Source organism: Cololabis saira, chromosome 6 (genome assembly GCF_033807715.1).
Source record: "Cololabis saira isolate AMF1-May2022 chromosome 6, fColSai1.1, whole genome shotgun sequence".
In the NCBI taxonomy this organism is placed as follows: domain Eukaryota; kingdom Metazoa; phylum Chordata; class Actinopteri; order Beloniformes; family Belonidae; genus Cololabis; species Cololabis saira.
The window spans coordinates 19,993,392-20,137,570 of NC_084592.1; the positions used below are offsets into that span (position 1 = coordinate 19,993,392).

General features: G+C 40.3%; 4 protein-coding genes across 10 annotated transcripts; 3 read left to right on the plus strand and 1 right to left on the minus strand.

Annotated features, from left to right (window-relative positions):
* Positions 1–7,091: 7,091 nt before the first annotated feature.
* Positions 7,092–46,364, minus strand: scn1laa (sodium channel, voltage-gated, type I-like, alpha). Its single transcript, XM_061723571.1, has 27 exons — positions 46,085–46,364; positions 38,768–39,084; positions 37,738–37,856; positions 37,026–37,106; positions 36,685–36,813; positions 36,061–36,152; positions 34,615–34,845; positions 30,960–31,023; positions 30,717–30,858; positions 27,729–27,935; positions 26,674–26,934; positions 24,859–25,233; positions 23,626–23,746; positions 23,281–23,519; positions 23,016–23,189; positions 20,643–20,999; positions 19,996–20,475; positions 17,896–18,028; positions 17,634–17,788; positions 13,950–14,123; positions 13,570–13,692; positions 11,563–11,838; positions 11,414–11,470; positions 10,703–10,840; positions 10,513–10,617; positions 10,128–10,398; positions 7,092–10,023 (listed from the first exon to the last, which is right to left on the minus strand). The coding sequence occupies exons 2-27, from the start codon at positions 39,053–39,055 to the stop codon at positions 8,849–8,851; spliced, it is 5,967 nt and encodes a 1,988-aa protein (XP_061579555.1). The 5' UTR covers positions 39,056–39,084; positions 46,085–46,364; the 3' UTR covers positions 7,092–8,848.
* Positions 46,365–47,173: 809 nt separating this feature from the next.
* slc38a11 (solute carrier family 38 member 11) lies at positions 47,174–52,512 on the plus strand. The gene is made up of 12 exons (XM_061724482.1): positions 47,174–47,481; positions 47,571–47,691; positions 48,573–48,647; positions 48,769–48,903; positions 49,074–49,139; positions 49,270–49,376; positions 49,462–49,541; positions 49,648–49,718; positions 50,948–51,109; positions 51,199–51,311; positions 51,635–51,766; positions 51,852–52,512. The coding sequence occupies exons 1-12, from the start codon at positions 47,425–47,427 to the stop codon at positions 52,089–52,091; spliced, it is 1,359 nt and encodes a 452-aa protein (XP_061580466.1). The 5' UTR covers positions 47,174–47,424; the 3' UTR covers positions 52,092–52,512.
* Positions 52,513–54,018: 1,506 nt separating this feature from the next.
* On the plus strand, positions 54,019–78,463 carry cobll1b (cordon-bleu WH2 repeat protein-like 1b). Of its 5 annotated transcripts, none has more exons than XM_061723572.1 (14): positions 54,019–54,077; positions 54,279–54,359; positions 69,988–70,176; positions 70,909–71,110; positions 71,197–71,422; positions 71,509–71,595; positions 71,690–71,784; positions 71,972–72,193; positions 72,280–72,409; positions 73,871–74,084; positions 74,187–74,272; positions 75,434–76,884; positions 77,754–77,880; positions 77,966–78,463. In XM_061723572.1, the coding sequence occupies exons 1-13, from the start codon at positions 54,037–54,039 to the stop codon at positions 77,841–77,843; spliced, it is 3,114 nt and encodes a 1,037-aa protein (XP_061579556.1). In that variant the 5' UTR covers positions 54,019–54,036; the 3' UTR covers positions 77,844–77,880; positions 77,966–78,463. The 5 variants fall into 5 exon arrangements, with proteins under 5 accessions (XP_061579556.1, XP_061579560.1, XP_061579558.1 ...); XM_061723574.1 differs by lacking the exon at positions 54,019–54,077 and adding an exon at positions 54,156–54,197; XM_061723576.1 differs by lacking the exon at positions 54,279–54,359 and having other exon boundaries at positions 54,041–54,077.
* Positions 78,464–81,628: 3,165 nt separating this feature from the next.
* Positions 81,629–108,931, plus strand: grb14 (growth factor receptor-bound protein 14). 3 transcript variants are annotated; one of them, XM_061723580.1, is made up of 15 exons: positions 82,149–82,170; positions 82,930–82,942; positions 83,040–83,169; positions 96,620–96,776; positions 100,142–100,263; positions 100,391–100,465; positions 100,557–100,694; positions 102,014–102,124; positions 102,298–102,393; positions 102,725–102,787; positions 104,949–105,065; positions 106,473–106,542; positions 106,621–106,708; positions 107,036–107,129; positions 107,668–108,931. In XM_061723580.1, the coding sequence occupies exons 1-15, from the start codon at positions 82,164–82,166 to the stop codon at positions 107,812–107,814; spliced, it is 1,428 nt and encodes a 475-aa protein (XP_061579564.1). In that variant the 5' UTR covers positions 82,149–82,163; the 3' UTR covers positions 107,815–108,931. The 3 variants fall into 3 exon arrangements, with proteins under 3 accessions (XP_061579562.1, XP_061579564.1, XP_061579563.1); XM_061723578.1 differs by lacking the exons at positions 82,149–82,170; positions 82,930–82,942 and adding an exon at positions 81,629–81,972; XM_061723579.1 differs by lacking the exon at positions 82,149–82,170 and having other exon boundaries at positions 82,839–82,942.
* The last annotated feature ends 35,248 nt before the right edge of the window (positions 108,932–144,179 follow it).

A 144,179-nucleotide genomic window follows, 5' to 3' on the forward strand; every position in this document is an offset into this window, starting at 1 on the left:
CACCCCAGTGGTTATAAAATACACGACAAAGGTCAAAGTAAGTATAACCTACTTTGTGTACATGGAAATGATGTGAGCATGTTCACTGGCTTAAATTACATTCACACAGGTTGGGTTAATGTGGGGTTTGGAAGGGCAGACCCTTTGTTTGCCACAGCTACACAATCAGAAAGATCTTATTTTAGTTCAAATTTAATTTAAAGCATATTGTTTTCCATCATATAACAAAAGGGTTGTTTGCACTCATTATTGCCCTCTACCTCTTCGTATAATTTATCACACTGCTGTGGAAGCATGGGTTTATGAAGCTGGTGGTAACTGGTACTGTGTTATGCAACGCAGCGAATTGACTGTTAAGTATGATGTCCACAGTGTTGAGTCCGTGGTGCAACTGTTCCAACAGAGACCTTTCCATGCCTTGTCAGATACAATCTAGCACTAACTCTGGCACATAATCATTACTCTCAACAGAACACATCAACGGAAGAGTAAATCAGGTTGATATCGAGCTCTGTGTACAGTATGTCCAGCAGTAGCAAGTGTCTGCATATTGCACCGTATAAATGATAGTAGTTTTGAAGTTATTGTTGGAAGAACAAGAATAAAAACGTGTGATGAATAATTTATTAACTGTATTAAATCTGATCTTTCTTTTGTTCCAATTTCCAATTTCAATTAAATATTTTTTTTTCAAATAATATATAAAGCTCAGGGTGGTTAAAATGAGACAGTTGAGGTTTTGTACTTAGCAAAGGCCAATAAATACTGCATTTGTTGTTGCACTCCCAAAGAATGCATCTGAAAGCCTATTAGGAGGAAAACGATGGAGTATGGACCCCAAGGGTATATTGCCATAACAATCTAATGGCTACGTCCATTGTGGTTTGTACAGACCATCATTGATCAAAGCACCATGCTCAATTATACAAGCATCTCACTAACAAACTATTTTATTTCCATTTTCCATGAGTGTCGCAATAAAACAAGAAATCTGTTTGCTTTACACTTAAGTGGACTGATGAGCTTTCTGTCCTAAAAACACAACAGGTGCATTTCTCTCTGCTTAGCCATGACTCCACCCCGTAGCATCTGAATAAGAATGAAGTAAAGGAGGACAGATTTATCAGTTCAATGTTGTTTTTAAGCATGAATGTATGTACATGCCTGAGACTTGGAGGTTGTGATCATAGAGAAAACTATATTTCTGACAGTCTGTGCTTGTCTATTAGCACATTGGGAAGGTAGAGAGAGAAACTCTCCACTATCTCACATAATGGGATTTTCTGCCCATCTATCTGCAGCAAATAGAATTACAGAGCTGTTATGGGTGGCATTCTCAGATTTCTCCTTGAATGTTTTTTCTCTACCCGCCCTCCCCTGCATACCGGTGGCCAGAACCAAGCCATAGACACATCTTTCCACATAAACATGTCCACATGTCCTGCCAAGCACACAAGACTCCAGGGGAGGGGACAGCAGACCAACTTCCGACCTTCCACCCTAATGCAGTCTAACAAAGGAGCTTGCCGTCACGTTGCCGGGCAACAAGTAAGGAGAATCTGCAGAATCATTCCTGATTTACTGGCAATTAAAATAGACAATGTGTAACCCCACTTGTTGCCATTAGTAAGGCTGTGGGCGGATTTGAGCTATATTTAAATCTTACACATAGGTAGGTGGACGATATTAAAAAAATATGGCACAAAATAAGAATCCAGACATTTAATTGCTAATTTTTTTCTGTGATAATGTCAAAGAGTTACTGGCAAACAGTTAGAAACAGCCCAAATGCTGCGCTGATGGCTCAGTCAGGAAAACAACAAGTGAGCAAGTACTGCGGGTGGGTGCGGTGCAAAGTGATAATCGTTTGACAAAATGGCAGGAATAATGAGCACTTTGCAATCATCCTCTTGTTTGCTGCTCTCAAGGTTCAGCAACCGCAATAGGCAAAAGCAACGTTGGACAATAATGAATATTTGGATTGTTGTTAATAATTAATAAATGTTCCATCCATTTAAGATGCTTATAGTTTCCAACAGAGAGCCACGAAGCATACTCAGAAACCAGATTCTGGCTTATTATTGATGGCATTAGAAGTTTGCTGAAACATCCCGCAAAGGAGAATTAAAATTGTATTTAGCGTGCAAACACTTTCAATCCTGAATGTCTCCTTTTGGTAGATTGTGGCTAATTTATTTCTAAGAAACATTTTCTCATTAGCATATGTCACTCAAACATAATCGCTGAATGGCAGACATTTATAAGTGCTTTCGTTTGTCCAAGAAATTCAGTTTATTGTAAACAGATTATTTCTAATTTGAGTGCTCATTACATTTTTATTATGGAATATATACTGATCATCTCAACATCAGATGATTCTGAGATAACATCAATGTTGATTATGGTTTGCTGACTATGTATTTTAAAAATGTTACAAAATATTACAATGAATGTTCAAGCTTTTTTTTTTTTTTTTTTTACCTTGTCTGCACACATATTAATGGTTGATACCATGCTGGTAAAAACTTAAGACATATATAAGTGCATTGTTACTATATTTAATATATATACATATATATACGCATACACATACATATATATTTACACATACACACCCTGTGAGTTTTTTTTTTTTTTTTGGGGGGCGGGGGGGGGGGGGTGACATCTACTGCTAAACAAGGAAGCAAGAACACACGGAGGCACACGTCGAGGACTGGAAATCTGCAACAAAAACCACAAACGAAACATGAACGCGACACGGAGCCGACCAAAACACGAGCAGCAATCGATCCAAATCTCGAGATCTAATCACAGTTTGAGCTAAGCTCCCGCGACTAACTAACCCCAAAAACTACTGAGCAAGCATGCAGGTGAACAAGCCAGTGTGTATGTCTATGTGTGTGTGTGCCTGTATGTATATGTCTGTGTGGCTATGTGTGTGTGTGTGTGTATATGTCTGTGTGGCTGTGTGTGTGTGTATGTGTATGTGTGGCTATGTGTTTGTATGTTCCGTGTGTATATGTATATGTATGTGTGGCTATGTGTGTGTGTGTGTGTGTGTGTGTGTGTGTGTGTGTGTGTGTGTGTGTGTGTGTGTGTGTGTGTGTGTGTGTGTGTGTGTGTGTGTATATCTGTGTGGCTATGTGTGTGTATGTATGCATGCATGTATGAATATATGTATATGTGTGTGTGTGTGTACGTGAGTGTGTGTGTGTGTGTATATATCTATGTGGCTATGTGTATGTATGTGTGTGGATATGTGCGTGTGTGTGTGTGTGTGTGTGTGTGTGTGTGTAATAATAATCCTATCAAAGCTCCACTGTATCTATAGTGGGGGAGGGGGGGAGGGGGGCAACCCCGCCACCCGCAAGACCAGAGGCCGACAAGGAAGAACCCGGAACCCAGGCCACCCGCAACCCCACAGAGGGCAAGAAGAGGGCGGCAGGCAACCCACCACCAGCGAGGCCCGCCCCCCCCCGAGTGGCAGCCGAGGAGACCCGCGGGTGGGGCCCCCACGACACGGGAAGAGGCAGCCAGGGATCCCGTGGACCGCTACCCAGGCAAACCCCGGCAAACCCCGGCCACCCGGTCCGGGCCGGACACGTGGCCAGGAGGCCCTCACCCTCCAGGCCAACGACCCCCACGCCAGCCTGCCTGGAGAGACAGAGCCGACGCGGGCAAGTGCACCTGCCCCCCACAAAAGCGGCCCTCCAGGACCAGAGGGGTGCCCCGCCGCAGAGGCAGCAGGGGGGACGGGAAAAACCGGAGACGCCCTAGCCACAGCCCCCCACCCGAGCCCCCCCCATGAGAACCTCCGTACCGGTGTACAAAATCATAAAGCATGCATATAATTATCAGGGGTGTTCTCTATGCACTGTGAGCAGGTGTTAGAGGTGACAAAGCCCATCTGGAACATCCTTTGTCCTGTATAATGTATTCTATGAAGAACTTTGTACTGTATAAGTTGTAAGTTTGAGTTCTTAGTCATAGTGAAAGTATTTAAACATATTTGTGACCAAGAAATCTGGTCGGTGTTAAGAGAGAGATCCGCCTCCCATTTTGAAATCGGAAAAGAGACTGAATTATCGGGGCACGGTGGCGCAGCTGGTAGTGCAGCCGTCTCACAGCAAGAAGGTCCTGGGTTCGATTCCCGCCGGGGACGCTGTGGGCGCTGAAGTGCGTGTTAGTTCCCCCATGACTTCAGCGCCCACACCCTGGGTGGGGTTGGAGAAAGGATCTTTCTGTGTGCATGTTCTCCCCGTGTTCCCTTGGGTAGTTAAAGGGAGCTACCCTCACAAAAACATGCACACAGTCCTGGGCTATACATGCCACCTCTGGCCAACCGGGGCGCCAGATGGGGTGGGGAGGATCCGGCCGGAATAACGTGATCCTTCCACGCGCTACGTCCGGCCGGAGAAACCCCACCCTGTCTGGTGAAAAGATGCGGCCTGCTCACTCCTCAGGTTAAGGAGGAGACCTGAGCTCAGTGCAGGGCTGGTAGATATGTAGAGGGGTTGGTAGAGGATGGCAATGCCCAGGACTGTCACTTAGGTAGGAGCACGGGGTGGTAAAAATGGGAAAAAAACCGGGATATAAAAAAAAAAAAGAGACTGAATTATCTATTTTAGACACTAACCTGTAAAGTTTTGATAACAACTTTAGAGTGCTTAGGTTCAATAATTCTATTATCCTCGCAGGAAGTTGTAGGTCCAATTGGTTAAGTTTATATGTTTTATTTATTATGGCCTTAAGTTGTTGGTATTCTAAAAATGTATTACTGCTAAATCCATATTGAACAGTGTATTAAAAGGTACAAACTGTCCACCTATGATTACATGCTGTAGATACCGTATTCCTTGATCTCTCCATTGAGCAAAGTTTACCATCTTTTTATCATTTTTCAGGATATCTGGGTTGTTCCGTATGGGTGTACGGTCACATGGAAAAAGTGAAATTTTAGCTACTTTAAGGAATTCCCACCAGGCTGTCAGAGTTGTGCTATGGTATTAATGTTCAAGCTTAAAACCTCTGAATAAGTATGTGTGTAAAAACATTCACAAAACTTTAATTTACTCCTTTTCATGCCCCAGTGAAATATATCCATACTTACCTGTTGGTGATCAAATTAAATTGATTGTTGTCAAATCTTGAGCTCCTAAAAGGTGGTTTTATTAGATCATGGTATAAGATAAGCAGTCATTTATTGTACTTAACTTATACCTGTATAAATAAACCTTGTTTCTTTGAATTTGTTATCAAAATAGTAAAGATCAAACATTACATATATATACATATACATGTAGGAAACATCCATCAGTGAGATTGCTCAAAACAGGTAACCACCAAGACTGAATTGTTTCTTGTATTTACACCCTTGCACCATGCCATGCCATGTTATATGGCCAAACCTGAGCCAGAGGTGACTGATCTCTCTTTTGCTAATTCTAAATCATGACATTGCTCCTTTTTTCTCATATTTTCTCTCTCTCTCAAGCATGTCTTCCTCATTGTCGTCTCTATAACTTGTCCGAACCTGAGAGATTTAAAAAGTCCTCAGGACCAGGACTCATTAAGTCTTCATTATCTCCAGTAGGTGGTGTCTCTTTTTTTTTTTTGATGGGATACATTTAGTCATTAGCCATTTAGTCATGACTCCAGGGGGTCAAATAACAGTTAAAACAATGACTCCACTCGGCATCTTCACTTCCTCTTCTCTGTTTGAATCCACTCTTTTTACTAAGTTTGACTTACATAACACTTAAGAGCTGGTGTTAAGGTAGGAAATGAGTGGAAGGCTGCAGTCAATATGCCACTGAGACACGTTGAGGGTCTGATAGTTTTACTTCCTGAATTCCTCGAGGATTTCAGGTCAGGGATCACACTTTTGGTATGAAATTGTTTTTAACACTGAGTCTTCCGTTCATGTCCCCTTTTAAACATGAGAATAATTTTCGATTGGTCAATTGAAAGTGCTTTCACTGTTAAAAGAAATTAGATTTTCTGTAAGCAGTATCATTTACAGTTTGAGTGCTCATTACATTTCTCTTAGGAAATGGAAACTGATAACTTTAACATTTGAAGGTTCTGAGATAACACTTTGTTGATTATGCTTTTGCGTGAGTTGTACAGATAATTACCAGAGGAGTATTATATTTCCTTCCTAAAGTTGTCCCGCATCTCCAATGTTCTCTAAGCAGGAAAACCTCCACTTGCTTAAGACTGAAAAATATAAAAACAAATGCAAGTTCAATGCACCCAAACTCTCCATTACGGCTCATGTAATTGAAGATGTGCATGTGGATTTAGCAGAAATATCAGCTTCTATGGCATTCAGGCAGGATGCCGCAGGAAAAGCATTCAGTCGTAAGTAGTAGTTCTCACAACTGCACTCGTAGGTGGAAACTATAGTGCTGAGATTAGAAAAAACTATAACTGTCACCTCTAGGCCTGTTGTGGTGCAACGAGAACCAAACTCCCAGAGTGCCATGAAGGTGGGCGGAGCATAGACAGGCTCTGTTCAGTCTCTAAAGTTCATCGTATTATTACTGCAGACCTTCACCAGTGGAATGGGATTAAAGCAGTGGAGGTTGTGAAGTGAAGCTGGCTCTGTTTGCCTGGAATTAGTGCTGAAAAAATTAAAAAAAAAAAAACCTGAAAACCTACTGGGAAAGCTCTGCAGCCACTGGCTGATCTAGTGCAACCCTGGCCTTTTGTCTCTCAATTACACTGTGATTCACATTATTGTGGATCAAATGTCATCTGATTGAGCTCTATTTTTTGACACCCGTAAAATATCCACATCTTAAGAAACTGCAAGATTTTCTTGTCGGGGATATTTTTAGTGTAAATAGCAGGCTTTTATGTTGTCTTAGTTAGGGCTCCCTACAGTTTTACCATGTCGAGTCACTCCCGGCCAGGACAAAAGCATAACTCACCCGAGTCCACCAAAATCAGTCTTTTGAATCTGTGTCTGCTTTTGAGTAACATATTTCTTTAATTTTTTTTACGATAAATGAATTTGGAAGCCACATTTGCCTTAATGTAATCTTTATTTCAATAATTTACCTTTTTATTTAAATGAGTAATGGCAATATTTTGCATGCAGTTTATTTATTTATACACTACACATATTATGCATATAAATAATAGAGATGTTTACGTCTATGTCATAAAAACATTCTTGACTGTGCATAAAGTGTAGCATATTTGAATGACATGCTAAAATGTAATTACATCAATGGAATTATACTTATATAGCAGAAGACCACAGATGTATCTGTGATAGTTTAAAGTGGCTGTTGTACAAAGCAGTAATATAAAATGTAAACATAAACAGGAAATAGCAAGAGCCCATTTCCTTGAGATCATTCAAAATATCCTGAGCCATCTTTCATCCATCTTCGATATTTGCCGTGATAAAGACTGAAAGGTAAACTGCGAAAAAGTGTATAAGCACATACACTACCAACCCCATAGCACATACTTCTGATTTTTTCCTTTAAAAAAACAAACAAACATGAAACAAACATCATTATAACATATCTATATCTCCTCTGAAATACAACAAAAGATACAGACTATATGCAGTTTTACATCACAGGTAATATACATGAATCCTTTCATATCAAATTATTGTATAATCATTAGAGAATATGGCCCATCGAGACAGAAAACAAAAGGACATAAAGAAAAAGTTTACACAACAAAGCTCGGATTTGGGAAAAGTCAAAAACTCTCAGGTTGCTATTCTACAAATGGATAATATTAAAGGCCATATTCATTTTCTCCTTACAGATTCGGTGCCTCCAGTGACTTTTATTGACAGAAATTCAAAAGGAGATGGGGGCAGAGGAAGAGAGAGAGAGCAGATAGGCGGCTTGGGGCCGAGACGGAGGGCACCTGCTCAACCAGGTGAGTTACACACCGTCCAATGCTGCGTTTGTTTGGGGCGATAACCTCTTACAAAAAGGTTTTATAATAAAACTGGTACATAATTAACATCATTAGTAGTGGAGACTCAGATGGCTTATGTAAATGCTTTTGATGATCAAATAAAGAGCTACTGCTTATGCACTGATGAGCACATATAATCAGCACACTTCATTCATTTGACTAAGATTATGTTTTTGCCATGTCCAAAAAAACAAACAAACAAACAAACAAAAAAAAGAAAGAAAAGGTGACGATAAACTTTTGCAATGTAGAACATGATTGCTTGGGAAAGAGCATGGTGAAAACAACTTTTTTTTTGTCATGCATAACCATGGAGGACCATTCATGCAGGTCTGATTTTCTAAACAACTCAAACTCTGATGATGGCTTTTGACTATGTTAAACGCTCTTAAGCAGTGAACAAGACCAGTCATACAGCTGTGCGTTCATTGAAAATATTGTACCTGAGGTGACGACACAAAGATAAAAAAAAAAAAAAGAATTATAAAAAGTCAGTTGACCAAGCAATAAATGCTTTAATAACACTTTTATGCTTGAAAAAAAACAACAAAAAAACAACAACCTGTTAATAATTCAGTAGTGAGTGTGATATAACAATATTTCAAGACACTGGATAGCAGAACTAACTGCAGTAGGAGTTAAAACATTAACTATGTGTCTTTCAGAGCACTTTAACTAACGCTGCAAATTTCTGCAAACACCTTAAAGCACTGAACCTCCTCAAATCTTCCACAACGGTTTCTTTACAGCCTGAATGAGCCACGTTTAGATGCCGAACTCAAATAAGCACAGTTTTTGTGGCATAGTGGTCATCCGCACTGAGGTCGACGGTCACTTTCAAAATTGTAAACATTTTGTCATTAGTTAAAAAGTTTCTTCCACCTCCGGCGTTCTTCTATAGATCTTCTTCTTTGACATCTTTGCCCACAACCTCCTTTTCACTTCTGTCGTTTTCATATTTGTTTTTTCCATTTGTCGTTACACAATTAGACGAAGACTCGTCCATCAGAGGAGTCTGTTCGGTTTTATCAGAACTAGAAATATGTTTGTCTGTGGGAATGTCTTCTTTGTCAGCAAGCTCTTCGTCCTTTCTAGCTTCAAGATCCAATATGTCAGAGAGTCTACTCCTCATAGTATATTGTCTGTATGCTCTCTGAATGACGAGGGCAGAAATATCCTCCTGTTTGTGGCGAAGGGTGGTAGTGATGGGTTCATATGACACTTTGGAAGGATTCGAGGCCATGAAGCGCTCCTCCATCTGCCCCCTCAAAATGTCCATCTCCCCACCCTCACCTAGAACGCGCTTCGTGAAGGCAAACAGGATATCCAGACAGTGAATGCGGCCACCACTGACAATTGGTAGATCCATCGAGATCAGTTCGATCTTGTTAGGTTTGGCAACACGTAAAGGTGCGCTCAGATTATCTGCAAAGTCTGAAAGCATACTGAACTTTATAAACTGCGTCGCAAGGGGATCAAACCTTTCCCACACCTGGTAAAACATCTCAAAGTCATCCTCGCTTAACGGGTCAGCGCTCTCCTCAGTGGCCACGCCAAAGTTCTCCAGGATGACGGCAATGTACATGTTGATCACAATGAGGAAGCAGATGATGATGTAACTCACAAAGAAGGCAATTCCAACTGCAGGATTTCCACAGTTTCCTTTAACAAAACTTCCGGGGTGCTCCATTTTAGGGTCACAATCATCTTTGTTTTTATTGAGAATTGGAGCAAGAAGGCCGTCCCACCCTCCAGATGTCGTGATCTGAAACAAACAGATCATGCTGTTGCCGAATGTCTCAAAATTGAAGAGGTCATCAATCCCTCTCTCCCTCTTGACATAGGCAAAGTTTGTCATGCCAAAGATGGCATAGATGAACATCACCAAGAAGAGCAAGAGGCCAATGTTGAACAAGGCAGGAAGTGACATCATCAAGGCAAACAAGAGCGTGCGGATTCCTTTGGCACTTTTAATAAGGCGGAGGACGCGGCCAATCCGAGCCAATCGAATGACTCTGAACAGCGTTGGTGAGACAAAATACTTCTGGATAACATCTGCGAGAACAAGACCTACGGAAAGAAATAAAAACATTTTACACTCCGTGCAATGAATCAGGTCTCCTCACAGACGAACAGTTTGTTAGACTCAAGGAGTAAAGGGGGGCAGGTCATACCGATGATTGACAGGATGACTACAATGAGGTCAAATATATTCCAGCCATTCATGAAAAAGTACTGGCGAAGTGAGATCATCTTCAGCAAACATTCTCCAGCAAAGATGACGATAAACACTATATTTATCTTGCGGAGGACGACAGCCTTTTCGTCCGACTGCTCAGCAGTTTCCACCATCATGGTTACCATATTAAGCCATATAAGAACCATAATCACAATGTCAAATGCTTGTTTGGTGGTGAAGTCAAAGATGTATCCCTGAATCTTGTTCTAAAATAAACACACCACAAAGAAGGAAAATGTAAAACAAAAATTTGTAGAAGCTGGGACAAGTGATAATATCAACAGCTTAAGTTAGAAGCATTTATTATTAATGCTACGTACTGATGGCCGTGGAATTGGTTTTTGTGGTTTCTTTGACCCCAGCTTCTTCATGGCATTGTAATATTTCTTTTGGTCTTCAGTCATGAAGATGTCTTGACCTCCAAAGTAAACGGCGGACGAGACTCATGTTAAATCCCCGCATAATACGAAAATAGCAAAACTATGTTTCAAAAGAAGACTGGATACTTATCTTTTTCTTCTGCTGGTTGAAATTGTCTATAATGACACCAATGAAGAGGTTAAGGGTGAAAAAGGCTCCAAATATAATGAAAACAACAAAATATGTGTACATCTTTAAGTTGATTTCATATGATGGTTGTTCTCCCGTCTATAATAGAGAGAGAAAACAGATACATTAGAATGTGAACCTTTTCTCTTTAGACCTAAGGTGCAGTGAGTTGCCTGCATAATATTCATCTAATGACTCTCTTGAACCATCACTTAACTATAAATTTAAAATCTGCTCCAAAAATGTCATTTTCTGTAGCCCGTTATATGATGATTAAGTAGCAAAAGAAATGATTCTATACGTATCAGCATCATTTCTATTTAACACGATAGTTGAAACATGCAGAAGGCAATGTTAGCTGTAACACAATGTTTTAATCATTTTTAGCGTTATTATATGTAAAGAAATGCACTCTTCAAGGGCAACTACCTTGCATGTTTTAGGTGTTTCCCTGCTCTCACTCACCTATTTAAATGAGTGGATCACCGTTGGCTAGGCATTAAATGCCTCAAGAAGCCTGTTAAGCCATTTGCACTGAATCAGGAGTGAGGGAACAGAGAAATATCTAAAACATGCGGGGCATTGATGACCTGTACTGGATTGGAGATTATCGATCTAAACATATTTTAGCAGAAGTAGTTGCGGTGAACTGAACAAAGTATATTTGATGACCTTGCTTCGAGAGTCCACAGCAGCATACATGATGTCCATCCAGCCTTTGAATGTAGCCTGTGTAGAAATTAATTCAACAAATGACAAAAATATTTGGAAATACACGCATGTAACTGCCAGATACTTCTCCAGACGATTCAGTCCCTTACCACTTGCAGCAGTGCGAGGTAACCCATTCCAACATTGTCAAAGTTGACTTTGACATTCTTCCAGCGAGCGACTTCTTCTCCCAGGTTTGTACAATCATTCTTATTTTTCACTTCTATTGGAAGGAAAGGCTTATCTGTGGTTCTGTTGACACAACTGTAGAACTTCCCAGCAAATAAGTTGACTCCCATGATGCTGAAGATGAGCCAGAAGATGAGACACACCAGCAGCACATTGAAGATGGAGGGTATGGCTCCCAGCAAGGCGTTGACCACCACCTGCACATCAACGCACGAACATTACTCACCTCCACTACTGGGAGGAGACACAGTTTAGGATTGATGCACAACATGACGCACTGGTAATGGCATGCAATGGACCCCGGATGGGTGATGCTTCTCTGCTAACATACAACCAGATCCTATCATAGATGCGGCTAACACCATAGCTGTAAAGGAACGGTGTTAGTAAGAAAAAGAAAATAAACATAGGAGGCTGAGATTGATCAAAGAGAACTCTCTTTTGAAGAGCAGTTGTAGAAACATACTTAAGTTTAAATAAACTCTGAAACTGAATATAAAGCAGAAAGATATCCACATGTGAGGTTACTGATGCACATTTAAAGATGTGCAAAACAAATGAAGGAATTCACTGGGTGCCACATTAGAAAAGGCATAATCCTGTAAAAATCGACTCCCTCAATAAGAGTGCAGCCAGTCAATACGCGCTTCACTGATTTCAGCAGCTGACAACACAGATAATTCAGTTACATAAGTTGACATCATCTATTCAAAACTCAAGTGCCACATGTTGCACCAATACCAGATGTACTAAAAGTGCCAATTATTTCCCTCGTGAGAGACTTGGTATCATTTTAAACAAAAATGTAGTTGAGTACATTTAGTTAGTCTATAAATTGATTTTTTTTTCGTGGATTGTGGCACAACAACGGTAACTGTTTGGTGCAAAAGCACGACAGAATAGTCAGAGTTTTTACTTGATGGTAAAAATGTTGGCCTAAAATTCCCATCAAAATTGCTTTCTGAATCTCCAAAGTGAGAGGGCTGGATCATGGGAACACTCTCTTACTGCAGGTAAGTCCTAACAGCTCATGAGTCCCACTTAGAAAAATCAAAAGAAAATCTATAAGCCACACTCATAACAGTTAAATACAGTATGTTATTGCAGTCAGGAGGAGGTCAGCGTAACGCCGTATACTGTAAACATTTGTCCTGGCTTGAAATGCATAAAATCCACCCACCACCGTAGCTGAAGATTACAAAGTATATCTCATTAAAATTTGACAAAAGCAGAAGTTACAGAGCAAATAACAACTCCTCCATCTTTACTCTTTATCCACAATAAATCTTTTGCCTGCTAGTGAAAATCTGTTTTTTCAGACAAACCCAAAGTAGCCAGATTAAAATAGCTTTTTCTTTTCAAAGCCGTTTCACTGTTTAAATCTGATATCAATCAAAAAAACAATCTTGAAAGGCAAAAGAATACGTTTTATCTAATGTAACCAGGAACACTTAAACCTCGGTTTATAATGACACCAAATCTGTTTAAGTGTTAACATACCTGAAGGGATCTCTAAAAATCACTGCATTTCACTTTACATCATAAGCCTTCCGTCCTGTATCTTCTTCTATAAATTCGTTGGGCTCTCATACCCCCTCCACTTTTTTCACAATTCCCCTGTAGGGGAGGAACTGGGGCGGTCAGTTTTACATGGTGTTCTTTTTTCTTTGTTATTCTCAGTAAATAAACGGAGACTGTTTCTCCAAGAGATTACTGTGTGACGGCAAGTCAATAACCAGCACAGTGCAGAAATTCACCGGTTACACGACCACACCCACTCACACACAATTGTTTTTAAAGAAAGGGATGTGAATTACTTTGAAGACATTGTGTTAAATGTTGTATCTTATAAGGTGTGAAATGCCTCTGAGCCTGTGTGATGAGCTGGTGGTATGATTTATATGGGTGGGGTGTTCAGTTCCTCTTACCCTCATTCCCTCGAATCGTGACAGGGCTCTCAGGGGCCTAAGAGCTCTCAGTGTTCTCAGAGACTTGATCGCGCCGAGGTCCGAATACCCTAAAGCGTTTGCCGTCAGACTGACCAGAGAGACCTTGAGATCAAGCACACACACAAACATTTCATAAGCACAGCAGAAAGATCATGCACACTGCCAAACATAATTAAAAAAACTCTTTTGACAACAGGTTTTTCAACGCATCACATTAAATGAAACAAAACTATTTCTTCGTTTAAATTTATCTTCACTCCCATCTTTTAATTTATTTGTTCATTCCTGTGTCCAGCACTGGTGGTACAGCGCAGTGGCGTAGCTGCATTTTCAGAATAAATTGAGGTGTTTCAACTTACGTCAACTATCAGGAAGTCCAACCAGCACCAGGCGTTCGTGAAGTACTTCGCAAATCCATACGCAACCCATTTCAGGAGCATCTCCAGGATGAAGATATAGGTGAAGATTTTGTCTGCAAACTCCAAGATGGTTTTAATTGTCTTCCTCTGCTCAATGTAGACGTCCTCAAAAGCCTGATGAAAAATACAGAAATCAAGTCGAGCATGTTAACAATACTATGAATTTCTCTGAAGCCAAACATGTAAGAACATTTTGTGAGGCGTGAAGGTCCCATATTATACTTTTCATGACTTGAATTGGCCTGGGGTTGGGGCTCGAACGCGAGCGCCTGGTGGCCGGGTCTTTGCCCATGGGACCCGGCCGGGCTCAGCCCGAAATGGTGACGTGGGCCTGCCTTCCCGTAGGCCCACCACCCGCAGGAAGGTCCATGATAGGCTGGTGCCATGTGGGCTGGGCAGCATTCGTGGCGGGGTGCCTCGACGACCCAATCCCTGGACCAAAACCCTTGCAGTGGGGACATGGAATGTCACCTCGCTGGGGGGGAAGGAGCCGGAGCTTGTGCGTGAGGTTGAGAGATACCGACTAGAGATAGTCGGGCTCACCTCCACACATAGTTTGGGCTCTGAAACCCAGCTCCTTGAAAGGGGCTGGACCCTCCACTACTCTGGAGTTGCCCAGGGTGAGAGGCGGCGGGCTGGTGTGGGCTTGGTTATAGCCCCTCAGCTCAGTTGCCATGTGTTGGAGTTCACCCCGGTGAACGAGAGGGTCGTTTCCCTGTGCCTTCGGGTCGGGAAAAGGTCTCTCACTGTTGTTTGTGCCTACGGGCCAAACAGCAGTGCGGAGTACCCGGCCTTCTTGGGGTCCCTGGGAGGAGTACTGGATAGTGCTCCAACTCCATTGTTCTACTGGGGGACTTCAACACTCACGTGGGCAATGACAGTGATACCTGGAGAGGCGTGATTGGGAGGAACGGCCTCCCCGATCTGAACCCGAGCAGTGTTTTGTTGTTGGACTTCTGTGCTAGTCACGGTTTGTCCACAACGAACACCATGTTCAAGCATTAGGGTGTCCATCAGTGCACGTGGCACCAGGACACCCTAGGCCCGAGGTCAATGATCGACTTTGTTGTCATTTCATCTGACCTTCGGCCGCTTGTCTTGGACACTCGGGTGAAGAGAGGGGCTGAGCTGTCAACTGATCACCACCTGGTGGTGAGTTGGATGCGCTGGCAGAGGAGGAGGCTGGACAAACCGGGCAGACCCAAACAGATTGTGAGGGTCTGTTGGGAACGTCTGTCTGAGCCCTCTGTCAGGGACATCTTCAACTCTCACCTCCAAGAGAGCTTCTCTCAGATCCCGGGGGAGGCGGGGGACATCGAGTCTGAGTGGACCATGTTCTCTGCCTCCATTGTCAACGCAGCGGCTCGAAGTTGTGGTCGCAAGGTCTCCGGTGCCTGTTGTGGCGGCAATCCTAGAACCCGGTGGTGAACACCGGAAGTACAGGATGCCGTCAGACTGAAGAAGGAGTCCTACCGGGCTATGTTAGCCTGTGGGACTCCTGACGCAGTAGATGGGTACCGGCAAGCCAAGCGAGCCGCGGCTCGGGCAGTCTGGAGGCAAAAACCCGGGTCTGGGAGGAGTTCGGTGAGGCCATGGAGGAAGACTTTCGGTCAGCCTCGAGGAAATTCTGGCGGACCGTTCGGCGCCTCAGAAGGGGTAAGCAGTACGCTGCCGACACCATTTACGGTGTGGGTGGGGAGCTGTTGACCTCGACTGGGGACATCGTCGGACGGTGGAAGGAATACGCCGCCTCTACTGCCGCCTCCGTTGGGGCGGCAGTAGCTCAGGTGGTAGAGCGGGTCGTCCAATGATCCGAAGGTCGGCGGTTCGAATCCCGCTCTGTCCCAGTTTGCTGTCGTAGTGTCCTTGGGCAAGACACCTTACCCACCTTGCCCCGTGTGAATGTGTATGAATGTGTATGAATGTTGGTGGTGGTCGGAGGGGCCGTTAGGCGCGATATGGCAGCCACGCTTCTGTCAGTCTGCCCCAGGGCAGCTGTGGCTACAAATGTAGCTTACCACCACCAGAGAGAATGTGTATGAATGAATAATGATCTCTGTAAAGCGCTCTGGGTGCCTAGAAGGGCGCTATATAAATCCAAGTCATTATTATTATTATTAATACTTTGAGGATCTCCTCAACCCAACTGACATGCCTTCCACAGAGGAAGCAGAGAGTGTAGACTCAGGGATGTGCTCATCCATCACCCAAGCCGAGGTCACCGAGGTGGTTCGTAAGCTCCTCAGTGTCGGGGCACCGGGGGTGGATGAGATTCGCCCTGAGTACCTCAAGTCTCTGGATGTCATAGGGCTGTCTTGGTTGACACGCCTCTGCGGCATTGCATGGAGGAAGGGGACAGTACCGCTGGGGTGGCAAACCGGGGTGGTGGTCCCTCTCTTTAAAAAGGGGGACCGGAGAGTGTGCTCCAACTCTAGGGGGATCACACTTCTCAGCCTCCCCAGGAAAGTCTACGCCAGGGTACTGGAGAGGAGAATATGGCCGATAGTTGAACCTCGGATTCAGGAGGAATAATGCGGTTTTCGTCCCGGTCGCGGAACACTGGACCAGCTCTACACCCTCCGCAGGGTGCTCGAGGGTTCATGGGAATTTGCCCAACCAGTCTACATGTGTTTTGTGGATCTGGAGAAGGCATTTGACCATGTCCCTCGTACCATTCTGTGGGGGGCGTTCAGTGAGTATGGAGTCCGGGGCCCTCTATTAAGGGCTGTCCGGTCTCTGTATGATCGGAGCAGGAGTCTGGTTCGCATTGCCGGCAGTAGATCAGACTTGTTCCCGGTGCATGTTGGACTCCGGCAGGGCTGCCCTTTGTCACCGGTCCTGTTCACAATTTTTTATGGACAGGATTTCTAGGCGCAGCCAGGGGCCGAAGGGGATCCAGTTTGGGAACCACAGGATTTCGTCTCTGCTTTTTGCGGATGACGTTGTCCTGTTGGCTTCATCGGACTGGATCCTCCTGGACGCCTCCCTAGGGAGGTGTTCCAGGCATGTCCCTCCGGGAGGAGACCCCGGGGAAGACCCAGGACACGCTGGAGAGACTATGTCTCTCGGCTGGCCTGGGAACACCTCGGACTCCCCCCGGAAGAGCTGGAGGAAGTGTCTGGGGTGAAGGAAGTCTGGGCATCTCTGTTGAGACTGCTGCCCCCGCGACCCGGGAACGGATAAGCGGCGGACGATGGATGGATGGATGGATGGATGACTTGAATTGGTTTGAAAAGGATTTGTAGGATCTTTTACACCATTGATGATATTATGAAATAGAAGCACACCAATCTTCATTGTCATTATTTCAACAGAGGTTGCTAACTGGACATAGAACACCTTCTTGGAGCAGGCTGAACAACTTTGTATGGTTGGCACACCTGCTGTGATCAAAAATGATTGCTTCAAAAAAAGAGGAGTCCGGGTATCAAAGATGTAGCTGAGGGAATTGTTCAAAGAGAGACGGTAAAAAGAGAAAAAAGAAGCTGTGTGATCAATAAAACCAATGCTTTTTCCTGCCTTTTTCCCAGTTCTTCTTTGGGATAATTGTAGTTCAAAATGACATCATGTGGGACCTTTTAAAATGATTGATTGTACTTTGCAGAGATGATCTCAGAGACTTACAAGCGCTCCACTGCTGAGTAGGATCATGAAGATGATGAAACTCTCAAACCAGTTGTGCTCCACTATCCTGAAGCAGGTTTTTCTTAGTGTCCACCACACCCTCCACCATCCCACATCCACATTCACTTGACAACACTTGAACTTCTGCACGCAGCCTGACGAGGGACACAGGTGAGATGATGGGTTAGCCGGATATTACGCAGAAATCTGATTACAACCCAGGCTGCAACGGATGAAAGCTACATTGCTTTTAGAAAATCACCTGGAGGGAAGCAGGCATCAGGATCCATAGCTTCTTCTATTTCAAACTCCATAATATCTATTCCCTGTCCAGCTGGCAGACCATCTACTGTGCTGCCCTCAGAAGAGCTGAGCTCCTCATCATCTTCTATGATCTGTGGAATCCAAAATAGCAGATAAAAAAGAGATCAGTACACACAGAACATATCTACTTACTTTTGTTTTGTTTTAAGAGAAGTTACTTTGATTTAAGAGATTAACAAAAGACAGATAATTGTATTTTAACAGCCACTGAAACAGATGACTGCTAAATGCCTTCTTAAAAAACTTTGTGAAAACTTAAAAATAGTCGAGACATTTAGTCTGGTAGTGCTTAAAGTGGTCATATTATGCTTCTCTGTGTTTTCGAGCTTATCTACAGTATTATTCTTAATTATCAACATAGTTTCAAAAAACTGATGTAAATATGTGCTGTTGTATTTTTCTTTCTGGAGGATTTTTCCTCAACCTTGTTTCCTCTAACATTGGCTCCATGATGTCAAAGTGGGAGGAATTTACTTGTAGGGCAATAACCTCCACACGCAGACTGTCAACAAAAGCAAGAGCTTCAAAAGTTATTTTAAAAGCTGAAGTTGATGCACTACGTAGCAGGGATCGAGTAGATCCGCTGTTTTTTTTTTAAACCTTTGTTTCCAGGAGGATTCCAAAGAAATCTGTTTTCAATTGTGTGGAAGAGTAGGCTGATTGTGGTTCGGTGGATGCAGGCTGCTTTTCCAGACCGGTAATGGAAGAAATGTATTCACTTTTTCCAAGAGACTTTATGGAGAACCGTGAGGTGAAAAAGGCAGAGAACCCTGCTGACAGCTGAAACGCTAGAAGCTGGTGACTCTGAACTGAATCTGCTGTGTAAATGATCTGTGTCTCAATGACAAGTGCATGAGTGCTAACAAGAAAAAAAAAGTGTAATATTTGATCTTAAAACACATGTGAATGTCTTAATTATTACTGCAAAAAAACCACAAACATGCTACAAACAATTGGAGATGAGTGGCTGTAAACAGAAAAGTAGCCGAGGATTTCACAATACATTTTCCACTATTTAGCCTTGTCATTAACTTGATTTTGGTTCAACAAATGTCTGCACTCAACCGTCCTAATCCTTGCTTAACCACATTACTCTTTTAGCACGTCGGTGTAATCACTTATCTACCAGATAAAAACAGAAAACATCTTAAAATGAGAAATCACTTGAAACCTACGTTTTTTTTTCAGCACTAACCTAGCTTGTTGAATTGCTCTCTGCAGGGTGTGTCCCGCTAATAGCTGCTATGAAAACAGCTTGAATGTCTTCCTGGAGAATGCAGAGCACTTGGCTGCTGCGAGTCCAGCTAATGCAGGACTGGCTGTGATGCGAGCATGTTAGTATGATATGCTGGATTCATTGATGTTGCTGTGGTGAAGGTTTGTGCTTCAATCAACTCATTCTGTTTCTGTGTTCTACAACTGTGCAAAAATAACAGTCAACTGTGGAGCTGAGGACATTGTCTAATTTGAAATCTGACAGAAAAAACAACCTCATGAGCTAATATGCTGAAATTGAAAAAAAGATTTATAAAAAATGACCACTCTGTTATCATCCTACTCTGAATTAAGAAAAATGTGTTTCAGTCCAACTAAAAGAAAAGCCTTTATGGATTACCATGACTTGGATAACTGAGAATCTACACAAGCATATTTCTTTCACATCGTGAGCTTTTCTATGATACAAATCACAGGCTGCATTAGAAGACAATTCAGCCCCACAGCACTCAGACCTAAATGGTTCATAATGCAATCTGCACACTGGTATTTTCCTGTCTATATGGGCTCTGCTTGGAACATGGGATCTTTGGGGGAAACATTATGACACATGCTCATATCTCATGGCCATGACTCTAGAAGGTTGTAAGTATTTCACTGTAAGAGAACATCGTATTTTCATCAATGAGACCAACTCAACACAAAAATCTTATCTATTCAGCTTGTGATGGAGCAAATGAGACTGAGTTTTAAAGCATGGCATTTTCTAACAGCCACAGCAAAATTACACACCAGGCTAACCAATCCACAGCATAATCCTTACCACATGGCATCCTTGTACTTCAGAAGAGGCACTGCTGAAGTCCTCAGTGTTGAGCATTTCAAAATCAGACTCTCCCGCAGCAATAGGAACTGTAATAGTCAGACTGGGATTGTTGATGAAAGACATAATTGAATCATCGCTCTTGCTGTTGACTATGTACTTATCTCCACTTTTGTCCACTCCAGTCACATCTCCATTGCTATTCCTAGGAAACTCTTTGATAGTGTGGTTGGGAACACCATTTGTCCCAAAAACTTTAAGGAATTCTTCCACGGGTTTGTCCTCTGACTTCCTTTTCTTTTCACCTCTGTGAAATATCCTGTTGCAGCCACTTCGAAGCACAGACTTGGTGACGGCAATGCCTCTGTGAATCCGTCCAATTGCAATCTGTAAATTGTTCGTGTCGCTGTCATCGTCTATTGCCGCCAGGTTGTCTGCACTGAAAGAACTCAGCAACAGGGCCAGGAACAAGTTCAGCACCTAAGAGGTGATGACATTACTCAATATCAGATCTGTTGCTCCTGGATGGCAACAACAAAGCATGTATAACTGTCATATTGTGTCATAGATAATAATTCATTCCAATAAAAAGCTAAATTGAAAACATTTGGATGATGTGGAGTCTGATCATAAAATATGCAATGTACCACAAGATTCCCAATAACCATGACCATCATGTAGAGGATGAGGCACTTGGTGGTCCCAGCCACTTGCATACAATCCCACATCGTCTCTATCCATTCTCCACAAAGCACTCGAAACACAATGAGGAATGAATGGAAGAAGTCTTTCATGTGCCAACGAGGCAGTTCGCAGTCTGCAGAGATTTTACACACACACTCCTCGTATTTTTTTCCAAATAGCTGCATGCCCACCACAGCAAAGATGAAGACAATAATGGCCAGCACCAGGGTCAGGTTGCCCAAAGCTCCCACTGAATTACCAATTATTTTGATGAGTGTATTAAGAGTGGGCCAAGATTTAGCCAACTTGAACACTCTCAGCTGTGAAAAGAAGAAAGAAAATGTATTTAATATGTTTCTGCACTCAAAACATACACAGTCATATTGACCATGACACAGTAACATGACGTTCCTTCTGCTGGCAAGAAAGTGCATGTGTTTGGATTACACAAGTGGTCAAATAACTATAGGATCATGTGATGTTTAAGGTACCTGCCCAGCTAAATCAATCAGCCACCTATTTGCAGCTTCCAGACTCTAGACTTCTGAATCAAATTTGCAACTGTAGTCACCGGAACATCATGCTACTTGGAGACGGTCTTATAACTTTCAGCTTTAATATGCATGCCCATAACTTCCTCTCTCATCTCCTCAGACATTGCTCTCCTTTGCTCTGCATTTCCATGTACAATGTGGTGCACACTATGATACCAAACAGCAATAATTATTGGCAATGAATCGTATACTACTTGAAAGCCTGTTTATTGCACCCATGAAAAACTAGCCAAATCCTCTCTGCAAATGCCAAATAGCGCATTCTGCCTTTGAGTCTTGTTTGGTATCACATATTGGAATTGACAATTCAAGTTTTTTAAAGAAGGAATGAGACATATTTGCATTTTAACAATGAATTCATTTAACAAACATGCAGCTGTGGGGTGGCATCCCATTCTTCAACCAGCATTTGTCACAAGTCAGCTAGCATGGTTGTGTTGTTCAATCTGGGCAAGCAGCACATCCAAGCTGTTGAATGGAGTTCAGGTAAGGACTGCTGGCAGGTCATTCCATCTTCTGAAATCCCAAATTCTGAAGGTGGTGTCTGATAAACCCCTCTCTGTGGCGACAGGCATTGTCATCTTAGAGGATAGAGTTTGGTCCAGGACAGTGGACATGTTGGATTGCTACTTGTTGCAGAATCTCATCTTGATATCGTGTCAGCATTAAGATCGTCTCCAGTGATCACAGGCCTTGTTTTTCCAGGGAGATATTTGCCAACAATAGCTGTTAGCCTTTTGGAGCAGAAATCTGGAATGGGTTCTTTTCTCCACACTTTGATCGTAGACCTTTGATCTAGGTAGAATCTGGACCCATCCCTGAACATAATGTTCATGTACATGCTTAGGTTCCAGAGTACATGTTGGCAACACCTGTGCAAGGGTCAGTGAATTGCAGTCACTGACCTCCTGGCAGCTCTGTGAGACCAGAGATTGACTGTGTGCAGTCTGTTCTGGATTGTCCGTGTAGACACCTGTTGGCCATATCATCCTGCACACCCCGACTACTGCAAATGTGTAGAAGACAGCTTACAGTTCCTAAAAGCTGACAAGAAATTGTATCCTTATGGGGTTGACAGCTTGGGATGCCCACTCCATAGCCTGCCTCCGACATTCCCTGTTATATGGAACTTGACCTTAAATTTGGAGATGGTACAAAGGCTCACTCCGAATAATGCTGCAATTTGGTTTAGCAGAACAGTTTAGCCAATCCAGACCAGTCAAACACGGCATGCTTGGAGCAGTCACCAATTGATTGAATTGTGGTGGGGTTAGTTGGTGATCTTCCATGCTCCACGACTCAGCTCCGTGCCCTGTGTAGTAGAGTCAGGGTCCATGCTCAAAGGGGCTGCTAATCACATGTTAATCATGCACCTGACTATAGGCACCTAGAGTACCAGGAGCTCAGAGCAAAAGCCAAGAGTAGAGTAAGCTGTTTGGCATTGGCAGAGAAGATGGGGCAATCCCCCAAAGTCAACACTGCTGCTCAATCCACAAATGTGTTTTCCTTACAAATGTGGTACCATTTAAAGGGATTTCAGGCTTTCAAATGTTGTAGGATATATTGCACTGGGGCAATTAGAAACACATCAAAATACATTTCTATTTTAACCCTCTGACATATGAAAAAAAAACAAATACCGGTAGTCACATACAGTACTTATGTTGATTAAGTGTGGATCGGATCATTTTTATCTGGTACGATGGAAGAAGATCCCTGTACAATAGTCCTTTTTATATACTTTCTCTACACTTATAAATGTGTTTGTATTTTAAGACTTACCAGCCTGAATGATCTCAAAACAGACATGCCACGCACGTCTTTCAAGCTCAGCTCTACCAAGCTTAATGTGACAATGATGCCATCAAAAATATTCCACCCCTCTTGAAAGTAATAGTAAGGATCCAATGCAATGATCTTCAGGGCCATTTCGGCAGTGAAAATGCCAGTGAATACCTTAATTAAAAAAAATCAAAAACAACCTTTTAATAGGAGAATATTAATATTTTGACAAAAAACAAGCTCAGTACTATACTAGTTGTCTTACCACATTGCCCACAGTGAGCATGTCGGAGAACCATGGCTCCATTGGATAATGCTCCATGGCCATAAATAATGTATTGAGTACGATGCAGATAGTAATGGTTAGATCTGTGAACGGGTCCATGACAATTAATTTAATCCCTTTTTTGATCTTCAGCCATCCTGGACAACACTTCCAGATGAGGAAGGTTTGGGCAAAACTGTTCCAGCAAGGAGGACACTTTTGTCTTGACTCTTCAAGCTCTGATGGCAAAACAAACCAAATATTTCATGTGAAACTATTGCTCCATCGAGATTTGTCAAAACTTAATCAGGATGGAAAGTTTATGTCATCGTGTGCACTACATACCCTCCATGGTGCTAGTTATGACACTTGCTATACTTTGTGCTCTCTGTCTGACTTGTGGCTCTTCAAGGAAATCCATAAACTCTCCACCATCTTGTCGGTACTCTATGTCAGCAGTATCCGCCTGAACATAGAAGTAGAGTTACTAAAAGTGTTTCAGGTTATTATGGAGAAGTAATTGTATCAACATTAATAATGTATCTGTTTAAATCATGTACTGTTTCAGTGTGATAATACTGTACAGCATCTGTGATGACTTGGCAAGAAAATAATATTATGTCTCCTATTCAAAACCAGTAGTTTATCTTGCTAATTAAAAGAGATAAGAAAAAATAATATGGACATAGCTTATTGTATTCCTCACTATTATGAGCACCCTTATGGCATCATAAACATTAGCTGTAGGGTGTTAATTTGATGGAGTCAGCTCACCACCAATGGAATATACATTCTTGACGGTCTGACAAAGTGGAAGGTCTAACATAGTTTTATTAAATTTGTTGGTTTTTGACATGGGTCTAACTTTAAAATGCATATTTTTTTTATTGGAGTCCAGGCCAAGCTTTAGGAAGGGCTTTAGAGCACAATATAAGCGAGTTTTACTTATTTCAAAAACACATTTCAAAAACACTTTTTATGTGGGTTTGGAGTATCTGTCCTACCAGAACATCACACTGTATCAACAAGATGTCTAGAAGATAGTTTGAGATATTACTAAACATTTTTGGCTTCAATTCCATGGTAGACCCGTGACTCTATGGTTGTTGCTGACCTACCAAACACATTTTTTTCACTATTGAAGGTTTGGGCTTTTCTCTGACATCTGTCCTTCTTGGAAAAGTCGCAACTGCTGCATTAACTGAATTTGAAGTTAGAAATGGCTCCAAGACACATTTCTGGGTAGATCGAAGATGTAACTTCTGAGATCTACTCTGAGCTCTCTAGACTTTCCAATCTTGAGCATGTCAACCATGATGGCCTTGGCAACTTAAAAGACACCATTATGTTTGTGTCAATATGTGTTCTCTTTTTTTTGCTGAAGTTGAAAAATATTGTTCACCAAATTCTCTCTCTTTTTTTCTTTAAATATGTTTATTGTAAAATCAGTCCAACCACTCCTGCTTTGGGAAATATCAGATCTCTAACCTTTAGTTAAAATGATGAAATGTCAGAACTGTTTCATGAGAGCTGTGAGAAATGACTTGTGGCCAAAAGGGATAGAGGTGAATTTCTTACATTGTCTCCATTGGAGGCCATATCTACTATCACTTTAGGGCGAAGGAGGCCCGCAGGTGACGATGGTGGGAGAGTATTCCCATCCACGAGAGACACAATTCCATTGCAGTCTACAGAGCTGTGCCTGATACCATTGGGCTGGAGCAGGAGGTGCGGAAAAAAGCTGCACTGGCTCATACTGCTGCTCCGTCGATCACTCCTCTGGGGATGAAACAGGGATCCTCTTCGACTCAGGTTGTCCTCAAAAATGCTGTTCTCGTCATCTGCAAACTCATTTTCTGAGCCCACGTCCTGGATTTGGCTTCGGAAACTGAAAATGCTGGTCTTGCTGTTTCGTCTGGATGAGAGCAGGGGTCCACGAAAACTCAGAAAGGACTAGGAATAAAAGATATTCTCCAATGGATACGTGATACATGCTGATTAGGAGGAAAGAATGAGGAAAGAATGACCATCTGGATATGTGCAAAAAAAAAGAAAGAAAAAAAGAATGACTATGTCATGAAAAATGGCATGACGGTGGTGATGAATATAAGAAAACCGTAAAACTTAAAAGATACAAAGCAGCGATGACTGAGAAGGGGTGAAGATGAAGATCATGATCGTGATGATGACGAAGAAAAAGGTGGGTGATGGTCATATTGATGAGAAGCAAAATGATGACGTTTCGTAAGAAGAAAATCACACATTAAAAGTGAAAAAGTAGATGAAGATGATGATGATCAAGATGATATGAACATTATCATAAAAGGTGCCTGCAGCTCAGGAATATTGAGGAACTCTAACAAAGATATCCAGTCATTTCAATGGCTTTCTGCAATTCAAAAACCTGTCATTTAAATCTAAGCTTAGTTATTTTAGTATCAGTCCCTTTATTTCTAACACCTTTTTGTGTTTCATCCTCTGCAAAGGTAATTGGAGGTTCGATTTAACTTTAAAGCAGCACAGAGGAGTTTTTTTAAATGTAAAATATCAGTTTCAATTTCATTTGACTACTTTTAGGAAGTGTTGTTTAACTCTCACAATCTCCAGGCATCAGTAATAATCACCCAAAGTAACTGCAGACACCTGACCCGGTCGTCTCTTGCAGCAACTGCGTATCACTTTACAGCACTAACTCACAAACCAACGAAGATGAAATCAGCTCATGTAGCTGCAGCAGACATCATGGCAGAGGTGAATGGGGGGGCGTGGTAGCCTAGCGGTTATAGAGGTGGACTCGGGTCTGGAGGACTAGGACCCACGTTCAAGTCCCCAGGATAGCAACCGAGGTGAACAACTTTGTAAACTTTGTGAATTAGGTCTAACTAGTGATGGGTTAAAAGCAGGGGACTTGTTTTATAAGATGTATACTGACAAATAAAGATAATTTACACTAAATGAGACTTAAGAAAGTAACAACGAAGGAGGAAACAAGAAACCAGCCAAACAAGAGAGCATGTAAACGCAACTTAACCTCCACATCTATAAAAGACGTTCAAAGTTCCCTAGTGCTGCTTTAATGTCTTAATATTCTGTGGCCCCTGAAAGAACTATGGATTTCATATGGGTTTTTTTCTTTTATTATTTCAATAAGAAGATTGAAGTCAAAATGCTAAGTATATATGTATATGTATGTATGTACAACAATGTATGCTATTTTAATTAGGTATAAAACGTCCAATATTAAAAAAAAACTCCAGAGGTTTTTTATTATTCTCATAATTAATGGAGGTGTATCATTTTTAATTTATTACAGGATGACGATGTAATGGGCGGGTTCAAGATAAATGGAGATTATGAGTTTTATTGACAGTTTTCTGATAGATGGTACGGCACCTGGTGCGTAGATGAGCACTTCATGTCATAGCTGAGCAGGTTTGCATCCACAGGGAAGCGGCAGTGACCCCTCTGTATGTTGTCCAGTGAATCCGATTTAGGGATCTTTGGAGGCCCTTTTCCCTCCTCCTCCTTTCTTTTTCTTCTCCTGTTGCGTCTCTCTTTGGCACTTTTAGAGCTCAGCTTAGACGTGTCGGATGAACTCTCAGTGCCGCCACATTTGTCACCGGCTTCCCCACCCCCTGTCGCAGCTACTATCGCCTAGATGAGCGACGACAGGACAGTGAGATTAAGTGCAAACACACACATTCGGACACACTTACACACACATACTAACAATGGGTAGTTTCTTATTTCAAAGAGAGCATCAGCAGATGAAACTACAGGACATACAGTATGTGTTTATAGGATCTTTAAAATGAACTAGCCATACTATTTGAAAGGGATGAGACTGGATTTGCGTCGAGACATCACCACTTATTTGCATGGATTGCTGCGGTAATGAGCTACGAAGCTACGCTGGTGGTGCTGTTGGTCAACATCAGGCTTATTTCCATTTACAAAGGCCTTCCTCCTTCCAGATAAAAATCATAGCTAATATTTTATTTTGTAATCCCTTTACTGCCTATATTTTTCCATGTTGTTCTCTACAGCCGGTACCAGTCAAACTGTCACTTTGGATCTCACAAGATTGCTCCTTCTCATTGAGAGTGATACAAAAGACATAAGAAGACCAAGAATGTTAAGTAATCTAAGTGAAATCAGTGGAGCGAGCAGTTCCAGTTGTGAAAAAATAAAATAAAGTAAAATATTCAGATTTTAACATCTGTGTATTTGTCCAGTTTTACATACAATATCCTGTAATGTACTTTGCATGTTAATAGGTATGTTAAGACATTTTCTGAGTAGCCTAAAGTTAACAGCCATCGACCTTTTCAATATCTTCCATCTTGTTTTCTTCGTCTGCTGTCGTATCTTGAAATATATTCTACATGTAAGGGTTTGTAAAGGTATTAAATCATAAATGGAACCAGTCCCGATAGAGATCACTGCACCTGTGCATCCTCTTGCTGCCGTTTGAGCTGTTCGAGCATGGCTTGAAATTCTTCGTCCTTCTCCTTGGCTTCCTTCATGTTGGCCTGACTCTGCTCCTCATACGCCATGGCCACTACGGCCAAAATAAGGTTGATCAAGTAGAAGGAGCCAAGGAATATCACCAAGACAAAGAAGATCATGTAGGGCTTCCCAGCAACTCGCAAAGTCTAGAAGAAAAAGGTTGCACATTTAGACTTTACCAGACTTTCTAATATAGCAAGAAGTTTGATCCTTCTTTTTTAAAATGGATGTTCTTTATTCCTGCTTTTTTATTTTTTTTCTTAGACCAGTATATTGAGAGAGAGAAATCAATCGATATGGTCATGATATATAATGAGCAGTTTCAACACTAAAACAACTATTTACATGAAATTTAGGGAAGACGAATGAGTTAAATGCAAAGTTAAGCTGGTTGCAGCGACTCCATTAGATCGATTATTCAGTTTTGTAATGGGTTTGGTGTGCACATTTATACACCAAGCTTGTCTCACCCTCAGGTCAAACAATCGTCTCATCCAGTTCATCCAGTAAAATATTGATTGTGAGAGTAACTAACGAGGCAGACTGCTGAATATTCATGTATGTTTTTAATTTATCTATAGCTGTTTCGAGTGGGTTTTTTTCCAGACAGTGTGATAATCAAATCCCTTACAAATATATAACTAAATCTCTGTTCCAAATCATTAACAATGATTGGCATTGCTATAGCAACGGGCATTGTTACCTAATAACCTCATGGGAGCTTTATAGTATTACCTTTTGTTTGCTTTACCTGTTGATATCACAATGCTAAGCAGTGGTGTCTATTCACTAAATACTCGTTTAGCTTGCTACACACCATTCAACACATGTTTGCCTGAGCTCCGGAGAAGATGCACCTGCACTGCTTTCAGAATTGTGTTTAAACAGGATGCTTTGTAGACTCTTTACTATTATTGTATGGGAAGAATGCCCTTTCTCTATAACACAGCAAACCTCTCCTGTCTATGCACTTTGTGAGAATTCATCCAAAATACACTGCGTGTAAAATACATGAGGTTAAACATCTAGACAATGTGCATTAAAATGTGTTTTTTTGGCTAAATCCTCCACCACTTTACCATAGTTCGCAGGATAAAGTATGGATTACAATTTAAGCAGTTCTAAGGAGATGCATAGGCCCTTTTTAGAAAAAATGTTTTCACAATTTCCTGAGGTCTTAATGATATTTGTTTGTGAAAGCAGCATCTCCCTTTTGCACCATGTCTTTCCAGCTCTGTGCATAAAAGCCAGTTTCAGGGAATGGACATGGGTGGAGAGGGTGGACTCTGCCCCTCTTGTTTGGGTCTGCATCTTTTGAAATTGGTGTTACAGATTTGCACTTTACCGTATAAAGTTAAGTTGGCTAGAGGAAAACATTAAGAGGCTGGATAATCTGAATCACTGTGTGACACATTTTAAGACTCCAGCTGCCAAAAACTAAGTGTGATAATCAAATCCCTTGGTTGTGTCATGCCAGAGTCAGTTCAGATACACAAATATCGCCAAAGTCTTTATTTTTTTCTCAGCTGAGAACTCAACTAAATAACTTTTGGCAACCAACAGTCAGTAGTTTTATCGGTAAAATATAATGTTTAAATATTTGGAAATATAATACATTTGGTACATTGATAACAGGTGCAAACAGCAGTATTTAAATGAAGTGTTGCGCGTCTTACGGTTTGCGGCGCAAACTTTGCGCCATGGAGAGTCTGGATGGAAAGCAGGATATAGTCGCAAGCGCAAAATGAAATTTGACGAGTTGGAGTTAGAGATATTAGTGGAAGAGGCAAATTGTTGTGCCGTATTCAGCACCCCTGCCGTGAAAAGCACCCCCTCGTATATTCAATGATAAGTAGACCAAGAAAAAAAACAACACACTGACACTTCAATATATTTATATACGGTATACACACTCACACAAACACATACTTAGGAGTTTATATTAAATATATTTACAAATATTATGGAAGACAACACAGTAAGCAGGCTATTAATTAATGACATCAATAACCATTTACCCGATTTTTGTTATGTGTGACTGTGATTGTGGGAAAGTATGACTATTGTGGAATCCATGAGCGCATTTAAACATGAATCATTAACACAAAACTGGACGCTAAACAGAACGTGACACGGAATGAGAATATCATTTTTGTCAGACGAGGGGGTGCTTTTCACGGCAGGGGTGTTGAATACGGCACAACACCGGGGTATGACTGCAGAACAAGTATAGGCGCACAATAAGAAACACTTTTTTCTCCATGAAAACACGTGATTTATTTATTATCACAAATAAAAAAAATGAATGTGCCTCCTGTGGCAACCTTTTGCTGAATAATACTCGATTTAACATTCAAATAAAATATTTCTCCTTTTGCATGTGGAGATTAGCACCTTCCTTTCAAACGTATTAAATACAGACGCAATCACAATCCCCGCAAAAACTTGGCTTGGTAAATCTCATTGCGCGTGGTAAATGGAGATATTTGCATTTTCCCCTCCCAGTATTTAGCGATTTCTGGCGGGTACGCCCCATATTGATTATTCATCAGGGCAAAAGTACTAAATGAATAGCATGTGCTATTTTGCTCATTTGAGAGGCGCAGTCCTCTTTGCACGCTGTTAGTAGATCAGCTGGCACTTTGGTTTGCGGGTGCTGTCAAGTTTGCACACGTTTTTACACACGCAAACCTTTAGTAAACCAGGCCCTTGGTGTATTAATCGGGCTTAGACTGGTGTTGTTTTTGCAATTTAAAGATAAAACTGGACTTTTTAAGGAGTCCGATTTTTTTTTATTCCATATGTGAAAACTGGTTCTCTACAAGTTGGCTGCACACAGCAGCTCAATTCAAACACATTATTTCCCTCGATTTGTTTCTTTTCTGAAATGAATATGATTTTCTGGTTTCCCTTATCTCTCTGCCTACCTGCTGGTAAAGGTTTTCCCAGTAATCCTGTGTCATCAGTCTAAACAGGGAAAGAAAGGCCCAGCCAAAGGAGTCAAAGCTCGTGTAACCATAGTCTGGGTTACGTCCGGTTTTGAAGCATCTATATCCTTCTGGACACTGCCTGCAGGAGTCAGAAAGCATGTTAAATTCCCCTTATTTACTTTCTGTAGTTTTGCAAAAACAAATTCTGCAATGGACCATACGAGAATGCCGCTTGCTTACCCAGCTGCACTGCTGTTTCCACAAAGCAATGGATCTTTATGGCCTGGGATGCGATAATAAACATCTGAAAAGGAAATAAAGAAAAGAACAACAAAGAAAAAAGAACAGATGAAACTTCAGAGAGCAGATGAACAGTAATATGAAACACCCTGAAAGGAACTTGAGATGTTGTGTAGGCAAAGAATGGTTAAGGTTGATAACTCCTAAATGACAAATGCCATATTTTTGTGAAACCTTTTAAAATACATCTGAACATCTACACATTGATCACATCTTGCCACCCCCCCCCCCCCCCCCCCCCTATTAAAATAATAATGCCAGACAATGCACTGTGGTCCAGTCAGAGACATTGACTACAAATTTTTCCTCATCAAGGGTTCGAGTTTTAAGAATCAAAGCAAAAGTTAGGAGCCCCACTTTCAATTGAATGTCTTTCTGTTGTTTGTTTGTTTGCAGGTGCGTACGTTTGTTCACAAACATAATTAAATGATCTTATTACAATAGGTCTGAGTATTAGGCAAATACAACCTCAGTCAAGCAACAACCTATAACTTAAAAGAAAAGTGTTTTATCAGGAATGAAGCCTAAAATTGCTTATATGTGGAAAATACTGTTCGCACTCCCTAACTGGAGTAGTTTGGGGTTATTCCTGGCATCATGTCCAGCAGAAAATAAATGCAGCATTTCAATAGGAACACCTTATATAGCCACTATCAAGCTATTAGTGATAATATTGGGTTGTTTTGCAACCACATCACCTGAGCACCTTGCCGTCTTTGGGTCAAACACAAACTCTACATTTTACACACACCAAGGCTTTCTTGTAGATAAAAACAGAATACAAAGATTTAAAATTCTCCTAAACCCAAAATGTATGTATGTAACATAAACGCCATACCTCTTTTTAATGGAAAATATTAGCTCGGTATAAATTTGATAACAGGAACATATCTTAAAATAGTTGAAACAAGAGCAACAAAAGGCTGGAAAACAAACAAATCAGAAAACAACTGATGTGTGTCATTGGAACACTAACTAGGTTAAATGGCACCAGGTCAGTAACTGGGTCTTTAGTATACTGGGTATAAAAGGAGCACCAACACATTGTGGATCAATTTCAGGAAAATGTCCCTCAGTGTAGAACTGAAGATTATAAAGATCCCATTATATACATTGTGTAATATCATCAAAAGATTCAGACAATCAGAAGGAATCGCTGTGTCCATAAAAACAAGGCCAAAAGTCAAAACTGGTTGGTTGTGATCCTCACTGCTTGGACTCAGGAACGCTTCCACATATCACTGTCTGCTAACACAATATGCCAAGTAACCTGCAAATGGAGGTTGCTGCTCTATCATGCAAAGAAGAGGCCACATGTGATCATACTCCAGGACCACTATCATCTTCTCTGAGCCAGAGCTAATTTAAAATGGACTGAGACAAAATGGAAAACTGTTCTGTGGTTAGATTAATCAAAATTTGAAATTTCTATATGGAAACCGTGTTCTGTGGAGTACAGAGGAGAGGGCCCATCTAACCTGTTATGAGCACTTAGTTCAAATTGGGGTTGTATTGGGGTGAAAAAAGGTGGAAATGTTACAGTTTATTGTATTATTATCTGGGCTTTTATTTGCCCACTACAATCAGAGGATCCTTTGTAAAAAAGTTTTTTTTTAAAGGATAAAAAGACATCTTTTTTTCTGGTGTTAAGGATTTTCTTCCTGCTGCTCTGCATTATTTTCTTCTTCCCATACTGTCAAACTCCAACCACTCCTGGTTCTGACATCACTACACTAGTCCAATGGGCCCTTTGCCTTTGAGTAAGACATTTAATTCCTATTTGTTACAAGTCGCTCCTTCCTTCATGACTCCTTCATAACACTATTAAGCCACATCTTATCGGAAGTCTCTGGCAGATCCTATCTCAACTCATCCACCACCATACTACGCTCTGTCCTAGCCCTGCCTTTATTGTCACAGGTAACCATGAAATTCAGCATCTAACAACCCAAAGGCCTTGTAAATTGGCCCATGTTTTTTAACACAAATAAATTAAATGTTTTCTTTTAATTGACCCATCAAGATTAAGCTCCTTTTAAAGTCTCTCACAAAATGTTCCTTAGGATTCATACTTCAGCACATTCAGGTTCAAAGAGAATGATGTACAAAACATTGAAGTGCCAAGTGCAGAGCAATTTAGTCTATTAATGGCAATATTGGTTTCACTGTGTATGCCGCTACGCCATAGGTGGGGGGCGTCATTATTGTAACCTACCAAAACAACCCAACCGCCATACTTAAACAACTTTTGTGAGTTTAGTTTAGTTTAGTTACAACAGCAAACAGTAGAGCCATGGAATGTAAACCAAAGCAGCACTGGACCGAAGAGGAAATAACTTGTCTGTTGGGTTGCCTCCCTCCTGCTTCTCCCCTCTGTGGGGTTGCCGGTGGCCTGGGTTCCGGGCTCTTCCGTGTCGGCCTCTGGTCTCGGGGGTGGCGGGGTTGCTCCCCCCCCCTCCCCCACTATAGATACACTTCAGGTAGAGCTTTGTTTGGTTTATTACACACACACACACACACACACACACACACACACACACACACACACACACACACACACACACACACACACACACACAGCCACACACACACACACACACACACACACACACACACACACACACACACACACACACACACACACACACACAGCCACACACACACACACACACACACACGCATGATCATATACATACACACACACACACACATAGACATACACACTGGCTTGTTCACCTGCATGCTGGCTCTCTAGTTTTTGGGGTTAGGTAGCGGTAGCGGTAGCTTAGCTCAGACTGCGATCAGATCTCAAGATTTAGGTCGATTGCTGTTGTGGTTTTGGTTGGCTCCGTGCCGGTTTCGTGTTTTGTTTGTGGTTTTTTGTTGCAGATTTCCAGTGCCTGACGTGTGTTTCCGTGTGTTCCTGCTTCCTGGATTGGCAGTGGATGTCGTCACCCCCCCCCCCCCTCCCTCCCCCCCACAAAAAAAAAAAAAAAAAAAAATCACTGGGTTTGTATGTGTATATTTATGTATGTGTACGCATATGTATGCGTATATATATGTATATATATTAATTATAGTAATAATGCACTTATATATGCTTTTGGTTTCTACCGTCATGGTATCAATCATTAATATGTGTCTAGACAAGGGAAAAAAATAAAAATAAAAAAAATATATAAAAAAAAAGGAAATAACTTGTCTCCTCGGTCTCTGGTCATCAGCTGGGGTACAAGAGAAGTTTGGCTACAAAGATGTTGATGGAAGAAACTTGTTTCAAGTCGATTACAGACTGAAGCAACTTTGCAGGATCTGTTTCTGCACATACCGAAATCCATTTTCAGTTGTTCTTCTGAGGAATATCGCACTCATTTTACATATTTCCTGCTTCTCTTAATGAAATAATTAATGATGTGGGGTCCGTGCTCTCCAGTGCCAGTGGAAAAGCACGGCAGTACTTTGTAGAACCTGTTTGAAAATGGCTCTAACACCAGCACTAGAATTAGCTTGAGATCAGTCTCAAGAATAATTCTGTATTCTTTTTTCTTGTGAACAAGTGACCCCAAAGTAGAAGGGAATGAAAACAAACACTCACCCTCGTTCTTTAAGTATGTTGTCCAGTTGAACTTCTCCGTTCCGTTCGGCGTGGACTCTTCTCCAAATCCTAAGGTCGTGTTTGGCATCAGTACGCACTTACTCTGTAAAAGTCCCATAAAGAGCTGTAATCCTACTAGTGCGAAGACGCTCAAGCAGAAGACCGTCAGGATCATAACATCGGCAAGCTTCTTCACAGACTGGAACAACGCACCAACGATGGTCTTCAGGCCTGACAGATGCAAAATCACAAAATACATTTCATTTCCTGTCTTGTCATTTATTTTGTTGTTATACAAACATTCCCACGTTTCAGGTGTCCACTTCCATTTTAAACCTTTCCCTGCAAAAAAGAAGCCTCATGCTAACCTGACCTTGTAGGTATCTGCGATAGATAATCACAGAGGAAATGTGCAAGTGTGTACAATTCTTTTTAAATCATTATCTGTCTATTCGATGGCATCCAGAGGCAGTTGACCTTTGAAATCTGGAAATTAAAGTAAAATCCAGAGGAACTAAACTGATTAAGAAGACAATAATTAGATTGGTTGACCAGTCTAGTGCTGACCTGCCCCAAAATATGACATTGACACTATACTCTAACAAACATTGGTTTAGCATGTTATAAGTCAGAATAGCAACATTACAAAGGGGTTAACCTTTTTCTTTTCTTTTTTTTTTAAAATTATGTTGCAGGTAAATTGCTGAATAATTTAATGTTAAGCAAAAATAAATTAATAAAAAAATGCGGAAGGTGAGGTAAAAACATGAACTATCTTGGGGTTTGCTGTCGGCAACAATTAAATGTCAATAAAAGTTAAAGAGTCACTACTTTTCTTTATCAATTTGTTTTAAAAAGGTTTTGGAAAGTTTTTTTAATAACTACCAATGTATACCTACCAATGAATACATGGACTAGAAAAACAATTTTAAACTCACCATTTCTATTCTTGTTTTATAATCTTTTTCACTTTTCATTTTCATTCATTTTTGGCCAGTATTTTCACTCACTTGTACATTAATTAGTTATATTCTATATCAGGAATAATAAATCAGTTTTGAAATTGATTTTTATTTTGTTTTTAAATCAGTTGTTAATTTCCCTGTTTAAACCTGCATTTGTACACTTGCGCAGTTTTCCTTAATTAACTTGGAAATTTGACTTTTTCCAGATTCATCGCGGTAACCTTTCCAATCCTGTGATTATGTACACGCAACAGCAATGGACAATCATTTCTTAAGACAGTACATTCTCTTTTACTAAGTGAAATCAAGTGGTGGAGCAACTAAATGTTTTCTTAACAAACAACTCAGAAGCAAAAGTGTGGAAAATCAGTTGATCAGCAGGTGTGGTAAAGCAAATGAAATCCACTATTGATCAAAAGTCTGAGCACAAATATAAATCCATCTGAAATAAACCGTCGGTGACCTGCATGCACTTGCTTACCTGGGATAACTGAAATCGCTTTGAAAGCTCTGAGCACTCTGAATGTACGAAGAACTGAAAAATTTCCAAGCTCTACAAACTCGGTGACATACCTGCAGGAAGAATTTTAAAATGTTGTCAGAGAAGAACTGATGTCACTTATATGGCTATATTTTAGTAGAATTGCTTAGTGTTTGATAACATATACACCAAAAAAGACCGTTAACACTAACAGTATAACTAAAATAGCAAGATACAATACAGACAAAACTAATATGCACAAAAAGCTGTTTGGAATCCTGATTTAGCTAAATGTTTTTATACAAAAGGTATTAAACACGCAGCAACCACCATCTTTCATTTCTTTTCTTTTTTGGGGAACAAATACACTAAAAATGCCAAAAAATGAAATCTTTGAGATAGGGAAGCAACAAATCTCAAGCAATAGCATGCTGTTTCACATTTGTTCCCTCTTTTTTTTAGTGGGGTCACCACAGCGGAGCACACACTGATTTGGCAAAAGATTTATAGCGGATGTCCTTTCTGGTGCTGCCTCATGCACGAGGAGAAACACACAAAAAAATAATTCCTGCTGGGAGCCGAACCAAAAGCAAGCCTTCCAGCAGTACTGTAATTCACACTTACGCCATGACAATGACACAGAAATCCAGCCAATTCCAGGGATCTCTTAGAAACGTGAACCCTCCTATACAGAATCCTCGAGCTAGAATCTTAACAAGGGATTCAAATGTATAGATTGCTGTGAATACGTACCTGTTGAAAGAAGAAAAAAAATCCACTTTTAACCTTTACATTACATACATTACACACACACACACACACACATATATATATATATATATATATATATATATATATATATATATATATATATATATATATATATATATACATACCTACATGTATATACATGTATATACATGTATATACATGTATACAGCTTTTAAAAGAGGATAAATACTCACTCTACAATCTTGGGGGATTCAGAGCGAGTCATAAATGCACAGTTGGTGAGGATAGTGCACATGATCACCACGCTGAACAATTTGCAGGTCATTGTCAAGGAAGTTGATGATCTTACTGTGGAAATGACATTGTGCATGTGTCTGTATGCATGTGTGTGTAATGTTACAGGCAGTCTCGTTCAAAAGTTTGAGAACCCATTTAAAAAAATGATCAAAAAGTTTTCATAAAGGAGAAGGGCCCACACCGTGCATGAGGCCTGGCATGCAGATAAGTTCCTTGCACATCACAAAGGGCAGGTGATTCAAACTGCAAGGCTCTGACTCCTTGAGCCTCGTCCAAATGCTCAGTAATTTAACAGTAACTGCAAAATTAAAACAGCTGATGCCTTTAAAGTTAAAAAAAAAGGCTACAAAGAGGCGTTTTCAGGCAACTGTTTGCTCAGATCCTGCTGTCATTAGGAAATGCCAATCAACCGAAGGGTTGGATGTCATTTTGAGATGTGGACTACAAAGAAAGGTTTCTGAACTTTTTCTTTGTTTTAGTAGGATTCCTTTAATAGAAGCTCTTAACAACAATTTTTACATGTATGGATGCTCAAACTTTTGTGTGCCAGTATATGTCAAACAAGATCACAAAGTGCCAGGCTCAACACACAGCATGAATGTAACCCTGATGAGCACTTTCCAGATGAATATCCAGTCAAAAGGATATGAGTGAACCAGAATCTTGATTGATATTCTCCTAAGAAGATTGAAGGGGCTCAGCAGGTACAACGCAGGATCAGCATTGAAGCGAAAAATGAACTTTCCTTTGTTTAACACCACAAATGTCTAAAAGAAGAATACAAACATGATGTTCAATATAAAAACATAATGCACAATATTCTGTTTAGCTGGACCATAAAATTGTATGACAGTTTATGGAAAGAATAATCATTTTTTATATCAAGAAATGTAAAAAATGTTGTGAGCTTTCTAGAATGCAGCAATAACGGATATCTGTAATATTAATTGATCTGTTTGAACCTTGATCTAACGGTCACAATTAACAAAAAAGTCAATGTCAGTGTCCTCTACAACCAGCTCCACTAAACCAATCACACTGTGGCTAACACTACTACCTAAACCACAACATATTGGTTTAACCTGGGACCAGAATGCATTGTTGAAACAAGGACACGATTTAACTGGCTGGAAACAAGAAGTACACAAAAATGCAAACATTTACTCTGTGGATAGGAACAACCTGCAGGAAATTGTGTTCATGTACAAAACTGATGAAATATTAACCATTAATAGTTGTAATTAAGGACATGTATTTTTTCCTATTAATCCTGTCATCAAGCCAACAAACAACCAACAGCAAACTGCCTTGCCAACCACTGATAAAAACAAAACACTATGACCCACGCATTAACCTTTAGGTGTAAAGTTCAGAGATCAAGAGAGGCACATAAGCTGTTGATTATTTTTCTTTTTTATTTTCTTTTATTTACTGTAGATTTGGAAAAATAAATGTCATTATTGACAAATCAATCAGTCAATCTTTATTTTTATAGCCCTTTTAAACAACCAAAGTTAAATACATGGACTAGAAAATTGATCATAAAACACATAAACACTTGGCTGAATTATTGAGTTTTATCAAACTCTAAAGAACCTTCAGCATGAAAAACTAAAATGAAAAGAGTTCCCTTCTAATCAGTAGAATCTTGTTGAAGTTTTAAATCAAGCAAACTTACTTTCTGATTGTCGTAGTAGGGGTCCAGGTCCTCCAGCGGAACCATGACCAAGCCTGCAGGAACGTCCCCATAGAGAAGAGGAAGGGATTTGCCCGCCTCCACATCACGGTTAGGTCTGGGCTTATTCTCGCCTTTGTGTTTTTTCTTCTCTCCCTTTGGTTTCTTGGCATTCTCCTCGGCAATCCGTTTCTCAATAGCTGTGAGGGACTCCCGAGTAAAGGGACGAAAGCTGTCAGGACCTGGTGGTACAAACAGTTGTGCCATCTTTTCATCCTGCAATGTCACCATGAACGGCCAGCCTCCGGGGATAGAAAGGCCTGAGATGCAAAAGTAACAAGAACAGGTAAGGAGCAATAACAAAAGAAAACCAGAAAGTGAGTTACATTTGCTTTGTCATGACAGCAAATATTACGTGGTGATTCAGCTCTTGCTAATCATCTTGATTTGTGTCCACTGACAAACTAATGCAGTGAAGGAGATGGTTTTTATTTTTCCTCTTTCTCTTTGTTCAGTGATTGCCATCTCAGGAAAGCTATTACTAGTCTACAGATGGCTGTCATACACATGAATTTATTCCAGCTCTGGTAAAATTAGATCTAATTATCTGCTCGTCTGTAGATAAAATTAAAATTTGACATGACAATGATCAATTCCAGGTGAGATTCTTGCACTCCTCCACCATCCCTCAAAATGGAAAGAGTCTTTGCCCCTCAGAGCCTGACACGGAGCAGTGGGAGGAAAAGATCCATCCTACTAATAGCCCTGACTGGTAGGATGTGCTAGGAAGACCTATGCAGTATTAAATATGTATGCAGGACAGACTGCGCTGCATGAGCTTGCCACAGAGATTCAGCCTGTTCTGAGCTCACCAGCGTAATAAAAAAAAACATCACACACACCAAAAATCAATGGCAAAACATGCTCATCAATCAACTGTCGTTAGAGCCGAGTTGTATATGTGTGACGTAACTGCAACAACAAAGGGAGACACATGTACACGTCAAGCCCCGTGAGTTCAAGAGTTCTCGCCTCTGTGAATAATCTGCAATAAACGCATGTCGCTGAAAGTAAAGCTTTAGAAAGGAACCGTTTCTGACCTTTATTAAACTGATGGAGGCGCAGCACATCGGTGCGCTGCTACCACTACGTACACAGTTGAGCAGTGGCTGAGCTGCTGAGCTATTCAAATGCAGTGCACAAAGCCTTTTGCAAGTCCAAAGCGTTGGTCACAAATATCTGTGCGTGCAGCATTCGCTTTATGTAAATATCGCCTTGCATTCCTGGAATGAACACCGGGAATTCTTTAAATCAACATGTGGCGTACAGTCAAATGTTACAGTGTGCAGGCATTGACAACTGTGTCTACAGTTGGTGTCACAATTCGATCCCCGAGCACGACACACATGGAAGCGTCACTCATTGACCCGGTATAGCGTACTGCTTACTGCAGGGGTGTCCAATTCCAGTCCGCCAGGGCTACCGTCTTGCATGCTTTACGTTTCCTTGCTTCAACACGCTTGATAGGAATGTCTCATTAACAGACTTGGGTGGACCTTGATGACAAGCTGAAGCTGACCCATTCATCTATAATCAGTACTGGAGTTGAGGGGGGATGAGGGGGGATGGCATCCCTCCTGAAATAAAAACGGTCAAAATCATCCCCCCTGTAAAACTGCCATCCCCCCCTTTCCATCCATTATGTCATTTCATCAATGAATGTGGTATTACTGCTATTTCAACATTTAGAGTCATCACCAGAAAAATAACACCAGAAAAATAACTTATTTGACAATTTTCACCTGTTTCAATTAAATTTTCACTTGAAATAAGTAGAAAAATTTGCCAGTGGGACAAGATTTAGCTTCTCATTACAAGCATAAAAATCTTGTTCCACTGGCCGATTTTTCTACATATTTTAAGGGAAAATCTACTTGAAACAGGTGAAAATTGTTGTTTTTTCCAGTGATGAGTCTTGTTTTAAGTGTAATGAGATTTTCTTACAAAAATTTGACATTCTAACTAGAAATAAGACAAATATTCTACAAGATTTTGAGTTTTTGCAGTGATCCATTTTACTTATCCTGTGAAGGACAGAGTCATATTGATAAGTTCAGAAAACTGTTTTTTATTGTTGTATTTTGATGTATTTGATGTAAGCCCAGTGGATATTTAAAGCTTACAGAAGGCTGCATTTAACTGCTTCTATGTCATTCCTGCAGTATTTCTGCAGGTGTTTTGGTCACTGCTATTATTTGTAATATATTATATTATTTGTAATCAGCACAAATTATCTGTCCCCATATGATAAAATCCACCATCCCCCCTGATTTTTTTTTTTACAACTCGAGTACTGTCTATAATATACATGGCGTAGTAAAAACAGACTGTGAAACCTTTCCAGAAGCTGCTAAAAAGTATTTCATATATTTATAATTCAGATTAATGAATTTTAAGAATCAGCACACAACACAGGACAAGATGTTAAACATATCCTTAGTGTGAAGATGTGGTGGGCACCCCCATAAGCTTTCCCATGAACTGAGTGGTAAATTTATCTGCAAACGTGAAGTGTTTTGTCCATCCGAGTTATTGAGGACTGCTGGACACATGGAGGGTTGTGTTCCCCTGCATAAGTAGGTATTTTAGCCCTTGAACACATGCCTACAAAGGCGGCCCGCTGGAGGATGATGACGTCTGCGTGTGCTATGTGCTCAACCGCACGTGAAACCTGCAAGGTTGGCCTTTTCAACTGCTAGAGATTGTTGTTGATGGAGGATGAGCCCAAAAATCCTCTACACTCAACAGAGGTTATACCCTTCTGTAGCATTTTATTCCACCTTTTTGTTATTATTATTATTTGTTATTAATGTGAGGATTCGATTTGTGGTGGTTGGATCACTCTTTAACAGAATAAACAGGCAGCACTTTAGTCGATTCCACACTTTTTTTTATGTCCTGGTTCCCACTTCTCACGTGACTGAATTAACCAATCAGAAGCTAGCACTTCAATTAAGGCAAACTTGAGGGAATCAAGAAGGCAGATTCAACAGACTATCTTAAATGTCTTAAAGATGCACTTACAAATATTTAAACATAAATATGTAAATAATCAATGTGTAACATAAATATGTAAATATTTAACTGATGTAAATTACAACATAACATAATATTATAGATGCATTTTTAACTCAAATATAAATAAAATCAACATCTGAGCCTTATAGCTGTCAAATATAAATTAACTTCACTTCTTAACTTTACATTATCATTGAATTTTTATTTAACCAGGAGAATTCCACTAAGATCAGGGATCTCTCTTGGAACAAAGTCCCGGCCAAAATGCAGTAGCGCAATACAATACAATCCTACATACACTGAACAACAAAGTACAAGAATAAAACAATAAAAACAATCAATGAAAAGATTGGCATCTTACAGAATCACTTTTGAAATTCTGTAAAATTGATTTAAATCTATTCAGCAAAATCAAATTTGTGAATTTCTAGCAGCCCTGAAGCTGGTTTCATGCAATGGGGCCCTGGACCCTAAACTGGATTGGGGCCCTGCAGATTTAGAGAACGAACCTTGTGGTGTCCTGAGTTACCTGGAGTAATGAAAGAACCTAGATATGATGGGAGGAGTCCAATGACAGCTTTGGAAATGAGAATATACCAGAGACGGAGTCTACAAGTGGACGAAATCAACCATCCAATATGAGCGTGCAACAAGCAGTGAGACGTTTAGAATTAATGATTAACATCAGAGCTCCAGGATAAACTGTATCTAATCCATAAAAAAAGAGTTGCATGCATGAAAACTATATACACAACTGGAGTTTGGAAAAGGAATCAGTATGAGCTTGAGTTTCCTATATTGCACCACATTTGATAACAGAATTTGCTGTCATACCTGATATAAGTTGACTAACAAAATACCTCTGATGTATAACAACCTGAACCTATTCAGACCTAATGCTTCGTCTTTTAAAAGCTCTTCAAAACCTTTTAAATAACTTTCTGTTATGTTTATTAGTATATGTTTGATCGGGTATAAATGAAAGAGAAAGAGAGCCCGTTTGGCCAAGTTGGCGGGCAACAACGGAAAAAGCTGTATCGCCTTTCAGCCTAGATTGTGGATCAGCAGGAGCAGGCGTTTGTTGACATCAGAGCTCTTGCTGCTGGGGTGTGAAAATGCATAAGTTCAGATAAGTGAGGTGGGGCCACGCCACTGAGACTTTTAAGAACAAACAATAAAATCTTAAACTAGATCCTAAAGTGAACAGGAAGCCAATGAAGGGAAGCCAGCACTGGAGTTAAGTGCCCACACCCTTTCTTCCCAAGATGAGCTGCAGAACTTTGCACAGTTTCCAAATGACGAAGCAATTACTGATCAGTTCCAATACACGGTAAATTGCTATAATTCAGGCAACAGGTAATAAAACCATAAATAACCTTTAAAAATATTTTAGAGGAAGGTGAGGCTTCACCTTACTTAATTTAAGTTGAGGCTAATTTTAATAACTAATGAAAGAAGGATTCCCTACAAACTGTTTGCAGTACAATAAAGACGGGCCAACAGTTTGTCTGCATGGGCAATATGCTACCAAAAAAATTGAGCACAGAGGAAGTATGTGTAATGTAAAAAGATTGGAGCCCACAATTGAGTCTTGTAACACAGTACTCCAGGACAAATACTGACTCAGGAAGACAGGAAACTCCTGTTGGACAATTACGAGCAAAATGAATTGAGGTCTCTGCTTTTAATGCCCTCAAAGAGGTCTAGCCAAGATAATTAAATATTCTGATCTACCGTGTCAAAAGCAACAGTAAGGAATCAGAGCTAAAAATCTGTTGATTAAAAACTCTACTTTGGTATAAAGGTTGGTGGCGATACTCTCTCGCTGGATCACTCTTCAGAAGTAAAAAGACGCAAACATGACGGGTCTGAAAGGGAGCAATAAACATCAACTCTGAATTCAATGACGGGAATAAGTAAACAACTTAGCAACAACAAAATGCAAAATGTCTAATAATTACCTGCAAACAAATAGAGCAAAGTACACTCGATTCGATGATCACCCGACAAGGTCAACCTATAGTTTGCAACCTTTGACGAGGTATGCGTCCTTCGCCGGTCTCTTCACAATTCATTACACCCAACTTGAGATATGACCTGCTACTTTGAAGCTTCAAATAAGCCCACTTCAGTTTATCTGCCGCCAGTCTGCATCATGACCTTGCACTGACAAGTCTGACATAAACACATCTTTTCCCACCTACTTTGATGGAAGAGAACACCAGAAAATTTTACTTAGATAACTTTGTATGTACTTTGCATTGAAATCCATGTGTCAAGCGATGACTGCTCCTGGCCTTAGACCAAAGGCTCAAACGGAAATGGAACCTTACATTTAATATTTAATGTTCATCACTCATTTGGAACTATAATTTCTTTGACCACAGAATGCTTCCTGGTGCTCAAAGGAAAACCAGAGGAACCACTGCAACAATAACTGCTATACTTGCCTCCAACAAGCATGGATTTTGACAGCTGAACAGAAAAGCTACGTATGTATTTAGCGGGGAACCCCATCGGTCTTCAAAGTTGCTCAATATTTCTAGACGGATTACTGAGTACGCTATGAACCACTTTGTGAGCTACAAACTTGATCAAATAGAGACATAAATGCAAAAAAGAGTATTATTTTAAAGGAATTAGAATATAAATATACTGAAAATGCAGTTTGAGTACAATAAAACTCACAGAAAATCACTTTCTATTGAAACCCCATTTTGATACTGAAAATGAATAATTTCCGTCTGAGTACTACATAGTATATGGGAATCATATCAGCCGAGGCTGTGGAACGGGAGGATCATTGTGGATGATGGCGCTCAACCTCTCTTTAGCCAGTTTGAGCCTCTGAGCTGTGGGAGGTGCTAAAGAGCTCCTCCAGCAACCAGGAACATTTACTACAGGTCATTCATCACAAGTGCAGTCAACATCCTGAATCTTTTGAAGAGACTAACATTGATTTAGGCATTGAAATGGACTGACTTTTCCTTTCTTCCTCCTTTTATCTCACGCATTCTGCCAGTTCTGTTGTCTTACTGTCCGATCTCGCTGCTCTGTCTCTGCTTTCAGAGAGTCAAAGACAATTTTCCTGCCATGATGGATAATAAGGTTGAGTTGGATTCAGTATAATTCAAAGGGGCTACAACAGGCATTAAAACATTTTCTGAGAGAGAACTGTAACAAAGGTGACTAGAAGAGTTACGGATTGATGGCTTGAATTTAAGAATCTGACGTAATGTTTTTTTTCAACTTGAATGTATTCGGAGCAGTTCAATGTCTGTGGGTTCCAGAGGGACCAACACACTCAAAGCTTTTAAGTGCTCACAAATCATACTCACTACTGCCTCACACTGACCACAAAATAAGGACTCAGTCCTGCTCATTCAGGGCGTTGGCAAAGTAGCTGTTGATGAGTGGCTGTTCAGTTAGTCCTCTGCAATCAATTCATGCTTCTCTGCACAACTTGCCCGGTTCTGACATATGTACAGTATGATTGGAAGCAAACAGGACACTCTAATTTCTAATTGACAGAAATCTAATAATGTTGTTGACAGTCAGGGAAGCAGGAAGCCATCCCAGATGGAGTGTGGGCTAATAATTGCTGCCGTGGCCATTAACTTCTGTAATGCACTGCAGACCATTTTCCTTTTCCCAAATTTGAAGTAAAATGTCAGACCTTTATACAAGCCCTACAACATGGTCATCAATCACATAGTGTGACATTTGACAAGATGGTATACAATGAATACATCACATTGGGAAATCCTTCAGTCACAATTCTTTTTCAATAAGCTATGCTTCTTCTCACTCCTTTTCGAATATGTCATTTATTTTCGGTTTATCTTTGCTTTATTATTTTGCTTCCTGGTAATTGGCATATTCGGAATAAACAGTCCAAACAAAAACAAACACAAAATTTGGGATAATAAAATAATGCATATATTGATGATAGATAGATAGATAGATAGATAGATAGATAGATAGATAGATAGATAGATAGATAGATAGATAGATAGATAGATAGATAGATAGATAGATAGATAGATAGATAGATAGATAGATAGATAGATAGATAGATAGATAGATAGATAGATAGATAGATAGATAGATAGATAGACATACTACAATACTTGTCTCTATCACATACTTTAATTAATGATAAAAAGCTGCATAAATAAACTTTTTTCTCAATAAGTTTAACATCAACTACTTCTGGAAAAGAGGACGCTGATTTCAACTTACCATCAGTTTTCCATCGTGGACAGGTGGACCCTGGTCAAGAAAATGACGTGGAAAAGCTTCACTATCTATAAAATGTTGTTTTAAAAGCGCCGTCGGTCCGATGTTTGAAGCTTCCTCCTATACAGACCTAATCATTTCTACGTTTTTTTTCTTCTTTTTTTTAAAGGGGAAAAATTAGAGGCAGAGATTGTGTCCGCCTCTCCGAGAGGCTGAGCGCTGCACTGCTGCGCTTCTTCCGGTTGCTCCTGGGTTCCAGTGAGGGCAGAGGTGCCAAAATCCCTCTTTAGGTCCTTCAACGATGTAGCCTAATGTCGGGAATAAGGCGTTAATAGGCTATCTGGAACGAAAGATGTAATCCATTACTGTGAACTGGATGGCTTTCTATAAGTCCCTCTCTCGGTGTGTGAGGAGTGTGTGTGCGTGTGTGTTTAATATGACCTTACCTATGTGTGAAAGTTTGAGTGAACCTAAATGTCTTCATTGGAGTCGTCACGCCTCCTGGGGTCACTGTGAAAAACAAAATAGCCAATCAAAGTACAGAGTAACTCCACAAATACGATTTACTTCTGAAGTAATTAATCTTTTTTTAAAGATTCTTGGGACGATTTCATCTGAAGCGGTTTTTCGTTTACGCAGTTTGTCTCCCTCTGGTGGGCACAGGCGGAACTACACGATAAAGATGCGTTCGTGGCGGAAAAACGCTCAGGAGCACTTTTTACAATTTAGTCTTTTATCAGAGAGTTGAGATGATATCGAATATAATCTGACTTTTATCAAAACAAACTGTTGTTAAATTTCAACTAAAATTACATTTTTAATTACAAATAAAATCAATTAAATATATCTCCTAGTACAATAACCAATGTAAAAAAAAAAAACAATTGCCAACTAATCTCTTTCTTTCATGCTCGGGACAAAGGGGGCATTCTTTCTTCTTACTTTTGTATTTAGTAGTCAGCTTTACGGTTAATCCCATAATAAATCTGTTTAATGCCACGTTTCATTTCATCATGTTGTGGCATTTCTTCGGCTCAGCTGTCAAAGTGCAAATTATTTCTGTCACGGTTATTGAACAGACACCAATATTGCTGGACGTTCAAAAGGGAGAAGAAAAGGAAGAAAAAACAACAAGTTTGTTACCGCTGCTGAACTTTATATTCATCAGATTGAGACGCACAGAGGTTTCATTCACTTGAACAGGTTTGGTGGAAAAGGGGTATTTTTGACAACAACTAAGGCGGAGCTATTCTGATTTTGTTTTCGACCTAAAATGGCTAAAACATCAGTGAAACTGAGCGACTTTTGTACAACCCTTGCCTAATGCGAGGGACACCACAGATATGCGAGAGTACACTGAGGATAATCGCAGCAGCAAGTGCTCTGAAATGGCTCAGCAGGTAAGAGTGATGTTCGTCTGATCTGGATAACACACTGAGTGAACTTTGTCACCACTCTTCTCTTTTGTTACTTTTTTTTCCTTCTTCAGCGCAACATTGACGAAGGGACAGCATTAATTGCTCCGCAAAAAGCTGCCCGAGAATCAAGAAGTTCAATGATTTCTGCGTCTTTTAATTTCATTAACTCCATTATAGGATCCGGAATAATAGGTAAAGTTTGAGTTCTTCATGCTAGTAACTCTTAAACCAGTCGGATTGGTGTAAGGATGGATTCAACTTCTTAATTCTGGGATATTTCAGTGGCAAAAAGAAAGTTAAACAAGGAGAAGCAGCCTTGAATCATATGACCAGCGCCTGCTCCCCCCCCCCCCCCCCCCCCCCCCCCCCCCCCCCCACACACACACACACACACACACACACACACACACACACACACACACACTCATACAGTTAATTCTTTGATACTTAAAAACTGAGTCATACACAACTTGACATATCTCTCAAAGAAAGGTGTTATTGTGAAGAACCCTGTTTTGATTTTTCTAGTGACACTTTGTGTGTGTGTGTGTGTGTGTGTGTGTGTGTGTGTGTGTGTGTGTGTGTGTGTGTGTGTGTGTGTGTGTGTGTGTGTGTGTGTGTGTGTGTGTGTGTGTGTGTGTGTGTTTGTATGTGTGTGTGTGTGTGTGTGTGTGTGTGTGTGACATAAGGCTGAAATCATTTCATTTTCCATGTTTGATACTATGATTTTTGTACCATGACTATTTGGTGGCAACACGAGCTCCCTTACATACTGTAAATAAACCCTCAGACTTGTTTGCTGAAGTGATTTTCTGCTCCTAAAAGCCTCACATGAATCGGTTGGAGACTTTGTTGCTGCCTCAGTAAATAACTTTGCTTGTTTCACTCTTAAACAAAAAGTCGCTCTCAAGCGAGAAGTTGGGCCAATGACTGTAGATGTTTTCTTCCCAAAAGGTTGACTCAGATATGTGTGCGATACGATGTGAACTCAGTTATTGCTGCTTCCGTTGCAGCTACAGTTTGCTGTTTCTTTTGGACTGTAGCCATGTGCTTTATTTTACATGTTTGACCAGGTTTACCGTATGCATTGAACCAAGCGGGGCTCCCCTTTGGCCTTCTTCTCTTAGTAGTTGTTGCATTCATCACAGGTGGGTATCCTCAAGATGTTTCTTTTTTTATGTTTGAAATGAAACTGGATTTTATTAAGTCAAAATACAAATAATCATTCAATTAAAACAAGAACTCCTTATGTTTGTGTTTTAATGGCAGACTACTCAATTATCCTCCTGATTAAAGGAGGGGAGTTATCAGGATCAGACAGTTATCAATCACTGGTGCAGAGCACTTTTGGTTTCCCTGGATTTGTGATTTTATCCGTTTTGCAGTTCTTATATCCTTTCATTGGTAAGTAGCCAAGCAAGTATCTGAATTATTCAAGTATTCTGTCTAATATCCTGTGCAGTATGAAAAGTGATATTTCTTTTGCCTCCACTCCTGGAGCCACACAGTAAAAGGAACATAGTAGATGAATTTTAATAGCAGAAAGCTGAAAAATCCAATTTCTTCTCTTTCAGCTATGATCAGTTACAACATCACAACTGGTGACACGTTGACCAAAGTGTTTCAGAGAATACCGGGAGGTAGGCCAGTTCCCTCCTCCTCAAAGCAATAAAAGCACGTGTTCAAGTCCTAAATAAAAGAACAGAGTTGGTACATGAGATTCAAAGTGGTGACATTCAGGTGATGCGTCGGCTTGTGTTGTGTTTGCAGTTGGTCCTGGTCACATGCTTGCAGAGCGCCACTTTGTGATCCTATTATCCACCTTTTTATTCACACTGCCGCTCTCATTGTATCGAAACATAGAGAAACTTGGGAAGGTGAGACTGATTATCACAAAGTTGTCTGTGGGATTGACTGTTTTTTGTTTTTAGCTGCTTGTAATTCATTTACATTTGTCACCAGGTGTCCTTCCTGTCGATGGTGCTCACCGTTACCATCCTCATCATTGTAATCGTCAGAGCTGCAACCCTCGGACCCCAGATGTACGGATGCATTATATGCATTTTACTAAGCAGCGTTCCAATTTGTGATCACTTACAAATATAATTGTCTTTTCTGTGTTGACTGGTCATGAATGTGCCTCTACAGCGCTCCCACGGAGAATGCATGGGCGTTTGCAAAGTGGAACGCCGTTCAGGCAGTGGGAGTGATGTCTTTCGGTGAGTTTGTCTGAATGATGATGATGCTGATAACAGAGGCATCTTCATTTTTGTGAGAAGTATGATGGGGGGTGGGGGGCACAAGGATAATAAATGGAGGCTATAACAAAGACAAAGCAGACTGTCATATCAAACAATTCTTTTTAATATCAGGGAGCTTTTTACATTTTTTTTAAATAATTGAATCTGCATCAAGGAACTAAACACAATCATTAGTCAAAACTCTACCATGCAAATGAAAATATGTATACAACTGTATACTGTATACACCAAATCTCAAATCCTCCAGATTTATGACGAGAGGGACCATCTGGCACAGCTGAAAGTCAGCATCTGTATTCATTTGACTCAAAGTAATACACGGAGTGGGGGGTGAATAATTTGCACATCTGTGAAGGCACGATGCATGTTGAAGGGTGACTGGTGAATGACAACTACAGGCTTAAGAACAACAGGCAATATAATAAACTAACGTAACCTGGAACAGGCTCCAACAGAAGCTGAAGCTGTCCAGTTTTATGTCGCTAGGGGACTTCAAATTACTAGTAGGAAGGTTGGTGAGACAGTCAGTAGGGGTCTGCACATGTACTGTGCAACTAGTTCCCTTTTTCCTTAATTTTATTATTATTAATTATCTTATGTTCCTGTTTTGTTTTTGTCTCTTGTACGTTCAGTTAGTCTGTAACTTTGTGTTTAGCTACTGCCTACCTAAAACAGGTTTCTCTTGTAAAGGAGACCTTGGGTAGACTCAGCTGCTGATTTGACCTGCCTGCAGACCTGTTAACCATCAAGACATAAATAGATACATACAAATAAAAAGTGACACAAGTGAGGCCTTTAGCTGATGAGCAGCTGATATCTTTCAATTCAATAACATAAACACTCAGCTTCATTGAACCAGGATAAAAAAAAATTACTTTCAGCAGAACATTAGTTGCTCGCCTCTTGTCCAAAGCCCTTACAGTGTCGGTAAAGTCAGATTGTAGACTGAGAGTATTTCGGAGATCACAGCCCAAATCTGGTGGTACTTCTGTTAAACCACAGACAAACATCCAAACATGAATTCTGGTGGTACCAGACAGGAACGTCCTCTGGTCCTCCGTGATGCCAACAGCAACACTCTTGGGAGATTGTATTCTTTTGACTAATCAGAGAAACACGAACAAAGAAAAAAAAACTGTTTGGTTCAGTTACATGTTGTTGTAATGTTCTGCCCATCTGTCTCTCAGCCTTTATTTGCCACCACAACAGCTTCCTGATCTATGGCTCTCTGAAGCAGCCCACTTTAGCGAAGTGGTCTGGGGTCACCCACGTCTCTGTGGGCTCCGCCCTGGTCATCAGTGCTGCGTTTGCCGTCGCCGGGTACATGACCTTCACCGGCTACACGCAAGGTATCAGCACATCATGGACTTCTTGTACCACCTTATATTGCTATGATCTATCTCAGCTTTCTTATGAAGTCAAACGTTTCACTTTTTAGGTGACATATTTGAGAACTACTGCAGAAATGATAATCTTGCTACATTTGGCCGCTTCTGTTTCGGCTTCAGCATAATAACTACTTTTCCACTGGAGTGTTTTGTTACACGAGAGGTAAGTCATACTTTTGGATGGGCCAACCGAGGAATTAGCAGTTCGAATGTTTACACATGAGGGTGAAAGTGGTATTCTGAGGGTTGGGGTGGGGATGGACTGTGTGGATTGACACAAAGTAGGAAAACAAGAAGAAGTTTCTACTCTGCCTGAGTCAGAGCCAGTATAAGTGTCTGTGGTTGCTAGCCACTTGCTTCTGCTTAGATGTGTTTGTGTTACAATCTTTTGACTTCCAAATAAAATAGTAATTATCATTTTCCAGTCACAAAAAATGCATACATTTACACAACTGTAATTGCTTATATTCTTGCTTGCTTCCTCAGGTGATATCGAATGTTGTATGCAGTCGTGATCTCTCTACAGTGGAGCACGCAGCCTTGACGATGCTCATAGTTGCAGTGTGCACGTCAATGTCTTTGGCTTATGACTGCCTGGGCGTTGTTTTAGAGTTGAACGTAAGTCCTAAGCCAGTCTATACCTGCCTACTTTGTACCGGCTCAGTGCTCGAGAGAAATCGTTGTCATCTCCTCTTCCTCCCAGGGTGCCCTGAGCGCCACCCCGTTGATCTTCATCATCCCATCCGCGTGCTTCCTCAAACTGTCCCCAGGCCGCTGGTTCCAAGGTGTAAATTTGATTCCCAGCATGTTGATAGCAATGGGCTTGTTTGTCATGATCACTGGTCTGACCATGATTGGCCTCTACCCTCAAGACTGCTCACATGGTGTGGAGATGTTCTACTGTGCAGACGCCAACATCTCTGGCACCGTGCCACCTGGATGAGAGGAAGCGTCCTCAATTGTTTTATTGTCTTAAAATGATACTTCATGGACACTTTGGCATGACAGGTAGCCTTTGCTTCCTTCGTGTCAGACAGTTGTTTGTTTTCAGCTTCAGCGTAACAGTTTGGAGAGATCAGTCCTTCATAATAAAGTAGTTTAGTTTTTCATTTACTGTTAAAGACCTTAAAACACAGCTAAGTCTCAGAGGATCAATTGCAAAGGCGGCCATGAACCCCATGGCCCGACATAAACGCCTTTACCTCTGTAATGCTGCAGAATCTGAGTGGGAACAAATGTTGCCATACACAGAACCGTGGATTAAGCACTAAATTATTTTTGTTCACAATGCAAGACTTGAATAGGAGTTCTCATTAGAAAATAGAAAAAAAGTCAAGAACTTTGTGCAAATAATATATTATGTTATGTGATTTCATTAATTGATGTTTTCATTAAAATAATGAAAGTCTTCTGAACCTTTCTGCTCTGAGTATTTGTTTACAGTTTATACAGTTTGAAATCACAAGCAAACTAATTAAAATGCGGCATTGGGGCCAGGCTATTTTTATTCTTGGATGCAGTTTTTATCAAGAGTGATAAGAAGGTAAGCACATAAAATAGCATTATATATTAACTTTTGGGCAGTAGTCGGCCAAACTGAGATTGGTTTTCCACTTCAAATCATATCCTCATCATTAAACGAAATAATTTTACTCCGGCCAGTGTGACTCAGTATATTTGTTTCAGCATCGTCTATCTTTGTAAATAAATAAATCCAAATGAAATGAATAAATAAATCCAGCCAAAATAAAATAAAAAGTTATTCCATATTAGATTCCTGTAAATAAACCGTTGAAGAAAACCTGGACCACTGGCTTTCATTTTGACAAACAGAACATTTTCTATACAAATTAAATCATATTGTTAAACCATGACAAATTTAATATGGTTTATTTTTAATGAAATATCAGAATCAGAATCAGAATCATGTTTATTTGGCCAAGTCAGGTCAAACAAGACATGGAATTTGACTTGGTTATTTTCGCTCACTGTACAGTAAATAGGCAAATGACAGCTCTTATTAACATATATACAATTTCAAAAAAGTGAAAGGTGCAGCAGTATGACGTAGATATGGTTATTGAAAATATCCTGATTATTTTGGATAAGGTAAATAATGCAGACTCCCAGGTGTTTAAGTTCAGTGTAGCTGAAAAGGAAGTTGAATGGGAATTTAGAAGATACTTTTGTTAATTGATTTATTTTAGATTCTATAGTTTAATTTGAATGTGTCACATTAACGCACATCCCAGGTCCCCTCATTTACATTTTTTTTCCTACAGACTCATTACTCCGGCACTTTAGAACCAACTTGTTGTATATTTTTTCCTTTAATATTATTTTCTCTTTTGTATTGCACCAATCACCACAACAAATTCCTCGTGTGTTAAACTACTTGGCAATAATAACTTATTTCTGATTCTGAAGACGAGGTAGTTGTAGTTCTTCAAATCCGCCACATGATGTCGCTGTGCACAAACAAAACAGTACAACACAGCAGTGTTTATTTGTTATTTGAAGAGTTCTAACAAAATTTACTGTAAATGAATGAACTCACTTTCGTTATATTTAAAATGATGTTACTTTATGTATTGTCACCTAAAATGTAAAAATGAGATTTGGCTGAAGACTTGGTCGTAACTCCAGTACTGGAGACATCTGAGAAACGCCCCGCTCGGCTGCGCGCTCCGCGACGCACGGATGAGCGTTGGCACCGCCGTGTTGTTTCACCGTGGAGAGGAAAGTCATCAGAGAAAACGGCTCCAGCCGCGACAGAAGACGACCACGGAGGCCTGCACGGGGATGGTGCAGGCAAAACCCACGAAGACTGCCATTATGGACCCAGCGAATATCCGTTTGTAGCAGTTTGTAGCAGTCGCACCTTCTTGATGGAAGTTGACAACTGCTTGGAAAACAAACCGCATTCATGGTGAGGCACGACAAATACGCACCTCCAAAAGTGAAGAGTAAAAGAAACTTAGTAGGACTTTCCAAACGGATGACCTCATGTGCGAGTTCAATGTGGGCGTTTGTCATTTGAAAACTGCAGGTTAGAGGAGTCTTTACAGCATTTAGTCCCAAAAAAGCTCACGGTGAAAATGAATTGTGTGTTTTGTTTTTGTTTGACTAGTCCGAGGGATTTTGTTAAGCCGCTGAGTTTAGTCATGGATGATCATGGATCGCAGTCCTATCCACGGAGCTCAGCTTTGAGGTACGTACTGCTGATATGAGCCTCTAATAATTGTTTTAATACAGTAGTTGCACACTAACATGTGTGCAAGAATTATTATTATTTATCTAAACCTTTAATAACAATATTCTTTGAGTGGAAGTCGTTTGCTTTATATCCATTGTGCACATTTGCAATTCAGCAATTCATCCACCTATGAGTGGCAACCTGCAGGTTGGGTCAACAGCAACTGGCAGCACACATCCAGATGTTTACTCAGCTGGATAAGCCTTGGAGCACAGTGCCACCTTTGTCACATTTGCATCTGCATTAGCAGCTTTCCGCCAACATTCCCTTCATTCAGAGCAACCCAGCGAAGTCCCAGTTGTTGCAGACGTTTCAACCTCTGAACTCTCCTCATTTCCTGCCCTCCCGAGTTTTTCTGAGAAATTGCCTCGACCATATGTAGAGGTCATGGGAACTATTTTGGAGGCAAATGCAGTCAGCATCCTCTGTTTCTGCGATGAGCCCGATGATTGTTGTAGTAATGGTTGCACGCGCCGGGGGTTTAAATGTATATTTTAGGATATACTGATTACTCACAGTGGGAGAAAATGTATCTGTCAAGAAGTGAGTATGTGACTCTATGGAATTTCCCATCGGTTTTTGGTCCAGATGATGTCAGCCGCTTGTATTATTCCAGTGGTTGGAATCATTAAAAGGGGTGAGCGAGTTTCCAGTTTCTTCTTCTTCTTCTTCTTTTTTTCTTTACAGTCTCACTCTTTTGGTATTCATCGGCAATCTGCCGAGATTTTGACATTTCAATTTTAGGTGAGATGGAGACTTTGAGCATGTGATAGTTTCCAAGCCAGTAGAGTTTCCACTCTTGCCCTGTGAATTGCACTTTCCATCTGTAAAAACAGTATTCAGGCATATTATAAACAAATGATTGAAAACACATACACACACACACCGTATTGGTGTGACTTGTGTTCATACTTCTTGTGTTTTGTAATGCGAGAGAGCTGCCATGCTCTTTGGCAGTCAAGAGTAACAGACTACCTAAATGTCTCTGTGGTTTGAGTTTTATTTGCACAAGTTCACCGCAGTCTCCCATATGCTGCGCTGGGCCGTGGGGGGAAGGCGTGCTATATGCTCTCGATGGGTTGCGCTTCAGGCTTCTCTGTACGTGGGGTTAATAAACCCGCTGGCATGGTCGTATGTTCAGCTTTTATGTGAGACTCAAAAAGCCATCCGTCATTTATTATCCAAACACTGTCCCTGCGAGGATCAGCAGCAGAGCCTGTGAAACCGTCACCTGACTTTAGTAAGTCTCAAACAGGATTACAAAGTTGTGCTTCCTAACTGCCTTTCAGAGGAAGTTTACTTTAATTACATGGCTAATTGTCCAGCGAGAGGCGTTTTCACATTGGTCCTGCAGCAGTTGGCTGCTTGGAGTTGGCCCCCGTTAATTGGACACACCTTAAACCATGATCTCACATGGCTGGCTCTCCTCGGGGCAGAATGTGGAATTAGTTAAGGCATTGCGAATCCCCACAGCTGTTTCCCTACATGCAGGCGATCCAAGGGCACAGCTGTTCACATGAGCGTACGGATGAAAATTATGACAAGACTGACAGATCCAACTCAGATATGTGAAGAATGTGGGCATGTGGAGGTGAATCCCAGCGAGGCCAGGTACAGAAATCTCAGCAGCCTGGGATAAACTAAAGCGCAACACAGGGTTTACTTCTTTTTTGTTATCCCCAGAGACATGAAGGCTGTGTTCATTTAGGGGTGATATATATATCATTTGGTCAACAGCACGCTTCCCTAAACCGAGCCCACTCAGATCTTCTGGGCTCAGAATGCAACATATGTGGTATCATTAAAAAAAAAAATCCATCGAGATTGAAGAAAAGTGAGCGGAAAAAGCAGCACTGCAGTGCAAGCAGAGGAGCGAGTGAGTGTTTGAATACTGGGAAAGTTTTATCTCATGGATGCTTTCTGCCTCACAAGTCTGAAGCTGACAAAATGGCCAGCATCCAGGGAACAGGGGAATAATGGCTCGTCTTTGTCGCCACTCTGAAGCCAACGCAGTGACCGTAAATTCCAGTGCAAGCTTCTTCATGGAGAGTGATGAATCTTTAACAGTCTGTTTTTAGGCGGTTTTACTTATTTTCCTCTGTATAGGTGTTGAAGTTACGTATAGAAACAATGTTGACATCTTTCACGCCATCATGTTTGAATAGATTGGCCTCAGCAATCCTGGTCGCATACCCGCTTGAACAGGCTGGAGGACTCGGCCCCTCTTTGTGGCTCTGATGAACTTTTCCAGGCCATAACAGTTGGATGCCTCCCACTCTTAGCCCATGTATCGTTCACAATGACCTCCCTTGAATTAGGCCTTTGTGCGCTTTCAATGGGGAATTTTGCATATCTCCACTAACATTCAAACATTTTATGTGACAATGGAGCAAGCTTGCCTGGATTTGCTTGACCTCCTTTATCAGTGTCTGGCTTGTTTTGATTAGATTTTTACAGAAAAAAGTTGGCCAGTCCTGACTGGTGTTATACTGACGTTTTCCACGGATGTGTTTTTGCAGGACGTTGACAAAATGCCCTGCGATTCCTCACTAAATCTTCAATCGCAACTTAAGCTTGAATTCAGGCCTTCAAGTGGAAGTATAATGCGGGGAGATACACAACTGTGCGCCACAGCGTGGCTCCCTACTGCAGATGGCACTGTCACTGTGTCTATAATGTTATCTGCAGCCACATGCCCGGGTGTTGCTGCTCTGGTTCCCGTGTTAAACATTGCATAGTATCTGACTGTAAAAGAGCAGAAGCGATGAATTTATCCGTCCAGCGGCTGTAGCAAACCAATGACCCACACAGTGACACAAACAAGCAGCCAAGGAAGTTTCGGCAAGCATTAGCGAGTAAATGAAGAGCTACTTTGTATTCCAGATCCACACGATTCGTCTGAGCAGCTCGGTTAGGGATCTGCAGAATTGTAACTTTTAATTTGGACTGCTAGTCCCAGTAGTTGACATAACTTTAATATTCCTCTTCTGTGCAATGTTAAAAAGTCTTGCCGGAGCTGTTGGTAACTAAATAAATGTGTCTAATCGAGCGGAGAAAAATGTTGCATATTTACTTTAGGAGCAGCAGTTCATGTGATGAGCAAAAGATGGAACGCATGCTGTTGTGTAATTGGAAGATGCCCCGCTGCAGACAATGGCACATTATTTCAGATGAAGGGACGCAGTGTAAGGGTTGTAATTATGACCGCGGGGAACGTTCTTCTCTTTCACTCAGCTGTTTTATCCAAATGTTGGTCTCGCTCAGAAAAGTCTCAAAAAACTCAAGAGAATTATTTTATCTTGATGTGACATGAAAAAGAAACTTGTTTTTTTTTGTTTAATCAGAATATAATAATCAAAATGATCTGGGCCTTACCAGGTCTTAGCCAAATACAAATTCAGGTGAGCAACAACATTCCTAATTTAACTCCAAAATGCAGAGGCAGCATGTAGATATCTGAGTTTAATGCACAGATCCTCGTTTAGCTTTAGTAACTTTACGTAATCATTTTTTTCTGTGCGGCCTGAACAGTCTCTTACATCATTGCAGAGGAATTCTGAACCGTTCTTCTGACAACATGGCTTCAGTTCATTCTCTCTTTACTTTAGTTGAAAGAGAGTGATGAGTTTCAGTGAATCATGTAAAGTGGGTCATTGTAAGACTGACTATTTTCTTTTTCCTGAGAGTCCTGTTGTCGATTTCTTGGTGTGTTTGGGATCATTTATCTGTTTCTCGACACGATTTCAGCCGACCTTGAGCTGTCATGCGGATGACTCAACATTACTTTGGTACACAGATGTTTGTGGTGGATGCAGTGACTAGAAGACGCCAAGGTCCTTTGGCTGCAAAACAAATCCATACCATATACGCACCATCTCCATGCCTCAGAATTGGTGTTAGATGTTTGTGCTGATATGCTTTGTGGTTTTTGCTAAATGTGGCGCTGAGCATTATGGGCAGTTATGCCTTTTCATTTTTCATTAAGCAAAGAAATCCAGACATATGGATGCCTTGCAGGTATGTCTAGCTACCACCCGTTGGAGCTCAGGAACTATGTCCAAAAGTCCCAAGGAGCCAATCAAATGAGTCAGTCCTTGCAATGGGAGTTTCTGGGCGGGATTAACACGATGACCACAAAGTGGCGACAGATGTAAACAATGTAGATGGCTGCAGCTGAGGATTAGCGGTTGGTTGAATGGGGTTTGGCAACGACACTTAAAGACTTGAACTTTTTCTTTGAAAACTGAACAAAAGGCGGCACAGAAATCTTTCCTTTGCAAGGTGTATTTGCTGTTTTGGTGACAGACCAAAGTTTAACTTACTCTTCTACAGAACACGGAGACCCTTTGGATCGTATTTCAGACCCTATATCTTTCTGGATGTGGGTCTGATCTATCAGGCTAAAGGATTTTCTAAAGGACCCTCCACCCCACCCCCCCCACCGCGTTCTCGTCTTTGACCGACGTCTCTTTCTTCCGTTGCACAGTTTGTTATGGTGCAATCTGCAGAGGGAAAATATTTGAGCAGCGTGGAGATAAGGGGAGGGTAATGTACCATAGCGGACCCCAGTTCAACAACCAGAATTGTACAAAAAAAAAAAAAAAAAAAAACATTCTTAAAAAGATATCCAACGTCATCATCTCGCTCCCTGAAATGTACGCTGACCTGCCGGCTCGGTTCATTTGCTGCAGCGATAAAACTCAATAACTAAAAAATCTGAATAACTGAGGTGAGAACAACTAAAGCGTAAAATGGAAATCACTTTGACACCATCCACCAAAGCGTTTTTGCAGACCTGTCACCCCTCCCCCCCAAACCCAACCACAGAAACAGACCTCCCCTCATGAAGCAGCCTTTCCCCGGCTGGGCAGCTGTGGCTCCCGCAGAAACTTACAGTCGACTCCACGAACTTGACTGAAGGGTTGGAGGTCTCCGAACCTCCCAGTTACCAGTCTGAGGGGATCGGATGGCATCTGTGAAAATAAAGCCCAAATATCCACCGAGACGCCGACGTCTGGTTAACCAGACACTCCAGAATACCTTCAGGTGCTCATTATGTGCTTTCTCTCCCTTAAATATGTGTCAGTAGTCCACATAGTAGTTTAGGAGACACCCTGGGACTCTGACTTTGACCGTGTTTTTACCATGAACCTCTGTGGGGAGGAGGTTTTGTTTTGCATACACTAATAAACGACACACCGAGGAGGTGGGATGTTCTCATAGGGTTCCTTTGCACTTTCTTTTTTGTTTTTTAACTGATGTCTTTCCGTCCCACACTGCTTGTGAAGTAATGGCCTTTCCAGCCTGTCTTTAAAAAGCCCGTGTTTACTGTGAGTGACCTCTCACCAGATTACCAGCTGTGACTCTGGCCCTGCGTTTTGTCTTTCCTCAGGAGCCCCACTCACGACTCGCGCGCCTCTGACTCTGTTTTTTTTTTCTTTCTCCTTTTTTTTGAAATACGACACTTAAAAAATCTCATATAGATGAACTTCAACTTTAAGTGAAACATGTGCTAAAGTGATCCAAGGATGATATCAGCAGTAGTGTGGTGATGCAAAAACAAGTGTGTTCTGAAGAGAAGGAAGATGACGAGAAGAGTGTGGAAGGATACGGGTTTAACGTGGGAGTAAAAGGTGAAAGTGGAGTGGTTTCGGGAGGTGCTTGCCAAATACCAAGGGCTCGTGAGTTTGGAGTAACAGATGGTGGAAGACTGAGTCTCCGGTGGGAAGGGATGAACTCTCAGTTCCTTAATCAAACTGGGAGGAGGTTCATTAGAGAGCGACTCTGTTAGTATAACGATGGAGTCTGTCCTTATCAGAGGCGAGGGAGGAGGCAGGTTTTGGCAGGTGATCGGCCCTGGGTACATAGTTTAAATGTGATTCCCTGCCTCCATCTGTGGTGGTTACACCCCTCCTTTTCTTGAAGGAATTTTTCAGTGGCAGTTGACAACTTAACAGTGTGGGGGGGGGGGGGCATCATTTATCGTGGAGATATGAGAGGAAATTGAGAGATTAGAAGGGGGGATAAGTGCCGATTGGAAGGAGAGAGCTTGGCTAAGTGTTGGCAGAAGAGGCTGGGGCAGATGTCGCGTGATGGATGTCGTGTCGTGTGTAGATATATACTGAAACAAAAAGGGGAGGGGCAAATGTCAGAATCTTGGGAAAGGCTATACAATCAGATATAAACACAGTGAGGGAAAAATTTAATTTTGACTAATAAATATACAGTTTCCTTAGGTTTTTGTTGCACTAAAATGTCTTTTATTTGAAGTTTATGAATTGTCCAAAATTAGGTTTAATCAAAGCAAATGTTTTGTAATTCTGATCTTGGATAAAGTCAAATTTAAATTTCCTCATCTTTCTTTTTTGGTTTATTAGAGTCAAAGATCATTGTCAGTCAAAGTACTATCAGCAGCTGTGGAAAATACATTTACTATGTTTTTTGGAGTGAAATATTAAATAAACCAGGCAATACAAGTGAAGGGGAGTAAACAAGGGAGAAGCAAGATGCTAGAGAGTTTACTGATGACGTGAGTATAAAGCTTAAGGTATGGTTAAAGCTTAAGGTATGCGTCAAAACGACGCCGTGCCTACGGCGTGTGGTACGCGTCGACGCAGACCACATGCCGTCACTGACGCCGTCACTGACGTGCACCTCCCGAAAATTGTAACTACGCGTCGAGGCGACACAGACCACACGCAGACGGAGAGGGCTGTGATTGGTTCGCTTGGAAGCAACGCATTTCCGGTTTCCGGTTTGCAGTCGTGAACTTTCAGCGCTCTTTTCTTCGTTTATGTGTGATTTTTTTTGTTTTTGTTTTGTTTTGTTTTTTTGCACAATAGTTGTCCTTATCTCTTTGATTTACTGTGACCGGAAAAAGTCGGATAAACCATTCAGGAAAAGATCGCTAACTAGCGGTCGCGAGGGGTACTGCACCGCGACGAAATGGAGTGACTGAGAAGTCCGAAGGGTTCACGACGGCGTCACGGCGACGGCCTGTGCTCTGCGTTGGTTTGACGCAGAACCATAATTCAGGCTTTAAGCTTGAGTTATGGTTCTGCGTCAAAACGACGCCATGCCTACGGCGTGTGCTACGCGTTGACGCGACCACACGCCGTCACTGACGCCGTCACTGATGCGTACCTCCCGAAAATTGTAACTACGCGTCGAGGCGACGCAGACCGAGAGGGCTGTGATTAGTTCGCTTGGAAGCAACGCATTTCCGGTTTCCGGTTTGAAGCAGTCGTGAACTTTCAGCGCTCTTTTCTTCGTTTATGTGTGATTTTCTTTTTTTTTTTTTTTGCACAATAGTTGTCCTTATCTCTTTGATTCACTGTGACCGGAAAAAGTCGGATAAACCATTCAGAAAAAGATCGCTAACTAGCGGTCGCGGGGGGTACTGCACCGCGATGAAATGGAGTGACGGAGAAGTCCGAAGGGTTCACAACGGCGTCACGGTGACGGCGTGTGCTCTGCGTTGGTTTGACGCAGAACCATAATTCATGCTTAAGGGAAAGAAAGTTAAGCTCTGTAAAAGTATGGACTTTGAAATGCCATGTATTTTTATTATTTATTTATGTATAACATCTATAATCACATGAAGCTGGGCCTTCTTGTCTTCTACTTTGGTAATTTACATACAATATATATACAGTATATACAAATCTTTGGATCCATAATCGAGTAAAACGGTTAAACAGCCAATACTACAGGTCAGTTAAATGTGCCAACATGACGCAGCTTTTTCTTGGAGCTGTGAAGTTCACATAGTTATTAGAAGTGTTTGCCAACCTTATGGAGCAAATACCTTGAGGCATGAACCGTTTTGTTTTCATTCATCTTTTTCCAGTCTCACCTCCGTCATCTCGTTCATACCATGTGCTGTTTGCCAAAGGAGGCTCCTGCTGAGTCCTTTACAAAGGAAATGTCACGGATGTCTTCATCAGAACAGAGCATTTATATCTAAAACAGCCACATAACGTAGAGGAGCTTTAATTTATGTCTACATGTCATTTCCCAGGATATCCCAGTCTTCCAGGGTTAGTCCGTAAAAGCTGTACAGCTTAACATTTTGTTGCCGCATTTTCAAAATATATAAAGTCAAACCACTGTGTGCAAAGTTTTGTATTCTAACTCAAAGTTACCACACTCTTCCTGGACAGCTTCCACTGCTCCCGCTCCCCCTGCTGTCTTTTTGCAACAACTCACCTCCTGCATGATTTCAGAATGAGGCTCTTTCTCCATTGGGATTTTTCCAATGAGGTCGCCCGACCCTTAGTTGCAAATCTGAACTGGTCATTTACTAATATGAGCACTTTTGATCTTCTGTGAACGTTTGCCCCGGTTTATCACATTACAGCTATTAAGCAGCTGTTGAGCCTGATGTTCTCACTCAAGTCTAATTCTAAAGAATTTTGTACCTGCAAGAAAAAGTAAGGCTGATATTAGAAAGAAAAGCAAACAAATGCATGTAGATGTTGATCTTAAACGATGTAAGATGAGCTAATTATGTAGACTGAGATTGGGATTTTTGCATTTTACAAAGAGCGATACCAATCGGAGGAACTTCTATGCTTCATCTCTCCGGCCTGCCGACATCTCCTGTCATCACTTACCTTCTTATCATCCGGAGGTGGTGTCTGCTACATGAGTTGCACATTTCTAAAGTGAAAGTGCAGCAACACTTATTAAAAAAAAAACCCAAAAGAACTGGCAGTGGACACTTATTTCACAAGGGAGAGTCAAATTTATTGTTTCCGTACCAGGCAACGCAGCCTTCTGAACAAAGAAGCAGTTCTTACGGCGCTCTGCGCGTGCAGCCGATCTCGTTTGGCTCCAAACTGAATGTCTGGTAAGTGTGAAACTATATTGTTTCAATGTATTGCCCCATAATTGGGGGTTCAAGTCCTGCTTTTTGTTTGTTTTTTTTAGTTGAGAGGAAGCATTTTAATTAATCAGCTCGTTCAAAGTAAGAAGAATAAACTCAGAAACATCATAACTGGTTGTAGAATATTGTTTTATAAGTATTTAAAGTTGAATACTTGATATGTAATTATGTGGAGCTGTTATAAGATTTTGATTAAGCTTCTTTCATTCGTATGTTGTAAGTCAAGGAAAGGAATATGGTACTTATTAATCCTTCAGCATGTTTCCACAGAGGTTGGGAAATACATGTCCTCCCATTGTTTGTCGGGAATCCCTGCAATTATGGCTCCGTTTAAGTGGGTAAGCCGTTCCACCTGGCTGTGAGGTGACTCAGTTCCTCAGAAGGAGAGGTGTGCCTGTCACCAGTTGGTGGTGTTTATTTTATAATGAAAAGATATCAAAGGACGAGTACCTGATTGAATTATGAAATAGGAAGGTTTCCGAGATGGCTTTAAGCATGTGAGAAGTCGTTAACTGCTCTTGACCCCCCCCAACTCCCTCACTTGTCTGTTTACTCTGTTAATTGCATCATTGCTGCGTGAGCAGAGTTAAAGCTCAAACATGATCAGCATTTCAGCAGATTTGCATGCTGCTGTGTGCAGAAGCGGAGGCCCCGCCCGCCGGTTCATGCCTGCGAGGCGAGGCGAGGCGAGGCAAAGCCGCTTACCTTCCTGGCCGTGAAGGCGAGGGGCGGTGCTGCCGCTGCGCTGCGTTGTGCACCGGACCGCTCAGACACACAGCAGGAGGAGACAGACTCCTGATGTCACAGCTGTGGGCGTGGCGTTGAGGTGGGCCTTACTGTGGAAGAGTGGAGTCTGTCTGACTCCTCATGTGAGGGAGCCGCAGAATGGATTTTATGTGAGTGGAGGAAAACAAACCTTCAGCAGAAAGGTAAGAGCTTGGATTTTAAACACACACACATTGTGAGAGGGAAAGCAGCTCCTTCTAGCTGCAATCTGGACTAATGCTTCTCCTTGTTGTGTCTACACTGTTGTCCCCAGACCACAGCACTGTAATCCATATGGAGACTTGAAATGCTTTCATGAACATATTGTGTGCATGCAGACTGACTGTGTTATGTGTTCTGACATGAAGTGGAGGGTGTGTCAGGGCTGCTGCGCTGTGGCATGTTTAAGCCTGTACACTTGACTGTATAGCTAAGCTACTGCTACTGGAGCTCTGTGCTGGTTTACTGTGTTGAGCTTTTTTATTGAAGTAAAGTTGTCTGAAAGTTGAACCGAGTGAGAGAGACTTCTGTGAAGAAGAGAAAACAGAAAGAAAAAACTTGTTTGTTTCTCTGCACATGAAGCCGCCGCTCCCCAAGGGGCCGCCCTGCTACCCAGCAGCTGCTAACATGCCACAGAAGGCATTTTTGTTCATCCTTCATCTTCTCAACATTTGTTTCCCCCCCCAGAGTTGCTCGATCATTGTCGTTGTATTTCAAACATCCTGTAGAGCTTTTCATTGATCGTGTTGAAAGAAATACTGAACAGGTTAAACGAATGTCACCTAGAACAAACAGACATGAAAATATGGGAATTTGGATTCAGTCCTTCAAATTTTACAGTTTAGTTATGATTTATTTGGAACAAGGCATAGATAAGTGCCTTATTTCTACCAGCATACCAACTCTCTTCTCATGTCTCTTTCACCCCACCCCACACACACCTCATCCAAGTTTCTGCTCTTGTTTAGTAAATGTTCACATTCAGCTGAAAACGAATCAGCCAGATATGAATTTAGAGATCTAAAGGGAGTTTCATCTCTCCTGTTTAAAGTAAACTTTTACAAAATGTGTTTTTTAAGCAAATCATTGATTCGATTCCATAGAAACATCCACTGTTCAGACATCTTCTTTGAAAATTGCTATTGCTATATTCAAATCAAAAATGAGCTTTATTTATCTACCAAAGCCGATGCAACTTATCAGTTCTGGTGTTTGTTTTATTTGTTTTTCATAACTGAAGATCACAAGATCATCCAATGACAAAGTGTAAGAAATGACACGATGACAACAGGACTATTATTTCCTGGTCGTCTGTGATCACATCTTTCAAGCATGTTATGCGGCACTGAATGGACTTGTTTGTGAATGTCGGACCTCCCAGGGAAAGCCTGTGAATGGAGCATCGGCACAGTCAAGCTGCAGCACGTCTCCTCACTCAGCGGCGCACCAACACCGTCCTGCAGGGGAGAGAAATAGGAGGCATGGCTCTGCGTGCGACCGCGTCCGATTTGAGAGGGCTTGTGATGACACAGCTGTATAAACCGGACTGACCCCGAGGTGCAGCGTTTGTGTACGTTTCCATGTTAATTCATCATTCGCTTCAGTTCGGGATGCCGACGTTTCGAATATTCAGATGCTCCGAGGTGCAGCGTGCAATCAAAACCCCCAGAATGCAAAGCAGAACGAGGGACATGGATGTCCTGTTTGCGTTTTAGAGCGTTTGGGAAATATGTTTAGTCAGTCAGACCTGTGAAATCAGGACTTTGAACCCGCAGTGGTGACATTTCTCTTCTGTTTGTTCTTCTGCTGACTCGTGCAGAGAATTCACAATCAGTCCCATCGCAACATTTTGTGAACTGGCTAATATTTTCAGTATCAGTGAGAAGATAGTGATCAGTGCGAGTTTATCTCCCAACTGAATCATTGTTTGTCTCACACGAACGCACGCATGCCGTTCTTTAAACATGAAAGCGGCCCGGACGGACGTCACGCTTCTGTTAACACTGCAAACAAGGATGCTTTGTGACAACTTCAGGATGCTTTTCTTAGGAATTTTCAGAATTTGAAAGAAAATATCAACACGAAGCCCCAGAGGCCTAAACGTTGGACGACACTGAGTTGTTGAAGTCTGAATAATTGTAAGATTAAGATTTTTAATCTCATCATCACTGCAACTGATTGAATCGTCTCACAAGCTCCAGACCTGCATGAGTAACTACTATTGAATGCTTATCCTGGGTAAGGGTTGAATCATGCAGCTTATTCAGTTGTTACTATTGTTAGCTGTTATTTTCTCAGAATTGTGATCTATTGAAGCCACTAAACTGACTCACTTGTTGTGTTCAAACTTAAATCCAAACAGACGTTTCCCTCGGTCCATCCTCAAAGGAGTTCACTACTGGAACTGGTTGGACCAGATTTATTTAATGGAAATTAAAGTAGATAAGACTGTTTACTGTAACGCTGTGAATGTGTTTATGAAACTGAAGTCAAACAAGAATATTAGCTGTTTGAGCCACCGAGGTAAAGTTCTGGCACCAAACCGAGAAACATGATCTCTGGATGCAAACTGTGTATTTCTTTATCAATATTTCCCATTCAAATGCTGATGCCAGTGTTTTAGGAAGCAGGGCTGTGATTGGCCCATGTATTCAAATGTTGTGTTGTGGAGTTTCAGAAAGGCATCGGGACGGATGCTGGCCAATAATTGCGTGGATGCTAATCATAAACGGCTCTTACGGGACTGTTCATGTGTGCAGATGACGGGAAGGTGTGAGCACTGTTGATTTAAAAAAACATGAGGGCGAGGCCAGCTCCGTTTAGGGATGATCAAAGCTGTTCTGCCGGGAGCAGCGCAGATGGTTGGGGATGATCAGGAGAGAAATCCCTCAGCGCCTCAGGTGCAGATAATGTCAGGCCTTACATCCACGAACCTGATTACATGCTCAGGTGAAATATTTTAGAGCGTTTAACTGATGTTTAAAAAAAAAACAAAAAAACATGAGCTGAGATGAGCCATCATCTCCAGCTGGTGTCACGCCTCCTCTTTGTTACTTTTTTTTTCAAGCTTATTGCCTTATCTTTTTTTCCCCCTTGACGTTTCACAAGATGCTGTCGTGTTGATTTGTGGATATCAGGCCAATTTAAAGGCGTCAGTGAAAGCTGTTTCAAAGAGAATCTCCTCAGACCTCAGTTATTTGAGCGACTTTGTTTGACACCTCGTCAAAATGATGTGAAAGATTGATGATATTGTCAAACCAAAATAATTGTTTAAAGTTGTTTCTGCACAAGAGTAAATCTTCAGGTGAACTCCACAGACTCCTTCCACGTTTAGGCTCATCTTTTGATAAAAGGATAATTGTAGGCAGCGTTGTGTCACGCGTTCTGGAGATTTATTGACCATCTTATAAAACCTGGTAAGACAAGAAGATTTAAAACATTTTTTCTGATTTGCATAAACGTAGAACTGTAAAGGGCATATGTTCTCTTTTAAATGACCTCGTAAGATGGCATGTTTTGCAGCTCATTTTCATAAATGGCCAGTCTTGAAGCTTTATACAAAGAGCTGCTGCAATCCAGTTGAGCTTCCTGCTTCATTCACTTGGCATTTCATCTTTTGATTTGTTTTACATGCAGGTTTTTGCTTTACTCGTAGTTGTAACACAACAGAACAGGACAAGCCAATAAAATAAACAACAAAAAGCACCTACGTAACAACTCACAGCAGTACTTAATTTGGGTTTCCTCGTCATTGTTTTTTTCCTGTGTTGCTTTATAATCTCGACGGCTTCTGACTCAAACATGACCAGACGTCTTTGAACACACATTTCGGTGGATTCCCGCTGCTTACATGCTTCTCTGCTGATGCATAGCCCGTTTTATGGGAACGTTTTTTTCAATGCGCAGTATTGGTCTACTACTGTACTTCCTGTATTCAGGCTGAAAAAACCGTCACGTGATCGTCTCCACACTTGGATTTTAAGAGCTTGCTATACTTGTTTCAGGGAGTGGAAAACCTATAATACTGGAGTTTACTTCAAATGTTTTGTTTTAAATTAAATGTCATGTGATCGAAAAAAAAACTTAAACAGTTCTCAACAGTGTGTTGGGTTTGTTAATATTCCTCATTTTTTTACTTCCTGTAACACTGTTCGAGCTTGTTAATGTCCTTTTTTAAGAGCAGTAACGGGTTTCTTGCTGGATAGTATTTTTAAAACTATCAAAAATGATTTCAGGCCCGAGCTGTGAAGTCTCGGTTGCTACGGTAGCAAGTTGTAGTTTTTATTGGCCTCAGGCTGCTTGTCAGAACATAAACTGCATTTTTAGTCCATCCATCAAGTGGTTTTATAATCGTATTGATTTGTTCAGTGGAAAAGTAACTCGTTGGAAAATGTGTTTGCACATTTTTTTGCGTTTTATGCATTTGGGTCTGCTGCTGTGGTGGAATTTTGAATGAAAATGCGATTTGTCTTGGTGTGTATGTGTGTTTATACAGCGTATGTCATACTCGCCCCCGCAGTGATACCAGTAATCCTCCGGCAGACGTGCCTCCGTCGAGGCTGTAACCTTGCATTGCTTGGATTCCTGTGTTTGAACAAGCGGTGCCCCCTTGTGAGATTCGGCTGGCTGTAGTTCAGAGCCCTCGGCCTGCACAAACCGTCTCCTATCCATGAGTCTGTCTGAGTGAGAGGACGCACGAATGTGGTCGGCGTTTGCGATGCCCAGGTTCGGTACCGCTCGGATTTTTGTCACGGCATCTGTTGATCTTTCCTCAGGCGAAATCGTGATACAAACATTGTTTTAAAGCTCATCTCCTGTCGCTCCTGGTCAGAAAATGTTTTTTGTTTATAGTCCCAAGCTCTGCGTTAGGAAAACTGTGTCATTGTCTGAAATACTTCACGGATTTCTCATGCGTGCTTCTCTAACAGGAAACAAACAAACAAACGTTTGTACAGTTTCCTTTAAACTTGCATGTACCGACTGCTCTACGTTAAGCTTTCACAAACTTGAAAACTAATCATATTCACACCCACTGGTGAGACCAAAATAAAGTCACATGCACCGGTACAAGTTTAAAAGCAAAACTTTGTGTAAAACCTTTACTTAACGCAAAAGTTTCACCAAATTGAGGTCTAATCTTGAGTTTGACTTCAAATGAGACACAAGTGTCACATGTTTACCCATTCACAGCCTTTTCTTTAGCTTCAGTGAGCAAATCTGTCCACTTGCTTGTCTTGTGACTCCTGTCCAAAGTGTGCTTAACCTCTCAGCCTCTCTGCTTTTGTGAAAACGTGTGGAAGAAAAGGGGAAAACGGGGGTGCTTTTCATGCCGTCTAACTGCACTTTGATTTCCAATCAGAATATTTTCTGAGATTGACAAAGAATCCTTGTAATGGTTTGTTTTTAATATACATCCATGTAGGGCTGTTCGATTAATCGATTTCAAATCATAATCGCGATTATGTAATTAGAACGATGTTAAAACGTGAAACTCTTAAAATCGATTTTTCACTTTTTTTTTTTTTTCAGAGATAAAACTTTATATTTTATTATATTTTTTAAAACTTTTTTTCCACTTATTTTACAGAGTTTTGCACTTTATTCATTCATTTTTGGTTTAATAAGAGCAAAGTTTGCACTTAAAGCCCAATGGGGCAAATGTTCAATAAAAAAACAGCATATTTGAAATCATTTCTTTGCCTTTTGTCAATTCACAAAATAATCGTAATCGTAATCGAAAATCAGATTTTGAGAGAAAAAAATCGAGATTTTATTTTTGGGCAAAATCGAACAGCCCTACATCCATGTAAATCGGTTAAAAGTGAATCCCCTGCCCACCTGTGCATTTTTCCTCTTCCCCCTTTGTGTCAAAGATGAAGTCAGATTTGTGTTTTTTTTCTTTTTTAAAGCTACTTTCTTATTCACCTCCAGGTTGTCGCCCAAAAGCAAGGCCCCGTCCCCGCCAGCTCTGAAGACAGCCGAGTCTCCAGGTTTCTCCCACTGGCCCCCCGGAAACCCTCATGTCACCATGGAGACGAAGGAGAACCTAACGGACAGAAAGCTCACCCTCACCGTGGTTCTGCCCGGTGGAGTGGAGGAGATGACGGTGGTTCACGGGAGGTACGTGGAGAGTGATGCTCCAGATCCTCCCATGTTCATAAAAGCATGAATAAATAACCACATCTGAGCTCCCCAGCTTGAGACCGATGACGGATTAAGTCATCACATGACGTCTTTGCTTCTGTCAGACTGAGTCAGATGGGTGGAGTTGCTGAATGTTGTTTGTGCACTTTTGCAACTTTTTATGTGTTTTCTACTTTATTTTTGCTCAGTAAGAGGCACGGATTCACTTTTTCTCTCTAAATAAATGACTGGCCTCATTTTTTTTGCACGCCACGGTGCAACCAGGATCCAGTAAATCCTTAAACTGGGGCTAATCAGATCAACGTGTGTCAGCAAACCTCCATGTTAGTGTTTCAGAGCAAGGTCTATGTGTCCTTCTCAGACTTTCCATCTGAGGAGTTTACTTTAGATGTCACTATCTTTCTCTCCATGCACACGGTTTATAAACACTCTCTCAGAGGTATCTTTTGCACCTTGGACTCTTGAGAATTGACTTGGATTAATCTAATTCCAACTGATAAATTATACCTTCTTCCAGGGAGAGTGTGTACAAAAGAGTTAGCGCTTGCGGTTTAGACCGCTTTATTATCTCTGAGCAGCAGCCTCACTTTCAGGACGTCTGCAGCCGTAAATCACACATTTTTTGCTTTGGGTTTCACGTTTTCCAGCAGCCTTGATACTTTACTCTTATTTTAAACAAATGATCACCTTTCTTTTATGCCGTTTCAGCAAAGCCCAGATGGATCTATTAGTGGCGCTCTGCGCACAGTATCACCTGAACCCGTCGAGCCACACCTTGGAGCTGGTCACTGCCAACAAGAACATCAAGTTCAAGCCCAACGCTCTGATAGGAACGTTTAATGCGGACAAAGTCATATTGAAAAGTAAAGGAGAGGATAAAAATAAGAAGACGGGTCCTCAGATGCCTGAGGTACAGTACGTTGTCAAACACAGTTGATGAGACTTTTTGTTAATTTTTTTGGGGGAAAAAAGTTTCTTCATTGTCTTTTCCATCAGGCAACGGTTCGAATGGTGATAAATTACAAAAGGACCCAGAAGACGATATTGAGAGTGAGCCCCCGAGTTCCCCTCGCCGAACTTCTACCAGCGATCTGTGAGAAATGTGAATTTAACACGGACACGACGGTTCTGCTGAGAGACGCCCAGTCCCCGACCCCCTTAGACCTGTCCAGTTGTCTCAACGATCACGCGATACGGGAGGTTTACGCAAGAGACACTAAAGGTACGTTCCCTGTCCCACAATACTATCGACTTAGCTTTTTGTGAACGCCACTCACGCTCTGGATCTGGTGTTTGTCGGTTCTGCAGGACAAGCTGCTTCTCCCGCGTGTTCGGTGGCACCAAGTTGTGCGGATATCTCAGCAACTTGTGAAGACATCTCACCAACCTGTGCAGGTATTTCACTGGGCAAACGGCACGATTCATGTCGGTTCAGCTGCCGAAGGCTCCCTTCAATGCAGGGTTGTTGTGTTGTTTTTCGTTTTTCCAGGAGCAGTCCCACCGGGCAAAAATAAAAACCAGAAAGAGGAGGAGAATAAAGGCCTCTTCAGCATGTTCCGAAAAAGCAAGAAAAAATCAGAGCAGGTAAATGTTTTTAAAATACAAGTGTTTAATGCTCCATAAAGGGAATGAAGAATTAAATTAACCTGATGTAAATTTAAAACGTTCAGAGAGAGGTTTTCCTATTTTGGTTTGCCGTTAGTTAATGATCACTGCGTTGTGTGGACACGGGTCTCTTATCATGTTCTGATTGGATGTTTGCTCTTTAAAGCCCACGACAGCCAGTGCTCCAGCTTCTCCTGTACTCGTGACCAAGCCTCGACCGCTAAGCATGGCGCTGCCCTGCTCCAATTCATCCCCGCTCGGCTCCGACGCGCCCAAGAAGAGACGGGCGCCCCAACCCCCGATCCTCGTGTCTCAGAGCCAGGACGCAGAACTCGGCGCTCGACGGAGACTCAACTCTGAACCTAACGCCCGCCTTGACAGCGATCAGGTGAGAGGAGTAGAGATCAAGGCTCTGGTCCTAACTTTAGATCCCTGTGGTTTCTGCTTTGATGACACATTCATATTTCCCTGCAGAGGACTGGTTTGAGCCGTGGGTCTTCAGCAGAGTCTTCACTGAGGAGAACCAAACGCAAGGCTCCTCCACCTCCAACATCTCCAACTCCCTCTGTCCAAGATTCTGCTCCTCCAGATGAAAATCTACAAGGTTTGACTTTATTCACAGTTCCTATCATCTATGTATTTAGAATTCACCATTAAAATAATAACGTTTGGGGGGGGAAATGACATCCATTGCAATGTGTACCTTGACCTGTTAAAACTGGGCAGCTCCTGCACGTTTTTAGGTTTTAGTTTCTTTGATTCTTGCGCCTCCTTGTGGTCGTTAATGGGAAGTGCTTCATTTTAAAAACACCGATGCGTCAGGAGACATGTCTCTGTAAATTACAATATCTGCCACCAGCATGGCCAGTTATTAAAGCAAGTTTACTTTAAATTCTACAGATTATGTCTCCTTTTGTGGAGAGGAAGTTGTGCCACTCCTGTTCTGGCCTTTTCATCCTTTTCATTTTTTTGCATTTGAGGTTTTTTTTCCTATTAACTTTTAATTCTGTATATTTTATTTATAAAGAGAAATAGAAATGAAATTATGAAATTACAAACCACTCTTACCTGTTTAGGAGACACCCGTTTTGTGGGAGACTTCTGCGTGTGAGCCGTTCTTGGGTATTTTTCTCGTGGTTGTGTATAGTTGCCTTGTTTTTGGCCTACTTTCCTGTGATTGTGTCCCCACATTGGACTATTGTGCTGGTAGGGGAAACTCCACCCGTCCTCTATGCACGGTAATTTAAAGCAAAAACTGAAGGTATTTCAAAATATTTTCTTATTTAAAAAAAGGCAACTTAATGATTGTTTACATTGCTTAAATTAGAAAGAAAAGAAGAGGGTTTGGCTGCACTCCTTCACTCACCTCTCTGGATGGTTTCAGTCATGTTCAGCTGTGGTTTAATATCCCAACATTTTAAATTTGCAGCTAGATTATGTAATTGAGGGGCTCCAGGAACCACATCCATAAAGACCTCGATTACATTTATTACGTTAGTTATATTTTTTTTGTACAACAGCAACGCACCCTAAAAATCTTTCCTGAAAAATGGTTTGATTGTAGTTTTTTATTCTTGGTGACCCTTTGTAACTTCCTGTGTGCATAAAGGCCATTTTAGTTTTCTTGTAATGCTTTTGTTGTATTCTCACGCTCTTCTCTCGTCCATCACCACCGCTATACGGTTCGTACAGAATCCCACTTTTTATTGTAGTTTTAGATGCAAGTGAGAACATTTCACCAACTCCTGATGTTGCAGAAACTATATTCATGGAGAACAAACCCCCTTCTGCTCCCGGTCCCTTGTGACTCTGCACAACATTGAGATCAGAGGCTGAGAACAGGAAGTTTTGTTTAAGTGGCCTTGAAATTCCTGATGCTCACTGCTGCTGTGTGATGTGCTTCCTTTAGCTGCTAAATTAACCCATTAAAACCTGGTCCAGCATGTGTGCATTTCCCACGCTTAGAGGTCGCATTGGGTCTGAATTAGATTAGAGAGGCCACAAATACACAAGCTCCTTAGCTCACTCAAAGCTGATTGTAACTTCAACTTTATGGTGAATGCAGCTGCAAACACACTGGAGGAGATACGGGAGCAGGAGGAGACGACTGCGTCTGTGATATCTGCAGCTGGCAGCAGCATCCAGGGAGACGACAGCAGCCTCAACATGTCGCCCGACCACTCGCTGCATTCCCTTTCCCTTGACATTGAGACGGGAAGCACGATGTCGCTGGAGGGGGGTGAGGAAGATCAGTCTGGTGATCTGTCCTCAGATGGCAAGTACGAACTTTACTCATGTTGCACAAGGCTAAACCATGGTTTTATTTCCTATAAGAAGCCATATCAAATCTAAACTTATCTCCCTCTGTTTTTAATTTGCAGTCAGCTGCAGAGTGCAGTGAGTGATTCTGCAACTTTGATTGTGAGGCAACCTGATGGCACAGACTCTTCTAAAGTGGCTGTTACCGGTGAGTTTTCTTTTAAATTAAAATTAAATTCAAATTGGCAGCACAGTGGCTTGATTAGCACTGTTACCTCACAGCAAGAAGGTCCCCGGTCCGACTCCCAGGCCCGGCAGGGTCTTTCTGTGTGGAGTTTGCATGTTCTCCCCGTGCTTGCGTGGGTTCCCTCCGGGTACTCCGGCTTCCTCCCACAGTCCAAAAACATGCATGCTAGGTTAATTGGTGATTCTAAATTGCCCGTAGGTGTGAGCGTGAGTATGTCTGGTTGTTTGTGTATCTATGTGACCCTGCGATGGACTGGCGACCTGTCCAGGGTGTAACCCCTGCCTTTCGCCTGAAATTATTTGGGATAGGCTCCAGCAGACCCCCGTGACCCTGCAAAGGAAAAAGCCAGTATAGAAAATGGATGGATGGATGAAATTCAAATTTCTGCAGAACTCTGTTCATACACTTCTTTCTTTTGTCAGAATCGTCGATAGAGGGGGACAAACGGGTCTGTTGTCCCGGGCCCAGGGTAGGGGGGGGCCCAGAACTGGAAATTTTTTTTTTTTTTTTTTTTTTTTTTTAATTCTCATTAAATTATGGAATCATTTTTCAAAATGTTTCAAAATATTCCTATTTGTGAAAAAAATATGTAGTATTTGAGTTACATAAAAGCTTGTTATTTGTTTTCTTCCTAATTGTCCTTGTGGTCAAGAACCCCAACACAAAAATGGTTTGGCCGCTGATCAAAATTTGATGTTATCATTTAATTCAACCATTAGAATGGTCAAAATGTCCGGTCAGCATAAGTCCGGTGCTCAGAAAAGAAGAGAAAAGAGAAGAAGAGAAGAAGAAAATAGAGGCCTCATAGATTCTCTACACCAATATTTTAAAAAGGGTGGTGACGGTGAAGCTGGAATTAATAAAGTCAGCGTAGAGCAAGGTAAGAAACAGCGCAGCCAACGTTTACCAACCTTGTAACTTAACCTAACTGGCTAGCTCTAATGTTAACGTCCATTAGCTTGTATAAAAACCTGAAGAGCAGAGGGAGAGGAGAGGAAGAGGAGAAGGAGAGATCCGGGCGCAGGGGGGCCCATCTTAGATTATTTTGTCCGGGGCCCCAGCAAGACTGTCAGCTGGCCTGATCGTGCATATCAGCTTTTTGAACCTGTCTTTGCTCTACAGATGGTGGTCCAGTGCAGGCTGAAGATGCTGTTCCACATCCCGTCTGTGATGAGTCTCCAGCCGACGGTGCTGAGGATGACCTTCCTGCCCCCAGCCCCCCTCCGCCTGTAACGCAGGACGCGGAGGCGCAGGCCTGCGCTCCAGCAGGAGCTGATCCCCTGCAGGAAGTCGCCGAGAACTGCAGCACGTCACATCCCACTGGAGAGGATGCTCAAGTCCAAACAGATTTCATGCCGCTCCCTGAGCCCCCACGGCAACACACGGACGAGGCGCCTTCATCCGCACACTCGCTAGATTCGGGATCAGCGGGGAAAACAAATGTGACCACTTTGACGGAGGAGCTGGAACCCTCCGACCTCAAGTCGGCCTCATCGCACACCTCGGAGGCATCGCCGCGCCAAGACTCGCCGCCGAGGGTCCCTGCGGCGGAAAAAGAGCCGCCTGCGTTTGCCGCCGACGCTGAGCCCAAACCCAAGCCTTCCAACGAGCTGACGAGAGACTACATACCCAAAGTGGGGATGACTACATACACCATTGTGCCTCAGAAAACACTTGAGAAACTCAGATATTTTGAAGTTGCACTGACACTGGAGACGCCTGATGATGAAGCTCCAGCAGAGGGACAAAACGTTGCTTCTCTGGATCTACATGAGGACGCAGGACAGAGAGAACAGACAGAAGTCCCAAAAGAGGGAGCAGAGCCTCATTCTGACTCCCCCAGTGAAGACTTACTGACCAGCACTACTACTAGCACTACTATTACTACTACTACTAGCACAGAAAACACTGTAAATGGAGTTATACCTGAACCTACTCATTCCTTCTCACCAACAAGTTTACACGGCACAGGCAGGCCGTCATCGTTGGCTAACGGGGCGTCTCAAGCAGGTTCACCGACAGAGGTCAAGGAGATGAAAGTTCCACCCGCGACTAAACCTAAGCCCACTTCTTTCCGCTTGGCACAACCCAAAAAAGCACCAGGGCATTATGTAACCTCAGCTGCGGAGAAAAGTCCCGTCGGCAGCCCCGCCTCCGGCTTCAAGGAGACTCAAGGGAGCGCGGAAAGGCCCGCCTTGCCACCCCCCCCTCCTCCTCCTCCTCCTCCGAGTGTACAGTGTCAAGAGGAGACGGCAGGGGCCACTAACGTCCAGCCGAGTCCCACGCGGGGAGACAAGAATGCCTCCTTGGTGCAGATGACGAGGCAGAGCAGCCTCCCGTCCAGAGAGCCCAGCATAGGGCTGAGCTTGGAGAAACTGAGGAGTTTCGCGGCTCCTAGACCTTTCACTCCCTCTTCTCCATCCCGCTTTGCCCAGGCAGTGTCCTCTGCTGTAAAGAGAAGTCAGTCTCTGTCCCACGGGCCAAAGTCACCTCCCTCCTCTTCGCCAGCGCCTGTCTCTCCAGTTACAAGTCACTCATCAGTCATGGAGTCAAAAGGATTATGTTATCTCAAGGTTAGTTCTAATACAGTGTTGCATACTGACATAAGAATATCTAACTAAAAGGAGTGCTCACAAGAGGACAGACGCCAGTACGTGCTTTTCTTTATATTTGAACACACGCGGTAATGTGCATTCAGCGGGGTTGATTAAAGCACCTTTTTGTTTTTCCCTTGAAGAGTTGAACACATAAGAGCGGGTTGGGACTGATTCCTCAGTTGTTGTTGTTTTTCTCTTCATTTTAAATTTCCCTCTGTTTTCTTTTCTTTCTGTTTGTGTTTTGGGAGGTTTTAGCAGCTATTTATACTGTGACCAGTGGCAATTCTCACAAGCATTATGACCTCTGAGTCATTATGTACTAGAATATTCTACAATACCTCCTGTGACCCAGTGACTTGAATCAGTCCATGCTTTATTCACAAGCCCTTAAAAATAAATAATAAATATGAATAAAAGCCCCCCCCCTCACCCCTTTCCTGTTTAGTGTATTTGAAATTAAGGTTCAAAAAGGTTGTGTTAATTTGCAAAACCGTTGCAAAGAGGCAGAGAAGAGAAGAAGGGGGAGGCTGTTTGACAATGAATAATTAAACAGTCTGTGGGATGTTTAGTTCAAGTTTAAGCTTTGATTTAAGACTGCACACTTGGACTTGGAGTGGAATGAATAAATAATCAGATTTTTAACAGTGAAACACTGCATCGCCCATTGCAATGATCATATCTTCTGTTGCTGATGTTAGAGGAGAGATTGCAGGGGCTGGAAGTGGTGCACGGAGTCCTTTTGAACCGTATGATTTCAGCGCATCACTTGTGTATTGGTGTGCGTGCTCTTCATCTCTAATGGAGAAAAACAAAAATGTTTTCATTGATTGCATTATCTCTCCCAGGACTGCGAAGACGGAGATGCGGATCGTGATGGGTCCACTCTGCAGAGAGAGGAGTCGAATGTTCAACTGACCGGAGATAATAGTCCGTAGCAGTGTTTTTAATCCTTCTGACATTATTTGGCAGACAGTAAGCACTACCCACCACTTTGCAATATCGTACCGTTTGAATGTTTCAACATCACTAGCATGCTTTTTCCTTTTTTTTTCCCCAGGTGGAGCTCATAACGATCTACTCTGAGTTCTCCAGCAGACACAAAAGAAGAAACTGTCCTTTCTTTTGTGGTACCTCCCCTTTTTTCCTTATTTTGGTCGTCTTCACCAATGTACATAAAAGGATGTATTTTGATAATTAATGAATTAATTGGTTTGATTTCTCACATAGGTAATATTCTTGCTTATTTTCTCTTTTTTTTTTCGGGGTTCTTTTGCTGCATTTAATGCAAAGCGTTGTTAGCAATCACAGATTATACATGAGAACAATTCTATAAATTATTAGAAAGATTGCTGTAATATAACTGGGTTTGATAATACAAATGTATTATCTAAATGTCACACCATGTGTACGAGAGACCAGGTAAATATATCTGAGATTATACTTAAGATCTGTATTTAATTATGACTGTTTTGATTTAAAAACTATGCAGAAACATTTCACTGATGTGCACAGTACACTTGATCTAAGTTGCTATGAATAAATCTTTTATAAAGTCTCAAGTCTTTGTCTTTTATTGCATCCATGTGTGCAAAAGTACATTTGTTTGTTTAGTTTTTGTGCTGAAATAAGATCCCCCGGATCAGAGCCTGTGGATCACAACCATGGATGTATTATATTAACCACAACAGGTAGGACGGGATCCCGCGCGCCTGGCCGCTCGGGAGCGCGCCTGACCGCTCGGGGGCGCGCATGGTGTCTGTGCAGGTGAGTCGCACCTTCACCGCAGCGGCCACGCGCACTCGCACTAGAAACGCAGCTCCAAACAGGTGAAAGTTTTCCTTTTGAGTCCGTCCAGCAGGTTTTACAGAACTACATTTCAAACATTTTACTTTGGCTTTTTGTTTTTGTTGCTGGTGTCTGATTACAACAGTCGCGACCAAAGGTTGCGTAAGCGCAGAGCGCGTGCTCGTGAGGGGTGCACCATCTCCCCAGCAACCACTTCTTTATTTGTTGTGGGTTTTTTTTTTTTATCCATATCTTATATTTGCTATCCAAACATCAAAGTGTCTCTAAGCAATAAAATATACATAACAAATAACTGTTCAAATGTAGTTCCATCGTTGCATAAGTAGGTTTCTCAGCTGTGTTGGTGGGTAAACCTGTAAACTACAATGTTTCCTGGAAACAAGCTGGCTGTACTTGTAATTAAGGAAACCAAAGAAACGTGACTTAAGATATCTGTTTAGAGAGAAGGTGGCCTTTGAAAAGTGAGCTGATGTTTGAGCTGCTGTCCAAATAGAGCTGCTCTCAAGAAGCAAAGCAAACGCAACAAACGTGTCCATACGAAGTTATATTTACCTTCTCCGCCATAGGATAATCTTCAGTAACTAAATATGTTATTAATATACAATAAAACTAATATTAGCAATTATTGATGGTCAAAGAAGGAGCTCTGAGCTGTAGGAGATGACACTCTCCTGCCACAGGAGAGTCAGTCAATCAATCAATCAATCAATCAATCTTTATTTGAATGGCACTTTAAAACAACCAGGGTTGACTAAAGTGCTTTAAGATCAGCTAAAAAAATCAGCTAAAAACATGTACTATAAAAATAATCAAAGGGGCATAAAAACTAGGATTATAACAATATTCATTTTTTTCCCACTATTTTTACTTTTATTTATGTTCAAAATAAAGCATGTCACCTAAAACAGTAAATGAGACCCTGGGTCTCAATGAGATTTTACCTGCATGAATAAAGGTTGATTAAATAAAAGATAAAACAAAAAAAAACGCTGAGAGCAGATCTTACAGGTTTTTGTTGTATTAAAGGCATCAACCCTAAACGGAGCAAGCAAGTAGAAATTGGTCTGTTTGAAATATTGAATATCTTGTCATAGTTTTTCTTAAGTAATATTAACTACTGAAATGCAGGCATTTGAATATCACCTGAGAAAGCATGAACACAGCCCTCAACACTGAGGTTTCATCTGTTCCAAACATCAACGAGAAATGTTTTCATGTTTATGTACTTATGTACTTTAGTTGTTAGAAAGCTTTTTTTTATTTTATTTAAACAAAGTTAACATCCACGTAGATTCCATCTGTAGCGAAAATATGTTCATACAAACAGCGCAACAAACTATTGTGTTTCTGTCTGGGATGCAGTATAACTGCGATTAAAGAGGTCTTCAATAAAAAAAATAAAAAGATTTTCAACCATGCCATGTTTAAATTTTCCAATTTGAAGCAACATCTTAAAGCAACTGAAGTGGGCCTATTCTTTGTTGTTGCAAAGGATTTGGTAGAAACTTGTTGAATACCTTCAGTGATTATTGATAAGAGGCTGTTGTTTATTCTCTTAATTTAACATTTATCGATTGGGTGAGGTTAAAACATCCAGTTATGATTACATTTCATGCTCCAATGTTGACTTGGCATTTACTCACAGATTTACTTGATTTCCCATCGTTGTAAATTTTGTTCAGTTCAGCATTTACTGAGCTGTTACTGGCTAAAATCAGTATGCATGTTTAATATGAACATATTAAGTGATTTGAAGCAGTTACAGAAATGACAAAGGCATACTTGTGCAACTCATAAAGAAAAATGAATTATATTAGTCTTTGCAAAAAAGAGGATTTAAAAAAAAAAAGGGTCAACCTGGGTGTTCTTGTGTCCACAATCCACGTCTATTTTTCTTACAGTGGTAAAGTGGTACAGTGGATTTATGGATGTACTTGAAAAACTTTGTAGTGGATTAAATACTGACATAAATGAACTTGGTAAAATAAACTGAGCATAGCATCCCAGAATTATCAAAATTATCTTCCAAAGTTGCTGTCAAGCATCTTCTGGAGACATGTTTAGCCTTTTTATGGTTACTTGTTCAAAAACTCTGTCAGCTTCCTGCAAGAGGTGCAGGAGAGTAATAAAACATACAAGAGGACACTGTTTGTATTGTTCAGCTGAATCTGATTTCCATCTCCAAACAAGTGTTTTCCTGTTGGAAACTTCTTTTTATTTAGTTTTATCATTCTCATATACCACATTCATGACATTCTCTCTTTCGAATGACTTCCCTTTTAAAAGTAACTGCATTTTGACCGGTGCAGCAGCTCTTCATAATTTCCTGCACGCCGTAACGAAGTACGACTCGTCTACAGTTTATGTAAAGGGTTATTGTTTCGGCCCTATGCTGCCTTTGTGTCTGCATCTTCCTTGGTCAAGGTCTGTTACACATTACCTTTCAGAACGATGTTATCATCCCCAACCATCCCCCACGTGGAGCCTGTCACTGAGTGACACAGCCAGCAACGCAACCAATCTGCTGGGCTGGCTACTCTTTACGACCGCAGGCCCTTCTAGCGCTGTGCTAAGTTTAAAGTGTAATCTCTGATCAAAGTCCAAAAGAACAGTTGTTTTATAGCCCGTCTGGGCTCATTATCGATCCCTTTGTTTAAGAGTCCTTTGTGTGCCCGTTTCCTGTATGCAAAAATACATAAATAAATACTAATAATCATGTGTCAGAGAAAGTATGACAGTTTTGGGGAGTCATTGTGTTAAAAATATCTTTATTGTGGTGGATCATGTTTGAGTAGGAGGGATCATTTTGCCCCACTGGGCCAGCCCTGTGGGCAGCAGATGAGCCAGGGAGACGTGTGTGTGTGTCTGTGTGTGTGTGTGTGTGTGTGTGTGAGAGAGAGAGAGAGAGAGAGGGAGAGAGAGAGGGAGAGAGTGTGTGTGCTCTCTGCTGTGCTGTGAGTAGAGGAGCTTCGCCAGCCAGCCTTCTCCAACTCTCCTCTGCACACGCTCCACTCCAACAGCTCGCCTCTCCTGCCTGCTCCAGATGATGTCTTGGATTTAGCCGCCCCACATGACTGATATGAATAGGACGCTGGACAAAATAAACACTTCTGGAAGCTTCAGACAGAAACCAGAGATTTTTCAAAGTGACAAGAGTAATGTGAGTGGTTTTCCCAGCCCAGCCCTCTTCCCGCTGCAGGAGCCTTTACTAACACCAAATGCTCAGAGGACCAGAACTAAGCCCTGCAAGGGTAACAGGTATGATTCATTTTTTATTCACACATGCTTTTGAAAAGGAAAAGGATCAAATGCAAGTAACTGTGTTGTCTGCTCCATGTGTTACTGTGAGGTGCCCTCCAGAAGAATGGCAGAGTGTTTGAATTTGCAGGAGTCAGTTGGACGTGTCATTTCAAAAGCTGTAGTGTCGTTCGGCAACAGGCGAGAAACACATGTTCAGTAAATGATGAGTAATGTTTTATTCTGGCTGTGCGTTTCATAAAACCCTGGAATCAAGCACCTGTTATTTTGAAAGAGACAATTATAGACTTGGAACTGTGCATCAAAAAGCAGCTTTTCTGATCTACAAGTGCTGAAATCCAAACTATTTCACTTCAACATGAAACCAATTCAGCTTGATATTGATGACAGCCCCCTGTAGTTAAACACACACACACACACACACACACACACACACACACACACACACACACACATTTAATGGATAAAGAGTATTCATCCTTGCCAATAAGAGCGGCTCATCCTTCAAGGATTGTTATTTTCAGATTATTGCAAGAATTCCTTAATTATCTCAGAAGTTATTGATTGGAATATCGATTACAGTATAGACTTTTCACATTCAGTTCCTGGGAGCAGCGCCTGCCTGTGGAATCGGTGGCTGCTGCACGCTGCTTGGACTGCTGCCTGATCAAAAGTCTGTTAGTCTGTGGGTGTGTCATCAGATCAGTCAGAGCGGAGGGGGTCCGTGCATTGACAGAATCTGCTTTCTGTCGGATCAGTCAGTTTGTCACCTGCTCCGTTTCTGTATAACTGCTCCTGCTTGGAAGTATTGATCAACTCTAGCAGACAGAAAATGAATATAATGATTTATTGTTTATACAACCTGATTAAAATATATTTGAAATATCTTGATTTTCCACATGTTTGATCATTTTTTTCCCCCTGATGCTACTGTATTACCAATGGATGCACATCCAGTGTCACCTATGTGGTACGTTTGAGAAGTAAAGCATTTCAAGTACAATTTGAAGTAAGATATGCTGACTTTATTCCCCCCCCCCTCTTGTGTGTGCGCTGTGGTCATTCAGGAGCCTTAAGGACGCAGAGGAGCCCTTATCTTCCTCTGTTCCAAACCCCTTGCTGGAGTTCCTCCCGTCAACCCACTCCCCACTCGTCTCTGAATGTTTATTACCGTGGACCAAAAGTAGCGCGACTCAGGTGAGTACCTGAGGCCAAATTTGGCAAAACAATGAGTTCATATTGCAGTTTAACTCAGGAAATAACTGAATTATATTGTTGAAGCTGCCTCAATCCATACTGTAGGTACAGTGTCTGACATGTGATTTGTCTGAACGCTCAGGACGTGTGGATGGTTGAACCGGTTTTATGAGAATGGAAATTAGTGTGGGTTGAGAGATTAAAATGCTGTGTCAGTATGAGCAGAAAATCAGCAGAAAATATGTTATTACTAGCCGGAATCCACGTCTTTGCAAATGTACAGCGGCCGTGAAAATGCATGAAAACACAAGTGAAGCATTAAACCACCTGTAGATGTTATATTTTGAAACTCAATAACTTGACGGTTTACCCAAGGAATACCTGGCTTGGAGCCCACAGCGCCTGGTGTTTGTTTTAGCACAAGCTGTGCGATTGTCATGGACTGAACGCCGGGAAGTACCTACTGGTGCTAAATAAGCTTTAACTCTGATCTAGATGTCGAGCCAGTTGTGGATCTTTTTACGAAGTGAAGTTGAACCATTTTGCTGTTTTCCTCTCTGGTGTTGCCTTTTCAGTATATCAAGACACCTTTCTGTTTACAATAACAGTTGCTGCACAAAACTCTTTCTGAAAATGTGCATTTTGTCACTGGAGTACTAAAAATCTTTTTTTTTTGTAGAAAATAACAATTGCAAAACATAACTAGCTTCATTAAGAGAACTAGTTAAGACTCTGTGAGCATGGGCTTCTACATAAAACAGGTGTGCATTTTCACATTCATGCCACTTGTTTAGTGTAAAAGATTCCTCGTAATTTTGAATATCAGAATACTTGTTCATGTTACTGCTGTTTCACTGACACGTATCGTTAAAAGCTGACAGCACTCAGAAATGCTAAAAAAGAAATCCTTTACTGACCACTTTTCAAAACCTGGGTACAAATCTACAGTAAGTTAGTGTTCAAGGGAGAGAGCGAGAACAAACAAATTTAGGGCGTAAAACAGCCACCTGTTGACGCAAACCCGTTCCACGCTTCCAGTTGAGTAGCACTGAAAAACCAGCACATTTGTAAAGAAATGAATCTGTCAGTCTGTTGATGGATTTTGTTGTGTCCCTTAGATTCAAACGTATTATTTGAGGGAGTGATCTAAAAGCTGGGTAGAGTCTTTGTGGTTCATTGATACACCAAGTAGACAATTAGCTGTTGGACTTGTGGAATGGATGGATGGATGGATGGATGGATGGATGGATGGATGGATGGATGGATGGATGGATGGATGGACGGATGGATGGATGGATGGATGGATGGATGGATGGATGGATGGATGGATGGATGGATGGATGGATGCTGTCAGACCCTGACGATGTTTCTTTTCACCTAATTTAACATGTTGAACATCATCCAGTGAAACATCATTGTGATGTGACGTTATGGGACATTAAATCGTTTTTTTTATGACAAAATTGTTAATAATATTTGACATTAAAACACCTACATGAGCTGAAACTATGTCACATACAAAAGTACGAGGCCTTTTTGCCCTGTTTCTGACAAAAACAGACGCAGTTTGAAATAATCTGTTTTGACTTTAACCGCGTAGGAAGTTGATGTTTAAAGATCATCAGTATGCTTTATCTTACCAGCGCTGGTACTTTCTCTCCTCCGTTGTTCAAATAATGTATTCATGTGTTTAGTTGTTTTTCTTTTTTAAATTTGAAACAGTTGTCTACATTCTTTAGGTGCAGGGATATATAGCCCCACTCCACAGATATTGACTGGCTCAGCATTTCAGCAGCGGATCGGTCTGCTGAGGAACTCGCACAAAGATAATGCCGAGATCCGCAACCTAAAACGAACAGTTGGAGCACATTCATTATTTCGGAAAGCTAACAATTATCGGTCTGCTTCAGATGTGCGTGGGTTTGGAAGTTGATTTTGTGTATACATTTTCCATGGCTGTTGAATTAGTTTGGTTTGCCAACCACGAGATATTTCCTGGATGTGGGCTGCTATATTGTAAGCTTGAGTTGATTTCAGGTTTTTCAGTGTCTTTGTGGCATCCATGCGTGTGTGTGTGTGTGTGTGTGTGTGTGTGTGTGTGTGTGTGTGTGTGTGTGTGTGTGTGTGTGTGTGTGTGTGTGTGTGTGTGTGTGTGTGTGTGTGTGTGTGTGTGTGTGTGTGTGTGTGTGTGTGTGTACTGCATTTGTGTGTACGTTAGTAGCAGCAGGGGGCCGCTCAAAGCAATGACTCACTGGAAAGCTTGAAATTATAGAGCTCCGTATTTACCAGCAACTATCAGCAGTATTAAAACTCTCCGCGCTCGTGTGTCACTGAGAAGGAAAACACACTCAGAAGGGTTACGCTTCTTAAGCTTCCGCTGCTCTCGGCGGTAAATTTGATTAACACAAGAGTCTAATCAAATTGGTATTTGTTACCCTGCTCTGATTATCCGTTTGTCAAGTGTCTCCACTCAATATGTAAAGACTCAAATAAGCAATTTTTCCTTTTCCATTTCTGACTCAAATCAAGCTTTTACATAAAATAAAGAGAGCAATCAATCACGTTTACAAAATTATTGTGATCTCGGTTTAAGCATTTCCAAGGATCGGACATTTTCTTGAATGTACACGGGAATAATCTCAGGTTTCTTGGTGAAGGGGGAAAACTGATACCAACTTGATGTCAGTCTGAGACGACGTGGTTTCCTCGTAAGCAAATCTTAATGTGATCCTTATGTATCTTCAGGAGGCTTTTTGCCTCATGGGTTTGACAGCCTCTTACATCGTCTTCTCCCACGTATTGTTTGGAAGACAAAGGCGGCACGTCAGCCTGAACAGCTGTTTTTATGTCACAATCCTCGCACCACAGGGTTATGACCTCCTTTCAGAGGCACTCAAGACACCAATGACATCATTGTTCCCGATGTGCCGCACCGACCCCCCTCACCCATCATCTGATCTTGTCTATAATGGAAAATTGCCCACCGAGCTTCCCAGTGTGTCATTTCTGAGTTGCAGTTTGGTTATAATTATCTGAAAACAATGATAATCTGCCAGGGACGAGTTTAGATTATTATAATTACTCGACGGGGAAGATAGCGATTATGTCGCTCTGATGCCCTGGGCTCTTATAATCCCATTTTTAAAGTCATTTCCCTTTTGTGAATCTATTCTATCTCGGCCTCCTGTTACTGTTGTGCTTGTGGTGTCATGGTGCATAGGCATAACAAAACCACCAAGTCATAAGTGTTGAATTACATAAGCAGGATACACAATTCTCTGTCAACCACAGGCTGCTGAGAAGTATTTCAAAATTGATGCATGTGCATTAATTCACGATTGTTTGAGAATTTTGGTTTGTTTAGTGAATAAATTGTGCATCCCACGTGGGTTCACTTATTCAGGGTTAACTATTAGTTCTTTATAGCCACTTTATACGTTTCACATTATATGTTTTAATGCCACTAAAAGGACACTTGAATCACTGGATAGGAGGATACGAGCAGCTCCTGTAAAAAAGATCACCTTTTCCACTAATCAATCTGAATGATGATCTGCTGTAAATGTTACGTGTCCGTGCTGCCTGATGTTCGTAGCTGGGATGAGGGGATGTTCGGTGAACGTGAGGGTGATAGTCTGTACTGAGGCTGAAATCAAACCATTCAGCTAAGATCGTATCTGGTCCATCCAGCTTCAGTTGACTTTAATGGTGGTTGGACTTACCGGCCCATCCCCAAATTAAAAAAGGCTACAACTAATAATAATAACCCTTTGACCAATAAGGTAAATATTATTTTGAAAAAAAATTGAGAATTTATGATCAGAATCAGAATGAGAAAGAAGTTTATTTCCAAGTAGTTTCTTAACAAACACAAGGAATTTGTTGTGGTGATTTGGTACAATACAAAAGAACAAATAATATTAAGTGAATGTACAACATGTTGGTTTTAAAGAGCCAGAGTACTGAGTCTGTACAGAGGTGACCCAGGATGTGCGTTAATGTGACATATGTGTCATATATTTGTAATGTTCATAATGTGACATTATATTTGTTGTTGTAATGTGTGTGATGTGCCAATGATATAATTCGATTCAATTTGTTTCGTTTCATTTCGGTTAAATTATATTCTGTTTGGTTCAATTCAAATCACTCAAGTTCAGTTCAGATTGATTCAATTTCAATTTCAATTTCAGTTTAGTTCAGTTCAGTTCAGTTCATGTGGGTTCAATTCAGTTTGGTTCACTTCAGTTTAGTTAAGTCCAGGTTGGTTCAATTTCATGTAATTCCGTGTAATTTAATTTAATTTCACTTCAGTTCAGTTCACATGGGTTCAATTCAATTCAATTCAGTTCAGTTCAGGTTGGTTCAATTTGGTTCTGATGTATTTGTTTCTTTTCATTTTGATTTGATTTGGTTGAATTCAGTTATAATGTATTATTTCTCTTTGGGGATTCATACATTAGGCTATATGTTATTATTCATAATTATATATCATTTTCAGATTTGTATTATGTAATTTATCGTGTTGGGTAATTGTTACACCCCTAGATGTTGATGGAATCAGAGAATTTTAAAAAGTGTAATCTTTCTGCAGCTCCTTCCTGCCAGGTGTAAATAGGTGTAGACTTGATGTGATAGCTACCTGCTTTTCAATCTTTTGGTTCTGTTCAGAGTTACAGGGTGGAGGGAGCCTGCTATATGACTGCATACTTGTGTCCATTGTTTTGATATGTTATAAGAGGTTTTAACTGCTTTGAGCAATAAATCCTGCAAACATACACTTTTAAAACTTTTTGTATTTTGATTTTGACCCATGGAAGAAGCGGCTGCAGTGTTAAGGTTTTATGGTAGCAGAAGCAAATGCCAAAAATATTAGCATGACACAGAGATCCTGTAAATATTGGTTAAAGTTGCTGCTTCACCAGTTGGACATTGTGCAGGAACTAAAACGTTGATATTTCATGTCTGTTCTTCCTCTGTCAGGAGTTCCACAAGTAATCATAGATGAGTTTATACTTAGAATGATTCAAAAGAACTTCTAAAATGCAGCCAGCACTGCTACAAGTCAATATATTCTACAAAAAAAGCCCTCTGGAAGGAAATTTCAGTGATATGGCTGCCTGTTAAATTGTCACATAGCATTTATTGATCATTTTATCATTTTAACATCTCTGTAATTGTCTCTTTATTGTCTAATATTTGACAAATATGACTAGTAGGGTGGATTGATTATGAGATTTTGCATACCGAGACATCCCCTTCGTTGACACAGCTATAGCTCATACAAGCAAACTGACTTAGTTTCTTCTCTCAGTAGCAATATCGTCCTTAATTAAAATCCCTAACCTATAAATATTCTTGTAAATTTGGTTAGAAATAATACAAATACACATCATCAATGCCAGTGGCCGATAGATCATTTTGTTTATTACAGTTAATGAAGAAACCTGATTTCTGGATAAAAAAAACAGATCTATGTGATCAAAATATTTAAAAAAAAAAGTCTTGTGAGAGTCTTTCTGGTAAGTAAAATGGTCTAAAAAGGGAAAACCAGTGAACTGGTGAAAGGGTCAGAGACACTCAAGTTTCACTCATGTGGATGGAGTCCCACAGAAGAGCCACTGTTGCTCACATTTCCCAAAACCTCGATGCCTAACAGCTTTCTGGTGATGGAATCTGTCGATGCTGAGCCCGGATGTTGATAAAAGCATCCACAAGGGGCACGTGTGTGTCAGAGCTGAATCATTACCCAATGAAGGCTTTCTGGTCTGATAAATCACGTTTATTTCATTTGTCTTCAATCCGTCAACTCTTCCCTGACGATCCATTGTTCTCGAGAATAAAACAACGTCCACATTCTGTCAGTCTCACCCTTTGTCTTGGGACTTTAGACATCGCAACACTGGAGACAAAGACGTAGAGAAACTTTGAAAGCGCCATCTCAGCCAAATTAAACCTAAGTTCACTTTTGAAACTTAAAAATCCCAGAGAAGGTAGTGCCAGACTTACTTTGAAGAGCACTTATACTTATATTTTTAATGTAATAAAAAATATGAATGTATTATTTCATATCCTTTCTTTCTTTTTAAAGGAATTTTCCCTGCTCAATGTTAGTAAGTTAAACAGTGAAACAGCTCTCTTTAGAGATAAAAGTGATTTATTATTGGCTGAGCACATTATATATTGACTTTTAATGCGGAAAACCATGAAGGTTGACATTACTGCTGTAATCACCCGCATGTTACTCCACGGAGCCGTCATTTGTCATTTACAGACACGTTTTCAGTTACTGTCTATTAATTGATCATAATGTATCCGTTGAGATGTTGTGAAAACTGCTTGATGGCTCATACCGCTCAACTTAATCCCCTAGCACTTGACGGATCCTTTATTCATGGGCACCTGCATGCGATTTTCACAGCAAATGTTAGCTGAGACACACTGAGAAAGGAAAAAAGCCAGATTTTGTTTAACTGGTAACAGTGAGCAGTAACGCTGGAAAACAACCCAGACCCTGAGCAGATCGTGTGTAAACAGATCTAAATACCCACACACAGCTCGTGTCACATTCAGAGATGTAAACACACGCTCACATTTTTAGCGTGAAAACAAAGGTGCTCTGGGCCACGGTGAAAGACCTCCTACCCAACCTCAGCGACTCTGCAAGAATGTCCTCTCGCTCTTTTGGTTTCTGGAGAAAATATATAAACTAGAATCCAAACTCACTGGCTGTATACTACCAATGATGCTTACTGCTCTTTTACTGTGTTAAAGATACATTTTAATCCCTGTTTATTGTTACCATGCAGTTTTTCAGAAGGCGGATGACTTGTATGTCCATTCCTTATTGTGTTTTAATTAAACATGCTCATTTTATGTTCTTCCATGGTGATTATACGTTACGAACGAAGGGACTTGTGTTTTCTTGTTGATTTTAAATACACCGCTTCCTCCCTAATGTAGTGTTTTTGTGAAAGTAGCCAATTTCTCTTGGCAAGCAGGGGGAACTTAAAAAAAACTCATTTAGAAGGGAGAAAAATGTGCAAAAACATTAAAAGAAAGCATGCAGCTATAGACTTACTCAGTGGTATCTCTGTTAATCTGCCCCTTGACATTGACTCTATGAGATTGTATAACTTTATGGTTGTGTATGATTGCAAATGCAATCAATCATAATGTCTGGTGACTTCAGTGGTCATACCATAAGATGCAGATCATTTTCATCAAAAACCTCCATGTGCTGTGGTGGTGGAGGCATCATTGTGGGTAGACATATCGTTCTTGCTTCAGCAGAAATGTTTCCTGGGGGCCCCATAACCGTCCCAGCAGGATGTTTCAGGATAGCAGCCACCGGACCCCTTCACCGTAAGGGTCAGTGTTTTTATTTGTTGCCCGCCTGACCCAAGCGCCGCACCTTCGGCTGCTGTCTTCCTCTGACAGATCCTGTAGGGGCGTTTTGATTGAATCAACTGCGGTCAAGGACAAACTGTCTGGAGCCGGTTTTGTTATGGGAGTTGCGGAGACACCGTTATCATTCTGTCTCCATTAATTCCAATTCATTTTAGCTGTGTGATAACTAGCAGCGCCTACTTGTCTGTGCTCTCACACGTTGGTGTGCTTTGTTTCCAGATAAAGGTGAAACCTCTTGTGGGGGGGGGGCTCCTCCTTCGCTGCCTTTCTCAGGAGTTGAGTGAAAGCACATTTAGGTTCCATATTCAAACTTGTAAAACAGTTACTAATTAAAGGAGTTAAATGAAATATGGACCTATTTATGTTCAGAAGTGCGATGAGCTGACTTGTTACTGTAGAAACTGAGACGTTTTACAACATATCTGTCTAAACTATTTGATACAACCTTGTAGCTTACTAAGTGGGCCATAGAAATTATAGTCAAACAGCTTTCACAACAAAATTAGTTTATAAATGTAATTAGGGCCCGAGCACTTACGGCCCTATTGTGTCTGTAGGAATTTTTTTTTTTCTTGTTTTTTTTTTTCTCGTTTTAATTTTCCGACAAAATTAGGGCCTTTTTGCCCCCCTAAACGTGTCCCAAAAGTCACTAAATTTTGCACACAAGACAGGCCTGGCAAAAAATTTGATATTTAATGGTTTGCATTAATGGGCGTGGCCTAATGGCTCAACAGCGCCCCCTAGAAAACCTCGTGCCTCAAGCCCCACAATACGGTTTGACGTACATGCACGAAAATCGGCACACACCTGTATCATGTCGCAACTTAAAGAAAAGTCTCTTGGCGCCATGGCCGAAACTGAACAGGAAGTCGGCCGTTTTGAATTAATCGTGTAATTTTGGCGCAATTTATGCCATTTCTTCGTCTGCTTCTTCGCCTGAACCGCAATGTGCACCCAGGTGTGTTATACATCAAAATGTGAGTCTAGATCCTGCGAGTATGGGCATTACTTTTCTCAGTCAAAAGCGTTACCGTAGCGACGATAGACGCCAAACAGCGCACCCCCTCTTCATCTGGTTGGTCAATATTTGATAGTTCCTACTTTCTGCCATAACTTTTGAATGGTTTGACATAAAGAGTCGTGGGTGGTGTCATCGGACTCGGTTTTGACGCCTTCACCTTAATTGGTGCAAATTAGCCCCACCCCTTCATCTGATTGGTCGATATCTGATAGTTCCTACTTTCTGCCATAACTTTTGAATGGTTTGATACAGAGAGTCGTGGCTGGTGTCATCCGCTAAATGTCCAGGCCTGAAGAATCTACATGCAAGTACAAGCGCTTCCACTGCAGCACGCCTGAACGTGCACAAGGGTGCGAGGGCCCGTTCATCGCTGCTTGCAGCTTTAATTTATAATCTTAATTGAAAACACAACTACTGAATGTGAACATTGTTTTGAGTGCACGATATTCTGAATTACGGGGGTGACGGAGGGAGATTAGCTTTTGTGTGTGCGTGTTTTTCTTTTTCTTTTTTAATTAAGCAATTAACTTATTTCCTCTGAAGGTATATTTTTATTTCTACTAAGTATAATTATACCCTAACTGAGATTCCACATCATTCACAGCATCTGATGTATTTTGAAAGTCCTTGTTCATGGCGTCATTTTAAATGACCGGAGAAGTCGTCACATGAAATTGCTCTGGTGTATTGGAATAGAGGTGATAAATTACACATATGATATTAGGAAGGACAAAACACATTCAGTTCCAAGGTTTTACACATGAGGTTTAATAATAATAAAAAAAACAAAATGAAACAAATATCAAATTCTGATTAGAGGTTAAAATCAAGACTAAAGACCTCAGGTGAACAACAATGCACGACATTACTTATTCAACAAAAACTAAGCCTCAAAGGCTTAAATCAAGGGAAATGGTCCTTGATTCAATCCTTTAAGGATTTCTATGACCTGGATGAATAAGAGTGTATTGTGAAATGAAAGCGAAATGAAAAAAAAAAAAGAAATATACTGTATACATATGTGAACTAAGGGATTCAAAGGATAAGTGGCAACCAGGTTCTGCCCGTCAACTGCATTTGGTTAATTGACCACCAACAACTGTGATATCCTCCGTTTTGGCAGTTTGTTGCTCTAGGTGCGTGTAATCACAAAGGTTAATCAATAATTGTCCTATTAATCTATTTCCAAGCAATGTGCAGTCTTATTTACAACAAGAGAGATTATTCACTAGTGGAAAACATTCTCCAAGAGTTCAGACTCCACATGCCTCAGACAGCCAGTTACATTTTCTTGACAGTGCAATTAGAAAAAGACTTCACAAGTATGACTTCATTGAAATAGTTCCCGGAAAAAATGCTTTTGTCTTTGGAAAGTACATGGAAGCAGACCTGAGGTGAGCAGCTTTACACCCGACCAACCACAAGACTCTGTGGAGAAGCGTGTTTTTGACAGACCAAGGCAAAGTAAAGGTGCTCGGTGTCAGGTCCGGTTAAAACCAGACACAGTACAGTTTTACAACCACAAACTCCTCAGAGAGTTCTGCAGTCTAATGTCAGCAAACACTTGGAATCGGGTCACGCAACAGAACGGCTAAAGAAGAAAGGATTCAAGATGGCGTGATGACCCAGGCACAGTTCAGACCTCAACTGGACTGAAATGCTGCGGTTAGACCTGGAGCTGTCCACACGTGGACACCAGCAGAGCTCAATGGTCTGACACAAGTCTGCGAAGAGGAATGGACCAAAATTCATACACACCCGTTCACATATAAGAACGGTTGTGTACTGTAAAGACGACCCACTGATACTCGCCAGACGGACTGATCTGGGGTTTGAGTTATAGCAGAGAAACAGAGGTTAGTTTAGACCTCCACGTCTGTCTCAGCCATCTCTCTCACGCTATCTCTAGTTTTCGTCTGCCCTTTGCTTTAGGGAAAAAAAAACATACAAACAAAAAAGTCGAAACAATAGTAGAAAAAATATCTGTGTCACATGAATTATTAGATGAAGCCTTCGGAAACACTCAAAGATATTTGTTTTTGTCAAGTGTGTTATGTGTCAATGTCTAAAAATAGCCGTGTAGCGTCTGGAAACAGAGTCAGCAAAAACAGTGTGATACATGTGAAATCTTCAGCTGCTTTGTTGGGGTTTTTACATTATCACTTTGTTACTTTTTTTGCAAGTATTTCAGCTCTTCTTGGCCTTGTACTGTATATTTCAACGTGATTCACCATGAGAAAAAACTTTTTTTTTCTCTCTCTGTTTTGTTTACTGAAGCTTTGTATCTAAAAGGAGAGAAAAAGGAAAAAGGTTTTACATTCTCAAGGACAAAGGAGGAGTTTGTGTTGTGAGGTGATAACTCGGGTTAGTTTCTCATACTCGTGCATCGGGAGGGCTGGAAGCTTTTCTTTAGCGCAGAGGAAGCTTCCCATGTAGGGAAATTAATTTTTTGCTCAATATTATCAAAGGTATATATCTTTTTATTTTTTTTTTTATTTTATTTTTTTTACATTATACTTACCTTGAGTTACCATGAATAGCAGTTGACGTAGTTACTTGTGCATGCAAGGCAGAAGCATGAATTTCCATGTGCGAAGAGTCACCTTGCCTGCCATCACACCTCTTTGTCTGCAGAAGCGGGTAGGAATCTAACGTGCATTGCCTCTCTGATATTTCTTAAATGTTGATGTTTGTATTCAAACCATAAATCTAAGCGATATTTCTGATGCGACTGGATGAGGTCCATCTTCGTGTGAGCAAATCTATCGCTTAAAACCGTCCTATGAATTTGATTTCATAAGTACTACATGTAAAGATGCTCCTGTTAGATTTAGACTACGTATTATCTGTTTCAACCTCTAAATTTATGCCAGCTTCTTTGGAAACGAATGAAACACTTTATTTCTATTAACTAATCATACATTATGTACAAGGACTAAAAAAAAAAAACGTTTTGATTTAAATCAATTTAAGTTGAAATACATAAACCACAAATGCAAAATGTACCACTGTTGTCCTTTTTAATTTTCAAATGCCCTAAATGAAGGCAAAACCAAATTCTTTTTTCTTTATGTATTATATTCAATATCACACAGCTACTTAAAAGTGTAAAAGAGCAGCTAACCTTTCAGCTTGACAGCATTTATTTGTCGTTATTAATATCCTGTTTGATGTTGTTCAGGCTATTACTCTCTTATATACTGTGTATTTTATATGTACACGTGCAGTGGCTGACTGGGGAGACGTTTCTGGTGGATTTCTTAGTCAAGGCTAGAGGCCAACCCCTCACCACCACCCAGTGACAGAGCCACAGCTGTGGGAGAGCACTTCAAGGTTTAACCTTAGGAGGCTAATTGCCAAAATGGAACATGCAGTCCTGTGCTGTCCTTGAGATAAAGAGGTATAATGGAGTAGTTTATGTTCATTCAGACTATATTTAGTGCCGCGCATGGATCTGGATTTACTCCGCTCTGTAAACTTCGAGGAGCAAATAAATCACACATCGGAAGAATACAAATGCCATCGATGGTCAGTGGACTAAAGTATTGGTACAAAAATCATGTTCAGATTGATATCTCAGACGTTTAACTGACCTGTAACACAGTCTGCAACACATTTCTCTAGTGTAACCCTCTGTATTCCTCCTGTGTTATGAGAAGATGTGTGTGTGTGAAGGGTTTTTTAGCGTTTGACCTTCGTCATCAGTATCAAGACCTTCAAATTTAAAATCTGCATGAAGCCGACTTGGGTTCTCTTATGTCATGTAAGCATTATGTGGAACCTCAATGCTAAAGATCTACAACGGGGTGGTTTTCCCATTAACAAACTCTCCCAATATTCCAGGTGAAACACTATGCCCGGATGATGTGATTAAGGCTATTCTCAAGACGCCGAACCCTTTTAAGCAGCTCAGCTGAAGGATATGATGAGGTCATCACTGGCCGGGAGAGGGGGGACTTATATTTAACTTCATATATATCCTTTTATTCTGCACGTCGTCATTTGCGGTGTCTTCAGCTCGACACACTCGAGTGAAGCTTGTGAACCTGCAGCGTTAACTGCAGGGCGCAACTTTGAGTGTATTGAGTCTTCTCTTGTGTTTAATGCCGGCACCAGCCTTTGTTGGACATCTGCGCTCATCCGCCCTTCGTGGGCTGATTGAACGATAAATGGTTTACACAAAGAGGTGATGTCATCGCCAGAGGCGCCCATTTCCTAATGACTCCTTGATGACTCAAACCTCAGCCCTGTTAAAGAGCCCTGACCTCCTTTATGACCACACAAAAAAAAGGGAGCCTGGCTCCTCTGAGGTCCGACGGACCTCACCGGGGGAGAAAGAGACATCCATTTAGTTAGCCGTACCTCTCCTCCTCTCTGTAACCACCTCCGTCAGGTTTAGACTCGGCCGACCCAGTTACCATTACGTTTAAACAGCACCTTTGTACAGTAACTACTCCCTGGGCTCTTGCTGGGCATTATGTAGGAGATCTGGTTGCCATGGGTGCGTTAATGGGAATAAAAGGGGGGTTGAAGCCATGTGACCTTCTCTCCACCCCTCATGTAAATGAGAAGAATAATCTCTGGCTTCTTGACTCTTGTTGGTGGGGAAGGGAGGCAGGTGATTCAGTGGGAAGGTCCAGCGGTGGAGATATCTGGTGTCAGGGCAGCACGTTGCTAAGAAGCAGTTTTACCAGATGTCTCCTTTCAGCTTTACTGGGACACTCAGGAACCTAGAGACGAAGGTTGGCTTAGAGCTTAATGTTTAAAGTTTCTCACAAACGTTCTCCTTTTGTAATTCTCAGGCTCTTCTTTCAGGTCCATTCATTTATTAAAAGCTTGTGTTTCTATCCATAAACATGTTTTATATATATGTACTTGTGCTGAAGCAGTGGGAAACAGGGTTCCTCACTACTAAATGTGACAGACTGATTTGTTTTATGTACAACTGAAAGCAGAGAAAACATAAAAGTGTCTTTTATGGTTTGAAACAATCACTGATGTTAAATGTTTCTGTTTCAGGTGATTAAAGTTTATAGTGAAGATAACACCAGCAAAGCCGTAGAGGTTCCCTCTGACGTCACTGCCCGGGACATATGCCAGCTGTTTGTCTTGAAAAATCACTGCATTGATGACCACAACTGGACTCTTTTTGAACATCTCACCCACCTAGGAATAGGTACGACTTTACACCATTTTTGCATGCTGAAGCTGTGACTATTTAATAGTTTACTGTGTTGTGTGAGAGGTTCGTAAATAATAGATTTCTTGTACATTTTGAAGAAACTCAAAATGAAGGTTGTGGTCCTACTGCAGCACAGTTAAGACAGTCAGTACGTTTACATGCACTAACTGAAAGCTGACCGAGTCCGAGTCCGACCGATATTGAATTTTTAAAAGCAATGTTTACACCTTAGCCGGGCTGTAGTCCAACCGAACTGAAGCTCTTGAGATCGAGCTGTTAGCGCCAGATAATGTGTCCTAATTCGAGGTATTCCAGCATGTATATACGCAACACTTAGCTCAGCTACTGACTGCCCCGGTACTCCCCCTTCTGGAAGTGACGACACCGCGAAAACCAGAATATCAACACAGTTGGAAAAGAAAGACGAACAACAAAGAAATCAACTAGAACAACGCCAAGGCAAAAGTGCGTGTGGCGCCACCTAGCATCGCGGAGTCGAACGCACCTCCCTCAATAATTGATTGTCTTCTCGCGCATGTACAGTATACCAGTGGTTCCCAAACTTTCTGTGCCCAAGGCACACCAAAGGACAAATAAAAATTTCAAGGCACACCTATTTTGCAAAATAGCCTTATAACACGTGTTATCACTAATATCATCTGTTTATCTGTCAAGTTTATTATTTACTAATGCCAAAAAAGATATGACGAAGACAAGTATTCTACTCATGAAATATTTATTAACAAAATACTTCACAAAAATATTTAAACTTTATCAAATTGGGCTTCATCAAACACACCCATTTCAGGAGGATTTTTTAAAATAGTTTTTAGATAAAGAGTTTGCCTCTTTATTATGGAATGAGTGCATTCAAAGTAGTATATAGTAAATCAAAATAATTATTTTTGTCTAGTTGTATACTATATAGGCAGTAGGATATGGTTGTCACTACTATTTCTTGGATACTCCAGTTTAATCGTTAGCTAGATTGTTGCCAGTAGCTGTGTACACCATAGACTATAAAAAACAACGGACAAAGCATTAGGTCATGTGACCCATTGTTTTCTGAAGAGAGGTTTGGAAACCTCTTTTTCATCATATGGGGTGTAGCACATGTTGCTCTAGAAGACAATGGGAACACGTCCACCGATCAATCGAAGTTAGCTTTGGCTCCCAGCTCCTTCAGCCGAAGCCCACAAAAATATCTGCAGAGCTGCCGTTAGACACTAACAGTGGACTTTACCATTTAACATGTTGACTTAATAGCAAAATGGAAGATTAATAAGCTGGGTAGCATGATGCCAGAGTTGACACAGGTATGAAATCAAACCATTGAGACTAAAAAGGCTTTTTTGAACCAGGCTGTAAATATTATTACGTTGGACATTTTAACATGGGAGTCAATGGAGATTGACTCGCCTTTATAGTCAGCCTCTATATATATATATATATATATATATATATATATATATATATATATATATATATATATATATATATGTAATACAATATCCTTTTGCATGCTCACTGTTGAACGTTACACAGTAGTGTGAATCCTCCTTAAGGGCCCCTTTATAGCCCTTCTCTTGCGGGCACCATGGAACTGTAAATGTTAATAGTTGGAGGTCTATGTGCCAGTAGGCTGCAGCATCTCAGGAATGAGGTATTTTAGTTAGACATTCATCTGCAGAACACCTCTTGCAGAACCTCTGACCCTCACTTACATCATACAGACCCCCACTGAGTCTCTCGAGGAGCCGGGAGTCACAGTTCATCAGCAAGGGCACAGATTAGATTACTTTCAACAGCATGCATTTGAATAAATTACAGGGGGGAAAAAAATGTCAATATCTCACACTTTCTATCTTGCTGGTCTAAATAAATTGTTATTGGGGTGTTGTGCATTTCTGTCTTTTAAGCCATACTAAGCCAATCGGTGTCATTAATGTATGAATTTGTTTTTAGCTTAAGTGAAAAAATTGACTTTTGTCGTGAAGCCTTGGGGAGACTTGTGTCCGTTGGAGTATGGCAGGGGAATTTAAATATAATCTTAAAACAGAGCCTGTTTCTGCTCTTTCAGAGATGATGGCAGTGACAAACTCTTCCTCACTTCAGCTTCAACACACATGGGTTTCCTGCATCATTACTGTACTCCTTGTGCTTGTTGTGAGCGATTTTAGTTATTTTGTGTAGATCTAATCATCACAAACCGTGGCGTTCGCCTTTACTTAGCCCTTGAACTGTTTTGACTTACAGAAATGGTAAATCATTTAATCATTTGATTAGACCTGTGATATTCTTCTCTGCTACTATGCCAGTTACCTTTCCCACAACTATCTTTCTTATAGTTTGTGGTGTGCAACCATGATCTTTGACGAAGTTCCTCTGGAAACTTTAAGGCATTTGGCCGTTTTTGTTATCCAGGCCTTAAAAACGGAAAGAAAGAGAAACCAAGAAGGCAAAAAATATCCTTGGTTATGTCCAACACGGCCAAAAAACAAAAAAACAACAAACAAAAAAATGCAAGAGAGAAAGAGAGAGAAAAAAAGTTTAGAAAATGAACAATTTTCACTTTTCTGTCCAGCCTTTACTGTTGTGTCATCAACTTAAGATTTATGAAACCATTGTGAGCATTAGATATGCTGAAAGGCACATTTTATTGTCTTTAAACAATTTCTGGCTAGTTTTCCAGTTTCTTATCTTGTGCTTCGCTGAGGTAATCTAATTGGCTGCAGCTTATGTTAATCAGTCATACAATCTAATTCTGTCTAAGGAAGATTATTCTCTTAAAAACAATTACATTTGTTCAATTTACTATATTGGAAATCCATGAACTCTAGGCCTTTATTATTCATAAAATAGTTGAAAGTGTATGTTTGTTTTCACATCATTTAACGGTAACTGCTTGTTGTAAATTCTCCAGATGTAAATGCTTATTCAATTAAACTGTTAACAAAGCATGATATATGTTTTTTTTTCTAGAATAATATCATTCAGGCGTGTAAATAATCAGAGCTCATCTCATTTGGTCTAATGTTACTCGTGCCGCATCAAATAACTCCACAAAACAGGTTTTCCATTGATTTAACAAATATTATAATCCCTCAGAAGTTATTTGAGTGCAGAATTGCGTCATCCAGAGGATTCACCGTAATTCAAGGCTGAAGATCGAATTCTTTCTCCCAAGATTAAGCAATGTATCTATTTCTGGGAAATATGTGGCTGGGATAGTTATGTTGCTGTAAAAACATTTAAAGTTGTGTCTTTAACTTGGTGTCTGCATTTAGACCCGATTCTTTGCAGGCGGTTGCACAGAAATGCAAAAACTGCTTCACCTTTGATTTGTGTTTTTTCCCTAGAGAGAGCCATAGAAGATCATGAGTCTGTTATGGAGGTGCTATCAGGCGGGGGGATGGACACAGACAGCCGGCTATACTTTAGGAAGAACTATGCTAAATATGAATTTTTCAGGAAACCTCTTGTAAGTTGCCGATGGAATTGAACTGATTTTTTCATATACGTCACTTCTTATTGAACTTACCTACTCAAATGTCCACTGAGTTGAAACATTAAACTGTCTTGTCATGCATTATGTTTCATTTCCACAGGACTTTTTCCCAGATCACATGGTTTCCATATCTACTGAAACCAATGGGATGATGGATCACTCTGATCTTATAGAGGTATCGGGTTCTTTCTATTGATAATGCACATGATGACGTCCTGGCGACTCCAATTTACTGATTAATATTCTTCTTTGATTACCTGATACAGACGTTTCTCAAATCCAGCACTTGTCCGGAGATCCACGGACACCTTCACGCTAAAGAGCAAAGCAGGAAGTCCTGGAAGAAGTTTTATTTTGTCTTGCGGAGGTCTGGGCTTTATTTATCCAGCAAGGGGACTTCCAAGGTTAGTAACAGAAAATGAGTCATCCCCCGAGTGGTGCATGAACTTTGGAAAGGCCAAAACCAGTTTCAAACCAAAGCTGAACAAGCAATCAAATTCAAATCAAAATGGGTTGAAATAGTAGCAGCATACGTCATGCAACGTGTCTGGTTAAGGCTCAAAACGTCTTGTAAGTTTTAAAAGGTCGCAATGACGACCTTCACCGGAGGAGCTGCGGTACATAAATGCTATACAACTGCAGTTAGATGTGTTGTCCAAATGGATCTCTATTCTAGCCCTATGTCAAACAAACCCGTTTCCTTTGCATTACGTACTGTAGGTGTTTGTGTTTGCTTATTTTCAAACCACAGGTTTTTAAACACTTAAACTTACAGGATGTAAGCAAGTTTGATCCAAAAGATTCACTGTATTCCTCTGTTTCCTGCACTGGTACATCACCACCAGCTCATCCTGCCCATTATATCCAGTCATGTTCTGAAAGGCCTCTGTAACAGCCGGATTTTCCTCAGGTCAGCTGGCATAACAGCCTGGAAGAAACAGGACTCCCAGCGCTGCTGACAAGTGAAGCTTATAACTCGGCACCGGCCGCACACACGCACAACCGCTCTTCAACCTCTCTCAGCTCTGACAACAGTAGAGCTTTTGTTGTCGAGCGCAGGTAGACTTTGGTACAGTGCCCACTTTTAATCCAGCGTGTTTACTATTCTACCAGCGTCTTGGTCAAACACGTTGCTAAAAGTCAGCACAGACACTAATGGCTGAGGCATTACTTCAAATAAGGAAGTGGGAACAGCATGTCACATGAAAGCTGAACAATGGAAGTCTTTGAGCATTCTTTTCTCCTTGGAAAGTTTCACTATCTTTGGCACAATGTAGCCATTGATGTGGCGAAATATTGATGATATACCAATATGTCTCAATCTATCCTTATCGCTTTCATTAGATTTAAAAGCTGACCATGACAAAAGAGACTGATAAAGCAGTATTTTCTAGATAACATGTTTGAATTTGTTTCACGTGTCCAGCAGATTATGCTCTCAGATTTTTATGCAAATTGAGGTATATTTATCTTATTTCAGAACTATTTTCCACTAATTACTTTATTTTTTTTTTCCAGTAGCTCTGTTTTTTGTAAAGAAGCAATGACATTGTGAAATAAAGTGACAGCCTGACGCGCTGAAACACACACGTGCTGACCTGCAGTGTGTCCTTGATTCTCACATATAATGGATTTACACACAAGCGTTAGGGTTTAATATAATTCCATTTTGCGTCAAAGGCTCACATCTGTTGTTTTATTTGAACCTCTCTTTATTTCACAGGAGCCCAGACATCTCCAGTTCTTTGCTGATTTCAGTGACAGCGATGTCTACACGGTGTTGTCAGCCAAAAAACTACATGGGGCACCTGCAGAGTTCGCTTTCTGTGTCAAGGTACTGACACTTTATTTATTTTTCTAAGCTTTGTTGACAGACATTGTCACCTTGACAGAAAGAAAAAAAAAACAGAGAGATTTTTCTGAAGTGTCCAAACAAGCAAGACTTGAGGACTGACTCACAGAGTATTTAACTTTTTTTGTGTGTCTGCTTGTAACTTCTTGCCCCAGTCCACAAAGTGCAGTTCGGCTCGAGACTTGAAGCTGCTTTGTGCAGACGATGAGCAGACCAGGACGTGCTGGATCACAGCCATGCGCTTGTTAAAGGTTGGCCTGCTGATGAATAACTCTGGGCGATATCTAAGTGGAGGAATGCTGAGTCAGTGCTCGAATCAGATTTAGCTTTGGGAGGAGGTCAAGGGAAACTATTGAGTGATGCTGGATGGGCACTTGCAGTCCTGATAGAAGCAGCATGTGTTCATTGGATATTTGATGGAACAGTTTAAAGCATTAGTCAGTCAGTCCTGCTAGTGCACGGGTAAAATACAATGTAGCGCAAAACATAAATAAATAAATAAAAAATTACTTTAAACTTAACGTGAACAAGATATTTGAATTAAAATGCACAATGTTGAGTTTGTATTTCTGTATGTTTCAGTTCGGAATGCAACTTTATCACAATTTTATTCAGCCACACCAGAAGCAAAAAGCCTCACCAATGGTAAGATGTTAATATTATGTTATTATCGTCACTGTTTTCTGGAAACGAATGATTTATACATATGACGTTAATCGCCGCATAATGAATGCATCAGCCAGACTGTTCACAACAAGAACTGTAACTACAGTATGGCGACAGTGACGGGGGTGTCTTTGATGCTGAAAGACGACATTAAGTGACAGCAGCTGTATCTAGATCCAAAACAGATGCTAGTGATGCGTTTTGTCTGCAAAAACAAACAAACAAGAAAAAACTAAAAGGAAAGAAAACAGGAACCCAGAAATCTCTGGGTGCATGAAATTCTACAAAGAATACAAAGAGGATTTTAGATCGATCTACCTCTCTGTTACATCCTTTTGGGTTAAGTTGGTTTGTATTTTTGTATGCATCTGTAAATTTCCTGCTAACTGTCAGAGATGACATCATTTAAGAAAAGTCAAAAATACACAAGTCATGTGTAAATCAAAAACTTTCCTTTAGTAGTTGATGCGATGATGATGTGAATATTATATACCTGTATATAATGAAATAAATACTTGTGTTTAACGATCATATTGTCATGACTAGAGTCCGTCTCTACTTGGACAAGAGGATGTAACAAAAGAGCAATGATTAAAACTTGACCGGACAAAATGATGCATCTCTTCAGCCTTAATAACTGTTTAGTTACGGGATCTTTTTTTTTTTTTTTTTTAAACGCCCAATCACCGACTGAGTGACTCCAGCTAATGAGACCATAATCCATCGAGGGAAAACTGATTCGACCTTTATGAGAAATGTTGACATTTTTTGTCTTGGAGATTATTGGAGATTATTCGAGTCATTTCACTGGAGCCAGTGAGGCAGCTGCTTAGCAGCTGCACAGAGAAGCATCTCATCGTCAGTTTCACTTCTGACAGCAAGACACTATGTCCATCCTCTATAAACGGTCTATGAACTTTTTAAACATTTTGAGTCCACATTCCTTGCAGTCAAACCATTTTTATTGCACTAACAGTGTATCTTTTTAGCAGAACATATTCAGATACCTCCTACTTCCACTTCAGTTGACGTAAATGCTTGATCTACATCATGCCTTGTGGTTTTATAGCGACATGTTTGCTGAGTTAAAGTAGCTTAACAGACACATATTCACGAGTTAAATATAAGACATTCCAACACATAGCTGTGGACTTATATGATTGTCCAGGACAAATGAGGCACCTTCAGTGTGGTGATGTAGCGTTTGTGTCCCAGAATAAACCCCGACTCTCCTGAGGCAGCAAATGCAACCTATTTATGGGTCATAGACGTGTTCGGGAGCTGCTCGCCGTCTAAAAATACATAATGATCAGCTGTTGTCACATTTAACAGCTCATCACCTCTTCTCTGCTGTTGCGGGGTCGTATGTGGCCAGCAGCCTTGCCAGGAGGATAAACTCGAGTCAGGAGTACATGAATCAGCCGGGGGCAGATGCAGGGCCTGCCTATCAAAGCTTATGTGTTTTAGGAAAACATGCAGCCTTAAGAACAAGACTGCTTCATACCATCACATTAAAATATAAAAATGAATCAAACAGTATATTTAGGAGTGAATCTTAACACCTATGTGCATATTTACACGACTGGATGTGGGTCAGACTCGACAGGACAAGCTGCTAAAAAAAGGGCTCACACCTTTTTTTATGGACACTTGTTTTAATAGCAAGCTAAGTAGGTGGTACAACGATTAATTTGGTCATTTAAATGTTTTTCTTATGTGTTTGTGTAGCTATTTAGGGGCCACCCGCTCTATGACAGCTCACAGGGCTAAAATGTTCCCACGTGTCACCCTTTCCAAAGCTAATCCCTTTTTCAATAAAGTTTTATGTCTGGAATCCTGACAAAATGATGAAGAGGGAGTCGCGCAGACACTAGGTGGCAATATAGCACCACAGTGCAGCAAAGGCCAGGCTACGTCCTTTTCACAGTCCATAATAGAATTCAAAACAGTGAGGATGCGGTCATTTCTAGTATCAAAAGTTCTGTCTAAACATAAATAAATGAAAAATAGGAAACCGGTTTTTCATAATATCATGACCACGTTGGTTCTGAAATGTGCTGGTTTAAAGAAGAAAAAAGAAAGTGGAGGTTGCATCCACTGGAGTTCACAGTAACGATTTATGTCAACTGTGCCGTTTCAGAGGAGCATCTCCGAGAACTCACTGGTGGCCATGGACTTCTCTGGACAAAAGACGCGGGTGATTGAGAACCCGTCTGAGGCGCTGTCCGTGGCTGTGGAGGAAGGCCTGTCGTGGAGGGTGAGTTTGGGGTTTTTCTCAGAAATCATCTCTCCTTCTGCAAAGTTCAAGAAGGCTCCTATCCCTGGACTGAGTAAGAGAAGATCAAATCTCATCATATAATTAACGTTGCTCTACATTAACCACATTCCCATTGTTTCATACTGTGGAAACCTGAATTGAAATAATTAATAAACCCTAATGAAAATTTCCAATAAATGAATTCGCTAAAAGGTGTGAGGCAGAACAAACCTGAGTTTTGCATTAATGCACTTTATTCTTATGTGCAGCAGATCAAGGATTCAATCTAAGACCTATAGTGGTAACTATTAAAAGATAGTTGTAAACATCATTGTTCTTTAAGTGGATGGAAGAATCTCCATGACAACGAGAGTGGAAAACAATATAATTAGAATAATGTTCAGGATTAATGATAAAACAGACAATGAAAATACACTGAAAGGAACATTCCGGCATTAACTCAACCCTATAGGTCTATTGTTAGATGGTCAAAACAACGTGTATCAATGCAATTTTGAGTGAAACGGGAAGAAAGTGGAAAATTGGCAATAGAGATGTATAAAACAAATAAATATATAACAACTTTAGGCTCTTGACAAGACTCAAAAATCACATTCCCATTCAGTGATAGTGTGGACTTCGTCCCGACAGACTAACTGTAAGTTTAGTTTAACTATAAATGTACAGTACATAGTGCCGGCATCTCCTTTCAGCCACCACTTCTTTGATACAAGTCCGTACAAGCCGACTGTAAACAGACACAAACGGAAGAGAGTTCACAGCCTCTGCTTCCCTTCTCACCTCCTTTCAATTCATATTGGTTTGGTCCCTAACAAAAGTTTACACTCTCCACCATGTAATAATGCATCTAAGGTTGTTCCTTCATCCCAAATACACTAACAAAGGTAATGATTTGCATAAAATACAGTGCCGTGAGTTAAGTTTGGGTGTTCTATACTGGCTGACCTGTCAGGATATCATCTACCTGATACCAGCTGATATGAAAATATGAATAACATTTATGTTCCCAAAAGATTGCAGCTCTCATCAAAAAGTGGCGGGTTCTTCTACTTCCTCCCATCTTTGTAGAATTTCATGAGCCCACACAGTGCTTTATTTCTTTTTCTTTGCCCGCACAACATTGAATAGTAGAATAACAGGTCATCAAAGTCCACGTTGGAGCCTGGATTTAGCTGGAAGGCACAGCACGTGCTTTGTATCACAGAACATTATCGTTCAGCTGTGCGGATGCTGGCATCCTTGTCATTGTAGTTCTAGTTATAAACGGCATTTCAGAGCAACAATTTTCAGATGCACGTAAAGTTAGGACAAGTTAAAACAAACAGGATAACTATGCATTAACCTTATTTCCAGTTATATTGTGGCTATAACTCATATCTTCCTCAGAGGAAAAGCTGCCACCGTTTGAGTGGTCACGGGAGTCCCTCGGGTGCTCAAAGCTCCTCGCCAAACATAGGTTTGTGAAATCTTCCTTTAATTACTTGCTGTGCAAACACAACTGAAATATTTGTAATCTACTGTTTCTGTTCTTCAGCGATCCACTTGGCCCAGCCGTGGTTCCACGGTAAACTGTCTCGGGAAGATGCTCAGCGTCTAATCACTCAGCAGGGTCTGATTGATGGGTAAGCGTTAATGCTCTTCATCATATATCACTTGCGCTTTTGGAACTAGGGAACTCTGGCGCAGGTATGATCAGAAATATTTAACACATTTCAATAGAGAAAAGTGTGCAAAAGATTTTGATCTACCAAATGTAATCACCCATAATACTGTATTATCTGTAGATGTCTTTATTTGTCAGCATAATATTTTTTTTTAGCTATTATAAAGATTACTAGACTGGTGTTTATACTAAGTCATACTTTAACTACTAGTAAAAGCATGATATGTCAAAAATGTGTTTTATTGGCATGCTTTAGCTTTAAACTTTAGCTTTCCTTCTATTCCAGAGTGTTTCTTCTGAGGGACAGTCAGAGCAACCCGAAGACGTTTGTTCTCTCACTCTGCCACATGCAGAAAATCAAACATTTTCAGATCTTACCAGTGAGTATGATTGACTGTTTAATAATAAGGAATTATGCAATAGATTTGGCTGTAAGAAGTTATGAGGCCAGTGAATATTTTCTTTGGATTTATAAGTCAACTTTAAAGACACACTATGTAACAATTCCCCTCCATGCAAATGGATGCAGGATATCACAGGAAAACCCCGCCCCCACAGACCAAATGTGAAATGGCGCTGTCTTCGTGCCATCTGTCTCTTCATGTAATCCCAAACTGACTGTGTGACGTAAAGATCCTCTCTTGCAGTACTCCTCATTCTTGTTTCTCAACATAGAATTTTTTGATTCTGCCGGTATGTTTGAAGTCAGTGCTATGCACTGTAGAGTAAATTTGGGATGGATTTGATCAAATCCCCTTACAGAACTGCCAAAAGGAGCCACATTTGCCAAGTAACTGAAACGTCTGCACAGTATCGAGCATTTCTTCAAACTCTGAGCCCTATAAGTCACCTATCTATTGTATGCACTGTCCTTGTTTGTGGGTTTGCACGTTTGCATGTTTATTTCCTCCGTTGCAGGTGGACGATGAAGGGCAGCTGTTCTACAGTTTGGACGATGGTCACACGCGGTTTACTGACTTGATCCAGTTGGTGGAGTTTTACCAGCTGAACCGAGGGGTTCTCCCATGCAAGCTCAAGCACCACTGCACCAAGGTTGCTCTGTGAAGCGGAGACCCAAGAGACCCCAGAGGGCCCACGCGCACCTTAACTCCAGGTTCCTGTGGACTAACACTCCAAGTGTTCTTGTGCCTTGAAGAAAAAAGTTGTATAGAAAGCAGTTTTCTTATCGTGGGACTTGAATCCAGCATTATCATTATGATTATTTCCAATTAGTAAAAGACAACTCTTAAAATAGACTGTTCGAGAAATGACTGCTGGTGCTGAAAATCAGATGCAAGATTACTTTTCTGCAGGGTGACGTGCCCATATGAGGCACTAGCTTTGTTTTGCAGAGTCTGCATATGACTTCCTCCACTGTGCATTAAACTGAAAACGGCTTATGATTCACAACGTGATGCCAGTGACAGAAAACCATTTAACCAACAGGAGCAGGTATTTAAGCTCGTATAAGGTGTTATACAGATGTATCAGTTAAGGTTCGGCACAGTGAAGGATGGTTGAAACCTCATGACACCTCTAGCCTGTCCCAGTTCAGTAACGTAAGCTATCTCACTTTTAATTGTAATTTGAACTGTAAGTATTCAGGTATTTTTAGTTTCTTTTTTGAGAAAGTGATTGTTTTTCTAGTTGAAAGATTAAAAAAAAAAAATAAAAAATATATGACCTCTCAGGAAAATTCATTGCATGGCCTGCAAATGGACTGAGAAGAGAAAACGGACAAGAGAGCTGAAGAGATGGAGCGCAACCTCATCACCCGGCACTGTGCATTCATTTTTACATTTATGGTTAAAGTGCGCGTTTTGAATTCAGGCAGGTATTTGTGAGGTTGCTCCAGAACAAAAGCAATGGAACATATTTTATAAACTGCAACGTCTTTCACGGAGAAATCACAAATGCAATGTAAACGGTTCTGATCATGTTTGAATTCACTGTATGATGAAATTAAGCTTTTTTATTCTCCCAAGATTCAGTTGCACGAGTTGCAAAAGCCTGGTTTGATAATTTGGTGTACGTCCCCCTCAGGTGGATCCACACTGTGACCAGACCGTATCAAACATGTTTTTACTTTATTAGCACTGTTGTAGATATTGAGTGTCATTCTTTTTTTTTTTTTTTTTTAAAGCAAATAATGTATTAGATAAACAAAACGAGACATTTCAAATGAATTGACTCTTGTTTTCTCTTCAAGGATGACAAAACATTGAATGATTCATCTCATTGACTTCGTAGTCTCTCTATATATACATTTCATTCACTGTCACATTTCATAAAAAAGCATCAAGTTAAAGACACTGCCGGCCAAACCGCATCACTGTAGGTTTAAGGGACGTTTCTATTATTCATGCTGTTGGGAATAAGCCACATATGGAGATATACTTAGCCCATTTTTTTCTTTTCATTTTAAAACGGACAATGTTACATTACATTATTGTCTTTGTAAGAAAAATAGGGCATGCTGGGTTATTCCATGAATTCACTGACACACAATCTACAGTAGCTGTAAGATAAAATGTCCAACTGAGCCGTGTTGTCAGTGCACAGCTGGGTGCTACTCTGTCAGGGAAGATTCTTATTGTGACTATGGAGGCACAGAGTTAGATTTACTCTCAACAAGTCGCTTCTGAAGGGGACGTATTAGGATAGTGCTGTCAAGTACGATTTACGCACGGGCACGTATGGCTATGTACATCCTCGACTGACAGATTTAACTTTTAAAACCACTAAATGGTACCAGAAGTAGTTTGTTTGTCTAAGTTTAACTTTAATATCATCCTTGGTTCACTGCAGCTTAAATGGTCACTTTTTTCTTACTAATAAAAGTGGGACAGCCATATACATCTTTATTTTTATTTTATATTCCAAGATTGCACATGAAGGAGATTTATATATATATATATATATATATATATATATATATATATATATATATATATATATATATATATATATATATATATATATATATATATATATATATATATATATATACTATATATATATATATATATGTAAGATTTTTTGCCATTCATCATTAAGAAAACATTAGGTAATATTACATTTTATGCTTTTTTTATTTTTTTGGTTTATTTATTCTCGTATTGTATACAACATAATATTATTATTTGGATTATGGGGCTACAGAGGTCTCAGAAATTCAAATTAGATATGATATCAGATATGATAAATCTGACATTATAGGGTTAAGTTGATCAACTACTAAGCAAATTTTACAATTTTGCCCAAACTTTGTCGTGTGAGTTAGTTAGTTATATTTTCTTTAACGTATAGCAGTGGGTATGGATTGCCCACATAACAGAAAATACAACATTTTGTCAATCTTCTCTCTTGTGATACACATTGCCCCATAAGCCTCCCTTGCTCTGCTTCAATCATGTATTTTGAAACAGCGTTCACATCCAGGGGAGATGTGTGCACATAGAGAAGTCTTAAATGCACCCCTGCTTCCGAGGTCTTGTGCTAAATGTTGTTTTGGATGTATTCCTGCCATTGATCGGAGTCTGGCTGCAGGGGTAGAGATGGCAGCTGGGAGAGACTGCGCTTCCTTTAATGAATTCATCCAGCTCTATCTTGCCCAAACGGCCTGTGGATACATCATCTCTCCCAGTAAAGAAAGCCTGTCTCCGCTCTGCCGTGGCCCTCATGGACAACCACCACTGTTTTTAACACTTCACATCACCACGCAGCATGGAATTTACATCTGCCTGCACTCTTCCTTTTATGACTTCAGGTTTTCTACTTGAGAGCTGTCAACTTTGCTCTGTTCGTAAATGCCCCTCTTCTTCCATTCCCCATGTCTGTATTCAATTATCCGGCTTCAGTGTCTTTGGTGAATAACTGATTATGTCCAGTGAAGTGAAGGCCTTGCTGTTTGCTCTGCTCTTGATTCGCAAAAGGGCATTTTTTTGGACTTCTAGTCTAGGAGCACATAGGAGTAGGTTTTGCTTGGGAGGTGCATTGTAGCCAAGGTTAGAGGCTTTAACTGTTATTTTGCAAAAAGCCTTCTTTTCGGGACTTTCAAAAGCCAGAAGCAAATCCAGCAGCACAGCAGGCTCAGTGGAGCTGAGCAAAAACAATTATGGGTCAGTAAAACAAAAAAAGAAAAAAAAAACTGCAATGTTCCAGATTGCTCTTGTTGCAAATGTATTTCACACAGTTACAAAAATAATTGATTCATTTATTTGAAAGCCATCTTCCGTTTGCAGATTAGCAATCTCAGTGGGGTGCAATACACTGTTTTGGTGCCACGATTTTGTCAGTTTATAGATGTATAGATATATAATCACATTTCATAAACTGGGCGAATCAGATGGCATTAATTGTGTAGTTTTAGAAGAATTTACATCTGATAAACAATGACTAACACATTTACAGCATAACTACAGTTATATTCAACAAATAACTGCATTAGGGGCCTGTGGTGATCGTCCGTGAAGAGATTATCAATCAGCTACAGTACAGACACTGAACTAAGTCAGTATAGCTTTATTTATCTATTTAATTTAGGACATTTTTTAATAGCAACTGCACAACATTCTGTTATTCTTTAACAAACACTCCACCAAACTATGCAAAGTCATGTCTGCCATGTGTTTTTTTTCTATTTTCTTTTAATTTAATATAAATCAAAACTATTTGTAGTACTTTCTCACACAGAAACATAATGTATGCACTCATGCCTACTGTGAGACACAGTCATAAATGAAATTGTTATGAGGACTGATGGATGAAGTTCCTGCCTGAATCTGAAGACAAACGTTTCATCGATTGCGTTCTCACCTGCGTCTCAGAGCCAACTGTGTTTTTCATCGCTGGTGGCGCTCCCACACCTCGACACATGCAGCTGTTGAGTTTATTTCAGTGTGAGTGTTAAACTTGTTTTTCCCTTTGCCTATCTGCTCAGAGCCTTTTGCTGTTTCTGTATGTTAAAAAGTTACCGTATTTTGCTACCGACCCGGCCCTGCGTTATGCTGAGAGACGGTGTGAAATTAAGCTGCATGTGTAGGAGCCACTGCCAGTTAATGTGATTTAAGTCATAGGTGTGATGAGTGCAATATAATGTTAACAGCTGGTAGGACAAGATGCTGAAGGGAAGCCTGCAGACTGAAACTTAAGCCTAATACTGCCATGCAATGGGTAAGAGTTGACCATTTTGCGGGTCCAGTGCTGACTCATTACGCCACAGAACACATCATTCATTTTATGCAGGATATTCAAAACATATTTTGTTTTTACATAATGTGAATAAACATCATATGTTAGTTATCGTGCCAATATATTACGAAGGCTCTAGAGTAGGTACGCTGTTTATTGATAATGCTGGTGGAAGACTTTTATTTTATAAATGCTTAAAAAGAAAAGATAATTTGGATAAGGATATCGTCTCAAACTTTAATAAGTGTCCATGAGGGTAAAGTTTTCCTAAATTAAAACCTCCGAGTCTAAAGCACTCAGAAACAAAAACACATATTGTTCAAGCTTCAGCACCAATTTTAGGGGTTTAAAATGTTTTGTGTCATATCACAACAACAGCAGCATCACTGTGAACCAGGACGACTGCTACACAATTAGCATCTCTCACACCTTCTCACACACTACATGAAATGTTATGTGAATGTGGGGTGGAGGGGGATTTCTTGGTGTATTGAGCATCTTTGGTAATGCATTATGTCTCGGATAATTGCCCAGAAAGTGCTTGCTCCAAAAGTTGCCTTTCTAACCTCTGATATATTTTTTCTGGGGGGGGGTCTTGGAAGTGGCAAACGGTAAGTGCCAAGCTTTGTTAATTACATGGATAACACATGCACTTGTCAAATAATGGATATGGTTTGCAATTTCAAGTTTTAATAATCAATTACTGGCAGTAATTCTCTGTGGAGTCACAGTATAGTCATTAAATCTTACAAGGCAGGATGCATGCATTTTCCAAAGCCTTATTTTTAAAGTCATGAGGGAGCTAGGTCTGCTTTAATCGGATGCATTTTTTCCCTTTTTTTTTTTTTTTTTGCCTTTTTGCTGTTTTGTAGCAGATACAATAAAAGTTTAAGACAGTGAATGATGAAAGGTCATTTTAGTGCATATTTTTGCAAGAACATGGAGGAAAAGTAGTTGGGTTTTTTTTTAAACACCTGAAACACCTCTTTATCTTTCGACTCTAAGGTGCTGAATACAATAGCATCCCAGAGACAGACAGAAAATGGTGTTTTGTGGTTGTAATAATTAATTATGATTTTTCTTTTTTTCTTTCATTTTCAATTCAGTGTTTTGTTTTCTGCAATGTGGCTGTGCCTGCGTATTTTCTATTCCACCGTTGCAGGGTTTTTTTGAAATTCTGTTCTGCTTCTGTTGTTTTTTTGCACCTCAGGGCCACCATAGCATCTGGCCTCTTTGATCCTTACAAACAAGTAGTGCTATTGAATCGGTGTGTCTTATACAGCAGGGATTCTTTTATTATATTTTGAGTCCACTTTCAGAGCTGGTACACTGCAGAGGCTCTTCTTCACTGGGGAGAAATTAATATGGGAGAACTGGCTTTGCTCTGAGTCTTACTGAGGCCACATTCTCTTCTAATCCCCGGTTTTTAAAGGCAAACCTCTGCTGCCCAGACAAAGTGGTAACATATCAACATAATTTTGCCTGTATAAACCTGCATAAGAAGATGCACAGGGTTTAATTGCATTCATCTTTAGACACACAGACACATTTCTCTCTATGGCAACTGTAGGTGGTGACAGTTTGTATTGTCTGAGTGAGAAAAGATTGAGAGTAGCCTTTCAGAATTGAACAAACAGGGAATTTGAAGTGCAGTTCCCTGTGCGGCTGCCCACCAGCCGAATAACACCGAGGCAGTCCTCCATGTATAACCTGCTCACTTCTTCCAGAGTTTGGCAAACGGGCAGCGGCTCAGCAGGGAGGAGCTCTTACTTGAAGGCAGACAGCGAGTTATGGACAGCAGGAGACGCAAACCACAGCTTCTGCTAGTGATGGACTGATGTTTTAGGTGATCAAAAGGATGGATAAGAGAAGGAAAAACGACAGGGGTAGAAGCAGGAGGAGGTCTTGGAGAGGAAAACATTTTGGGCAGAAGGTGGAAACACGTGAAAACGAAAAAAGTAAAGCTGACATGTTTGACTGCGCCGCACTAGAGATGAATATTACCTTCCACTGTAACGTTCACTCTCTTGTGTTTGTTATCATTCACAGCCGAACATGTAGTTGCGCAGAGCAACTTCAGTACAACATGATATATATCATAGGGCAATTTAATTCAAGGTTACAGAGCACTTATTGAAGATGATATATTGTCCTTGCTTTTTTTTCTCTCCTGCAAAATAGGTCGCAATGCTCATAGTGACACACACAGATACACACGTTTGAATGTGCTCAAGCCACATTTACACCTGATTTGGACTGACTGAAATGCTTTTTTTCCTTTTTTTTTTAGTTTTACCTTCTCCTCATTTGCATGGTGTGCATATAACTCCTGAGCAGGGTAGGAAGCCTTGTGGTAGAATTAGGAAATGGTCCATTTCTGAGAACACAGTGGAATAGAAGCAGAGCAGCATATGTTGGGATTTGAATGGTCAATCGATGAATAACCCAGAGCGATGTTTTTCCTGCACAGATTGGCAGGCATTGTGCAGCTGTGTGTGTGTGTGTGTGTGTGTGTGTGTGTGTGTGTGTGTGTGTGTGTGTGTGTGTGTGTGTGTGTGTGTGTGTGTGTGTGTGTGTGTGTGTGTGTGTGTGTGTGAGAGAGAGAGAGAGAGAGAGGAAGAGATTGGGGCATGGAGGAGTGGGGATTCATCTTTCCCCTCCCCAAAGTATTATGCAGTGGTCAAAAATATTTGCAATGCCAGGAGGTATTTTGAAAAATATTTGAAAAAATTCAATACCGCGCTGACCTTTTGCTGGGCATCTGTGAACAGATCCACTCTGCGTCTAATCTGGCTCAGAGTCAGGGAGGATCTGTGTTATTGTATCACGATGGTGTTTGTAAGATATGGTAATCTATTCTATAATTTCACTTTGACGTCTTTATTGAAATCTTTCTCCAAGTCAAGTTGGCTTATCGCAAGTTTAGAGAAATATAGATCGAAACATTTATTTACATAAAGTGAACAACATTCTACTTTTTTATGAAACTATACAAAGTGCTTCATTTACAACAGTAATAAAAGGTGACATTACATCCCATACAAAAGTTTGTATTTGTATTGTTATGAATATATAATATATGTGTATCTATAGTTGATCCATCTTCCTACTCCTTATTTTGTGCTCTCCAGCATTTACATGACATGTCATAATTATGGATGAAATTATTGCTGTAATTTGCTCTTTGCTACCTGCCTGCTCTTACAAAATTGAAAATGTATCGCAACATACAAAGCTACACCACAAGAGGGCAGAAAGTATCCAAACACACAACCTAATGAACTTAAACTATTAGTTTATGTGCCTACAACATTTCTGCTGCATATCTGCATCTCTGTAGGACAATGTTATTTCAAACTTTATGGATAATTGTTAACTGTTTCAACAAAACAGTCAAATAGCCATCAGTTTCTGTCACTATTTTTGCAAGTATTTGTCTTAATTATTTTTAAATAGTTGCTGCACTAAGGAAAGGGATACACTTTTACTGTCTACTCACCGTCTATCATTGGTATTCTTCTCAAATTCCCCCCTAACTAAAGCAATACCACACAGAAATAATTAAACAGGTAAATGTTATATAAGATATTATTTTTGCAATCATTTTTCATCCCCAATTCAGGGTCAGGGGGGTCTGGTGTATGGAGCCAAATCAGGGCCAAAAGTTTTGCTAATTTGAAAATAAAATTTGAACCTGAAATTTTTTTTTTACAGTTTCAGTTTTATTTTTTTCAGTATCAGATCTTTTTTTCAGTTTCAAATCTTTTTATTTCAGTTTCAAATCTTTTTTTCAGTTACAAATCTTTTTTTTTCAGTTTCACGTCTTTTTTTTTCAGTTTCACTTCTTTTTTTTTCAGTTACAAATTTTTTTTTCAGGTTCAGACTTTTGGCCCGGATCTGGCGTGGGGGGCGTGGCATCAACTGAGAGGGGCGTGGCATCATGAGTGACAGCAGAACAGAGAAGGCGGGGGACGTTCTTCAGTCACGTTGCCTTCAGGAAACGTAGGTTGCAGAAGTTATCAGTAGAAGTATGATTCAACACTGTATATACACCATATTCACGTGATTGGCAGTGGAAAAAATTGATATTAGTGACACATTTCTGTTTAAAAAGCTGTTTTAGACCGTACTTGGTAGTATGTGGAAGTGGGAAATGTCAAACTTTAAAGTGTGGCTGTTGAACTGTACAGTCTGGCATAGTTTATTGCTTTTATACTGCGATTGGTGCCAAGTACGGTCTAAAACAGCCTTTCAAACAGAAATGTGTCACTAATATCAGTTTTTTCCACTGCCAATCACGTGAATATGGTGTATATACAGTGTTGAATCATACTTCTACTGATAACTTCTGCAACCTACGTTTCCTGAAGGCAACATGACTGAGTAACGTCCCCTATGGAGCCAAATCAGGGCCAAAAGTTTTGCTAATTTGAAAATAAAATTTGAACCTGAAATTTTTTTTTTACAGTTTCAGTTTTATTTTTTTCAGTATCAGATCTTTTTTTCAGTTTCAAATCTTTTTATTTCAGTTTCAAATCTTTTTTTCAGTTACAAATCTTTTTTTTTCAGTTTCACGTCTTTTTTTTTCAGTTTCACATCTTTTTTTTTCAGTTTCACTTCTTTTTTTTTCAGTTACAAATTTTTTTTTCAGGTTCAGACTTTTGGCCCGGATCTGGCGTGGGGGGCGTGGCATCAACTGAGAGGGGCGTGGCATCATGACTGACAGCAGAACAGAGAAGGTGGGGGACGTTCTTCAGTCACGTTGCCTTCAGGAAACGTAGGTTGCAGAAGTTATCAGTAGAAGTATGATTCAACACTGTATATACACCATATTCACGTGATTGGCAGTGGAAAAAACTGATATTAGTGACACATTTCTGTTTAAAAAGCTGTTTTAGACCGTACTTGGTAGTATGTGGAAGTGGGAAATGTCAAACTTTAAAGTGTGGCTGTTGAACTGTACAGTCTGGCATAGTTTATTGCTTTTATACTGCGATTGGTGCCAAGTACGGTCTAAAACAGCCTTTCAAACAGAAATGTGTCTCTAATATCAGTTTTTTCCACTGCCAATCACGTGAATATGGTGTATATGCAGTGTTGAATCATACTTCTACTGATAACTTCTGCAACCTACGTTTCCTGAAGGCAACATGACTGAAGAACGTCCCCCGCCTTCTCTGTTCTGCTGTCACTCATGATGCCACGCCCCTCTCAGTTGATGCCACGCCCCCCACGCCAGATCCGGGCCAAAAGTCTGAACCTGAAAAAAAAATTTGTAACTGAAAAAAAAAGAAGTGAAACTGAAAAAAAAAGATGTGAAACTGAAAAAAAAAGACGTGAAACTGAAAAAAAAAGATTTGTAACTGAAAAAAAGATTTGAAACTGAAATAAAAAGATTTGAAACTGAAAAAAAGATCTGATACTGAAAAAAATAAAACTGAAACTGTAAAAAAAAAATTTCAGGTTCAAATTTTATTTTCAAATTAGCAAAACTTTTGGGCCTGATTTGGCTCCATACTGGTGGAGCCTATTACAGCTGTAACCAGGGAGAAAGCGGGGACAGGTACATCCTTGTACATCACATATGAGAAATAAAATTAACTCCACAAAGAAATGACGGCAAAATCATAACAATGAAATCCTACAATCCTACAAAGTAAAACAAACCAACAAAAAAAAAGAAACTTCTTTTTGAATGATTATGGTCTTAAGTCTTACATTCACTGAGAATTATTACACAGTGAACAATACAGTTACTGCAAGAACTGAACAAATTGAGATGCAATAAATGAGAAATATGAAACTCCAACTCAAATGTTTGCACGATCGGATCTTCACACTGCAGAGCTGAGACACTGCTGACTAATCAGTCATCTACTGCTGATCGATGCTTGTCGGGATAGATATTTGATAAAGTTGTACTGCAAGCACAGACATACTGTATATTACACAACTCCACTGATTTGTTATTCATAGTCCTGCACAGCAGCGACACAGACTGACAGATCTGTTAAAACCAAGAGTATGGACTCATATAGATTGAGATGCATTATGCTTCCTGCAATACACTCTTCTGCTTGTACAAGCAGGCTGTTATGACACAAAGGATTTACATTTACATTGAGTCATCTTAAATGGATCTCTCAGAAGTTTGCATTATGGCTGGGTGAAAATGTTGCTTTTTAACATCAGTATGACTCTTATTCTATTCTGTGGATGCTATAACAGAAAGCTAAAATGTGCAGATTTAACAGACAATTATTTGAAAGCCTTTTTTCATGTTACAATGTCAGTTTTTAATTCATTTGAAGGAATTTTAACATTTTTTTCTTTGGAAGCATCATCTACACATCACGGTTTCATGTCCCTACTATTGTCAAAAACCACCCATAGTAACTTTGGCTATCCATTGAGACGGCTGATGTCATCAGTTTACAGTATGTCACACATCAACAATGATGAAACTACCTCACAGAGCTACAGTCAAAATATAGGCAGAGGTGACTAAATAGCAAAGGAAAGTAAAGATCGAGGAGAAAACGACACTGAACTGGGAGGCCAAAAGATACTTTGACTGATTTTTGCAGACAGCGGGTCGAGTACCACAGCATTTAATCAAATATTCCTTCAAATTAAAAGTTTATCCTGAAAGTTAGTCTTCAGTATATATATATATATATATATATATATATATATATATATATATATATATATATATATATATATATATATATATATATATATATATATATATATATATATATATACACAGTACATACATATATATCCTATTATCATGTATAAAATGATGACACAGAGGAGACAAATCAGTCAATCAGCATCATCACAATATCTTGCTTTAAAGAATAAAAACAGAAGCATAAACAGTAGATGACAAGGAAGATGCTTTTACTCTGGTGAAAGGAAAATAAGATGCTGTTGAAATTATCAGCTGTCCCTCCACTGCCCCCTCTATCATTGCCGCGAGGCTTTTCTCTCTCTCAGATAGAGGCCAGCATGAGATACAGCTTGTCCTTCAACTCTGAGATTTACAGCACGGCTCACAGACTTTTTTCAATTCATCAACAAGCCACAATGCATACACATTCCAGCATTGATCGTATAGACAGCAGCGCTATCTTATAATCAAACATCATTTGATGTTACCAAAAAAAAAACTCAAGACAATTTAATACACAGGAAGGGTTTTGAGAGCATGCTATTTGTTTACCGAGCACTTCCTTTTATGCTGAGGTTGAATGCAGGCTAACGTCAATCATGCCTCTGAACCTTAGCTCTGTACTGCTAACTGCCAGTTTTTGCCCCTTATTATAAGACAAGTTAATTGAATTTTAGTTCAAAACTGCCTTCCAGATACTTCTGCGTGTATAAAGGCACAAAAGTGATGGAGCAGGTGTAGCAATATTTGCACTTAAGAGTGTATCCACAAACTATCAGCTCGCTCTGGTCAGACATTTAAGAGAATAGCTCCAGCTTTGTAAACCCCCTTTCACTTATTGCAGGACAGTTTCCCATCTTCCTGTTTTCAAAAGATTCCTCTTTGACCCACATACACCAACATCAGAGAAAGAATTCAGCCTGAGCTGGAGCACATTGGTTTACTTGGCTCGCTAAAAGATACACCAAGAAATGGGATGCGGACAAAATGCCCATGACCTCAGACATGCCTGCACACTAAATGGAAAGCAAAGCATCTCTGTCCATAACAGGCTGTTGAACACAGGGATCACAAAATATTTATGTGTAATGGTTTGCAGAGGTGGTCAGCTCATGTTGGTGGAGTAATTGCTGTCATATTTCTGAAATGAATAAAAACACGGCAAGAATTTACCAGTTCTGGTCTTTGCGGATGCATTTTTGTGCGTTGTTACTGTAAAATGATCAAAAGGTGGTAGGTATGGGGGTAAAAACACAATGAAAGATATAATTTATGGTATAATTGTCTCTATGATGATCTATGATTTCACACAGTCCAGGGATTGTATTCTGCTTTTGAAATGAGCTGCTGTTTGTGGAAAAGTACCGGTAATACCGCCAGCAGCTGTGGTTGTTAACATTCAATGATCAAACAACACATTTCTGGGTGTTATCATATGTTACTGAGTGTCCACATGTTTTTAGTTAAGTATTTAGCTTCTAGTTAATGCATGGCATGTTCTCCTTTAGGAAACATAGAAATAGCATTGTGGACCCAGCGTGTAGAGAACAGCATGTTGCTGTGACTGTGCTGCTAATACAGATGTTCTTGTCAATAAATAAATTATACTCTGGGCTGCTGTGCTGGGAAATGCGTATGACTGCTAGGTTTTTATATTTACTGTGTACTTTACCACTCCATAGTTTGAGCCTCCAACCAAGTTTCATTAGTTTGATGGTACAGATCATTTTTACAATGACTATTTTTTGGAGGGTGATCTGATCTTGATAAGCATTCATATTTGAAATGTATGCCCTTTGATTATTCCAAAGGACAAAAGAAAATAAAGCTTTAATTGTACTCCTCACTGTCCTCAGCAAAGCATCATATGTGGTATTTTTAAAACAGACGGCTTTTCCGGGGCTTGAAGAGACAGCTTTTTAAAAGCAAGTTGCTCTTGACATGTGTAGCAGTACTTGAAGCAAAGATAGCACATCTTCTATGAGAAGAAATTTACCCACAATTAAAGTACGTGTTTCATCTGAATTGATGAATATCGGTCATTGTGCAAACGTCAATGAATCTCACTCAAGTGTCTAGAGATATAAACTATTTAACGGCGATAAGACGTGGTTTTAAAAAAACAAAAGCGTGGAAGCAGACTGATGCTTTTACGCTTTAATATTATTTGATCTCCTGATCACATTAAAGCAGAGCACATCTGAATAAACTGCAAATTTGCATGCTCAATTTTTATAAAGGTGATGAATAATTTTACAGCTATACCAACAGAAGCACAAACCCTCAAAATAATGGGATGATAACAGGCTGAAAAGCAGGTATGAAAGTAACCTCTGAAAGCTACTTACATCCTGATCATAAATGATTTAATTTATTTGAATGATTCTGAGTAAAGAACTCCAGACACATTTTCTCTTGCATACTCAGAATCATCATTTGCAAGTTGTTTTTTTTAATAAAATTAATGTGATAAAATTGAACTGGACAGAGAATTTAATAATAACATCACATGCTGACATTCTGACACTAACATGTTGTACACTTGGTGGCGTGTGTGTGTGTGTGTGTGTGTGTGTGTGTGTGTGTGTGTGTGTGTGTGTGTGTGTGTGTGTGTGTGTGTGTGTGTGTGTGTGTGTGTGTGTGTGTGTGTGTGTGTGTGTGTGTGTGTGCAAATATTTATGTTAAACTGTGGACTGCAACACAGATGTTCTACAGGAGCTCATTGAATGGTATAAATCGTAGACTACAGTTTCAGACTACACAGTTTTCCAAATGTGTTAAACACTGATCTCTTCAGATATGGACTGGCCGTTTGGTAGTCAAGAGTCTTGAAGTCATTTGTCTGTTCACATTACGTGATTGATCACTGATGGAAGGTCATACAGAATCTGACAGAGAATCAGTCAGCCAACTTCTCTCAAACAAAACCAGCAAAAAATATGTTAAATGAGGCACAACCATGTACAAAACATAGATAATTATTTGATAATGGACCAAGGGAGGAAAAAAATGTTGCAACCTGTTTGTGCTGTGAATTTTTTATTTTTTGAATTTGGTAGACTTTTTCAAAGAAAAAAAGAAAAGACAAAGAATATGGATAAAGGAATGGATTCGCATACAAGGATACAAAAGATTGCTGGTACTACGGAGACAAAGTAGATTTAAAAAAAAGTAGCTGCCGGGTGTATTGTGGTATTTCCCATTCAGATTCACCGTCCTCATGGTGATATCATCCCATGCCTTGCTGTCTCTCTGGCTGTAGCTTGAATAGGGACTACCCTGATGTCTCCATATTTTTGGCTTTTTTTAAATCTCTATGTCATTGGCAACGACTTGACGAGCGTCTTTTAAGAGCCTTTCAGCTGTTCACATATAAGGATCCAGTGCCGACTCCAACACGCCTGCTAATTTGCTAATTTGGTTTGGGGTGTTTAGGAGCTGGGCATTCATTACAGAGTCAAAACAGAGGACAAAAGTCCATCTACGCTCATTCATATTTGTTGTATGTTGACAATGAACCAGTTTCTATAACATGCATGTCCTAGACTTCACTGTGGGGAAGAAATGGAGCATCCAAGAAAAAAAGATGAACAAAAATTCCTCTGTAGGACAAGGGAAAACATGCAAACTCATTAGAGATGAAAATGGGATCAGGATGCCAGAAGGCATTGCTAACCATTACACCTCTTAAAAAAAAAAAGTTTTTAACTCACACAAAGCCTGAAAATCCAAATCAGGCTGATTTGTGGCTGTGCAGTAATAAAGTCAGAGCCAAACAGCTTCCAATATAATGTACGTACAGAGGCAGATGAGAAACACTGATTCATCCGTGATGAGTTGTGTCCAACAGCTGCAGTTGCAGGTTAATGGTTTGCTTTTAGTAAAAATGTTTTCAATATTAAATGTTGCCATATTTTATTGTTTTAATATTCATCTTTGCAAACAATTCAAGCTGCCCACTCTGGTGCTTTTTTAGCTGCTGATCATAATTAGTTTTAGTACATCAAACATTTTTGACTGTTTAGAAATAATATCAAAAAGATGTATAACGCACTGCAGCAATTCCTCTAAAAACACACATCATTTGTTGTGTTAAATGACACAATCAGGATACTTTTTAGAATTGACTGTCAATAATGTGAACACATAGTAAATGGAACAAAGGTAAAGTAATTGCTTGTAATTGGAGCTACAACAATGTGGCTCATGAGCTCATGACTTTCTCACATATAAGAGCAACCCAGCTCTCCCTCGCTGTCAGCTCTCAGGGTCCCCTGATGACGAGGGAATGGAAATACACCCTATCAGGATTCAATACGGGAAATGTTTATCATACCGGTATCTTTTAGGAACCACAGAAGAGACAGAACAATGCCGTTAATACATTTTTTACACTTTAAGTCAAAATTGGTCCTCATCATCATCTACAATCTTTTTTTAAACCCTGAAACGATACGCAGCCCATCTGCTCCCTAGTCTGTATCGCCCATGGAGCTCCGGTCTGTCCACGTACAGTAGGTTGTTTTCAATAAATGACATACACTGTCAGCCTGGGATTGTGTAAATAGTTTGTGAATAAACGTGCGTGATCCAGTAGATAAAAGCTTATAATATTATCACTTAAATTGAAATAAAGATGACAAATCTGCAGAAAAGCCCAGAACACTCATTATTTCTACCAGATGCTACTGGCTATCCAGCAAACTGTTAAGCTGCTAATCTCTTCTCATCTGATGTATTTCCACTGAAACATACAGTAAAATAATGATAGTCTTATCTTCTGTTGTCTTTTTGGGCTTAATGTAGGAAGTGCTTTTTTTCATTGTAATGCTACAACTACCTGTGAGAGAATCAAGAGAGATTACTTTACAGGAACAGAAATCAAATTGGAATTGCGAGCAAAGATTTGAAAAAGTATTAAAATATGTTATTTCAGTAGATTAATTCTTATTTGTCATTGCTGCAAATGATGAACTGGTTCAGATGTCACTTCTGAGTTCAATAAGGGATGCATGGTTTGCAGACCAACTTGAGGTTTTCTTATTTGACCATGAATTGCGCCTCCGTCTGCAGCCGTGCACTAGTATGGTAAAGTACTGGCCGTATTCCTGTTAAAGGCACGGAAAATGAGCCAGGACATCTCGCTTTTAAATCAGCTTTGGTGCCTCATGGACCGCTCTGATTTCCAATAGACAGTCATGCTCTTAAGAAGTGATCACCTTGCGTCAGTGCCCTGTGGCTTAAACAGAGCAGAATGGTTCACTCCTCTTTCACTGGGCTCCACGACTTCTACCTCTGAAACCAATAAAAGACTAACTAGAAAAGAATGAAGGCAGTGGGAGAATAAATCTACTGTAAGCCTCCCCTTAGTTTTCTCATCATTTCTTGTGTTGTATGTCATTTTGTACAGTAATAGTGCAGTGTACAGATCTATACACATCAGAATAAGACAACTCTGTTATGGATGTAACTTTATTTCCAATTTCATGATGATGTAAATATCCTTCTCATACTTTTTTATATTGTCCACCTATGTGTGGTCACCATTCATTGCATAACGCATGGTGCTGTTGTTTTGTTTGTATGGTTTATACTGTTAATACTGTTTTTCCCATGACTCTGCGAAAACAGTCCCTCAAGAAATAAGCATAAACGTCCCTAAATCTAGTTAAATCATAAAGAAAAAAATATGTTGGCGTATGAAACTTTTTTTTTTTACTTGAATTATTAAAACTAGCAAAATAGGCTTAAATAGTCTTCCATTTTCTTTAAAGATTGAATGTCTGTCTGTCAATCTGCAGGGTGAGGTGGTGGTAGAGTTTGTCTGTTGATATCAAACAATGTCCAAAGATAAATAAATGTATATATTTGAATATAAATAAATATATAAATAATAATATACAAATAAATTATGACTGCAACAATACAGTAGTTAAATAACCCTGTTTTTTTGGTAGAGGGGAAAAACTTATCAGCAAGAATCATCCATGGATCCAGCCATTCGCCTCTCTTCAGAAAGGCTGTCAAAATGTATTTAAACCAGCTGAGAGATATCATCTCTGCAGCAAGTACTGGCCTTGCCCCAAGGCCTCAGTCCAATGGAACCTCTCTGAAACACATCCCTGAGAAGGCGTCTGGGAAGCATCTTGACCAGATGGCCAAACCACTTCACTTATGAGAGGCAGCAGCGATGGTCTCCGCAGCACCGAGATGACTGAGCTCCTCACCCTATCCCTGAAGGTAAGACCCACCAACCTTTGAAGGAAGTTTGTTTCAGCCCCAACATACTCGTGGAATTAAAAAACACATCATCATTTCACTTCACAGATCTCTCTAGAAATTGATTCCCGTTGTAGCAATATGGTCCAAGTTGAACATTTCCTAAGTTTTTGGTGACAGAAGAACAAAAGATAACAATAACAAAATATTATACCACACCGTTCCCAAATAGTGCAGAATTTCATCTGGGAATGCAGAGCCAAAGTTTATTCTTTAATTGTGTATTGGAAAACAGTTTATTTCTCCTGCTTTAGTGGAGATTTAAGACTATGTCCTTAAAAACTAATTGGCCACATCCATTAGATGAACTAAACAATCTAGAAAATCAATGCAATTTATTACACTGTACATAATCCATGTGTACCAAAATAAACCTTTCAGGTCAAGTAGAGTTAAGGCACACATATTGGTACGATAGGAGCCAGAGGCGGATCTAGGGAGTGGCTACTTGGGCTCAAGCTCAGAATAAAGAAAAACAAAAAATCGTCTGGTGTAAATGTTCAATTCGGGCGCAGGCAGGCGCGGCGCAACGCTGCAGCAGGCGCCCTCTTGCGCGGCGCTGAGCTCGGTGGCAGAGCGGTCCGCTCAGGGCGCAAAGCAGCGGTCACTGCCGGCTCTCCCATGTGCTACCGCCGCGCCGAGCTCGGAGGCGCGCAAGAGGACGCCTGCCTGCGGTTGCCTGCGCCCGAATTGAACATTTTTTAATTTCAACGTGCCACGCTGTGACGACATCTCGGCGCGTCCAATAGGAGAGAAGGTGGTGGAGGGTGAAAAAAAACTTGCAGGTTGTAGATCAGAGACCATCAAGATGGTAGAAAATATTATTTTGGCTGTGAGAGGAGCTGTGGGATACAAGACTGCAGGTCTTCACCTCAATAAAACCTCAATAAAAAGGGGCAAAAGTGGAGAGAAATTTCCCACAATTTGGACATACCAGGTGTGTTTAAAAGTGGTAAAAAACTTTTGGTAGTGGTAGAGAGCTTTTTCAAACCGAGCTGTAGGCTCTTTTTCTGACAAAATACTTTTTCTGACGAAAGAAACCAGTTCAAGCAGCTGACTATTGTAACATTTCTATAGTAAAAAGGTCTGAATTTATAAGTTGTCCTGTTGTTCAGTGCTTTTTGTTCACATTTTCACCACCTGAGCACCAGCCGCACCAACCGTCCCCCCCCCCCGGGGCTAATCCCCCGATCTCTTGACATCCTAGATCCGCCCCTGATAGGAGCACATTGTTGCAAAATGTAGAGCCAAAAAAGAGATCCATACAAACTGCAGTAGTCCAGTAGAAAACTATTATTTAATGCTGTATCAGTACCGTCCAGAATCAAGGACTCCACATTCAAACATGAGCATGCATACTGTTATCCTCCATGAGATAACTCACCAACAAACCAAAACCCCTCATGTAGTTGGTGACAAAACAACGTGAAGTCCAGCCAGAGCGATTTCCTATCCAAGCTCTTCTGTGAAACAAATGCACCTTATACTGTTTGATTAAAAGTTTGTTTATGGAGCAATTTTTGTTGCAGGCAATACAATTGTAAGTGACAATGTTTTTCTTAAGCTTTTACAAGTACTCTATTTGGCAAAGTGCATTTTTTCTATTATTTTACATATGCCAGCTACTGTAAAGCACCACTGTATTTCCTTTAGTCTGCTTGGCTCTATTCTGTGACTGCTTCATATCAGGGGATGAAGCTGTCTGTTCAGGTGATTGACACAAGCCCACATTAAGAGGTGGTTTTGGAAATTAGTCCGTGGAGACCCTTTGGAGCTAAGCTGGAGAAGGAGGGCTGTCTCTGAGAGGAGCTCTGCCTTTTTAACCCCTCTCATTTGTATGCCGATGCGCGAGCGGCAAGCTGCTCTCTAAATGGCTGAGGCATCCTGGCTGGTACCCCCTCGACACGTTCCTGCGCAGACAGACTCCGTGGAGAGCTGCCAACAATATGCAGCCCAGAATCCTCAAATTACAATGGGCCCAATTAATAATCACATAGTTAGTTCATATTTTATGTCTTATAGAGAATTCAGAGGAACAGTGTTTTTCCTAGCCATGACCAATCTTTACCTTAACACTCTGAACTTTGTGTTTTCTTTTCCTCAGAATGTTAATATTTGGGATATTTTAATGATGTGCTGGCTTGACCATTCTTTCACCCTCTTTTCAATTCACCATTATGGGCAGATGTGTAAAAAATACATAATAATAGGACCACTAAGGGATGTTCATGAAATGTGAATGAGTCTTGAAAGAATGCACCATGAAATAAAACATATACGGAAATATGTAGCACTGCTTTTGAGCCAGTTTTGGACCAATTAAGACCTTTTCAAATGTGGAATAGTTAAGTTATAGCTTCATATTTGTTGGAGGTTCGATTTTTTCTTTGTGTAATCAAAAACTTCTCCGTCTACCTAAATGTTCACCTTATTCGTGTGTTATATCTAAGGAAAAAAGTTAAAATATTATCAATGTGGTAACAATTAACAATTTTCAGTGACAATTTACACTTAATGCATGAAGGATTTACAAACATAAACCAATATGTGTCATTCTAATCCCAGTGTGTTCAGTGTTTTGTTGCATTACTTTACACCTCATGGTACAGGCAGAGTCAGCATGGTCTTTTTTCTGTCAGTCCAAAGCAATTTATTTTAAGAATTTGACATGTTCATTTAAAGGTTGTTAATCAGATATAAATATGCAAAGCAGTGTCCCAGTGGCTGCCTTTGAAATGCAAATACGGGGTGCAAACAAAGGTAGGATGAATATAGTTTCTGATGCAGCAAAAATCATGGAGGGGTATCAGTGTCCGTACTTCATTAATGTATTAACATATTTTTCCTTAATGTTGTTTTTTTGCTGCCTAATGGAGTGGATGCATTATTTATTAATTTATTTTTCTTTTCTTTTCTTTTTTTTTGACAGGGGGGGTAATATATTTTAGGTTTTTTCCAACTTTCAAACCAGATTATATTTTCTGTGTTGTATTTTCCATAAAAAATACAATGTTGCCAATATCATCTTTGTGATACCAAAAAACTGATTTTTGTGGATCTTATAAACGTATGACTGCAAAGCATTTGAAATCAGGTGGGAGGTTAGTGGGAGGAATTAAGTGTAATGCCATTATTATGAAAAGTGCCCTGATATTGTGCAGTGCATTAACTTAGACTGTGATTACTCGTGTAATATTTATACATGAGCATTGTTTTAATGCCACATGAAGGGAAATAAAAAGCTCCTGTAATAAACTAAATCCCAAATATTTCTGTTAATTAAAATTCTTCTTTTAAATGTTTGATTTATTGTGGTTTTGATTGTGAAGGACTCTTTTTGATCCCTTTCAAGGATCTTTTGGTAAATGTGCACCATTATATTGTAACATCAGGCATCTGAAACTGTTTGCACTAACGTGTGATGTTTCTCTTTTAAAAGGCTTTGCTTTTACTTTTGTTAGTGAAGCTGAATGAGGAGTCTTTTCAAGGATGCATGTAGTGTACGATAAGAATAAATGGTGCCATGAAGGCAAATAATGTCAAATTAAAACCCACCGTTATTCTACTCTAACCCGAAATAATGCGGTGAACCTTGAAAATAAGTGACTGCAAGTATACTTTAAAGTTTGTACAGTAAAGGATGGTAGTGCGGTCTCTGTTGTCAGTATGTTGAAGCCAGTTCCTCCTCCTTTGTGGTTGTGGAGTGTTACTACTACGGTGTGCATAATTACAAGTTTTCTGTAACACCAAATTCTGAAACGGGCCACTTTAATCCAAATGATCGGATCCACTGGCCCGAGCAGGTCCACCAGCCATTTCACAGCAGCTTCACGGTCATTTGAATTTAAGAGAGCTTTTCATCTCACAAAAGGACAGTGGCTGCATGCCCCAGAGAGCAAGAGGACCCATCAACATTTTTAACCATTTTCCGAGAAACAATCATGTTTGCCGCGTTTGGGGCAAAAAGTGGCCTACAGGTGCCGTGCAGGTACAAATACTTGAATGTTGAATTTGATTTCTATCCTCAATCCACCAGGCTAAGTTGCAGAAATGTCTTCTCACTCACTAAAAAGATCAAATCACAATGTTATGAACATGCATTGAAAAATTAGTGTGCACCTTTAAACGCCTACATTGACAATTTAATTCAATTGAAATGAAAGATGAGCTCTGTGTTCAGCATAACTTGTGACAAGTTTGCAGTGTGCTGGAGCTGTGGATAGTTGAATCCAGCAGGGCACTGTGCCACTGGTCAGCCGAAACTTTGTGGATAATTTGTCCCTCACTCTCATGTCTGCACATTTCAAATATTCAGGAGCAAAATTGGGATTCCTGAGTGTTTGAAGTACCATTTTCTGACTCTTTGAAGTGGAAAATAGGATTCAATTCCTGTTCAACACCTCTTCATTAACTAACCACCAAATGCTTACTACAAAAAGTGCTTCTGTCAAAGAACTTTGATAGCTGCATTTCTGTGCTTCTTGGAACTATTTTGAGGAGTATTTCACAGATATTTTAAAGCTTTGTACACTAGAACACTATAAATGTCAAGTTTTGTGTAATTATTCATTGCGCCTTTTCCAGAGGCTCCTGATTCACCGTAACCCTGACCAATCCCTTTGGAGAGGTGTTTCACTTCCTGGTGTGTACAGCCACTTAACCAGACTCACAGACATTAGCCACCCATGACTTTACTGCCAATCCAGATTCGACACCCACTGTACTGCCCATTAAAATTTTACAGGTCAAAAATTTAAAAGGCAGTTAAAGAAATGTTCTTTTTCATTACATGTGACAAAAAAATGAATAGGTCGGCCTGTGGCATAATGGCACAGTAATTAAGGACTCACGGTTTGATATAGTGTGACTGTAAATCAATGTAAGACTAATTAATCAATATTTTAATTATTAGACCTTGTAATGAGGAATTTGTTGAATTCCCTTGGATCGTGTTGCCACTCTGGCCTCCTCTGTCATCATTAGCAAGAACACTGAGGCTTCACTGTGTTGAAAGTGCCATCATCCTGCAATGAATGGTGACATCAAAGAGCTTAAAATCTCAACTCTTAATCTTAATGCTCAAGTAAATCAAGAATAAACGCTTTGATAAGCTGACTTTATTGTTACTGACTCGGTCTTTATACTATTTTCCCCACAAATGCCAATTTTAAATTCCTAAACATAATATTGTTTCATCATCATATATTGAAACCCAATCTTATTTATTTATTTTTACTTTAATTTTTTTCTGTGGGGCCTAGCAATAAAAGTTTCCTTTTTTTTTATTTGTAACAATCTTACTCATTTAACTTTGAACGCTGGCGACAGTTACCAATGGCATATTCTTTCATTGTTATTTGGACAAGAATGACATCCTGATGAAAATGATATTATTTTTGGGTGACATCACTTATCTCGACCTCAAATACACTTTGCAATGACTGCAATGATACCAATATCATGTGCAGAGTTGTCAATTATCTTTAAGATCATTGATAAAATTCCTTCAACTTGTTAGGGGATGTGCATTGGGCCCCTCATAATTAGATTTTTTTTTAAACAAATAATGAACAATAAATTAAATGAGATAAAAGAACCAAAGTTCCACATTCAGACAACTGTCCTTCAGCTCCATGGTGCAGCACTGTAAACTCTTCAATTATTTATTTTTTTTAATTTTTAATTTTGTATGGAAAAGGAAGTCAACACATACAGAAAAAACATTATGTAAAAAAAATAGAAATAAAAAAACAAAAGAAAATCTTCATACATGGAGTCCTTTTCCCTTTTTTTTGGTGGAAAAGAAAGCAGTTGGGGCATGGAGGTCTAGAAAAGACCAAACCTCTGTGTGACATACAGTATATCAGTCCTCTAGGATCTTCACGATCCTCTGTAAACATTTCCCTGAAAGTATGTATTATCCCCTGAATCTTCAGGTTTTTACCTGTTATGATCCCTTTCCTACCCTCATGCATGCGGTTTACATCTTCATTCATGAACTACTTCTGTCTGTTACAGTGTTAACTGTCCACTATGTACCTACGAATAAGGGAAGCTTACATTTTCAACATTTTCAAAAAGAAAGGGAAGGGGACTTAAAACTTTGGTGCGGTTATACAAAGTGTGCTCAGAATGGAGATATAAATTCAGTCCATTTACTCCAAATTCGGTCAAATTTGTCCTTTTGAATTCTCAAAGAATAGGTCAGCTTTTCCATTTAAAAAAATGTCCAGGCCTATCCCGTGCCATTCCTCCAGTGTAGGTGGTGCCGGGTTCAACCACTTTCTAGTAATAGATTTTTTACTGGCGGCCAATAGAACCTGTATCAGCTTTATATCCCTCCTTGATTTCAGGCATTTGACATGACCCAGGTAAAGATTTTCGAAGTTTAATGGTATTTGAGTCTTGAACACTGTATTTAATGATTTGTGGATGCCAACAAACTGTTTAGATTAGGGCAACCCCAGAATATATGGAAGTGATTTGCTGCCATTGAACCACATTGTCTCCAACATTGTGAGTTTGTGTTTTTGTATTTTTCCTTATGTGGAGTCCTAAAAAATCGTATAATGTTTTCCCAACCGTGTTCTGTCCAGTCCATAGAACTGGTTGATTTTCACTGAAAACTGCATATTTCCCCTCAAGCTTTCTCCGAGAAACTCAGTCCCGCCTCTTTTTCCCACTTTTTTTTTAATATACATTGTGTTATCCTTTCTAGCATAGAATAGAGCATTGTATAGTTTAGAGATGGCTTTATTTAGAGTCAAGCTGTAAGCTGATTTTAGAATTTTATAGAACTCTGATTCTGCTGTTGATAGAGCTGAAGTTTTGCATTCCTTGTTAAAATAATCTTGCATTTGAAGGAATCTGAAAAACTTTGTTGTAGGTCATGTTTAGTCTTTAGGGATTGAAAATTTTGCAGTATGCCTTTGTGTGTAACTGAGAGGTAGGTTGTAAGGCCTTTCCCTGTCCAGGATTCAAATCTACTATCTCCTCTATTTGGGAGGAACTCTGTGTCATAAGCGCACCATCTGAAAATCTTTAACATGTTATGTATTTCCCGTGACTTAACCTCCTTCTGCCATATCTTCAATTCCTATTTGTTATATCGAGCTGACAAAGTCATGACGAGAAAAGTTTCCCTTTCAAAATAAAGGCCAAGTTTGTAAATTCCTATAAACTGTCTGTTTATTGCAAACTCAAGTGTCCATCCGTAATTCTCTCAACAGGGGAGAATAAAGTGTCGCAGTCAAGTTGATGAAAGGGCTGCTTCAAAATTCTGTGCTGGGACTCCAGTTTTTTAGTTTGGAGCATTAATTATTAGTGCTCAGGAAAAAAGTCAGTCTGGAGCCCTTCCGTGCAGACGATGACTCTCGACATATTGCTCTGTCCTCCAGTTTGTTGATGTTTCTTACAAGTATATTGTAGGGTTGGTTTGAGGCTCTAGTTTGCCATCTTCAGTACTAGAAATCTGAGTTCAAAACCCATCCCACACATTTTCCACTTTCCTTTCACTTTTCTGCTTTGCTCTCACTCACTCACTGTTTTCACTTTTTGATTTTGTCTCAGTGCTCAAGGTTTCAAATTAAGAAATAAAAACACATGGTTTGGGTTACAATTAAACTGGATAGGTTAGACTTAATTTAAAAAAATACATGTTGAAGGTTGTGAAAACATACATTGTTGAGGTTCTTACAGTAATTCATGGGTCATGGTTCTAAATGCGACATGGACTCATAAACAAAACAAGCAGATATGCTACTGTCCAAAAATGCATAACCATAATACTAGATTTGGAAAAGGTGGACAAAACATAGCTATTACTAATTTTCTGGTGATACTTGGTTCCTAATTGGGTTTGATTATGAACATATACAAACTAAGATACGCTGATGAATTCAAACTATATTTCTCTGCATGACCGGAAATATTCTGGATGCAAAAAGACGAAAGTGGTTAATTGTTATGACAGCACCCAAGTTTACTTGTGCAGTTGCTATGGTAACTAGCGCATATGCACATAGTCAGAGATCACTTGGCAACCATTTGGTTTTGCTGTTACAAATAAATGTTAAGCTGACTGTTAGTGGCACCTTTCCTTTGTCTACTTGTTCCTCCAAAGAAAAGAGATTTTAGAAAATCCACAGTGGCATTGTTCTCAGTAACATTTGGATTTTTCTTTTCACGCTGATATGATCCTTGCAGTTTTTTTTTTAGCTTGAACACAACCAAAAAGCTTCAAGGAAAAGAAAACAAGCACTGGACAGTTATGCAAACCAAGAATAGATTGAACCCGAGAGTCTTCAGCCTAATGAATTAATTACTGTTGATGATGACGAGTGCTGCATCTGCTCATTACCGTGAACATGTTCACGTTACAGAAGCAGGACAGAGTAGAGCAGTGAACTCCCTAATGTCCCCAAAATATTACATTTCCTCTCTCAATGCTAAAAATGTTGCAAGTATTGTAAGACTCCCAGCATGGACTGAGGAATGTTATCTGAGGCTTTTTTGTGTGTTTTCTTTCACAAACCAGTATGTGATTTTATTAAGACAAATCCGGACAGCTTAACACAGTTTACAAACGAAATTGGTGTTTGTGTAATCTAATCTCAAAGTATTCGTGAAAAAAAAAAATATTATGTACAACATCCACATTGAAATGGCCAAACCAAAAAAGTACACCCATTTATTATCTTTATCAGATTTGCGTACTTTTTCCCTGCGATGTTGAAACCTTGAGATTCTGCAGTTTTATTTATTAATATTTGCTTGGTCCTATGCCTTTTACTGCTTTTACTAAAATAAATTGAAAAAATAATTAACACGTTATGGTGTTATTGCACTTTTTTTTCTTTACTATAAGTTATTATCATAAACTGCTTTTCTTTTTTAGTTGAGTTAATTTATCGATATGGCATTATAATCTTGATCAAGATTATCATGCTGTGCAACAAGTGACTCATGCCACCTACCAGGCCAGCGCCTACGGTAACGTTACGACCGCAGCATTCAACATCATAAAGTTATTTGTAGACACGGGGAATAATCGGACGGGCCCACTCATTTGCGGAAGCGGACACGTCAGAAAATCAGGGAGCCCAGTTATAAAAGAAACCGATTTGCCACAAATGTTTCATAATTGAAAGTTTTAAAGGATTTTGAGGTTTGTACAAAGCTCTTTGACCAAAGGATTTTTCTTTGCTTTTAAAGGGTTTATTTCCTTCACATGAAATGAAGAAATGTCTCATGTACTTGTATGTCATGTTTTATGTATCTCATCTTTGTTCTTACCTCGGGATATGTTGTAAAGCACTTTTAACTTCTTAACAACTGCACTCGGTAAACAAGCTTGCACATGTCCGGTTTGCAGTAATTGGACCCGAGATGCAGCAGATAAGGGAGGATGGACTTGTTTAGCAGAATGTCCTTTTATTTGGTAGATTTATCCAGATAATGCAAAGATGAGGCAATGTGTTCATAAGCACAGACAGCAACAAAGGAATTGCTTACAGGGAGCAAAAGTAACAGAACGATGACAAACCAGCAGGGGAGGAAAAGAAGACAAGACAGCCAAAACTGTGTTCTCAAAACTGTGCTGCACTTACAATGTAGTGTGCAGCATTATGGGATAGTACAATGTGTAGACTGGTCAATAACACATTAGACACTTTCTCAAAGGTAGCAAATCTTCTCAGTACAAAATCACTACACACTGGTGGTAGACAATTTTGAAAAAGGACAATACATAGAGGAGGACAAACTCATAAGGCAGCATGACACAGGTAAAACAGGGGAGAGCAGAGGAAATCACGCACCAAGTGAAGTGCTTTCAAAATAATAGGAAATAAAGTTAAACACAAAACACAAGTTCAATAAACAAATAAGTTAAAATGAACCAGGGCTAAACATTTAACACAGGAACTGTGCTATTTCCTTTAATATTGTAGGTGTAGTGAACTCTTCTGATGCTAAATTGGAAATTATTATTCTCCTGTAAGGTTTTAAGTTATTAAATCAGGATTAAATGCCATACTTATCACGCTACTTCTGTCAATGCAATACAAAAATATCACGTGTTATTACTCTTACCACTCTAAAAAATTCTATTTACTGTTCTTTATTAACACCAGTTAACATTTTTTGAGATGCATCAGTCCTTTTGCTGTTTATGCAGACCACAGTGGGAACAGCCCATGATTAAATGTTAACAAAGAGCAACCAAAACTGATCTAAGTTTGAGCTTCATTTTGCAACATAAGGAGGCAGGGCTATCTAGATTTCTCTCTCAGTATGATAAAAGCCTTTTCAGACATGAGATATGTAACATCAGTGGCCTCATTGTTGAAAAAAAATAGCAGTTAGTCATTTTTTCCATTATTCTTCTTTGTTGAAGTGTTCATTTTTCTTTTCTTTTTTATTGCAACCATAATGGTCACGTAACGATGCACAACGATTGCTTTCCTGGTGTTCAAGACTTTGCCACTGCAGCTTTAGTGAAAGAACAACGACCAAGATTATGTTTTGATTTTTTTAGGCATCAGATGAAAACCATTTCCATGCACTGTTTTAGGAAAATAGCTGTTTAAAATCAGCCATCCACGCTGCATCCATACACCTGTGTCTCGTCTACACATGAAACACACGTAGAACCCAGTATACAGGCTACATGTTCATGAGGTGCAGATCAGAACTTCTTATATCTCTGATATTTTCATTTCATTTTTGACTTCTCTCTTGTAATCTCACCATACTGTATCTTAATTAACATATCCATGAATGACTTAACAAAATAAGATTAAAAAAAAGAAGCTATTTCTATATCATTTTTTCCAAATACAATTTTAGTATCTAAATCCAAGGACACTGCTCTATGTTTTATTTTCACTACTAACATGGCCACTCCTTTGGACGGAATGCAGATACTTTAGGCTGCGTTGTTACCTGTCTCTTAACAAAATGACATTGCATAAATATGTTCATCATCAATTTAGACTTTCCTGAAAAATAAGAAAATCCTCAAATGGAAGTTTTGCTCTTTGCAATACATCAAATGTATGTGGAATGACTCGATGTCCAGTGAAGCAGCTGATGTGAAACCGAACCATCCAACCATGCATCCGACTGAGCCCTGCATGCACTAGAAAACAGCTTTTCAACAGCTGACCATAGTAGTGACTAACATGCATAAAAGAGTTAACTCTGCAGAGTCCTTGACTGTAAACTTGGAGGTTTTTTTTTCTTTTCTTTTCATTCAGCAGTTTGTGATTCCAGGAAAAAAGACTACTACTGTACATAAATCAGAGTATTTCTGCTTTAAATTCTGTAAAATTACTGATTTGCTGTAGATTGGAAAATGCTGTCCATTCTCATGTATCTAGATGTGGCAGGATATTTTTACATTAACATAGCTAGGTAAGTGTCCCCACTAGTGTTGGCTAAATATCGGAGTGGAAATCAGATGCTGATATTATTCCACTGTGGCTGAGCTATATAGAGCTCTATAAACGGAGCTCAGGTGATCATTTCTGCCTTTGCGGTTACACAAATTTGAGTTTCATGCAGTTGATCCCTGGTCACGGGACGCCAGGGTAGCACAGCAGCGTTTGGGAAGCATTAGCGACGAGAACATTTTTTCAAAATGCTTTAAAAGAACTTTTTTGTGACCCATTTGCATTAATATCTGCGACTCCTCGGTGCAAAGGTGCTGGCCTGGCATTGTGTGCCACCTACAGCTTGGTAGTTCAAGGGGGTTTTGGCAAGTGGTGCAAAAAGAGGGCAAAGTGTCTCCTCTGCCATCGGATGAAAATGTCCACAAATCAATAATCACCTATAATTTGAGGAAAACAAGCTGCATTTGCATGTGATTACGGTTCTCTTATAGTGTGTGCAAGCGTTATAGCTTCTTTGATTTGACCACAAAAGAAAATGTTACAGTAATTCTGACCAATAATTCAAATGCCTGTACAGTTCATGCGGTGGATGGAGCCTCATGATGTGACGCTCTTCAACAAATTTTCAAACCTTCTTGATCATCGTTCTCGGTGAGGATACCCCACTGAGCTCCAGCTCAGATTTTGTATGTATTTCCCGCTGGAGGCCGCTCACTGTGCTGTTACACTGCAAAATCTCCCTCTTTCCCTTTGGTTATTCAAAGGGTTTTAGCGTCTTCTAAGAGTGGTGCAGTGTGTGTGTGTGTGTGTGTGTGTGTGTGTGTGTGTGTGTGTGTGTGTGTGTGTGTGTGTGTGTGTGTGTGTGTGTGTGTGTGTGTGTGTGTGTGTGTGTGTGTGTGTGTGTGTGTGTGTGTGTGTGGGTGGGTTCATATTAGCAGTGCTGCGAAGTGGAAGAACAAGCAAGGTTAATGAGCAAGAGTAGACGGAGCAGTGCTGACACTGAAAGACAAAGGCAAAGAGAGGTGAAAAATAATGCCTCTTATCTTTTGATGAAGCAAATATACATGGTGTTAAAAATCACACACAATGTAAATATTTGCTATCGTTCTGAAAAGGAATCCCTTTTTTTTTTTTTTTTTTTGATTCAGACACGTAGACAAATGTAATAGCTGGACTTTCTGTGATTTGCCTGTGAGATGTGCTCCCCTAAATGGGATTACACAACTCATCTGAGTGTGGCCTGTGAGTGTCAAGCTACATCTTAACCACGACTGGCAAAACTGTGTGGAGCTCATCTCCGCTGAGGCAGAACTAAGATCTGGAAATAATCAGCTAGTGGGGAACATGAGAAATTCTCCAGAAAACACTTTAACGCCACTGGAGCCCACTGCTCCTCAAGATTGGATTCAGGTACCTAATCCCAGGCGGCAGCTGCCCACCCTCCCCCTCGCTTTTCTTTCATACAGTGGAGCGCTGCAGCCATGGGGTGTCAACGGGGGCAGAGAGACTGCTGTGGTTGGCACCTGCTGGGCGCTATAAATATAAAAAAAACTGGAGCTGCCATTGTTAGTTTGCACTGTAGTTCTCTCTCCCAGGCCACTCTCTCTAGTAGGCTGTTGGCTTTAATGCAGGCTGAAGGCTTCTGCCATCACCACACCATTAGATAAGCAAGGCTCCCAAATGACTCAACCGATTCCACCCAGCAACACAGAAGCTCGGCTCAGCTCCCAGAGGAAAGCTGTGGCTTCGGCTGGTGTCTGGCATCAAACCTGAGAACTTTCAGATTCCTGGTGAAAACTAGCTGCTTCATATAAAATGACAATGTTTACTAATTAGACAAATGTATTTGTTCTCTTAGTAGATTTATTTTCATTTATTATCTGTTGGATATATAACCTAAATACAACCTTTTTAAGTGCAAAGAGGTCCGATTTTTTATAATATTCTTCATGAAAACTTGATTTCGTCCCGGCCTTGTGGATAGCCTGAATATGGCATTAAGTCCCGGTCACGTAGGACAGAAGCTCGATGTCAAAACTCAACCAATTCTTTGCATAATTGGTACATGGATAACAAAATTTAGCAGCCATAATACAGGCTAGCGCAAACAAAGATGCTGTCTTAAGCGGTGCTGAAGCGATATATCAGTACTATATTAAGAAAAGCTATTTATCTCGGGAAAACCTCAGAGAGGGTGACTGTAGTATCAGATATTTCTATATGAAAGGTCCATTACCCTGTTGGTTTTTCCACTGGAGTATTATTTGGACGTGCGCTTCCTCTGAACAACAAGGGAAGGACTGGGATGCACTAATACGCATAGTTGTGAACTTGGATTGAAGCACAGACGTAGCAAAGGGTAAGAGCACTGAAGCAGCTCTAACTCCAGTAGAATAAAGTTAAATATATTGCACATGTAACCTTTAACAAGTTCAGGAAACTGGAAAAGTAGTTAGTTTGCTAGATGTGTCCATTGACCAGTTTGGTGCCAACAGGACTGGAGATGAAGTTACTCTTACGACACTGTTCAAGATGTATTGCTGCGCTTTTTTCACCAGATTGTACTCAGCAGGTGAAATATTTTTTCACTGTTACTAAACTCCCCAAAAAACAATCAATAGATTTTGATCTCAAAACCAAACCAGTTTTGATGCCTGAATCAAATCTGAGAGTGAAAGTAAGAGATGAACCTACCTGAAAACAACACCGACCTTTTTTTAACTGGTGTTTTACATAAGGGACTGGTTGTTTATTCGTACGAGGGCGAGCTCTGTTGGTGAGACATGCACTTGGTGTAGATGTTGTAAATTAGGCGGGATGTGCTCTTGATAAGTATTAAGAATTTTTATTTACCGTATGTATTTATTTAACCTCGAGATGCGTTTTCACCATTTGAAGTAATAGATCATTACTGCAGTGTAACATACGTTCACCTTTTCACTCCACCTTTATAAAAATAACTATGCAAAATGAGATGCAACGACTTTACAAGCAAAACACATCTTTCTGTCCCCAACTGCATTTTTAAAAGGTTTTTTCTTCATTCTTTCTTTGGATTAAAGTAAAAAACAAATCCAATGCAGACTGGTTTTTAAAGCCATGATGTGATTGTTTGTGTTACTGAGCTGAGCCATGAATACGCAATGCCTTTGATCCTTTTATCAACCTAACAAGTTGTGCAGCATAAGAGAAAAGAGTAAAGCCTCAGAAATCCCTAGATATTCCCAGCGATTGAATGACCTCATAACGAGTACTCCCTCTAAAGAAACCAACAGATATGTTCCTTGTAAGGAAAATAATTACTTTAATACATGCAGTCAATCTTTGCATCTGACCTGGTCGAATTGCTTTAAGTAAAGCAATTTGCTCAGTGTGTTCCAATAAATGCACATGTAAAACGCAGCATCCCCGCAGATGCCAGAGGGAAGCAGAGTTTTTGTTTGAAGATCTCCCACATGCGAATCCCACATTTCTGACACATAGCAGAATGGGACTTAACTGAATGCATTTCCTGCACTATGCTGCATCTCCCGGCTTCTCGTGTGAGAGTGAAGCGTAGATTTCTTGTTGTTTTCTGTCAGAATGACTGGAATGCCTTCATTCGTTTTATACTGAGCTGTTTGCTTTCTGGCTTTTTTTTTTCCCCTTTCTTCTCATTCCCCTAGCTCTCTGCCCCGGCTCTATCCCACACCACTGGTAGACGTGTTCTTTACAGATGATCTCCTCTGGATTTCCAATTTGCAGCACTCTGACTGCTAGAGGAGGCTGCAGTGCTTTAGCAGGACCGTCAAAAACCAAGCTGTGTACAAGTGTGACACCTCCATTCCATGCTCGTGTCAGTTTGCTGAAGAAAAAGTGGATTAATGTCAACTTCAGGGAGCCTCGCAAGGCAAATGGTAGCTTCAGACATGAAAGTGATTCCTGTTTAGATGGTCATCTGCAGCATCTGTCAGAGGGAAGAAGAGGGGAAGCGCTAGAACTCACCGACTACGCGCACTAACAAGGTTATCAGACTGCCTGTTTAGAGGCAGGAGACTTAATCGCATGTAAGCGGCATCAGACAACTGACACCTGAATGTGTCTATTTTCTGTGTATATTTTCTGCAGGAACCTCCCCCATGGCCTTTTCCTCCCCTTGGGTTTCCCAGGAGACATCCCGCTGAGCAAACAACAAGGCTGCTAAAATGTACAAAACCAGCTTGATGCAGGTTTATGTCACCTTTCTCCACTTAAACAGTACATACCTGACCTAAGCTAAAAAAAATGATTTATTTATTTATACAGAGCTTTATTTTCAGCAGTGTTTAAGAATATGGCAATATAAAAAGAGAACATATACCATATATGATCTAACAATAGAACTATAAAAATGAGAGTGTAAAAGTATAGTCATCTATATTAATGAAATGATTCAATTCTTCATAAAAGTTGTGCTATACATCAGAATTATTTGTATATTAGATGCATTTTTCTCTTGTAGTAATTTTATCAGGATAAATGTGCCGTCTGACTGTAGAAATATCATTACCCATGAAAAATATGACACCGAACTTTTAATTTCAGTAAGTTTTGAAGGATTAGAAGTGGTTTCAGCGGGAGAGAAGGTGAAATGTGCCAATAAATATGCATTAGACTTCGCTGCTGTCTAACGGGTCATTCATATGTGCACTTGTGTTTAGGCGTCTCCTTGATAGTGTGCCACATGGCCAAGCTATTTATAACCTCTATGCCGAGATCTGGATGGCATCAGTGACAGCTGTGTAAAGATGACAATTAATCTGTTACTTGGGGTGGGGGGGGGGGGGGTGAAAATAAATAAATAAATAAATGAATTCAGTCTGGTACAGAGGGGTTTGTCAAAGAACCTTTCACTGAGTGTGTTTTTCTTTTATTTATTATCACTTTTTGCAGTTTTGAGTCAGAAAGGACTGTGTTATATAGCCAGATAGCATATAAGCTTCTGCCAATAATTGTGTCCAAGAACACGACCTTACCAGTAAGGCTAGCGATTAAGACAAGATCTTCATTTTGTTTGTCCTCTGCCACATATTGTAACTGAATTACAACCAAGAATGTGAGAATGCGCCGTGTCATTTCTATGAAGCCATTATGTTGCATCGTCCTTTAATGATGGTGACAGTATATGAAACCATTAGAAGTGGTTGCTTGAAAGTTGTGACAGTTCAAGGGGACCAGGAGCCATAACATATTCAGAATGGTCCACAGCAAGGTCGGTGTTTTAGTACCTCTCCATGTCTATGCACTGAAGCAGACAAGGATGCAACACATTTCATCTGGGACCGCCGGGGAAGACAATGTAGAGCCATGACATGTCTAGACGTCTGCTACTCATCCTTAGCACAACGGCTTAGTAACAGCCCTGTGCTGAAATAAATCTGTGACCCAGTCTGATTATGTATCAAAGAACTAGCAGATCCCCCCCCCTCTCAACTAAGCAATGCACCGCATCTGCTTTGTAATGCATGCATTTTACATTGCGATATGTACCACTGGCTCAGACTTGCCTGATTGACCTGCATTCCGAAGCCAGCCAGCTCTCCGCTCGCCACACCTGGGGCCCGTGGCTGGTGTGTGGCTGTCACCGGCCATCGCCGCGCGATGCGATTGATGACAGCTATTCACTGATGAAGCTGTATTCATCATTCCTGTCCAGGGCTGCACTGACCAGATGGACCCTGACCATCCATCCACTGTCAGGGACACATCTGTTCCCGTTGTTGTTTAGAGTACTAACAAGTCACCTGCTCCCTGAAAGGCGGGTGTCAGACACATAGGAATGAATGCTGCTACATGCTGCCTGTTAAAGACAGAAAGAAGAAGAAAAAAAAATCTCCAACACAACTGACTGAATCTTTGTTACTTTGCAGGGGTGTTAACTCAGGACGATCACACAACTGAGACTAAATAGAAACAGGTTTTTATTAAATAATTCTGCAATCCTGCAAGGATTGTATTTACATTTACATTTATTCTGCTATTGGTGAATTATTACTAGTGTTTGTATTGCGATAGAAAATCTTTAAGAGCATTTATTTTCAGCTCAGTTCTTTTCTTGTTCTCTGCACAAATAAGAAATAAAATTAATTACAATTTGTCCATTAAAGAAGTTGTGTTATAAAAAATTCAAGCACGTCTTAGAAACATTCCATCCACAGTCAAAGGATCTTAATCCACAGTGCCTTTATCTCTGAAATACCCTCAGAGGGCTACAGGTTATAGAAAAGTCTATTTTTTGAAGGTGCAGTTTAAAAAATAAGGCATGTATTAGACATTTTTCTTCCAATTTCACTCAATTGAGTAAAATGCGTTGTCAAAAAGGTTTTCAAAGAAGGACGTGGGCCTACTCAGAGCAGCTCCTTTTTATTTCAGCTGAGAAGAAATATTACATTAGTTGAGCGTCAGGTATCACAAGCAGAAAATTGTCTGTGATCCAATTAGACGGATAGTTTGTGTTGATTTTGACAGATTTTCACATCGTTTCAGGTTTAGACTGAAAGGCTGGTTCAGCCCAGGTACAACAGCGGCCCAGGATTGCCCGTTAGTACAGTGAAGCACTGCCTGAGGGGACGCCCACAGGCTCACACTTTGAAAGACCAAGTGCTGCAGAATATGCACTTATGATGCACATAAGATATAGAGAAAGAACAAAGAAACACAGTCTCCCACCAAAGTAATCGCATTCAGTCATCGCTGTAGACAGATATAACTGGGTGCAGGTCTTTCTCTCTGCAGGGCCTCTGCTAGTATTCTCTTTATTTCATCTCTGTTTTTGGGCTGCATCCTCAGGGCATAATCTCCAGTCACTGTAACACACATGACGGAAATAAATAAATAAAACTGCAGATGATTCCCCTGGGATTGTGTGGGCGTGTTTATTTGTGTTTTATAACTTAACAGCAGGGAAACAATTGATGAATCACATTTTATTTCTCTAATTTATTGATTGGTTTTGACATAAATGTGTCTCTCACTTCCACATGTTTGATGCATTCAGCAAATCAATATATGTTTCTTGTTGAAACTCATTTGATCTATTATTTGTACTTTTATTTATTTATTTTTAGTGGCTCCTGGGTTTATGACCATAAGAACTCCTGGCAGCCTACTGAATTCCCCGAACCCAGGCCGTACTGGAGAGACAATTGTGAAATCTCTGAAACTATTTAAGACATAAATTGTATCTATATATCCACTCTAAAAGAACAACTGATTATTATCACCTCAGATATGTTGCAGTAGGTTTTCATTATCTGTAAAAGGAAAAGAAATACACATTTCTTTCAGAGCACATGAATAAAACAGTTTTCTCCTTCAACATGACTAAAGAACTGAACCTATTCTCCCTAATAACTTGTAACACTTGAGAGAACCCATTTTTAAAATAGTTAAAACTGCAAAGCCAAAATTGAGTGCTGATGGACACTACAAACATATCAGCACCTTTTCAAATCACTGACTACAACAGAGACAAATTATATGACATCACTTACGTTTTACAATGCCATGAAATAACAAATCACCTTTGAGATATGAAAGTATGGTTTTCACCACTCAGGATACAGGTAAAGGACTTCATGCATGGCTTCAGAGGTATGTTCATCCTCTCTGTTGTGTGTGCTCACATGTGCGCACTATATGACCTCACAGATGAGAGCTGGTGTATTTGCCCGCGCTGCGGCTCGGGTCAGCTTTCAGGACCTGAGATGAAGTGGCTTGAAAGGCCTATTTAGCAGGTCTGAGTTCATTAGAATCGCTTTGAGGAGTCCAAGTGTGTCCAAGGAAGTTCTTCATTGTCTTAAGACTCAATTGTAATCACCTTACTCAGCGTGACTGACAAAAAGCCCGCTGACTTGAATGAAAATATT

Excerpts from the sequence above, each read along its gene's own strand:
- scn1laa (XM_061723571.1), bottom strand. The coding sequence starts at position 39,055 with ATGGTGACATTGCAGGATGAAAAGATGGCACAACTGTTTGTACCACCA. Across the intron at positions 36,153-36,684 it reads TTCTGTGTCATTGTCATGGC|GTATGTCACCGAGTTTGTAG; the intron begins GTAAGTGTGAAT and ends TTCTTCCTGCAG. Across the intron at positions 17,789-17,895 it reads TGATGCCTGCTTCCCTCCAG|GCTGCGTGCAGAAGTTCAAG; the intron begins GTGATTTTCTAA and ends GTCCCTCGTCAG.
- slc38a11 (XM_061724482.1), top strand. The coding sequence starts at position 47,425 with ATGCGAGAGTACACTGAGGATAATCGCAGCAGCAAGTGCTCTGAAATG. Across the intron at positions 47,692-48,572 it reads TATAGGATCCGGAATAATAG|GTTTACCGTATGCATTGAAC; the intron begins GTAAAGTTTGAG and ends ATGTTTGACCAG. Across the intron at positions 48,904-49,073 it reads GTTCTTATATCCTTTCATTG|CTATGATCAGTTACAACATC; the intron begins GTAAGTAGCCAA and ends CTTCTCTTTCAG.
- cobll1b (XM_061723572.1), top strand. The coding sequence starts at position 54,037 with ATGGAAGTTGACAACTGCTTGGAAAACAAACCGCATTCATG. Across the intron at positions 54,078-54,278 it reads GAAAACAAACCGCATTCATG|TCCGAGGGATTTTGTTAAGC; the intron begins GTGAGGCACGAC and ends TTGTTTGACTAG. Across the intron at positions 74,085-74,186 it reads GATCTGTCCTCAGATGGCAA|TCAGCTGCAGAGTGCAGTGA; the intron begins GTACGAACTTTA and ends TTTAATTTGCAG.
- grb14 (XM_061723578.1), top strand. The coding sequence starts at position 81,785 with ATGACTGATATGAATAGGACGCTGGACAAAATAAACACTTCTGGAAGC. Across the intron at positions 96,777-100,141 it reads TCTCACCCACCTAGGAATAG|AGAGAGCCATAGAAGATCAT; the intron begins GTACGACTTTAC and ends TTTTTTCCCTAG. Across the intron at positions 102,394-102,724 it reads CAGCCATGCGCTTGTTAAAG|TTCGGAATGCAACTTTATCA; the intron begins GTTGGCCTGCTG and ends TGTATGTTTCAG.